The 118,937-nt window shown below is 38.6% G+C and overlaps 4 protein-coding genes across 7 annotated transcripts; 3 read left to right on the plus strand and 1 right to left on the minus strand.

Moving 5' to 3' along the window:
* The first annotated feature begins 37,637 nt into the window (after positions 1–37,637).
* pgfb (placental growth factor b) lies at positions 37,638–55,865 on the plus strand. The gene is made up of 7 exons (XM_059353521.1): positions 37,638–38,104; positions 51,323–51,359; positions 53,127–53,323; positions 53,433–53,512; positions 53,853–53,882; positions 54,417–54,479; positions 54,570–55,865. Exons 1-7 carry the CDS (start codon positions 38,042–38,044, stop codon positions 54,589–54,591), a joined length of 492 nt encoding a protein of 163 aa, XP_059209504.1. The 5' UTR covers positions 37,638–38,041; the 3' UTR covers positions 54,592–55,865.
* Positions 55,866–57,103: 1,238 nt separating this feature from the next.
* On the plus strand, positions 57,104–62,645 carry cipca (CLOCK-interacting pacemaker a). Its single transcript, XM_059353602.1, is given in 5 exon segments — positions 57,104–57,215; positions 58,492–58,607; positions 59,083–59,252; positions 59,537–60,289; positions 60,291–62,645. Coding segments are annotated over 4 exon segments (1,104 nt in total). The 5' UTR covers positions 57,104–57,215; positions 58,492–58,501; the 3' UTR covers positions 60,366–62,645.
* Positions 62,646–62,707: 62 nt separating this feature from the next.
* zdhhc22 (zinc finger DHHC-type palmitoyltransferase 22) lies at positions 62,708–69,219 on the minus strand. The gene is made up of 3 exons (XM_059353603.1): positions 69,125–69,219; positions 67,110–67,667; positions 62,708–65,065 (listed from the first exon to the last, which is right to left on the minus strand). The coding sequence occupies exons 2-3, from the start codon at positions 67,663–67,665 to the stop codon at positions 64,788–64,790; spliced, it is 834 nt and encodes a 277-aa protein (XP_059209586.1). The 5' UTR covers positions 67,666–67,667; positions 69,125–69,219; the 3' UTR covers positions 62,708–64,787.
* Positions 69,220–71,000: 1,781 nt separating this feature from the next.
* tmem63c (transmembrane protein 63C) lies at positions 71,001–112,378 on the plus strand. Of its 4 annotated transcripts, none has more exons than XM_059353617.1 (23): positions 71,001–71,028; positions 88,255–88,480; positions 93,002–93,081; positions 95,907–95,994; positions 97,435–97,472; positions 98,185–98,327; positions 99,263–99,314; positions 99,403–99,511; positions 100,901–100,974; positions 101,707–101,787; positions 101,868–101,988; positions 102,168–102,301; positions 102,453–102,575; positions 104,458–104,611; positions 104,697–104,803; positions 106,275–106,361; positions 106,474–106,539; positions 106,641–106,803; positions 106,884–106,989; positions 109,158–109,325; positions 109,422–109,534; positions 109,622–109,696; positions 111,168–112,378. In XM_059353617.1, exons 2-23 carry the CDS (start codon positions 88,271–88,273, stop codon positions 111,396–111,398), a joined length of 2,523 nt encoding a protein of 840 aa, XP_059209600.1. In that variant the 5' UTR covers positions 71,001–71,028; positions 88,255–88,270; the 3' UTR covers positions 111,399–112,378. The 4 variants fall into 4 exon arrangements, 3 of the variants coding, with proteins under 3 accessions (XP_059209600.1, XP_059209602.1, XP_059209601.1); XM_059353619.1 differs by having other exon boundaries at positions 106,698–106,803; XM_059353618.1 differs by lacking the exon at positions 71,001–71,028 and adding an exon at positions 84,227–84,319.
* Positions 112,379–118,937: the final 6,559 nt, after the last annotated feature.

Consider the following 118,937-nt stretch of genomic DNA (forward strand, 5'->3'; position numbering starts at 1 on the left):
AAATTCTGAAAAACTGGGCTCCAAATCCAATAACACAAGATGCAGTATTTCAGTGTCTCTCCGATACGCCTCTTTCCAAGTCCTCCACTCTCTGTGTGAAATCGATTCCCAGTGTGTGGAGAATTTGCGCCCCTGTTGGCATTGTTGTGCAGACACATGCAGGGGTTTATGATGCCCTTGGACTCCAGAAGTGCTTCCTCCCCCTCTCTTACTTACTAAACCAATCTCCACCTCATGTTCTTTTGTTTCAGTTTGTTTGTGCTCCAAAGCACTTATCTCACACATTCAGTTCAGGGACAGCTTTGTGGCTACAACAATGAAATGCCAATGCCCAGAAAGTTTCTGCACGCTTTTTCAGAATTGCTAATTTATTATTGGACACTTTCTTACAAGTCTCTGCAGCTGCAGTCCAAAAAAAGTTTTCTCCAATTGCCTACTTTTTGTTGTGGTGCTTTACAACTCTGTATGCAATACAGAATGTAAACGGCACCATTGGAAGATTATGCATCAGTTGCTTTCTCTCGTGTCTAAGGTTCGTCGGAGTTATTATTTCCTGTCAGATGCTGATGCATTTAGATAAAGAATTCAGCTCAAAGGCAAAATTGCTCCCTGACAGCAGTGGGCTCATTAGAAGTCTTTGCAGACATAACCCACATTAGGAGAACTGTTTATGCATGAGCTGTGACAATGCAAGTTCTGGCTTTTTAAGATTTTAAACACTGCACTGTAGTGTGTCATCATCATCAAGCGATCTCCATAGAAATCAATCAATCCTTTGGAGCGAGATCTTAAAAGCGATCATGAAAGGAATTCTTCTTTAATATCATCTCTTATTGTCCCCCAGCCGTGAGGGTGGAATGAGGCTGACTTCAATCTCAGACAACATGATTAGCATTCAGAGCGTCCCCGGACACGAATCCTCTATGCATGATGAACATTGCTTCACCTTCCTCTCCTCTAACCTCCTCTATTTCAAGAGAATAAATCAAAGGGCCTGCTGAGCCTATCATGCTGTTCATTAGATCCTAAAACATTTCCCATTATTCCAAACTCTCTGTTATTGTACAGCTGTGTTTATTCTCTACAGTCTGTGCAAATAGTATGATTTCTATTTCTATTTTTAGATCCTGGTTCTGACTTTGAGAGATACATGGTATTTTTGGAGATAGTCAAATGATAGTTTGATCATAACAGCCTCACTCCAATCACTCATTGCCTCCTCAGTCTTGTGGGAGGCATGCAACCATAAAACCTAATCCTTTGCCTAAGTGGAATAAAAGGACACACCGAGGAGACAATATGTCCCATGTGACTTCATCCCAGGCCAACCCCAGTGCACCTGCACCCCCCACTGAGGCTCAGCAAGTCACCTTAGAGATCAGTGACCGACTCCCCAGCCACCTGCTGTATAAATATTCAATACGGACTAAAGATAACCTGGCTCGTGCAACGGGGAGAGAGAAAGAGGTTCTGTTCGGCAGAAGAAGGCGCTGTCATTTGAATATAGTGAGCTCAACTGTGGCTGCATGGCGTGTTGGCCTGCAAAGGTCACGTTTGAAAGCGTGGTAAATATTTAATAACTTTGATCACCAGGTCTCTGTGGTAATGTATGGCTTTTAATTACAGAGAGAGGGGAAGAATGTGAGTACAATGAAGAATAAACAATGCTATCAGAGCAGATATACAGGATGAATTATCAAAGTTTTAGGAAAGAATGTGTGATGATATTTGTCTTCCTACACTAGAGGCTATTATGTTCCTTAACAAAAGTGAGTGTTGATTTAACTTTCTCACTTTGTCCGTTGTGGTTGTGCACAAGATGAAATATCATAATGTCCTTTAAAGCCTCGTTTGACCTTTCTTTGTTGTCTCCACTTGCTTATGAAGCCTCACAGAGCGCCGAGCGGCCCGCACGGTTTCCTCTTTGCCTCCCTTCAGCAACAAAAGTTGATTTGCCTCGAGGAGGCGATTGGCGAATGAGCCAGCTTGCTCTCTTTTAAGGATGCCAGTGCATGTATAAATAAAATATACAATGACCAGACTGCATTTTTAAAAATAGACGATCCACAGATCCTCGCCTCTCTGTCATGCCAATTCTCTCCCTGCTTTGTTTCACGCCGGTTTGAACATGCTTTTAGTTGATGGCTAAGTACTGTATGTGCAGCGCTGCTACAAACTGTAGCTTGCAGGGGTGCAGCAAGACAGCACTGTCACATGTACTGTACAACAGTCACAGCAGGCAATTAGCCTGAATATCACTTCACACCTACTACATGCAACGGGAAGTGTTTTGCACATGAAAATTTCATAAGCCAATGTCTAGGTATCCGTTTTTCCGAAGGTCAGCATCTCCACATGTGGCCATGCATTCGTAAAGCATGTACACATGATTTACTGTTGCCTGACAGGTGACGCTGGAGGCACGTCACTGAAACCATCAGCAAAATGGAAATCCCAATATGTTTTAAACATGTGGCTTGTACATGAGAATGCACTTAGCCTTTGACCTTTTACTATATAGGAAAAGAACAATCAATATACCGAATGTTATGGTGTAGCTCTCCATCCCATCATGAGGAGATTGCCCAAGGAGAGTCAAATGTTAACAGAACACTGAATACTGGTCTCTTTAGACTATTCACAGCATGGTGCATACAGTTTTTTGTTCTCAGCCATTAGTATATATATTTATTTCTTGGCTCTATGATGTTATTACGTCTTTGTCAGTGGTGGAATGTAACTAAGTACATTTACTCAAGTACTATACTTAAGTACACTTTTAAGGTACTTGTACTTTACTTGAGTATTTCCGTTTTATGTAACTTTATACTTCTACTTCACTACATTTTAAGGTAAATATTGTACTTTTTACTCCACTACATTTAGCTGACAGCTTTAGTTACTTTTGACATGAAAATCCTGATATGTTTTAAGTGATAAACCTCATAACAGTATATTAAGTAGTTAAAATGCTGCTTACATAAATGCATCAATACAAATAATGTAATAATATATTTAGAATATATAAAACAATTTGAGTGGGTCCATTCTGCATAGGAGTACTTTTACTTTCGATACTTTAAGATGCTGATACTTTTGTACTTTTACTTAATTAAGTTTTGAATGCAGGACTTTTACTCGTAGTGGAGTAATTTCACAGTGTGGTATTAGTACTTTTACTTTAGTAAGAGATCTGAATACTTTTTACACCACTGGTCTTTGTTGAAAAAGCAGAGTAAAAAAAACCTTAATGGGGACATACAGGGTCGCCCATTAAGTTGGAATAAAATATTTTTAAAGAGTATATCTTCTCATAACTTTAATAATCAATCTCGTCCAAATATATCACAATGAAAATGAAACCACAATTAGCAGAGGACTGTGTCTGAAAACAAATCAACCCACAAACTGTAAAACAAGACTACCTGGTCAGTTTACTTTTCATGAGCTGCCAAGATCAGAAAACACGTAATTCAACAAGCCATTCAGATTTGGTTACCCTTCTTATCTCATGTGAAGGCTTATTAGGATATACCATTCCCTGTCTGAGTATCAAAACCCAGGTGCTTCAGTGTTTCAGAGAGAAAATGAATACAGGTAGATTTACACAGGCAATATGAAAAAAATAACATTTTTTTTTAGCATGTAAACATATTCCATTTGAAACCCAAAATAGCAACCTGAAAATGGGCATATGTCCCCTTTAAATGTCCCCTCTGGATACGTGAAAGTACTTTGCTTTGATTAAATCTATGACTGAAATTGATTTCTCACCAAAAAAAGGGAAAACAATTTTGTTTGTGTTAGTAGCATATTGGACCAGGATTGACTCTAGGTAGTTGTGAAATTACACAGCCCCAATTCCAATATATAAATAACACATATTTACTTAATTGAAAACTGTACAATGTACAATTATTGAACTATTCTTTCCAGGTCACTATTTGCAAATGTTTATTTATCTGCATATTATTTAATTTCCTGCAATGTTTAATTTCCCAGGTAAAGTCCAATTTCTTTAATTTAAATTCAGATTTATCGTAGGTTTATTATTTAATGGTTAATTTTCATTATAATGTGTGTATAGTGCATGTTGAATGCTGCTAGTGGATGCTTGAATCACCCTTGGGATAAATAAGGTATCTATGTCTCTCTCTCTCTCTCTCTCTCTCTCTCTCTCTCTCTCTCTCTCTCTCTCTCTCTCTCTCTCTCTCTCTCTCTCATGACAGTATATTTTGTGTTTAAACTGAACTGAAATATACACACTGTATTTTCATTTAGATGCATTGCACTTTAACTTCCAATTTTTTTTCCTCCCAGCATCTCAAATCTTTTGGAATTTTAGGTGAGCACAGCTGAAGTCCTCCTCCAGCAGATTAATGTGAAAACAGCTTTTAGTGTCAAACTCTTTGAATACAACATTCTGCAGAATGAAGCATCGATGTAAAACAGCAAGGAAGTGGTGGAGAGTGGACTTGGATACATAAATGTTGTCCATTTAAGATTAGCTGAGAGGTTTTCTCTCCATTAGGGCACACTGTTTGTCAGGAACGAGTTCACCACATAATTACTTTATTCTCTGATGATGTAATTAATCTTGAGAAAATGTAAGCACTACACAATACACTAATGAAAAACTTTAATTAAGGAACATAAGTTGTTGCTGGTTTAAAAACAATATTATGGCAGCTTTATACACATGTACATCATCATATCATCTATTTTTCGACATGGCCATATTACCATAATGCATGGTGTTTCTGTTCTCATTTAAGACAGGTGGATAAAGGCTATGTTCCTCTGGGTGAAGTTTAACTTCATCTCACCTGCAGAATCTGGAAGGAGGCGACTGCCGGAGATTTATGGTCTCTGGAAATAACAAAGTTAAATCCCTCGGCGTGGCTCTTCGGCATGCTCCATCCCTCCTCTCTGCAGTCAGGATGATGGATTAGGCCGCTAGTGTGAGGGGGCTGAGGAGCAAAGGCTGGATGACAACAGCAGGGACGAAACATTTAGTTTGATTGACCAGGCGGGATTGTTAGTAATGTTCACATCGATATTAGCTGAGGGGTCGGCTCAATTCTTACCCGCTCTGAATTTAGATTATTTCAGGATGTTTATTGTAATTCATGCTGTGCAACAGATTGTATCTGCAGGTCATTTTATTTCTACTGCACCACTGGGGTGTCGGCAGAAACATGACTCCACATTAGCAAACAAACATGCATATGAATCTACAGTATCTACAATATAAAATCTGTTGCCACTCTAGTGTTTGTCACGGGTTTTTAAGTTGAATGGCTTCATTGACAGTAATCATTCATCAATACTTAGTACATCACTTATTATATAAACTATTAGTTAACACCGTTTGGGTGCCAAGTTGTGAAACATGCTTTGGTTGTGAGCTTTGGTAATAATGCAGTTTTTAATGTTGGTAATCCATTAATTCATGCTCATTGGCCACCAGCCTGTTGTTGGGCTGAATTTCCAAGAAATTCTCCAACCTAAACGACAGAAGAGGTTGTGTGTCAGTACCACCCATTACGACACATAGGCACGTATTGCGGCTCACGGTTCCGCGGCGTGTTCTAAAAGTAGCTCACACTTAAGGGTCGCGGTTGAAACAAAGGCTGCAGTTTCTGTGGATTTATGATGTAAAGCCACTGACCTATATAGGTTTAGGCCAAAAAACTTCCTGGTAAGGCGTTATAAAAGACAGTTTGAACAGTAAATAAATGTACGTAAATGCCCGATGTAAAGTAGTTACAAGGGTCATGTGTCAAGTTACATAAAAAAATGGTTTACTTTTATTTTCGCAAGAACACGAAAAACCACGCTCTCCTGGGTGAAAGTCCATTGTTTGTACTTCAGCAACATGCCGGCGGACGCATTGCAGCGGTTGGTGAAATATGTCAATATCGCTTGTTTTTCGCTGGCTCTACACACAACCCATTGACGTTTTTGATGGGAGAACAGGATGGATTTTCTTTGACCAAATGTAACGTGAAAGTCTGGTGGATTAGCTATTTAGCCAACTGGTAAATGAGTAAAACTTAACAACCTCATCCTTAATCCACACACTCTTGTCACAGTGAAAAGTGCATCACTATCACAAGATGAGTGACAACATGTAAACCAGTGTAAACAAGAAAACATGGCTGAATTAGCCAGCTCGCTGAGTAAGTAACCAGATGTCTGCTACTAAATGGGTTGAAAACGGAGCGTTGTCACTTAGCGCTCACCCTAGAGGCGAAAATAATGTCTGTTGTGTTTGCTGTTGGTGTTTTGGGTGGGTCGGCTCTGCAGCACATTACAGTACGTTTTTGTGACGTAGGTTGTATTTGTTGTGTACGTTTTTGACTTGGCATCATTTCTGAAACTGCAGCACATTTCTTCAAATAGAAACGTTTCAGGCTGCTGTTGTGCATATAGTACAGCCTTGAAAATGTTTTCTTTTAACTGTTAGTGAAACCATAAGTTTAAATTAATCCCCCCTCTGCAAAGACTGGCTTATGAGAAAATGGTCCAATATTTCCTTTTAGCAACATGATTTCATGAAAACAGTAAGCTTCTATCTACAATCAGAGCAGCTCTGTGGCTGCACGTAGACAAAATGCTGCAAAAAAAAAAAATCAACATGCAAACATGCTGACGTGCTCACAATGGCAATGTTCACATTCTGATGTTTTGCAGTAACATTTACCATGTTCAACATCTTAGTAGAGCTGTGGCTGATGGGAATGTCACTCAGGTATTTGGTCATACACCAAAGTAATGGCTAAATTGAAATAGTGACCTGATGATGGAGCATCTTGAGATCAGGATCAGAGGGACATCTTTCCAAGAGGCAGTTATTTTAAGTCAACAGATAATCAATCAGGCCTTAAACCTCGATCCAATGAACCACAGCTGGCATCACAGTGGACAGTCATGGGCTTTTACTTTGTGACATTAACACTGTAGTGTCATCCATCCACATCACTACAACAGTTTCATTACAGTGACTGGATGCAGAGGTGTCCCTCTTCTGCTCCACATAGCAGATTAATGCTCCCATTGAACTCTCTAGTCTGGAGCTCCTCTCCCCTCGGCTCATTAAGAACAATCTAACAGGGGGGGGTTACCAGCCAATTCTCAGAGTCACACTCGTTGAACTCCGATGGCGCGCTGACACTGGGAATTCAAGGTCGAGATGGGTATTGACTGGGAGATCTATTAAGGGATTTGGAAATTCTCCACAGAGCGCTCTGTAGAAGCTACTGTCATTTGTCCTTTAATGAAGTATGGTGGAGGTCGGCCGCCATTGTTCTAGTAGATTTGTCTGGTGTGGGTGTGAGGTGTTGGAGACGCATGGTTAAACACACGGCCTAGTAGAGTAATGTCAGTCTCTCCCAGCAGCTCCAGCTGTTACACTATGTCCACTTTGATTCCCTGAGCTCTGCTTCGTCATGGTTCCTCACACAGATCCACTGACCATATACAGTGCTAGTCAGCAAACCCTGTCTAAAAAATGTTACAACAGCCTTTCAGTACCAAACAACCACACAATAACAGGTGATGAAAATAATTGTGATGGTGCAGGCCTTTTTCCTCGTTTCGCACAAATTTTAGACAGTATATGTTATTAAGGATGTAGCCTACAGTATATTTTCTCAATTTGGAAGTGTACTTCCAATCAAACAATAACCGTCTGATGTTCCTTTTGCACTAATCAAAGAATTTTTCATTTTAATTTTCACTCTCAAGTCTTGTGACTAGTGGTGTAATGTAACTGAGTACATTTACTCAAGTACTGTACTTAAGTACAATTTTGTGCTACTTGTACTTTACGTGAGTATTTCCATTTTATGTAATTTTATACTTCTACTTCACTACATTTTAAAGGCAATTATTGTACTTTTTACTCCACTACATTTAGCTGACAGCTTTAGCTACTTTTCAGGTCGACATTTAACAAGAAAAAATATGATTAGTTTGAAATGCCTGGAGAGTAAAATGCTGCTTACATGAATGCATCAATAGAAAAATAATCTAATCATCCATTTGGAATACATTAAACAATCTGAGTGAGTTCATTCTGCATCACAAGTACTTTTACTTTTGATACTTTAAGTACATTTTGATGCTGATACTTTTGCACTTTTACTTCAGTAAGTTTTGAATGCAGGACTTTTACTTGTAGTGAAGTAATTTCACAGTGTGACATTTATAATTATTGCTGCAGTGGCTTTATATTTACTGTACAATCCTGTGATTGGTATCAATCTTCTCATCTTACTCTTGGCATGAAAAAGCGTTTGTGTGTGTGATTCCCAAAATGTCCATTGATGTTTGATCTGAGAAAAATGTCAAAATTTCCAATCATTTGCTTCAGAAATATTGATCCTTATTCTCTCTGACCCTGTGCACTCTGAAGCATCACCCATAATGCCCCTTTCCTCTCTCTTTCCACATTGATTAAATCATTTAGTCCCTCTGTGTGGTAGAGGCGCAGGGTCACACCTGCTCCCTCATGGACAGCAGAGAGGAGTTAACAGAGAATTGATGCCCTGAGTTTTCTGAAACAGGAAAAAGAACAAAGCACTCGCTGTGCAACAACAACTGACCAATGAACAATAACACCTGATGGTGGTTTATTGATTATCGACAGATAATCTGCTTGATAATTGATTTTACTGCACCTTAAGAGAGTCAATCTGTAAACTACTCTACAGTGCAGTGAGCGAAATAGGATTCAGGGAAATATTACTCTTACTTGTTGTCACTTTCATAGGAAGTGTTCACTGAGATGTATGGCGGCAGGTAAATGCTGTTATTGCAGCAGAGGTGGCTTGGAAACCTTTCCATCAGAATATAAATGAATAATATTACATATATATTTTCTACACTGTAGAGGTGTGAATCCCAAGAGGCCCCACGATACGATTCTATTGATGTGAGTGATTTTAAGCATTTTGCGATTTGGTGAGTGTTGCGATACAATATATTACGATTTAACTGTTTAAGTGCATATTTCAATTCAATCAAGAATTGAAAATAAGAGAATTCTCAGTCTATTCATCTCACTTCAGTCTTTTTATCTCTCCACAATGAGAGTCAAACCCACAGACTGACCAACAAAGTATTCAGTCAAACTGAACTGATATCAAACATGTATGGACGACAACAACTGCAGCATTTTATCAAACTTTCTTCAACTTTAAGCTTCACTGCTCTGAAAAAAACTAACTTTGCAGCGTTATTTTGGCAACTTCCCAACACAATATCATGCCTATAGATTCCTTAGATCCTCTAGTTTCATATGATACCAGTATATCGAGAATATTCCTAAAAGCCTCGCTACGACCTCTGGAAAAAATACGGAAAAAATACCAGCCGACCGTACACTGAAAATCGATACTTGGCAGCCATGAATCGATATTACATTGCCACGCAAAATAACGCGATACGATGCTGTATCGATTTTTTCCCCCACCTCTACTGCACTGTGAATACATTTGACACTTACAATACAAACATGATTTTTGAACAAAGCTTCAGTCTCTTTTTCAAGCTGTTATGTTTTCACGTCAGGTTAAAACACTTTAACTGAACATTAAAAATTGAAGTGGACTCAAAGTAAATGCAGCCATTACCACGTGTTATCTCATTAACTTTAATGAATAATAGCTTAAGGGATTTTCCCCTCCTTCCCATTACTGAATCCAAAGCTCCAGAGTATTAGTATGATGGTGACTGTTTTTGTTATATTTTGTTTTTTATCATTGTATGACACAGATTTGTATGTATCATTTCTTGCATGTTCTGCACTGTTCATGCGTGTCTGTGTAACATATGGTACTAAATCCTCTCTTTTACTGAAACAGTGTCATAATACATTGCTACTACTGTCCAGGCACGGGTGCTTAAATTCATAATATATTTATAATGTCATGTAAATGCAGACATGATGCAATGGACATCATTATGTGTTGGCAGAAAAGCTGTTGTTAGATTAAAGTGTCACTAATGTCACTAAATTTGACTGTAGCTGAATGTAGGATTAGTATATTTACATGATTTTGTAAAAATCTAATTCCTGAGTTTTTGTAAATGCATGAGTGATTCTTCTGCATTCTCCAGTTTAATATACACATCCTGGTTCCATAGTGTGAAAATAATGCTGGTGCTATATTTATCCTCCCTTTCTATTACAAGATGTTACGTTGTTTAGCATTTTACAGCTGTTACCAGAGTGCCCCCCTCTGGTCAACCTGAGAACTGCACAACCAGGACCATTCCCCCAGGCACTGGATTATACCTATATATAATGGAAGAAAGATTACAGTGTTTGCTCAGAAATGTTTGACAAGCAAAGTAAGTCTTGTTATGGTTTGGCGTGTTATTTTGTACAGAATATGTTCTTGTAGATGGAGATATTCTCTGCTGGGAGCTGCACTTTACAGATGGACCATCAAAGGACAACTGTCTTTGCTCATTCATTTGATTTATGATTTTTAAATTCAATGTTGACTCATGTAAGTGACATTAAGGCAATATTCATAGATAACGATATGTTTGTGCTTCTAAATATTATTTGTAGATAATCTTTTGCAGTGGTGGAAAAAGTATTGAGATCCCTTACTTAAGTAATTACTAATACCACACTGTGAAATTACTCCAAATTACTTTGTACTAAAAGTACTAAAGTATCAGCATTAAAAATGTACTTAAAGTATCAAAAGTAAAAGTACTTGTGAATGGACCCACTTAAATTGTTTTATATATTCTACATATATTATTGGATTATTATTATTTATGCATTTATGTAAGCAGCTTTTATGTAGTTTAATTTAAAAAAAAAATGTTTTTATGTTAAAGCCTCACCTGAAAAGTAAGCTGTCAGCTAAATGTAGTGGAGTAAAAAGCACAATATTTGACTTGAAATGTAGTGGAGTAGAATTTAAAGTTACATAAAAAGGAAATACTCAAGTAAAGTACAAGTACCTCAACATTGTACTTAAGTCCAGTACTTCAGTAAATGTACTTAGTTGCATTCCACCACTGGTCTTTTTCGTCTGCAGGGTTTTTTTATTGCCTGTAGTGGCTACCAACAACAAGTCATATTACTGCCTTAAGGGACTTTCAAACTCCCAGGATTTTATTCTAATAAAGATTTAATTATTTTTTTCATTTCTAGCATCTATGAGAAATAAATCATCCGGTTTCTCTCTGTTAAATTGAATCATTATTCATGAATAACTTTAGTTTTGAATCCAAAAGAAATAAGGCTTAAAATTGCACAACTGTCTACTTATGAATATTTCCAACTGTTCCACTTGCACATCAATGATCTCATCAATCTGAGCAATGGTGGAAAGTAACATTTACTCAAGTACTGCATTTAAGTACAATTGTGAGGTACTTGTACTTTACTTGAGTATTTCCATTTTATGTAGCTTTATACTTCTACTCCACTACATTTTGAGGCAAATATTGTACTTTTTATTCCACTAAATTTAGCTTTAGCTACTTTTCAGGTCACAATTTAACATAAACATGATAAATGAAAAGTAATTATAGATTTTAAAGTCATTAAATAGTTAAAATGAGCCCTATCTTTACAACATTAAAAAAACACTGCTTAAATAAATGAATCGATCAAAATAATCTAATAATATATAAAACAATTTAAGTCGGTCCATTCTGCATAACAAGTACTTTTACTTTTGATACTTTAAGTACATTTTGATGCTGATACTTTGAGTTTTGAATGCAGGACTTTTATTTTCAGTGTGGTATTAGTACTTTTACTTAAGTAAGAGATCTAAATTCTTCTTCCACCACTGGCTCTGAGATTATGACTACTGTAATCAGAGCAGGCCCTACCTATCAGGATATGTAAGAAGCTGTTGTTCAATTAAAAAAAAAACAAAGTTTTTCTAATGAATGAGAGAGAATGACAAAATAAATATTGAACTCCCTAAAACAAAAACTGAAATTTCACGCTATTTTTGCCTACAAATAATGACAAATAATAAGCTCAGAGGTGGGCAAGGGGCATGGAGTTTAGGTAGGCTAAGTAAGTAATAAACTATTCCCCAAAACAAGCACTGCCTGGATTCTATAGCTGAATGTAATTAGGTCAATAATACTAGGCTGCTTCCTGCGCAGATGTTACATTTTTTTTAAGAATGACGCTGTGGCCAATCCTTTGTGTAGCACATTACATTTTATTGCTGTACAGTAACAGTACACTGTAATAAATTATTCTGTAGTCATTTCATTTTACTTAATATATTTGATAAAATGTATAAAATATAAATGCGTCCTTGATTTTGAGGCGCTTGTTTAAGTAACTTTAATATAAAAATGTTTGAGATAGAATCTACTTATTTTGATCACATTAAATATAATCTTTATGTGTATGTAATTCTAAATCAAGAGAATTTTGAATGAATCCAACACAATAGATTTATTCCATTTTTAATTGACACTTAACATAGTTAGATTTAATTAATAATATTGCATGCAATCTGTTGCCTCAATTTTATTGAGTAGCTATTGTTTATCTTTTTTTACAGTGTAAAAACAACACATTGATGTCAATCCTTAGCGTCTGTACTCTGCATTACTAGTGCTGCCTTACGTCTCACTTTACTAGTGACTTTTCCAAAACACATATTACAAATTAAACAAATCAGAAACATTCAAGTTACAGTCATGTGATCCTGTAATAAACACCTTTTTAACCAAAACTATTTATTGTCAGTGACTTGTTTTTAATCTTTTTTAAATCATCAGTATTTACTATTGTCTTCGTCTAGCTCAGCGGTTCCCAAACTTTTTTAGCCGCGCACCCCCTTCTTTGTCCCAACTGTGTTGACGCACCCCCAATCCCCCACACCTTCAAAAAACACAAAATGCAATAAGCAATAAGATCTGACGTCACATTTCCCAGACTCAACTTGTTATTACACTGTGAGAAAGAGAACTCTTTGCTTGAAAACCGAAGCAGACCATTGATACAGACAACATCTAATCAAACATTGTTACAAAATGCCTCCAACAAGGGACCCCAGAGGGAACAGAGCCTTTAGACAGCAGTTCAACCGTCCGGCTCCAAACCCCAACATGACGGAGCTTTATGCACTTCGCCAAGAAGTTCAGCATCTGAAGAACCTTCTGGGTAGAGAGAGTGCTGGCCATTTCCATGAAAGCAACAGGTCAGCTCAACTCAGCCAAGAGTTAGACGCCACGAAGCAAGAGCTTGCTTGTCAGAAAACCCTGAAAGAAATGTTCATCAACAGGGGGAAAGAGACCAAGAAAGACCTTGAGAGACTCGAGAAATACGTTGATCCAGCAACTCTGAGCACTGCAAGGATTGCCACACAGGTGAGGGAGACCTTCAGACAGAAGAAGAAGAAGGAGCTTCACAAGGACTACAAGGAGCTGAGAGTCGCACATATTATGTTGCAGGAAAAGTTCACCACTGAACTCCAAGTAGAGAAGGACAAGAACAGGCTTCTCCAAGAAGAACTAGAGAAGGCCAAAGAGTCACAGCACCAGCTCAGCCTGAAGTATGAAGCTGATGTGGTCGACCTTCCTTCAGCATGAGCTTGATCATCAAATCCAGATTAACGAGGGGCGTCCCGGTGGCTCACACCGGTAGAGCGCTTGCCATGTATGCCATGTGCTGCGGCGGAGCCGGGTTCGAATCCGGCCTGAGCTCCCTTTGCCGCATGTCTTCCCCTCTATCACCCCCTTTCACTCTGTCACTATAAATAAAGCAACAAAAATGCCAAAAAAATAATCTTTAAAAAAAAAAAAAATCCAGATTAACGAAGAGAGGGCGTCAGCCGACCAGACTCTGATCCAGAACCTGAAGGCAGAGCAGGACCAGGTCCGTGAAAGATGCAGGAGGACTTCAGGACTCTTCAAGAAAACACAATGAAAGATCAAAGCCTTTTCCAGAAGGAGGTGCACTAGCTGGCAACTCAACTTTGAGCTCTCCACCGAGATCAAAGCTGAAAGAGCTGAAAGAGCTGACGAAGCTAACAGAGCTGTCGAAGCCGACAGAGCTGAAGGAACTGACAACGCTCCTCCAATGAGAAAAAGGCCCAGGACTGAAGATCCACCTGAGGACCAGCAGGACGACGAGCCATGCCTGCAGGAGGCGTCCCTTCCCAGTCCACCTGTCTTGAAAAGAGCCTGCCGTCTGGGGGTGAGGAGACAAGACAAGTGGAGGAGGAACAGGGACCTGGAGGACCTGGACCTGGACTAACTTACCTTGCCCTCCCACCACCCAAGTCACAATGTCATCCGTGAAAAATGCTGAACAACATCAACAACAACATCTACAACAACACCATCACAACATCAATAATAACAGATGATCATAACTTTTGGGGTTTTCTCCGGGGTGCTCCGGTTTCTCCCACAAGTCTGAAGATTGACAGCAGACTAACACATTAAAAAAACACAAACAACAACATCTACAATAACATCATTGAAGTCTAATATCAACCATCATATTCAGTTTAAAGCATTTTAATTAAAGTCAATACATGTCTTTTTTAATTAAAACTGTGAATCAATTGATATTCCTCCTGAATTTGGATCTTGGATCAGTGCAACAAGTCATGCTGCAGACCAGATGGCATCTGTTTCTGAGGCTCTATGTTAATTCACCAGACAGACACGGTGGTCTGCAGAGAGGAAGATCCAGGATCCTGCTGAAAACTCACAGTGTGGATAAATGGACAACTCTACAGCACACTTTGCACTAATGATTAGAGCATGTGCAACATTACTGAACGATATGATACCTTTAACATGTAATATTCCTACGACATATCTAAAAATGTTCAAGTGAAGGTCAACATTCTCATAAAACCAGAATACACACAGAATGGCAGATTGACTCTGTAAGACAGAGAAGACAATGTCTGGCTAAAGAGGCTGTCTATTTATTCCTCCCTTGGGGGATTTAAATCTAAAGCTTTCGTTTTTCATTTTATGAACTGCTATGGGAGCCGTTTTAACTGCTATAACGACAGAGCACAAAGGAAGCATAAAACATGGTATTAAAGATTGATTTAAAGGTAAACTCTGGTAGATTTTATGTTCCTTATACAAACATCTTCTTCACTCAACTCCGCTCTCTTTGTCTGTCCACAGTGAACTTTGTGACCTTATATTCAAGGGCAGATTAACTTTTATCTGACTTTCACATCCAGAAGTCTCACGACTCAGCCATCCCAGAAAGAACTGCTGCCTCTCACCCCACGGCCTGCTGCGTCAGACTTCCTTACTCATGCCAAAACTTATCACATTGGCACCTCACAAGAAGCGTAACTTTTACCGGCTGAATAAGTCAGGGAGCTCCAACTGCACAGCAAGACGCCATTTCCCAACCACTTTCTGGGAACTGAGATTAGGAGTAATTTCAGATGTTCTAGCGATTGCCAAGTCTCCCGGAGTCTAACTATGTCCAACCCATGGTTTTGCATGTTCAGTCAGCAAGATAAAATCTGTCTGTAAAGCATGCAATGATCAATATTACCTATGACAGGCTGTAATTGATCTGTATGCTATTGCAAGTGACCCAGGTATAGTGAAGTTCATAAAAATGGTCATTTGAGATAGATTATATAATTGAGTTAAACAAGAGGCTGAAATTATCCTGCACAGCACAGTTTCTCAAGTCTCATTTTGTGATTTACGTGTGACGCATTTGGACTGTGAAATACGTGCTCATATCACGGATGACATCATTCAGTCTGCTGACAGTGCACATTAACATTATTGTACAGAGACAACATTGTATATCACAACTCTATTATTTCTGACTTTCACTGGCATTCGTTGAGTCTATGGAAGCCTTGAGCAGCCAAAATAAAAAATATGATGATTCAGTTTTCATGTAAGACAGAAATAGATTTCTGTCGTATGTGTATGACCTAAAAATAGCTGAAAAAAGTTATTTATTACATTTTTTTAATCATCTGTGGCACAGGTGAGGAAAACATTTTTTTCGTCATGATCGATCACTTTTTTAAGTGTTTGTTGTTGTAATACTCATTTTGTCCCCTCACATATTTTTACAGATTAAAAAATGTATTGCTTTAGAAAGATTATAAAAAAAGGTTTGTAGAAATTACAGTAAAACACTGTCAAATTGCATCTGAAATAGGGCATGAAATTAAAATTAAAAATTGTATATCACCGGAGCATATACCTTTAATTACCGTAAATCGTGGAATAGTACATACAGTTATACTGTAAAATAAAATGTTCATGTGAAATTAATGATGAATTACCAAAGTGTCACAAGGACACAATTTCCCTAAAAATAAAGTTCGTCTCCTCGAGTTAGACTATTTAGCCTAAATTACAGGTTTTGCTGATATTTATATCTACATTTACGTAGAAAACCCACTCACTGTATTTTTTACGGTGAAGTTCTGGCAACCACAGCTGCCGGTATTTTACCGTAAATTAAACAGATCCCTCCCCCCCATTTCTGACTTTTCTTATCAAAGAGACAACATAAGACTAACTCCAGCAATATCTTTTAAGTTTGCCTTGATGAAACCTTGTTTCCTTTTAGCTGACATATCATTTCCAGCATATTTGTTCTAAATTGCATTTAAACAATGTTTCTTTGTTAAATAGCACAACAGAGTGTGAACTGCCGAACCCAGGAAAGTCTCCTGTTATCTCATTCTTAATTCTGTTAATAAGGCAGGCAGGCACGATATACATTCATTTCTTTTGTTGAAAGTGTTTGAAAATGTGTTGTGAAATGCTTCACCAATCTGATAAGGTTGACTCCACATCTGCTGGGTTTTCAAAGGCTTTGAAGCTTGAATTCATTGTACTATTGAGGTCACATAGTTTATGTTCTTGAGACAGATGCTTGTGATGTACTATTCTTGATTTTTATGAGAATAATAAATATGTCTTTAAAGCATTTTGAAGGGATAGCGTTCTAGATAAAAGCATGCAAACAATAACATCCGCTGAACAGACAATCAGTGGACATGACTGATCATTTAAAAGAATCATGTTTTCTCTCATGTGTGCTCCAAATCTTAAATCGGTGCACTGTAACAGATGTTTCCAATGCACTTCTTTGCAGTGTTTCCCTTCCCCTGCTTGCTGTTTAAAAGGTAAATCAATTCCCAGAAGGAAAACAAATTATAATTGCTGTTTCTTTAACTGAAAGCAGAAAACTGTCCAAAATAAGCAGCTAACAGCTTTAATCCGTGAGCAAGTTCATGGGAATGACCATTTCTTGTTAATTTGAAGTTTTTCACTCGAAGCTCTCTCACTTCCAGCCCGTCTCAGGAGACTCGCTCTTGGCTTGTATGCATCACATCATCTCAGATACCATCTGCTTTGGACAAGACAATGAGTGTAGTATTTTAGTTCCTATCTGCCTGCATCTTTGAAAATGTTGAAAATTCCAAAGTGCTCTCATCTCTTCCTCTGCTCCACTTTCCTCAGCTTCCTTCTCATTTCCACAGCAGGAGATAAATATGTCTCAACTGTCAAATGTGCCCTCTTCAGGTTTAGATAAATAAACACAGGAACAGTGGGGATCAATTTCACCCTTCAGTTTGTTCACGATTCCTACAGTAGCACTCTATATCACAGGCTATAAGACGTACAGCTCAGCAGTGTGAACTCCATGCTATATTTCATGAGGACAGATTTCCCATGCTGTAGTTTCTGATGTCTCCCAGCTGCTTAACATCTGCAGATTTGTGTTTCCTGCCCAGAGTAAAAAAGGTCTGTCTATTCATTTCCCATGCTTGCGTGCTCAGCTTGATCCCGTTGCTTCCATGCTCCGTGTCCCGTCTCCGAGGCCTGTAATCTGATCCTGGACCCGACGGAGTGCACAACACAGATCTTGTAGCTCACCATCCACACTGCCACAAGGCCACATGCCCCCCCACCCCCCCTCTTCGTAGCTGCAAATCCCTTGTCACTGTGTAGACAGAAGATGAACAGCAGTGTGCAGGCTCCTCAAGTTAAGTTGGCATTTCCTTCAGTGACTTCTTCACATTGATAAGAGCGTTCCCGGGGGACAGAGAGTACAGGCGAGGGGGGGGGGGCACCAGCGTAATTGCTGATATCACGTGAGTGTGTAAAAACCACTTGCCAGAAACCATTTGTCAGAGTTTATCTGCTATGTGGAGGACTGTAAAAAAAGAAAAATGCTGGGTCCCTTGGGATGGCGAGCCCCCTACCCCCCCTCTAACCTCCACACCGGGAAAACCATAAAGCTTTTGGGTATCTCTGCGGTGAAAGTGGACAAAGTCACGACAGAGAGGACCCAGATTCATTCTGGTCACAGTGTGGGAATATGTCCTCTCTGGAAGAAGCAGGAATAATAAGAAGGGGAGGAAAGCCACGGGGAAGAGGCCAAAAGGGGGAGGGGGGAATCACTAGTAACCACCATCAAAGGCGGTAGATGTGGGACAGCTCCTTCCCCTCACTTCCCTGGTGAAGAGACAGGGGAACCCCCGTTGGTTTGAGTCCTAGCGTTGAATTCCAAATAATGGCCCATTTAGTCTCCTGCCGTACCATTTAGTCTCCAGGCCATCCCGCATATACATTTCTGCGTGTTATGACCACACTGTCACAGTTCCCCATAAATCACCAGCATTCATCCGCTGTGTGATTAATCTCTCCATCTGCAGCGTGCTGGCTGTGCAGGTGCCTGTGGGCTGGTGTTTCTTTACAGCCAGGTGTAGTGGAGTGCGAGTGCAGAGACCCCAGAGGTTCCACAGTGGAACATTAGAGCAGAGTGGCAATTGTTCACTTCCAAAATATGTCAAAATGATAGATGAGGTTGGTAAGTACCTGCTTTTGTATGTTGGGAGAATACAGGATCAGGTGTAAACAAAAGACTGTGATTCTTCTCTGATCACACGCACAGAGATGCATGACGATTGTCAAGATTTTGAACTCTTGGCTGACAAATTGTAAAATCCTCCATGTTGTATCCAAGTTTATATCAACTGTCAGTTGTTTTTTTCTATCTTAAAACCTCCACCTACAGCCCATTTGTTATGGGAGATAAAAGTCAAAACTAACTCTGACATCCTCTAATGTCTGAAAGCACTGCACTGCACTTTCTCTTGCAAACACTTGACAGATTTTTGGTGGGGGAATATTTGTCCACATAAGTGGTAACAAATTGACATTTGTAACACCGCATTAGTGCATTTGTGCATGTTTTATTTTGAATTTATTCATCAAAAATAAATGGTCTGCAAGCAACAGGAAGAAATTTGTGCATTCAATCAGGTTTGAAAAGAAGCCTCTCATTGTGGGTTTTTTAAAATATAACAAATACGTTTAATTAAAGAGGGAGTTCTGTGTCTAACGTAAGCGTGCATACTCCTGCTGATATGAAAAGCATTCAGTACTTCCTGAAAAACAGCCTTCAAACCCTCGTCGGCACCACTCTGTCATCTCTGTGTGTGTGTGTGTGTGTGTGTGTGTGTGTGTGTGTGTGTGTGTGTGTTTGCCATCAGGCCACCACTAGCCTCCTTCTAATCCCGGGTCATTCAGGTCTGCTTAAAGACGGAGCCGCAGAATGTAAACACAGCCTTATTAACACTGCCAGTAATCTTTCTCAGTAACCTTCAACCATGACTCGGCTGCAGCCTCAGATGTGCATTGTGCTCTGCTCGTTGTAGCGTGATACAGCAATGTAAAGTATAGCCAACACTATTTTACATTTGATTGGTTTGTTTTTTAAGAGACATCAATATTTTGTTGCTTCACACTGCACTGAGATAAAACTGTCATCAAAGAAGACTGTTTGCATTAGCAAAGAGATAGTACTGGTGTATTTGCAAGCTGCTTAATGGAATGTAACCAAGGATGATGATAAGGATTGCAATTAGCATGTTTCCTGATGTTCTGCTGAAAATGTTGACAGAATTCACTCCAGTCCACACTAAAAAATTTCCAATTGCTCATGTTCATGTCCTGGTTGTTGCTATCTGTTTATAATATACACCAGTTACTACACAGCATGGTGAAGCACTACTACAAGTTTAAAAATGCTGCATCAATGTAGCATTAGACTTACTTAGTGCGTTTACATGCACAGTTTAATCGAGCTATGCTTAAAAATCGATATTGGCATCTAGGACTTCTGTCTTTGTCCCAGTTTACATGCAACTGAGAAAATAGAATAACTGACGGGAATGTGTCCTCCTCCTCAACACTGGGTGGTGATAGGCGTCGTTTCAGCGGGTTAATATGGCCCTGTTTACGCTTGACCTTAGTTTGACACTTTGTGCCGTAGCTACTGACCGGTGATCGGCTAATGTGACCGGCTAATGCCACCGGCTTTCTTGGATGTTTTTGTTCCGGGGTCATACGCCAGCGCGGAGGGTGGGGCATGCGGAGCATGCAAACATGCGTTGTCTTGACATACATTTAAAATCCTATTCCAATCGCATTATCTGGGTGTCCTAATCGGAGTTGGAGAACTCCGACATCAGTCAGACTAACATGTTTACAAGCACTTCAGTTGTCCAGTTATAGTCAGATTAAGACAATAATTTTTTTTTTCAAGTGTCATGTAAACGTACTGACTGTTAGATTGTTGGACTCATGACGGACAGTCATGTTCCCTCAGCTCTGTGTTCCCCCAGCCCTATAGCGGTGCCACAGGAATGAGTTCTTAAACCTGGAAGTAAGTTAGCATATTTTGAAGGCTTTGGTTAGATGCCTGTGTAACCCATATTATTCATTGCATAAGTATTTCTTAGATACTTTTAGATAAATAATTTTAGGGTCGACATGGGAGTGAATGAGACACGGCTAATGTCCTTCGGTTGCCAAACATAAAGGGGGATTTTATTTTATTTTAACAATCTTATGAGGAAAAGAAACATACAACACTCTTCTTCCTTATAATAATCTCCGATTGGTTTCATAATTATCCATTCAGTTCTGATATCAACTACATCATCAACTCACCAGAGATTCAATACGGACTTTCCACAAGAAGGGAACCATGACATTATCAGAAAGAAAGGAAAAAACGCTTCATTCACTAAAGAAAAATCACTTCATCTGAAGGGTATAACGACAACTATAAAATGTGAAAAAAAATCAATTCTGTATTCATTATTTAGAAAAAGGATTTCCTTTGTTTGATAGTTCTCTCAAATGTTTGTTTCCTGTGCAGAGGCTTTGTTCCTTCTTCTCCTCCAAACAAGGAGGACAATTATTCTAGATCAGATGGCAACAGCGCCCCCTGGCGGACTACAGAATACACTTTAACCATTTAACCGTTTAGTGGATGATCAACTAAGGTGGGGGTTACACCTGAAATAAGATCTGTGGTTAACACAAGCTTAAGAGGTGTTCACGTTTTGTTGTACGACATTAAATACATTAGTTAATACCACCACTTGTGAATTTCTTAGTTTTTTTGTTTTCTTAAAAAGGAGGTTGCCAACAAGTGGCTAAATGTGATAGGAAGAGTCTGAAGCAAATCGCTAGTGATGCGACCATGGTGTAGTTAGTAATAGCATAATGTTAGCTTTTTACTTCTGAAAACTCTTCAAACATCAAAAGAGTGGTGTTTTTGTGAAGATTGTCCTGCTGAAAAAAGTGCCTTAACATCAGAAACGTGTGTTTGCCACAGAGCTTTTTTTCTGCAGTGATCCAAAATACAATGCAAAAATCCCATAGGAGAATTCTCAATAGAGCCCATGGTGATGCTACTTCTGGTTGGCCTACAAAAATATGTCATTTCTTTTGTTCTCTATGTTTCCTCATCCTCAGGGTTAGGGTTAACCCTTAGCATAGGGCTGCTGCTAATGCAGCGGGGGTGAGGAGCGGGCTATAGATGTCTGATGGCATCACTTGAGGCAATTCATCTGGGAATTTTTTTACATATACAGGAGTGTTCCCCAAAACCTTTACCAGACTTTATTATGTAAAATGTTCATATTCAGGGATTGTACTGAACAACATATTTATCCCCAAAGGGTTGTCCTTGTGTGCTTGCTCTGCTCAGCTCAGCACCCAGAGGCCTGCACTGATTCAGTGTCTTTGCTCAAAGACACTTCAGGAGGTGAATTTCATGTTAAATTGGGGGCTTTAACCTTGGTGCTTTGGTTGAGGGATGATCTTTCTAACCATCCTGGAATTCTAGTTGCCTAAACAATCTCATACCAAAAACCTTATCTTGGGTGATGGCACGGCAACTTGGACATTTAACAGGCATCCATATAAGCCTTATATCTATCCCTTTGCTCTCCCGCCTAAGGATAGCCGGTTAGTCTCGTCTCCACTGGGAACTCCTGTTCCTCCTCTTGCTGATCTGTTTACAGACCACGAACAAACACCCGGTGACTGGCCCACAGTTCGTCTCTGTCTGTTTACGCTGTAAGCCAGAGTATGCACGTCAGAGCTCAGCCACAGGAGCCAAGGGGGTGGACTCTTGGGGGACCAAAGACAGGGCCCCGGGGGAGCCACAGGTGCATGAGGCGGAGCGTAAGAGTCTGGGTATTTATGGTGAAAGTACCAACTCCAGAGGCATAACGAGAAGAGGAGGCGTGGACCAGTCTCTTCAGTCTGATCTCCATGATTCCTCTTCCTGCCAGAGGTCAGGGGTCACACCCTACATCAACACTGGGAACAAAATAATAAAGTCCAAGGATCTCTAGTCCACCTAGAGAAGCCAGATAGCCAGCACTTGTCCATCTTAAGTGGGAATCGTCTGAACATGACGTTTTTATCAAATCGCCTTGTTTGTGTTTTTCCATGAGAAAGTTGGGAGCTCTTGGACCGGCTCCATGTGCTCACAGCTCTGTACCTAAAGCAGTGCCTCCCACAAAAAGGGCTCCTTGGTCATGTGACTGGGCTCGGGGACAGCCACCCTTCCCATGGTGCTCATGTTCCTCCCCATGTCCCCGGGGGGACGGAGGGCCAGGTTTGACTGAACGAGGGAGGGAGACAGAAACAGAGTCGGTGCAACAGCACAAGAGCGAGACAGAAAAGAGAGACATCTGCTTCTCATCTCGATGGGAAAATTCCCCCGATCCTGGAGATTAGGATGGAGTCCCCCAGACAGAGCATGCTGGCTCCTCCGAGGCTCTCCATTTGTAGGCAGGCTCCCTCAGGCCTCGTTGGCTTTTATCCAGAGTAACCCAGTTAAGTGAGTGAACCTCTAGTTGCATCGCAATGACACACTCCCAACAAGCCTGTGGTAAATAGAAAATCATATTCAAGTTTTCATTAATCTAATTTTGTGCTTCCACATATATATTGTTGGGGAAACTGCTATTGGCAGCCCAGTCAGCAAAAAATATTGTTATTGTACTTTCCTGTAACCAACAGATAAATTTAAACTAGATATTTCTGAACAGCTGCAACTAGTTCTCATCTTGTGATGCACTGAGTCACAGTTTTAAACATGTAGTTAACATTGTGAATTCCAAAAAATGTCTTAGGTAAAAGATACATACATAATTGCCTTTACATGTCTTCACACTTGTCACACTTCACACTTTTTTTCAAAATGATTTTAATCATTGTCAATGGCCACTTGCTAAAAATGCCCATTCTGTTTGCAACACAGGACTTTGATTTCACTAACTAGTCGGGGTTCAGACAGTTCAAATGACTTAGTTAAAACTAAAAATAATGTATGAGGATGTTTCGGAGATAGAACTTCATCAGGCAAATCTGGTCTGTGTTACAACAATTGCATGGCCAGAGAATATTGGGTTACGGTAACGTTTGTCCAATTTAATGTGATGACCACTTACGGTTTTCTATCCTATACAAATAGAGATAAATATGTTGAAAATATTATGTTGCTGAACAGACATAGATACAGATAATGACGTCCCTGTACACCTCTACTTATTGTGCTACTTAAGTCTGCTGTAGAGTTACTCAAGTACTGTACTTAAGTACAATTTCAATGTACTTTTACTTTACTTGAGTACTTCCACATTTGTAACTTTATACTTCTACTTCACTACATTTTAAGGGCAAATATTGTACTTCTTACTCCACTACATTTAGCTGACAGCTTTAGTTACTTTTCAGCTCGAGATTCAACATAAAAACATGATCAATTTAAAGTGATTACGCATTTTTATTAAATAAACCACATAAAATACCACATTAATAATTAAAACGCGCACTACATGGACAGCAGTAAAATGCTGCAGACATAAAAGCATCAATACAAATAATCTAATAATATATTTAGAATATATAAAACAAACTGAGTGGGGCCATTCTGGATAATGAGTACTTTGATACTTTAAATACATTTTGATGCTGAAATTTTGTACTTTTAGTTAAGTCAGATTTGAATGCAGGACTTTTACTTGTAGTCATTTCACAGTGTGGTATTAGTGCTTTTACTTAAGTTAAGGATCTAAACACTTTTTCCACCACTGCTGAAACATATCTGTGGTTTGCAGAGGTAAAACGCCAAAAAAGTTTTTTTTCTGGTGACTGGGCTGGATATTGCAATAATTCCGAAAATGAAAAACTAATATGTGTTAAATGTGTCTCATGATGTCTCGCCTCACAGTCATTCCTCTTATTACCATGATGCCTGGGGGTTCTGCTCTGTTTATTTTCTCCTGATTAGCGCTGCACATTTTCACTCGTTCACAGCTCGGGGTGTTGGGAGTGGGTTAGTGGTCTGTGTTCATTCAACACCAGCTCTTTGGTTCAAAGCTTATCATGACACCTTCTAACCCCCCAACCCTTTCAAAGCCAGATCTGCTCCCGAACACCCAGGCCAGAGCAGCGTTCAGCCTTTGTTGATCTTACCGCTGCAATTGTCAAACACCAGCTTTCAATCAAACCCTGAACCGATCACTGAGGAGATAAAAAGCATTCGCCATTGGTAACAGATTTGTGTAGTCTGAAAGCAATCATGCCTGTAATCACGCCTGATATTTCTTGGATGTCACAGTGTTACAGACAGGATGGATGTCCTGTTCTTCATCAGAAGACCTCACAGTTGGTTTCCAAAGAAAAGAGTCTTGGCTCGGCAGATCCATTATGGGAGTCTTTGCAGATGTAATGAAGGAATTGAAATGTCTTGTGGTGTAATATAGGAGCTGTGAGGGACTCAGTGAGCAACATCATATCCAGTGTCTGAATGTAACTAAGTACATTTACCCAAGTACTGTACTTAAGTACAATTTTGAGGGACTTGTACTTAACTTGAGTATTTCCATTTTATGTAACTTTATACTTCTACTCCACTACATTTTGAGGCAAATATTGTACTTTTTTACTCCATTTAACCTCATAACAGTATATTTAGTAGTTAAAATGAGTCCTACATTGAGAAAATGTAAATGAATCAATAATAATCCAATAATATATTTGGAATATGTAGTATATAATAATGTAAGTGACTCCATTCTGCATAACAAGTACTTTTACTTTTGATAATTTAAGTACATTTTGATGCTTATTCTTTTGTACTTTTCCATCAGTAAGTTTTGTATTTCACAGTGTGGTATTAGTACTGTTACTTAACTAAGGGATCTGATTACTTCTTCCACCACAGATCATATCAGTCATCAGTTTTCATATGGAATGCAAATAAAGAAATGTAATCATTAAATTAGGGAGAAAACAAAATGTTATTGCTGCATTTATATTCAGTCATTTACAAATATTTGAGGGATATGTGTGGTTTGTTTCTGTGCAGTTTAGCTGACTCAGCAGAGCAAGAAAAGAATGACTTGTAACTGCTCCTCCTTTCTCACAGCCCCAGCCTCACCATCCTGGAACTTGTGTATTTATTTGCTTGTTTTCTTTTTTAGGGTAATGGAAAGTTAAACGTCACCCAATGTCAATGAAAATGTTTCCTCTACGGATGGAAAGTTACAAAGAACATTGTGAGAATTTAATTTGAGATGCACTGGTGAAACCTCTCTTCATCTTTTGCAGAGGTGGAATGTAACCAAGTACATTTACTCAAGTACTGTACATAAGTTCAATTTTGAGGTGCTTGTACTTTACCTAAGTATTTGAATTTTATATAACTTTATACTTCTGCTCCACTACATTTAGAGGTGAATATTGTACTTTTTACTCCACTAGATTTAGCTGCCAGCTTTAGTTACTTTTTAGGTCAAGATTTAACATAAAATATGATACATTTTAAGTAATTAAACATTAAGTATTTTAGTTCAGATGAACTTAAATTAGATGTTAAATCAAAATTTAAGATAAAAATATGACAAATTTGAAGTGATTAGAATTATTTTATTTTTTAAAGATATTTTATGGCCATTTTTCAAGGCTTTATTTGATAGTGTGAGAGAGAGTGAAAGGGGGAGACAGAGGGGAAGACCTCTCTGAGCCTCTATGGTAATTCTGCAGTGTGGTATTAGTACTTTTATTTAAGTAAGAGATCTGAATACTTCTTCCACCACTGATCTTTTTTGCTTTGACTTAATAAAGTGCATGTTCATCCTGCAGGGCTGGTGTGTCACTGTCCGGCTGTTTTATCCACCCTGGTGGTCCTCATTTATCCGTCCCCTCTGGGCACATCGCCATTTAGGACTGGTTGTCTCCACCATCTCCCTGGCAGCAACACTTGAAGACCAGACACTTAATCACAGGAATAAAACAACAAACATTCACATTGTCTTGACTAATGAAATCTCCCTGCAAGTGCACAGTAGCCACAAAGCATTGAGGAGCTCAGACGTTTCTTTTTTTTATAAGTGAACCGAAATTAACTGATGATAATATATGGCGCTGTTGCCAAATTCCCACCAGTGGGCTGTATTATTTATTATTGCAAGTTATTAACTTTCCCTAGCTCTCTGACCTCCACCCACCCTCTCCCTGCTCTGCTCCCATTTTCTTGTTCCTTGTTCTACAAGCTATAGCTATTTGAGTAAATGTATTTCTCTACACATAAATAAATCTCAGTGCACAATTTTGCTTGGCTGCAGTTTGTGTAAACACTTGTGCACAGTTGAACTTCACCTAACACTTGCTCAGGCCACGGCCTACTTCTGTACTTTTTCTCTAAGGGCTCGTCTTATGACAGTCACTCGGTCATTTTAAAACACCGCCTTTGAAAATTTGTCTCTGTGGGTTAGTGTTAGGGTGAGTTACTCCAGCTTTCTCACATTCCTAACTTCAGGCCTTGTAAATGACTATCTACTTCACTAATCCCTTATATCAGGATCCAAGAATGCATTCAGTTATCGTTTGACTTTTTTGTTTTTGTATGGATTAAACAAACTTGATATAAAACATTATTTAGTGAGCTTTAGAGGCATTTATAGATTTTCATTCCTTTGGACAGAACAACGCCAGCTGTTTCCCCCTGTTTCCATTTTTTATGCTAAGATAGGCTAAATGGCTGCTGACCCAAGCTGTATTTACCTTACAGATATGAGAGTAGTATTGATTTTCCCATTTAAGTCTTTGTATAAAAGGAAATAAGTGTATTTCCCAAAATCACTTTGAAGACCAGGGGCGGAGCAAGTAAACATTCAGGGCAGAGCCCAAAAAACTAAAGGGGATGTGTGAGTGTAGAGGCCATCTGTAAGATAGTTCTTTCAATTTTAAAACTTGCACAAAAGGCCACTGATGCACCAGTTTCATTAGGATGTACTTAGGCAAAAAGAAGTATGTTGTCCAGGCAGGATTCGTGTTTGGGTTCATTTCATTTCAAAGCAAACGAACATTTCACACTGCCTCTCTTTTCTCTGGTAAAAAAATAAATAAAAATGTGGCCCCCTCTGGTGCAATACCTGTCACTTACACCTGTTACCTTTATCAATGCCCAATACCTGGTTTTCTGAAACAGTCAGAGAGACTGAGGGGAAATGACATGAAGGTATTTTTTAAAAACCTAAAATATTCAGGATTCTGATATGCATGAGAAACCTGAGAAATAAGGGCTGGAGCCCCAGAAGCCCCCTACTTGCAAATATGCAATTATGATTGCACTGAAGTTATGTATAGTGTAGTTGTGTAAGTATTCAGATACCTTACTTAAGTAAAATTGGTAATACCACACTGTGAAATGACTCCAAGTAAAAGTCCTGCATTCAGAACTTACATAAACTTGAAGCAAAAGTACAAAGTATCAGCATTAAGATGTACTTAATGTACTCATTATGCAGAATGGACCCACTCAGATTGTTATATATATATTCCTAATATATTAGAGATTATTATTATTGATGCATTTATGTAAACAGCATTTTAATTAGTAAAAAATAGGGCTTTTTAAATTACTTAACAAATTGCTACAAAGTTTTATTAAAAAAAGAAAAGAAAAAAAGCCTGATCACTTTAATAGTATCATGTATTTATGTTTAATCTCAACTTGAAAAGTAACTAAAGCTGTCAGCTAAATGTAGTTAAAAGTACAATATTTGCCTCAAAATGTAGTGGAGAAGAAGTATAAAGTTACATAAAATGGAAATACTACTTGAGTACTTGAGTAAATGTACTTGTACGTTACATTCCACCACTGTTATGCTGTAATTGTGGGAAGCAGCATTATAATCAAGCATTGCAACACATTCTTTACTTAACTGCATGTGTAGCTATTCAAAGGTTAGTTTAAGCTTACATAAAACTTTAATGCAGTTTTCATGCCAAATGTGCAAGTGTGACACAGCTACTGTCAGTTTCCCCTGTTTTACTTCATGAATGTGGCTGATGTGTGTGTTTTCTGAGGAAACCTTTTAAAACTCTTGCACATAGCCCCTGAGGGAGGATAAACTAATTTGAGGTTTTCAAAAAAACACTCTGTAACCTGAAAAAATAAACAGCAGCACTCAAGTGCGACTGCAGTCCAGTAAATCTCACTGCTTGATTGAGTTCATGTTTACTCAAGTGTCCCGCACTTGTAGGAATAAATCTAATCTTGCTGCCAATCGATCTCAGTGCAACATTCACTATTAAAGGGTATATTCCATTAGCCTTGGCCTCCTTTATCTCTTTTAATAACATGTCAGAGGGCCGAAAAAACCCTGTAAGTTTACAAGGAAGCGTGTTTACAGAGTAATCCGAGGCCTGCTGCAGTACACCTGCTGGCCCTCACAGAACTGAACATTATATTTACATTAAACATAATTTTGGGGTTATAATTTGAAGAGAATGTTTTAACATGAGAGAGATGTTGCAAAACATCTCATTTATCTGTTTAATGGCCCTGGCTGAAGCACCACCAACAGCGTCAACCCATGAACCCGTGAATGTGCTCCACATGTGGGACCTCTTAATGGAGTTTAGAGTATCACCACGGGCCTGAGTTATAACCTGCTCTCTGACTGCAGGAGCACTTCCACACAGTTTGCACCGCTCGCTCTTCATTTATAAAGCTAACGGCTTTTACAACTGGCAATGGCACAAGCCGTGATAACTCACTCTCAGTGCTGTTTTCCTCTTCTATATTACCGACCGCAGGGCCTTGTCCCCGCAGCTTGTAGAGGTGATGAAATTTTATCTTAGACAAACATTCAGTTTCCTTTCAGAGCGCTGCTGCTGTGCTCTGCACTGTTAGTGGGGGGTGCACAGTCTCATGGACAGACACAAAGATCCTGAGATCTGTTGTGGATGTTACAGAGCTGTTAGCTAAAGAGAAAACACACATTCCTTATTGTTGTAATTTGAAAGCAACACCTTTTCAAACTGATATGTTATGCTACTCTCTCTCTAGAGGATAATTGGGCTGATTTTAGGTACAATTTGCTCCTCCCAACAATCGCTGGGTTGTTCCACAATGGTGGCTGGTTCCAACAGATTAAAGAGTAAAAAGACTGAAAATGGGGAGACTGCAAGCCTGGTTCTGTCCAAAGGTAACGCCATCCACCTATCAGCTGCTCTACAGTTTACTAGATCATTTAAGATTAAGATTTATCCTTTTTTAATCCCACATCTGCATTCAAATTCAGTCAGAGGTGGAAATTCGGGAATTTCCACCTCTGCATTTAAACCCTCCTTTTATTTCTACACACTAGTGAACACACCATGCAAGGAGCATTGGGCTCCAAGTTACTGCACCCGGGGAGCTACGTGGGGGAGTCAGTCCTTGGATTAGAACCAGCGACCGTCCTGTTACAAGCCTGATTCCTAACCTCTGGGCTACAGACTGTGTTGCATTGCATTTATTTAAGGTCAGCAATCTTTACTATTAAAAAAGCCAGTATTTCTCTAGAGCTGCAAAACATGTTTGAGCCTCATAATGAAGATAATACAGTACATTTTGGTCTAAATGTGCCTAATATGAGTCAAAATGAGCATTCATTTTTTAAACGGGGTGAGGACTCAAGTGTAAATTAGAGGCAGGGCACAAGATTTGGAATCCAAAGTGATCTAGCGAGGAAAACTCAAGTCGAGCCACCCCTTTAGCCAAATTTAGAGAATAAAGCATCATGCCTAAAGTTGTCCACCCTGCACTTATTCCCTCAACAAAGAGAAATGTAAAAGTGACTGTTTCAAGTCCTTGATGAACAGTTTTTCAATCCGTCCGGCACCTTTGTGTTGAGAATAACTCCAGCACATAATTGGCCTAACCACAAATTGTCATTTTTACATTTCTGTTTAAACAAAATACAATACTTGCTGAGCTTCAGTGGCCCTTGTAGGACTATTATTGAACTTTGGACAGAACAGACAGGCTGCTTCTGTCAGTCCACCTATCAGCAGTGGTGGAAGAAGTATTCAGATCTCTTACTTAAGCAAAAGTTCTAATATAAAACTGTGAAATTACTCCACTACAAGTAAAAGTCCTGCATTCAAAACTTACTGAAGTTAAAGTACAATCAAAGTATCAGCATCAAAATGTACTTAAAATATCAAAAGTAAAAGGTACTCGTGATGCACAATGGACCCACTCTTTTCATTTGTATTGATGCATTCATGTAAGTGGTGTTTTAATTTTGTAATTACTTGATGTACCGCTATGTTTAGGTTATGTTAAATCTGACCTGTAAAATAACTAAAGCTGTTGGCTCAATGTAGTGTAGTAATAAGTGCAATATTTGACTCAAAATGTAGTGTAGTAGAAGTAAAATGTTACATAGAATGGAAACACTCAAGTACAAGTACCTCAAGATTGTACTTAAGCACGGTACTTGAGTAAATGTTCTTAGTTACCTTCCACCACTGCCTATCAGCACCACTGTGAAATGCATAATGTTGCGTTTGTTTAATCCATACACAGCCAAATATATTACAATTTGTGGTTTGACAAGAAGTTGCATGATAAGTAATACAGTTCCTCATGAACACTGTCCAAAACAGCAGTTAACACACTTAAGAGTGTAATCAATCTTCTCATCCAAAACTCTTGACACAAAATGTCAAAGTTGTGCCAGAGAACAAAATGTATCAACTCTTGTCTGCTTGCATTTCTCCCATTGGAGGCTTGTGTTCAGCACCGATTCAGTGCCATATGGTTTGCTATAATTGCTGCTCAAATTAAACAGAATAAACTAAGCCACATTGTCTTGTGACACGGAGTATGAAACCCTTATGTAGCCTGTGGTTAACACAGTCAGCTGACATTGTGATGTCCAAGACACAGCTGCATGAAGTTAAATAGTATCTGGAGATTTCTGCAACACCGATTCACGATACCTCCAGACTAAAATAACCTCTGATTGTCTGTTTACATGTTGACTGGCTTCCTACAGACTGAAACAATGCTCACACATGTACAGACATGGGCATGAAAACAGGATGACACCTGACATCCTCGGAATAAAAATGTGTCGGCGACAAAAATATGTCAATGCAGGGCGGAAGTGTAAACAGGATTTGACGATGTTTTTAATGAAAGAACTTGCTGTGATATAATGCTAATCACCTTAGGCAACGGTAAGCGGCTTTTTACTCACGGCTGGAGCATTTCCTATTTACCACTCGTTTCAGATATAGTTTTCTTCACAATAATACAGTTGGCGCAGCAGGAAAAGATTCATGGGTTTGTCACGTCTAATTAATGGCAGGAAGAAAGGGTCTGGATGTTAAATATTGTCGTATCCTGTTTGGGTCTGCTGTCCAGGTGGTCCAACATGAGTAAAACCTTGTTACATCATCTCCCAGAAGCAGTGGTGGAATGTAACTAAGTACATTTACTCAAGTACTGTACTTAAGTACAATTTTGAGGTACTTGTACTTAACTATTAGTATTAGTATTGCCATTTTATGTAACTTTATACTTCTACTCCACTACATTTTGAGGTAAATATTGTACTTTTTACTCCACTACATTTAGCTGACAGCTTTAGCTACTTTCCAGGTCAAGATTTAGAAAAAACATGTTCAATTAAAAGAGATTATGCTTTTTTAAAAATTAAACCACATAACAGTATTTTAAGTAATTAGAATGAGCTTACATAAATGCTTCAATAATAAATAAACAAAAGCAATATTCAGAATATAACAGTCTGAGTGGGTCCATTCTGTATAAGGTTTTTTTTTTGTTGATACTTAAAGTACATTTTGATGCTGATACTAAATTTAACATAAAAAAATATGATCATTTTGCTGAGTTAAAATGAACTTAAATGAAATGTTAAGTTAAAATTAGCCTTAAGGTGCTGCTTACAAAAATGCATCAATACAAATAATCGAATAATATATTTAGAATATATAAAACAATCTGAGTGGGTCCATTCTGCATAACGAGTACGTTTTACTTTTGATACTTTAAGTACATTTTGATGCTGATACTTTTGTACTTTTACTTTTTACTTAAAGTGGAGTAATTTCACAGTATGGTATTAGTACTTTTCCCTCAGTAAGGGATCTAAATACTTTTCCCCCCACTGCCCAGAAGCCTCCTGTTCAGGTTGTCCTCTACAGTCCTATACATTTGCTTTTTGGTTTTAAGATGTGTATTCAGCAACATTCACAGTTTTGAGTCATTTTCAGATGATACACAGAACTTTGGTCTCCTTGTCAGGCTCTAACTGTTGTTAATGAGATCCTTCAAAGTAAGGGCCTCTCTCTGCACCTTCCCCTTAAAGGCCCCACTGTGGAGGAAACCAAAGCTGCCCCAACAATGATGAATGGACATCATTAATGTTATTCATCTGTTTACCTTTTACTCGGCAATCTGGGAAAATGAGGGGTCAACAGCAAAAGGGAAATGTGCTTATTTTGGCACTCCAGTTCCTGAGAGCCACCCGTTTGGTCTTCACAACATCAAGGAGACACCACAGACTGCAAGGGACTTATTTATCCAACCAGCTGACCTTATCTCAATCACCAAGCCTTATCACAAAACCCAATTAGAGAAGAGGTTTAGTTGACATTTTGATCTTTGTATTCTGTTTCTGGATCAGCGAAAAGCTTGTTCTTTATGAAGAAAGTCTCGATCATAATAGGTCCATTTATCTGCACAGCAAGCTGGAAACCTATTTCCCTCTAAGAATGTTATTCCATTAACCGTCCTGTTGTGTTGCGGGTCAAACTGACCCATTTCAAAGTTTAAAAATCTAAAAAAAAAATGTTAAAAGTATTTTTTCGGGATGAAACGTTATCTGCTTGGCTAAATAAGTGTAATCAACATATAAAATGAAAATGGTTCATTTCAGATATTTGCATATTCATATCACATAGGTAGTGTTCAGGTCAATCTAACCCTGAACAGAAGAGTTGAATCATGTTAATCTATCAAATTAACTCCGTTAAAGAAAAAAGTAAAATACAATTTTTCAAAAACTCAATGTCATGTTAACTAGTGTATCTTATATGTATGTCTTTCCAATGTAAATTTAAAAAAAGTTTTAACATGCATTCATAATGAAAAACGAGTGAATTATCCTCATTGAACCATGATCAATGAGAGATAAAGAACACCATTGCACTAAATATTGATTGAGATGGTTAGTAATGGACTTAATCATGAAATATAAACAATGTTTATTGGGATTTTTTGGTTTTTCTGACACCTTTAATTAAACATGTCAAATTGACCCATGATCACTGCTGTTCCTGAGAAATGAACATAACAGGAGGGTTAAAGAAACATTCAAACTAGGAATAAATGGGCATATTAACTAACAGATTATGAACTTTGACCCCGGGGACCGGTGTCCTGTTGGAAACTTCTTACTCATATTCCAAAGTAATTAGATGTTAATTAAAACTGTATTTAATACATCTTTGAAAAGAATATTAGCAGGAATTACTTTTCTTCTTCAAACACAGCAACATGAAGTCACAAGGGAAACACTATCATTGTGGCTTTAACAAAAGCAATGAGGGCCTCGAGGGGTTTGACGATCTGACAGTGCCACAGATCCATCTCCTCCTGGGAAACACTATCACTGGAGCCAGGTTTGCTTGTCTTGTCAGCGTGTATTTATAGTGTAAACAAGTTCAGTGCTCTTATTAGGGCCCTATCAGCTTGTGCACCTTTAAAAAACACAGATAGATCACTGGGCAGATGGCGAGAGACACAGTAAGAGTCTGGCTCCGTCCTCTGAGCAAACAGCCTGTGCTGCTGCAGTAGCCAGGGAGGAGACGTAATGCTCTGTAGCTCTGCTATTCAAAATATTTGACAAAAAAACCCCCATGAAAATCACTTGTACTACATCAGCAAGAACTGAGAAGCTGATTATCCGTGACAGAGAGAGGGCACTTGCATGTTATGGCTGTCGCTTCATCATCACCATTTTAACGTTTTATTTGTGATATGCACTGCAAAAAAAGAAAAGTTGGATGAACTCAAAATTTCAAGGCAACAAACTTCGATAAAATTTTAAGTTGGACAATTAAACTAAATATTTTACGTTTTGTTTTTGAGTTTGCTCAACTCTGAATTCAGATTTTTGTCAAACTTATAACTAAGTACTAACTTATAATTTTACATTGTAATAACTTTTAATCCTTACTTATGCTAACTTCTGCAATGTGCTGAATTGGCACGATCGTAACGTAACGTAATGTTGCGACCACAATGTTGAGTTAGCATTGATACGCTAATGGCTACTCTTGTAGCTGTAACAAGCAGCGCCGCTAGCATCAGTTAGCCGCTAGCATCAGTTAACCGCTAGCTTTCACTAATGACCAAATTTCACAACAAAGAAATAAGCGTTAGCAGAACTATTGTCCCTTGTTGTGAACCCCAACTTAAAGATATAAGTAACAACAACTCACCAACTTGTTTTTGAGCAGACAACTGGCTTCCTTTGTTGTGCTAACTTACATTATTGCCCTAAATGTCAATAATTTATATTTCCAAGTTTTACCAACTTAAATCACTGTTTTAGGCCAAAAAATACAAGTTGGTTCTTTTGCAGTGTGACTTGTTTTTAAATCGGAAACTCTAATCACTGAAGCACTTTTTTAATGTGTCTACATGTAATGTATGTAATGTATCTGAGTACTCTATCCTAACTGTAGCGTCCCCTAGTGGTAGGCAGACCCGAGGTCATGGTTAGAAAATGGGGTATAATATCAGGCAGTGATGAAAAGTAACTAAGTACACCCGCTTACTCAAATACTGTACTTAAGTACAATTTTGAGGTACTTCTACTTATTACATTACGTATTTACATTTTATGTAACTTAATACTTCACAACATTTTGAGGCAAATATTGTACTTTTTACTCCACTACATTTATCTGACAGCTTAAGTTACTATTTGGGTCGAGATTTAACATAAAAACATGATCAATTAAAAAGGATTAGACAGTTTTAAAAAAATTTGATCCCATTACAGTTCATTAAGTAGTTAAATAAGCTCTACCTTAAGGAAATTAAAACGCTGCTTACCTAAATGTACCTGAAATGTAGCTAAATGTAGTGGAGTAAAAAGTTCAATATTTGCCTCAAAATGTAGTGGAGTAGAAGTACAAAGTTACATAAAAACGAGATACTCAAGTAAAGTACAAATACCTCAAAATTGTTCTTTTTTTTTTTTACATTTTTTTATTTTTATTTTGTGAGAGCATTATCATACAGTGCCTACTTTCAGACAATATACAATAGTATTTCTGCCACTCACAAACAAGGTTTTTTTGTTTACAAAACAAGAAAGAATCCTAAAAATTGTTCTTAAGTACAGTACTTGAGTAAATGTACTTAGTTCCATTTCACCACTGCATATATGAGACTCTTGTATCTGTCTTTAAGAGGCAGGGGACGGGTCCCTGGAGTGTTTAGCTCCATCCTAGTGGAGATTACTTGCTCGTCACAGAAGAGGGACCAACGGATGCCATGCAGAGATGGCTGTGGGGTCTGCTCGATAGACAATGTGGCCTGTTAGCTCCACGGCTAAGTTGTTAATCTTTGGTGTACTATCCATTACTATTTCAGCTGACATATCTGCAACACAATACACCAGGCATGTCCAAACTATTCTATAAAGGGCCATGTGGCTGCAGGTTTTCCTTCCAACCAAGCAGAAGCACAACAGGCCCGAGTCATTTAATCATCTGATCTCAGGGTTCAAAGAGCGGATCAGTCGAATCAGGTGTGATCTTGATTTGTTGGAACAAAAATCTGCAGCAGCATGGCTCTTTATGGAATAGTTTGGACATGCGTGCAATACAATGACATCAAAACTGTTTCTTTTGATAATGTTAGTTCATTTTTAAAAATGTTTTTAAGCTAAAATTCTGTCCAAATCTTACACATTGTATCTTCAGAAGTCAGAAATCAGCTTGTGGACAATCTTTGGTCCATCTCTACTTGCAATACAGCAGCAACAAGGTAGCTTTTTAGACAGTCACAAGGGCTGAAACAGAATAATTGTAGAGTCCATTGCCCTCAAGAGTCACAGTTTGCTTTGCTGGCCTTTCTGCCGTCTCCCTGAATTTTGAAGAACATCCATCATGGCCATGTAGAGATACAATTTAGGAAAAAGACTACTGTGACACTGCCCAGCATAATTAAAGGAAACGTCTTTCACAATCCCTGATAGTTTGCACTCACTGATGCTCTGCCTGGGATGATGGTAATAGGGGGGGATGGTTTACTCTGCTCAAAGTGTCTGAGATGTTTAGAAACACCACACTCCTGAGTGTGGTCTGTACAATAGCAGAAAGGCTGTGGAGCTATTCAGCACTGTTGAAGGAATGTGTGGAAGCCCACAAGGAATCCTTTCGTTCCAGGGTTTCTCCAAACACACAAGTCTCACACTGAAGATTAACTCTATGTGTCAACAGTAATGGAATCTCTCTTTTCTGTCTCTGCAAATACTAAAGCCTCAGAGGAAAATCTCCGTGCATCCCGGAGCCAGGGACAGCAATCCATGTCACCACTGTGAAAGATTTCTAAATGTTTACCCTGCCTGAATAAGCTCTCACAGAAAGTCCTCAGAAGAAGCTTCTCAGCAAGTCTGTGTATAATCTGTAAATCACCTGTGGTGTATAGTCTGGAAATCAGAAAAAAAAAAGCATCAGCAGCATCTCTAAGATAACCATTTACAGCATCACATAAATTACCATTACATGTTGCAGCTTTAAGGGGCAGTAAAATAAAATCTCATCAATGAGTTGTGTGAGGACATATGAAGCAGAGCAGAGAGGAGGACAGGGAAGGGGAGGAGATTTAAATAACCAGCTTGTAAAAAGGTAGTGTGGGGGCAATTAGAGCCGGAGCTCAGAGCAGGATTGTCGGTGCAACCTCACACATGAAGCGGGTCATTTTGGACTGAATTGACTGCTTTTTCACTTTATGCACTGTCAAAACTAGCTGCAACTATTTAAGGCTGCAGAGTCTTTTAGCTGAATTCAAATGTGATTTTTAAAAAAACTTTTGTTTTGAATATTGTTTTATTGCCACGGCACCTCCAGTTCGCCTCTGGGGGCTTTTATTCATCAGTAAGCACAATCCACTTGATCAGGTTACACGCGGCAGCGGAGCTACGTGACTGCACTCATTCTCTGCAAGCCGGCAGCGGATGAGTTGGAAATTCCCGGTCAGCATTTTCTTTTTTTCTTTTTCTCTGGTGGTTTGGCACTTTTGTGGGATTGTTTTATTGTGTGCACCGGGAGCCATTGACCCCTCTCCACTCGCAGACATCGCGAAATGAAACTCGGTCTTGTCATCCAGACTGCGGTGGTGCTTTATCTGCTGCTCTCACCTGCACAGGTAAGTTACATGTACTGGAACTTTATGCTCAGCAAGAAGAGAGGGAGATGTTTTGAACTGTTTTAACTCAAAAGTTGACTCATCACACAAAGATGTTAAGACTCACAGTTATATTAGTTGGCTCTACTGTGAAAATTCCGATACACAGTCTTACTTTTGATTTAAAAAATATGAAATAAGCAAGAAGAGAAGGGGATGTTTTAACTGGTTTAACTCCAAAGTAGACTCATCACACAAAGATGTTAAGACTCAGTTATATTAGTTGGCTCTACTGTGAAAATTCCGATACAAAGTCATAATTTTGATTAAAAAAATATGAAATAAGCAAGAAGAGAAGGGGATGTTTTAACTGTTTTAACTCCAAAGTAGTCTCATCACAGGAAGATGTTCAGACTCATAGTTAGATAAGTTGGCTCTACTGTTATAATTCGGCCACAAAGTCATAATTCTGATGAAATATGAAATAATACGTCTGTAGTTATATTTGTTTATGTCTGATATCAGTCCAAAATGGCTGAGTCAGCGAAGGGCCGTGTTTATGTAGTGATAATAAGCCATCGTGCTTTGACACTTTAATACTTTGAGTGAGCTATTCTGCTCAGTTCATTCATAAGATGCGTGAACGTGACAAACTGCATCACTCCGCCTGCACCACATGATGTAAAGTGACTCATTGTTATATCCAGCCAGGCTCACTAAGCTTATAATTACAGCCACATCATACTTTTTCACAGACAAGTGTTAGTCATTTCTCTTTTTTTATTCCAGTGTAGATTTCCATCGAGGAAAGGAAGCAGTTCCTAATATTAGCAGTCTTCACTAAATATTTGAATGGTATTACCTTCAGTTTTTAAACAGATCCTAGTGACTTGGCAAGCCGCATAGTCTCACAGACTGAAAGTGTTGGCAGTGTGTCGGGTAAAACTAGCAAAAAAGTCTCCTCTTCTTTTCATCTGCACCTGCAGCTTTTCCTTCCTGTCTTGTTTCATCTCAGCATATCATCATGTTTGATGGGTACGTGCCATGCAAATAATCAGGATGATGAAGATGTGTGCAAAGAAAAATGTACTGGAAGTTAATTTCAGGCCAGTCATATCGTTGTCAGACTGGCAGGGGAATTACTGTAGTACAAAGATGTTCTGTTCTCTGTTGCCTGGCATTGCCTTTAAGTCTTAAAATGAGAATGTGCCAGAACAGGACAGAGCTGAAACTGGAGTGAGAACTCATTCAAAGGCCTGTGTTTAAATACTTGTAAGAGGATGTGCCATCGGACAGCGGGACTTGTGCCAAATAACGCTCTGGCTCTTGAGGCCATTCAGTTTCTGATTTCCTCCCAGGGTGGCAGAGGGCTCTCATGTTTAATGCAAAATCAGGCTATTGTTGCGTCCATTCAGTGCCGCTGTCACACTTCATACACTGCTGCTGCCTGTTGAGCTAAGTAACACTGTTTTAGTTTCCCTTTTTGCAAGGCTGCAGTCTACATTTAGACGAATTACACTCATGCACAGTCCGGCTCTCAAGGTTGGAAAAAGCTCCACCAGATTCTCTAGCCAGAGACTTTGCAGCTGTTGCTGAGTTGAGAGTGAGTGGGAGAGGCATGGGATCACCACATCTCCACTAATCCTCATAATCAGCTCATGGCCTGCTTAGTCAAAATAAGAGTGACAAAATCCAGGGCCCTTAACATGAAGCAGGTTAAATGGCCCCCCACTGACCAAAAGACTGACAGGAAATGTAAACCATTCAGTTCTGAGGTTCAACAACCTGGAAAGATTGCTCTACTTTCCTGCTTTGGTGCAAAGATGCACATAAGGATTAAATAAATATTTCACATTTTTAGCATACAACTCATGCTAGCAGCTCTTCAAGACTATTGGTAGGTGTCTGTCCTGCCAGCTCCCACAGTTAACTGTCTGGCGTACAAAAGTGGAAAAAGCAAACATTGGGCCGTGCGGTTTGGCAATTTCTGAATGTCTCTCTTTGGGATTCTTGACCCATAAATATAAGCCACTAATTGATAATGAGGATTTCTCATTACTGTCGCAGCTGGAGCTGCAGTCAGCAGCCTCGTGACTCATGCAGTCATTCATGTCCACTAAGAACGCCAGAGCGGCCAAGAGAGAGGGTGGGGTTAACTTCATGTGCTTAATAATTCTGCTTTACTACCAGGGATTTACAGCATAGCTCTGAGTGAGAGTGTGTGTGTGTGTGTGTGTGTGTGTGTGTGAGAGAGAGAGAGAGAGAGAGAGACAATAGGTCACTCTTAAATGTGTTTGTCGTAGCCAACGCATGCTGTTTTGTGTCTCATATCTTCATATTGACTTGAAGTTGTAAGAATGACATCAGAAACCATTTTTGGCTTGTGAGCTGTTAGATCTGAGGTGTCAAACTCATTTTTGTCCATGAGCCACTCAAGTTGGCAGGCCCAGTTAAACCATTGCATAATAACCTATAAATAACTGCAAATACCTCCAAATTTGTACCTTTCTTTCAGTGTGAAGATAGACAGTGCAAGTATATTGTGAGTATCACAGTGGATCTACAGAGGCACAAAACATTTAACCATGTGTATTTTGTTGGAACTGACCATCAATTTTACTTGTTTATGATACTAAGTTCAACTAACTTATGAAGTTATTGGTTTAATTTTCTATATATTTCCACTCCAAACCACATCAACTAGAGTGGAAGCTAATGAGGAAGAAGGTTAAGTTTACAAAGCCTTACAAACACTTACATATCAACAGTTGCTGCTTTATTGAAAATATTCTGCACAATGTTCAATATCTTTAGTCGTGTATACAATAAGTGTCGAACTGTATTCAAAAAGCCACTGAAGCAGCATTATATACTACAGGGTTACTCCCTCTGGACAAATAGGAGTTGTAATTAAATTAACTGGCATTATGACAATGTAAAGTACAAGCATGGGCATGATTACATTTGAGGGAACTATTAGAGCTAATTATGTTAATTATCGATTGAAAGTACAGCAGCCATTGGGCGTTAGTTAGTTGCATAAGAAACATTATTGCATTGTGATTTTTCAGCAAGCAGCATCAAAACTGCAGATAGAATTACCCAGTTCATGTGTGTTTTCTGTCAAATCTAATGCATTCTCTTCAAACTATGCTGGTCCTGTAGAGGGGGGAAGCACCTGGGTTTCCCTTTGGAACAATGGTGGCCTCTTGGTCACTGAGTTACCAACACTGTCCACACACTGTGTTATTTTTTTGTTCCTCGACACTTCATTCTCCTGTTTAGTATATTATTGGCACTTCCTGTGCATTTAAATCACATACTGCATCTGTACATTGTGTATGATTTTGCCAACACTTTTAGTCTCTGCATGCACTCTGCAGTTTTGGCTGAAATTGGTGGTACCTGTTGGCTCCTGCCAATTCGACATCTTTCCACGCCTTATAAAATGACAAGGTCTGTTAACAACTCATTGTTTGTTATTGTCATAGTGATGAATGCCGATAAAGTCTTGCATCAACACAACCAAAACTGACTGAGGTGAGTCAGTGTTTTCTTTATTAAGTAAATCAGTGAAGGATGAAAAACCTCTTTGGTATGAGATTATGAAAATGTCTGTTTCAACACAGCATATTTCTTGGGAAAAAAATCAAAACCTGATACAGGAAAAACTTCTTGCTTAATAACTGTTCCAGACAGACTCATCATTTCAGCAGGGAAGCATGTTCCTGAGTGTGTGTGTGTGTGTGTGTGTGTGTGTGTGTGTGTGTGTGTGTGTGTGTGTGTGTGTGAGGACATTACACAGGTGCTTCCTTAACGCCATCATCGGCAGCAAAACAACACTTGAGCCTGACCATCTGCATCTGCACACGTGTCTGTATTTGTGTTCATGGTGTTTTTCTTATTCCTGTTCATATCTATATCCAAGCGTAGATGGCATGACGTCACATTTCCAGCAGTTACAATAGAGTTTCATCAGCAAAAGATTTCCTACAACATCAACAGTAAACATCAGCTGTACTTTTCAGGTTCTCAGAGTTAAAGAGCGACAGTTTTGGCCAGGATGCAGCTCAGTAATCTCAAATCAAACATTAAAAAGTATTCCCGTCTCTCTGAGGCTCCCTTCAGATGTCTGCATGCTGGTCCCCGCAGTGGCGGTGACCTGCTCACTGATAGGGCTCTTATTTGCGTTGTTGTGGTATTTCTCTCCAGTTGTAATGTCCCGGCCCAAGGGAGGGTTGCAATCGCAATCAGGAAATATGGATTTCTCCTTCCTCTTGTGGAGGAGGAGGAGCGGTGGTGCTCGGGGCAGCCGTCTACTCAGCAAGCTTTAATCTCCCATCTGGATGTAATTTACTGTGGTTTACACAGGGAGAACAGCGTTTACTGTAATAGAGACCACAATTACCACCGGTCAGCCTTATCTCAAGACCTGCATCGTGTGTGTGTGTGTATGTTTGCGGATGGGGTGCACGGGTTATACAGTGGTTGTGTGTATTTGTGTGCGTCTTTAGGGGGACATTTGTGCATGTATTGTTGGACTTATACTGAGGAAATGGTGTTTATCTAAATCAACATTTATATAGACCTTTAGCTCTCCCCTGTCACTTGACCTTGTTTTAATGTTGTTGGGTTCTTTTGGTGTTGTATTTGTATTTCCAAAATTAGACCACTTCAAGAAAACATGGTTGCTTGTGATGTTTCTAAACTCACAGCAGAACAGAGAACGATTATATTAAAGGATATAATTATCTTGTTGCACTTTCCTTCTGAAAGGTAGATGGAAGAGATGGAAGCGTGGGTTCTCTCCTCGTCCTCCGGCTTCCTCCAACAGTCCAAAGACATGTGGCTTAGGTTTAATTGGTGACTTTAAAAATTGTCCGTAGGAGTGAATGAGAGCGTGAATGGTGTCTGTCTCCATGTAGACGGCTGTTGGCGGTTAAGGATAATGAATGAAAGTACATGTGAGTTACATAAAAAAACTTGACTTACAAAGCAGAAGTTACGTGAAAACGCAAGTTATGTTAAAATAAACGTGATTCTCAAAAGGTGAGCCACTTAAGTTACTTAAATAACGTAAGTTACGTTAAAATAATTTACTTTTGTTTTTACACGAACCCTGTTCTCCTGGGTGAAATTCTGCCTTTTGTTCCACCCATCCACCTCCTGTCCCTTTAAACTCTGCATCGATGTGAATCATTTCTACTACGACAGCAAGATGGCGACATGGAGAGTCTAAAACATAAATAAGAGTCATATTTTGCTGCCTGTACAACCGCCCTATATTTAAATTTTTTAGTGGAGACCAGTCCGGGTATAACACACAAAAAATGGTGCCTAATTTTTTGTGAAGAATCATCCGAGCCTTTGTATGAGAATAGGTTGAAATACAACACTTAAGTTAGAGGCGCTGGATGTTGTTACCGGCTCTTTCCAGCTTCATATATAAAGGGAGGTATCCATGGTCTCATCAACTTTTAGCAGGAATGCTGAGCATGTTTCCCCAATCTATAATATCTAAATATTTTGTGTTTCCTTTCAGTTCAGAATTTATTTTTAGGCTTTTGGGTTCATGTTAAAATCCTACATTAACAGATTTGTTTATTTATTCTACTTTGTGGCTTTAAATCTTTATAACGCACAAACTGAAAGTGTGTCCATCTCTGGAATATCTCTGTGTTTCAAAGCTTCCATTCACTCAGATAACTTGAGAAAGTGTTGTGGCACACGCTCTGCTGAAGTTTGTTGGTGTTTTGGCTGCTCTCTGATCACAAGCCCTAACCTGACCACCCTAGAGACCCAGCTGGAGACTGTCAGACCTGTAATGGCACTGCTGTCATTGTAGTGCACCCACTCCGTGTATACACAACAGAACCTGCTTTCTTTTGTAGTGGTGGAGAGAATAGATACAGTGACCTGCAGGCTCGTGAGAGGCCTGAGAATTAATGTCGCGGTCATGGTGCTGATGATGTGGAATCTGGTCCTCGATAAAGGATGGATGAGGACGCTCAGTGAGGCAGGGAGCTAGCTGTGTTTCTCACTCGTCTAGCCGTCTCTGTGTTTGTGTTCCCTCGTTCTGCTTTAATGCTCTTTGTCTTGTGTGGTCTCAAGTTCAGAGTCGAGCTTCAGTCAGGCCAAAACCAGGACACAGTTCCTGCTGGCCTATATGCTTTCAGTGAGATGCAGGTGCTTTACTGGTCTGGATTACAGCTGGGAGGTTTGCCAGTTTTGCATTTTTTAACTCAACTTCTCCTCTGCATGCATCCCCCTAAATCACTAGTTCAGACTCTGAGTAGATTTAGTTGACAGAGATTATCAAACCACAAGCCTGCATCTCTTCTGTGCTTGTTTATCCACACTGTCACCCTCACCGAATAAGGTTAAATTTGAAAGTAGACCCTTTTGGAAAGCAATGTAAATAATGGCTTGATGCCCAATCTAGCAGAGGTCATTATTTACTAGAGTCAAGAAAGACTGAAGAGGGATTTTCCAAAAACTAAGTCCATTAAACCAAGTACACAGAGTAGCACTCCTGATTATCTTAAAAGGGACAGTTCACCCCAAAACAGAAAAAAACTTTTCCTTTCCTGTCAGGCTATTTTTCCAATCTATATTGTTTTAAGTGTGAGTGTTGAACACATGAGCTGCAGATATTTTTCTCACACACACAATGGAACTAGATGGCACTTCTACTTCTCGCACTGTATGCAAAGCACCAAAAATGAATTATTAAAAACTCAACAGCAATGTCTCTTTCCCGAAATCATGACCTGGTTACTTAAGATAATCCACAAGCCTTGTTGTGAGCAGTTTAATGTAGGAACTATGTCCTCTATACCAAACTACATTACACCTGTATCACCATAGAAATCAAAATGTGAATCCTTCTCATCTCAATGCTCAGCCGCTGGACTCAGATTAGAAGTGATCCGAGTGAGATCTGTTGTAGTTTGTCAAAGAACTAAGGACTAAAGATTACATTATAACATTATAACTCACTGACTCTGAAGTTTCTTTCTTATATTACTCAGGATAATATTTGTTTGACATTTGTTGTGATAAAAACATCTTAATGGTTTTATCATTTATCCTAGACTAATAAGGAATTAAAAACTTTTTCAAGCTCTTCTTCAAAATACCAAATATGGGGAAGTTCTTGTGAAAGCTGCTTTTCAGCAGAAATGTGCCAACTGTGAAACAACTGCAGGACAGACACTGTTGATTTTAGGAAAGAGGTTTCACTCAGTTTTGAACAGAATACTGTAAACATTTTGGCATTCATATCTAACAAAAATGAGCATGTTTTAACAGTGGATACATAAACATGTAAAACAATTTATTTTCGCCTGCAAAAAGCATTACATTTTGCACTTGTGCATGTATTACTCTGTATTATTTCCCTGGATTCAAAGTACCGTGAAATGAAAAGTAAGACATTCCTTGACCACCTTGTGTATCCACCATAAGAGCTACGAGATGAAACAATAGCAAAAATTAGCATTAGCAACTTAGCAAATAAACACTTTTACAATAGTCAAGACAACAAAAAAAGCCACAAATATACATGACAGAAGAAAATAAACTCCAACAAACCTTGTGCTCCTGTCAGTCAGGCACTATAGAAGCCTTTTTGATACTTTATATCAACTTTATATGAATTACAACGCACTGGTTATTATTTACCGTTCGTTCCACTTTTTAATTTCCCGTCACTACCTTTTAAAATAAAAGCAACCGTTTAACACTGGACGGCACCTTTTCAAAATAAAAGCATCACAACATTGTAAAATTAAACAAACATTAAAAAACAAGCTATATAATGCAAATACACCATGAAACCTTACAAAAGATCATTAACACTTCATGATTATTGTGCTGACTTGGAAAAAAAACATCCTAACTTGTCACTGATTTGCAATCCAAAGAAGAAGAGAAACTGATGACTTAATCATCAACATTTTCCAGTTCAGTCACACAGGAAAAATTTTCCCTTTTTTTCTATTTAGGATAAACTGTCATAGAAACCAATCTCCATTTGATTTTCATAACTTTACTTCATGGGTAAGTCGTCTCTGTTTCTCTTTATGAAACACACTGTGGAATAAGCTGGCTTGTATCCAGATCTTTTTGGCTAGTGGCCATAGTACCTGCTGTGGAACAGCCCATCACCGCCTCCTCCCCAGCTTGACCCTCAAAGTTGAGAAATCTTTTATGACCATTATGCTGGGTCCCCATCATGTTTTGCTTTTGCTCCCTACGCATGCTGCCCTTCCTCTGACAGATGGAGTTAAGCAAAGAGGTTAAAGATGACGCAGTTCAGCTGTGTGGGAGTGGAGAGTAATGAGTCCCGGAGCCTCAGTGGCCCGACAGCAGGAGCCAGGGGACACAACAGGTCCTCTGATCTGACCCAGAGGACGGAGCGGACTCTCAGCCAGCAGCTTACAAACTTTCACTGGGGACTTCAAAAACATAGAGGGACTAGCTTTTAAAGCGTCTTCGCTGTCAAGCACGTCAATGCTTAAATGCCACGGTTTGATTACTAACTGCTGATGCTTTAATCTAACCTCTCTGACTCACAGCATACACTTGTGCTTGGCAAAAGGTCTCTGAGAAGCAGATGCAAGAGCTGAAAACAACTTGTACTACTATGGGAGACCAGAGACCAGAGGAGCATGACCCTGGTTACATATGCACCATGTTGATTATCTAATGAGAACGACTTCTCCACAGTTCTCTAGCACAAGGCTGGTACTGAAATTATCAAAAGATGAATCAGTGACAATCTAGATATGCAATATTACCTTAATATTACATATTATGAATTTGAAACCATCTATATAACTAATAGATATCACCATGAAGCTGTCATAGCTGACTACTTACAAGTTTTATGAAATGTTTAAATATTTAAACAAGGCATTATCTAACCAGAATAAGAAGACTTTCTTTGTGCCCAAAGGGGCAATTCATTTGCAGCTTTCCCAGTCCGTACATCCATACAACAGACGATCAATATATTATAAACATTATTAGGGCATGGCCAGTGGTGGAAGAAGTATTCAGATCCCTTACTTAAGTAAAAGTACTAATACCACACTGTGAAATTACTCTACTACAAGTAAAAGTCCTGCATTCAAAACTTAAGTAAAAGTACAAAAGTATCAGCATCAAAATGTACTTAAAGTATCAAAAGTAAATGTACTCCCTATGCAGAATGGACCCACTCAGATTGTTTAATATATTCTAAATATATTATAACATTATTTGTATTGATGCATTTATGTAAGCAGTGCTTTAATTTTGTAAAGACAAGGCTCATTTAATGAATTAATATACGGTTATAAGATTTAATTTAAAAAATAAATTTCGACCTGTGAAGTAACTAAAGCTGTCAGCTAAATGTATTGGAGTAAAATGTCCAATATTTGCCTAAAAGTGTAGTGGAGTAGAAGTATAAAGTTACATATAATGGAAATACTCAAGTAAAGTGCAAAACTTAAAATGAAACTTAATAAAGTACTTGAGTAAATGTACTAACAGTAACTAACTTTTAATGACTTCAGGAGAGAGCTACAGGTGGAACTATGCAAATGTTATGACAAAGTACATTGTCCCAGTTTTATGCATACTTCATGTAAAAGTACATACTTTGTAGAGCAGCTGCAGTATGTACTGAAAGTAAAAATAATGCATTTTGGATGCAGCAGTAATTTTCATTAGACTGTGCAGGAAATCAAACCCTGTAAAACTGAGCAAAGTGGAGATATTTTTCCTTCTGCGTAATGGTAAAAAGGGATTTATTTCTTTTATGTTGTAATTCATAGTTAAGACCAGAATAAAGCTTTTTATGCAGTTTCACACATGTATTTCCCTAATCCCTGATGTTGTACGTGCAGTTTAGAGCACACATAGTAGAGGTATTCCATTTAAGCCAAGTGAAGTGAAGTGAATTTGATTTCTTTAGCCCTAAATCATCGTCGTCTCAAAGCACCCAAAATATGAAAACAATAAATGAAAATGACACACCGCAATGTTAAAGTAAAAACTCCCTGAAAAGGGTCATCAGGGAGTGAAGTAAGAGAAACCTTGAGAGGAGTATACAAGCAGTCCTGGTTGTGGGTTGTGGGATTTATTAGACAGGTTTCTGTATGTATTGATGCAAAGTGGTACTACCTTCCCAGCAGAGTTGAATTACCTCCCATTCACCATTAATCACGCAGTATTACTGTAAGTGCACAAGGAAGAAAGGATGTCTACGTGAGGATCTTCATGCAGCCCTTTCATAATCTGGCAGCTTCTCGTGGGCAGCTCCCTCCTCTGTTCTCAACCACAGGAGGTGCCAAAGATGCCTCCTCGCCATGTCGAGGCTTAACCCATGACCAGGGTCAGAAAATCCTCCCCACCTCACCACATTCTGAACGGCCACTGAGCAGCCAGAGCCAAGAAGTCCTTGTGATGTGGAGCAGCAATAGAAAAGAAGAGAGAGTGCAGATCATATGCCAATTAACACTGAAAAAAGGATTTATTTTATAAGCCTGGCATTGCAAGAGAGGATGAAAAAAAATAATCAATGCCCCCAGAGAGTGGAAGTGACTTTTAACAATAACTTAAACTGAACTGTGACTTTCCCATGCTGTGAATGAAGCAGATTCTGCTAGCAGAGCTTACATCCTATGGTGCTGTTGTAAAGCCGACACAGTTCAATGAACTCCGCTCTATAGAGGAGCTCTTCTGTCGGAGGGACAGCTGTACATTTTGGCCACTTTGAAGAGAAAAAAAGGGAGATGCCTGAACAGATCCCCTAACACAGGGAGTACTGAACCTAAGTGGCTGACTGGAAGCTCTTGTGCATCTATTCATATGATGCCTGTCGTACAGTACGTGCTGTTGCAGAGACACATCTGTCCCAAATATAAAGCCTTCCCTGCCACTTATCTCAGTGACAGTTTTACAAGAACCTCTGAAATTTTTGTGTGAGTGTGAATGCATCATCATCATCAAAGCAGGACATTCCTCTTTAATCACATTGTTTGGGGAAAAAAGAGTCTAGCACTGTGCTGATGACAGATGCTATCCTCACCCTCCAACTAATTTTGGTCAATAACAGGAAGTAGATGCATTTTAGCAACAGATGGAATAAAAAGCAACAGTCTTTTTGGCATCATTTTTGGGAATGTCCTTGTCTGTCTGTGTGCTATTATATAACAACTTAAGCTCCCAACACTTCCAGTTAATCTCACTTTCAGTGTGTACACAGACAGTGTCACTGTATAAATGTCATCAGGGGTGTGTGTGTGTGTGTGTGTGTGTGTGTGTGTGTGTGTGTGTGTCTGAGAGAGAGAGAGAGAGAGAGAGAGAGAGAGAGAGAGAGAAACATAGTCACTCTTAGATGTGTTTTATTAAACGAGTGATGTCTAGTGTGTGTGTGTGTGACTGTTTGTCTGTCTGTCTGTCTGTCTGTCTGTCTGTCTGTCTGTCTGTCTGTCTGTCTGTTTTACAAAAAACCTGAAATGTAACACAAGGGATGAAAAGAGATTGCGGAAGCAGGTTGTCTGTCGCCGGTCCGGCTATTCTGCTCGAGGGTATTTTATCAAATGTAGTTTTCCCTTCCTGAAACGGAGTCAACTAGAGGTTTTGTGTTTTCCCAGGCGAATGAGAAATGCACTCTGTTTATCGTGGGATGATGGGAAAAAATCAAGACGGAGGGGGAAACCATCAATGGGAAAATAAATAAAAGAGATGAATCTTACACCACAGGAAACAGGTTTTGAACCTAAACAGTTGGGCACACAGAGGAACGTGATATATATGAGAGACTGGATCTGCTGCTTGTCAGAGAGACTTTTCCACTGCAGGGTGGAAAAAAAGGTGTGTGATCGTCTGCTCTGTGTCAATGCAGTTCCAGCTCTCACCACTAGGGAACAAAGAGTGTCTGATAATGGTGATACTGCATTCTGGTGCTCTCTTTATGTGCACGCAGTGGTGGAAAAAGTATTCAGATCCCGTACTACTACCACACTGAAGAATTACTCCACTACAAGTAAAAGTGCTGCATTCAAAACTTACTTAAGTAACAGCACAAGTATCAACATCAAAATGTACTTAAAGTATCAAAAGTAAGTATTCCTTATGCAGAATGGCCTCACTCAGATTGTTTTATATATTCCAAATATATTATTGGATTTTTTTTTTTTCATGCATTTCTGCAAGCAGCATTTTACTTGTTGTCAGGCTAATTTTAACTGCTTAACATAATGTTATCTGGTTGAATTTATAAACATGCACAATCATTTTAAACTGATCATATTTTTCATGTTAAATCTTAAACCTGTAAAGTAACTAAGAAGCTAAATGTAGCGGAATAAAAAGTGCAATATTTGCCACTAAAATGTAGTCAAGTAGAAGTATTGAGTTAAATACTGTATGTGAAAATATCAGTAAAGTACAAGTACCTCAAAAAAGTAACTTTCCACCACTGTGAACACCATATTATCTATGTTTGAAAGGTGTGTGTTAAAGGGAAATTTGGCACTTTTCTGTCCATTCAATGCATGTCATCCATTGAAGCAATAAATTCCTTAGTGCATGCTATTAGGGCAGAGAAAAATTAGTTTTCCTGCTCATGAAGCCATGTCAGCAGTGCCTACATGTACCATGATGCATTGCTTCTGACAGAGCCAGAACATAATGTGCCAGGGGTTATGAGCTGCAGGTAATAAAATAAAAACACAGAGGCTCTGTAGTCTGATAAAAGGCAACAAATCTTTATTACTTCCCACACTGTCAGCAGAATGATTCTGTTTCTCAGAGCAATCTGAGCTGCAGCCACAGCATCAGCTATCTAATAAACCTAATAAATATGTTGAAGATCCGAGTTAGCCTTGGAGTTAGCCCCTTCATGACATCCGACACTGCAATACAAGCAAGTAGAACAAAGAAGTTCTGTTTTGAGCCACATCTAGAGCTCAGCCACTGACTATAAATAAAGGGTGAGGTAGCCTGTAGTCCTTTCTTTCCTCCAGCTGAATGACTCCGCTGGATGCAGGAAGAACACATTTTTGCAGCAGAAGAAAGAACTCCACTTTCTTGGTCAAAAGTAGCCTGACTGCCCCCTGATTGGACAGTTACATAAAAAGTGCTTCATTTAAGATAAAGGCTCAACTGAAAACATTGAGTGTTCCAGACTTTATAGTCATAGCAAACCTGAATGAATAATCAACATTTTCTCTTTTTTTGCAGAGCCTTTCCCTTTCAAGCCCAAACAATACAACTGAAGGTAAGAACTGTGGCTTTTTTTAATCTCTGAAATGTTCTCTAAGTGTTGATGGTGTTCCTTTTCTAACACTTTATTTTAAAAAAAACAATAGTTGCAATAGAAAGTGGTTCCAATTATTTCATCACACCACACCTTCACAGATGCCAGCTCTTACAAAACACCTTTTAAGTGAGATTTATTCATTCTCCCTGTGTGTGTCATGCACTGTTGAGACATTTCAATAACTAAGCTACTGTGTCTTCAATAATTTGATCTGACTAGATATGAGCAGAACACGCCTGTACTGGCAGGGATTACTCTGCTCCTTGCTTTCTCCACTTATATCCTCCCTCACATCACTATAAATCAATGCTGCTACATAAGAGGAACAGATGTAGAGCATGCAGTCAGAAGACATTAGAACATACAGAAAAGGCCAAAGAAGCTGCAGACATACAATAAGTTCAAGGTGCTGCAGTGAACTCGCCCTTTGCGTTGTACAACATTATAGTTCATGGCCTGATCTCCCCACCGTAGATGCTTCCCCAGCCTGTCTGCTTTTATAAACAGCTGTTGTGGTGTCAGGCTCCATTGGGTGACCCCGGGGGTCACTGCTGTCCCAGAGGTGCCTTCAGGGCGGTTCAACTCCAGCTCCAGCCGGGTTCTGTTCATGGCCCTGTTTCCAATGTTTGTTTTCTCTTCCCTCTCTGTTTGTTCGGACGTAGTTGTCCCTGTTCCTCCCCCATAGACTGAGCAACTGGGACACTTTTACGCATATACTCCCACAGGAAAGCGTACTGTACATTACACAAACATTTTAATACTGCAAAATGAAAACAGGATACACACTGGCGTATTGCAACTGGTTTTATGTTTCTGTGTATAAGGTTACTGTTATTGTAATTACTCATAGTGTTTGTGTATGATCACTAACTTTTTCTGACAGGTCTAATTAAGCGTCACAAACTTAAATAGGGGTGTAGTGGTTAGCACTCTTGCCTCACAACAAGAGGGTCACCAGTTCGACTCCGGCCTGCAGCTCTTCTGTGTGGAGTTTGCATGTTCTCACCGGCTTCTCCAGCTTCCTCCCACAGTCCAAAAACATGCAGCGTAGGTTTAATTGGTGACTCTAAATTGTCCGTAGGTGTGTATGAGAGCATGAATAGTTGTCTGTCTCTATGTGTCAGCTCTGCAATAGTCTGGCGACCTGTCCAGGGTGTACCCCGCCCCCAATGTCAGTGAATGAATGAATAATAACTAAAATAGGCTGGATGCTGTTTTCACGTTGCATTGTGAATTTTAGATAGAAAGACACATAGGTGGACAGAAAATAATGTGTTGTCCTCTAAAATCATTCATTCATTCTCGTTAACCGCTTATCCGCACTCGGGTCGCGGGAGGCTGGAGCCGATCCCAGCTGACATTGGGCGAGAGGCGGGGTCACCCTGGACAGGTCTCCAGACTATCACAGGGCTGACACAGAGACAGACAACCACACTCTCATTCACTCCTACGGGCAATTTAGAGTCACCAATTAAACCTAAGCTGCATGTTTTTGGACTGTGGGAGGAAGCCGGAGTACCCGTTGAGAACCCAAGCTGACACAGGGAGAACGTGCAAACTCCACACAGAAGAGCCGCAGGCCGGAGTAAAACTGGCAACCCTCTTGTCTAACCACTACACCACTATGTTGCCCCCTCTAATATCAAGATTTATTAAAAGAAACACAATCTGACTTGTTTGTAACTGCAAAGTGGACCATGCTCAGCCTCCTACTCTTATCCATAGTGTTGATGTTCCAAGAAGTTTGGGGTCGCAGCTTCTGCCGGACCATTGAGAAGCTGGTGGAGGTGGTGCAGGAGTACCCGACAGAGGTGGAGCACATCTACAGCCCCGCCTGTGTGCCGCTGGTGCGATGTGCAGGCTGCTGTGGGGACGAAAACCTGGAGTGCCATCCCACCCAATCCACAAACGTCACCATGCAGGTAAGAGGGGCAGGGGCAATGTGCAATATAACAGTTACTTTTGTGTGATCCATTGCTGTATGTACTGGATATGCTTCTATTGGTAATCTTAACTGGTTTTGTCCCTCAGCTGTTGAAAATCAGGCCAGCAGAGTCGGTTCAAGAATATGTTGAGATGACGTTTGTCGAGCATCAGACATGTGAATGTAGGTAAGAAAACAGGTCATAATTTATGACATGAAATATTCATAAGTATGCAGATAAAAACCCTGTCTACCCAGAAAATGCATTCATAGTCTAAGAAGTGCCATTTGAGTGACATTTTTATGAAAACATTGGGGAAATGTTGAAATGTTTCTGCCAAGTTGCAAAAAGTTAACACTGAACAGAAAAAGACCTGATTTATAATATCATCCAGCAACTATATTTCCCACAAAATCTATTTGTATTTTGTATTATTCTAGGAGACAGGGTTGACAAATACTAACAATGACTATCAAATTATATTTGCACCTGGATGTTCTTTCTAATTTATTGATTTGTTCCTCAGAGTCAGGAAACCAATTGTGAAGGTTGAAAGGTAAGGACATGAATATATTGCTATACCATCAGTTTTTTCTGCAGAAGCCCTAAAAGACAAGTGAGAAAAACAAAACAGTTCTGGTGATCTAAATGGTTTTCTCTACTCTGTGTGCAACTTAAGACCAGGTGGGATAACAGGGTTTGTTTGTTTTATTGTCAGGATAATTTTTCCAAAGTGTTTGTTGTTGTAATACTTATTTTCGCCACAAGGGGCTGACGTGCACAACTACCTAGTGTTAAAAAAAAGGACAAAAGCATTCATGTTTTCTTTCAGGTGACTTTAAATTTCTCCATGCACTCTGAACACAAGGATTTGTGGACGAACAATTGGAGAAATGATCCTGAAAATAAACTTTTCTTCTTTTTTTTCACATGTTAGATAGAGTTATCAGCAGTGGAGAGAAAACTACTTAAAATGTGGCTCACCAAACTTTTTTCTCACTCTGGTTTTCGTAGATTGTTGACAAAGAAAAATAATAATTTTCCATCTCAGAGAATGGAGGCTTCATTGTTAATTGTGTTCCTTTTGTAGGAAAAGGCAAAGAGGAAGAGGAAGGAAGAGAAAGGACAGACAAAAAGCAAAAGACTGTGATAGGTGATGGCACAATCTTCTTGGTGAAAGATATTCATATACCCTCCAACTGTCAATAAACAGCATTAAATATCCATCCATTGTGTTTTTCAGGTGCCAGGACCCACGTAGGTAACTGCAGTGGTGACCCAACCCCCAGTTGCAGTGTGGCTCACTATTTATTTCCAACCCAATGACAGCATCCAGAGTCTCTTCCTCCCGCTCATCTATCATTACCGTGTGCGCAGCCAGAGACTCGGTTGTTTTGCTGACACGCCCTCCTGCTGATGGGCAGAGCGTCTTTTTTAATGACAAGCTTCAACCGGAAGTGTCTTTTGATTGGTGGAAACACTGCAGTTACACACCTGAAACAATGGACATCCCTGGGAGCCAGTGCAATGTAGAACCAAACAGACCAACGCCTTCTCTTTTACACCAGTTATTACTGTATCAGTTCTTGTAATTTGGTCATTTCTTTGGTATTTAAAAGTGGTTACACTTCTTTAAAATCTATATTTATTGATACAGCTAAATATATTTGGACTAGCAACCTTTGGAAAGTTTATTAACTTTTTATTTTTACATTTTTTAAGAAGGAGCCTTGACTGCTCACAGCAGCAGATGTTTGACTGTGACTGTGCAGCTGCTTTGTCCATGCAATAATGAAATGTCTCCCTCTGGTGTTTATGGAAACAGTGTTTAAAACTGCTGGATATTAAAGTATTGTTCTAGGTCAATGATAAAAATAAGGTCTGATATAGAACAGTGCTGTCAGTCATGATCAATCACTTCATCATCATGTTGCCTATCACTTATGGATCCAGGTGTGAAGTGTTTTACTGTAAAAAAAGAAACTGAAGACTTGTCCACAAAAAAGTGTGAATAAATGAAGATGTTATATTAGATTAGAGATTTAATCTATCTCTCTCTTATGTGGGAGGGGTGGATCACATCAGATTATTCCAAATCACAACAGGAAGTGTGCTGTTGGCTGCAGCAGGGACCAAGCTCAGTAGCAAACAGGCAGATCAATACCACAGTAATCAATACACTCAAGCAGTTCCCATTTGGTATTGATTCCTATAAAATAATATAAATTACAATAATTGCTCTCTTGTATTAGTGTGACAGCAAGTTTGTCACAAAATAATTTCTGTGATTTGTGCAGTCACACATTTTTGTCCATCCTGGTGCACCACAGGTGTCTTCCTTGGTCTGTTTTTGGAAACACCACAGTAAGGAAGGGATCAATTGAAGTAGTTATGTAAAATTATGTCCTTTTGTATTTTTTTATGTACTAGGTGACACAAAGAAAACCTCTATGAAAATGTACAAAGTAACATTTCTATTGTGTTAGTATTTTTATTTCATTTAAATATTTATTTTGTAATTAAATTGTTATGGTTGTCAGTTTGTCTTTTGTGGTTTGTTTTTATTTCATACAGACTATCTATGACTAATAATAATTTTGAATCATTGCTGTCATTGTCACAAAAAAAGGCTTTTACATTCTTAGAAATAGGGTACAGTAATAATTGTCTATCATACACAGTAGAAGTTTTAGAATAATATTATTTAGTCCAAATCCAGAGCCTGAGCAGCCACAAAAGCCTGGGCTGCAAACACTGGGGCTGATTTCGTGGCAACCTCTGTGTCCAGGATATTAAAACCCTCAGAGGGAGGTCCCATACTCAATCTACTCCACCTTTAAAACAAACACAGGCAGCTTTCCTTTTATAAGCCTCTACTAGGGGGTCTTTGATGATGTTATCAAGTGCCAAAAACAGGGTCTTAAAAAGTCCTAAAACATCTTAAATCCAATCATTTGAATTTAAGGCCTTAATATGTCTCTCAAAATTGCATAAAATGTGTTTAATACGATTTTGAAAGGTTTTTAAAAATGTATAAATTATACTTTTATTTAAAATAAATGCATAATCTTCAGACTGGCTTTTAAATATTTCAATTTTTGAGTTTTAAACAAATATTAGTTCACAATAGAGAGGCTTCTGGTGTTTTTAGTTAGGTTAAGCATTTTTTTATTCAAATGTGAAAGAGCTGTGAATAAATTCATATACTTTGCAAGTAATTCCGGCCTCCGATTTTCCTTCATGCCTTTTGTACTATTTTGCCAGTATGGATAATAATAATAATAATAATAATAATAATAATAATAATAATAATAATAATAATAATACATTATTAATATGTATTTATAGGCGTCTTTCTTATCACTCAAGGTCACCATACAGTGACAACAACAAAAAACAACAACTAATAAATAACAAATAATAATTGAACAATTAAGTAAACAGAATGGGGATGAATGGATGTGAAATGGATCTTAAAATGTATTCAATATGGTCTTTAAAAAGTCTTAGAAAGTCTTACATTTGACTCGTTGAAACCTGCAGAGACGCTGAAAAAAAAAATAAAACGTGCTTGTCAGTCAAAGGAAGTACGAGGGAAACGTGACATGATGCAAGAAATAAAAAAAACACAAGAGTTAAAGAACATACTGGAGGGTGGTGGACGTGGAAAACGCAGGAGATGTGACTGATGAAGGAAAATGTGACAAAGCGGACCTGTAGGCGTCCAGCAGGTGGCAGTAATGCAACACTACAGGCTGCCAGCTGCAGTCAAACCAGGGAACACGTTGAAGAAGATAACGACCACAGTCGAGTACAATCAGCTAACAGCTAAAGCTAATCTTGAATGCCACAATAAACGGATATTTGTTTACGAGCAAAGGGCGTACTGGTAAGGCTTACCAAACCGATACTTTTAGTCACATAGCTTATCGGTAATGTTGTGTTGAGCTGGTTGTTCCGCTGATACCTGAGCTAACTGAGCTAGCAGCGCAGGGGCAGGGCAGTAAACAGTGAAACAGACAACAGCTAATGTTTTATTCCCCTTCCTCTAATGTTGTTACTGGCAGCAGCGTAGTTGTCTAAACGTGTAAAATGTAAACTGCGTGTTATTTGAAGCTGCCAACACGTGAGCTAACTGTCGTTAACGGTTAGATTCTGCTATTGTTGACAGATGTGTAACGGTAAACAACAATACTGGCGTTAGCTACATTAGCTGCATTAGGAAGTTATAAATAGACAGTTCAGGCTCCCAGCTTATGATAGTGTTTGTTAGCATTGAAGTCCTTTCCTTGACGTCACCATACCTTATTTACTGTCGGGAAAGCATGTGTCACAGTAGCTCTGTTATGAAACTCAGTGTGGGGTGACAGGCCCCTTAAACGTCACGCACAATTCAATAAACAGACACAACTCTAATAATATTAAATATTTTTTTTACCTTTTTAATGTCTTGTTTGAAACATGCATACGCTTCTCTCTTTGAATTAGGTCAAGGCATGGTAGAATACCAATTAAGTAAATAAAAAACAACTCACCACAGCTTTTATATAATCTTGATCTGTATTTATATTTTTCATTCAAACTAATACTTTCCCCCCCTGTAATTTATAATCACACCCTTTCTTCTGTTTTTGCTGCTGTGAGAAGTGAATTTCCCCATTGTGGGAGCAATACATTACAATATAATATAATATAACATTAAATACAAGTACAGTTGTGCAGGCCTTACTGTTTAGTGTAGTCAGCACACAAACAATTTCAAGTGGCAGTTTTAATGAGGCAATATTTCACAGCTTGGCCATCGTAGTGCCTTGCATGACATGAAAATAGCGACTTTAATAGATTTTCTGGCCTTTGGTGTAGAGTAGACTCATCGGGGAGACGGCACTGACCTAACCACTACCAAGTTACATGTAGATAGTTCATGTAACAAACTGAATAGCAATTCATTCAGTGAGTTGTACTCCACAAGCAACTGAGTTAAACTATTACTATCCCTGCCATTGAAACACTAAAATATTATGATAAAAAAGTAATTTAGTGTAAGCAATTTCATGGTAACAAGTTGACTGTGTCTCCTTACTTTTTCTGTCCTAATCTGGTTACATTACCATTGTTTTGATTTTGTCAGTTACATTTAAACTCGTAACTCTCTATTTTTCCAGAACGGCAACCATGAGCGGTTTTAGTAGACCTTACAGACACAGGACACCGTCATTCACCAGGGCAACCCACCTTGGAGCATCCAAGTCTGACCTGGAGAGAGATTCAGGCTTCTCAGGTTTGGTTCAATTACATTAGTCTGTAGCAAACACCTTTAGGTTTTTGTATGACCTGACGTATGTTTTCTTTTCTTACTGTAGTGTTGCCAGTATGGCATGTGTTAAGTCATCTTGGTCTATCTGTATATCATTAGTCATTTCATGATTAGGAAAACTAGACTGTCAAATCATAAACAAGGTCAACTCTAATCAAATGTAGGGATCTAGGTCACATTTTCTATTATATCTATCCATTTTCTACTATATCCTCTATTGGATAGTGTTATCTACATTATAAAGGCTGACCTGGATTTGGTGTAGCACTCCTCATTATGTTTATCATATCCTTTTCCTGACGCTCTGGCTAGGCTTATCTGCATCTGTCACTGTTTTCAAAGTACTAATGTTCAGCCTGAGTGCTGTGCAATAGAAAGGTAAATATGTTGCTAAAACATGACAAGACCCATACGCTTGTCTCCTCCTCCTCCTCCTCAGATGCCAGCTCTGAGTACCTCAGTACAGTCGATCTGACTGACTCTGAAGATGCAGGAAGGAATGGCTCGATAGTCAGCCAGGACCCAACTGGTCCGCAGGTGGCTGTGATGGGAGGCTCATGCGCTGGACTATCTCCAATGATCATCATGAATAACTTTGTCTTAAAGCAGGTAAAATACAGCCATGTATCTCTGATGCTGCTCAGCACTAATACAGGGCTCCATTGTCAATTTATGGTGAAATTACCTTCAGCTAAAAGAGTGTAAATGTGAAGATATTCTGCACAATGTAATTTGATGGTTATTTTTAATGGATCATATTTATACTGCACTGTTTTGAATGCTTGTTTGTTTTATATATGGCCCTTGTGTTTAGTATGTCCTGCATTTTAGGTATATACTGTAGGTTTTAGAACATTTTTTAAGATGTTTTTGTTTTGTTTTTTACTCTTCAGCCATCTCCAATGACTCCAGCAGAAAATCAGTGGGGGTTTCCTTCACCCTTGGAAGTAATGCCTCAGCCACAGATGGTTCTCCTCCAACCAATGGTGTCAAATGGCAGCAGCAGCTCTCCAAAGACTGGCTCTGAAAATGTCCGACAATCAAAAAGCTACATGCCCATCCTCAAGTCATATCCCAGAATCGCCCCACACCCAGCAGACACTCCCACGAAGAGGGTCGGATCCTCCAAGGTGAGAGTGAGTTCAACGTCAGGCTATGACCAGCGACAGAGGAGGCACCATCAAGGCCACAGGCGCTACACCTCCCCGAGCCCACAACCAGCACCGCCAACTACAATCAAACCTATCTCCAACTTTGAAGCATCAAACAACCAATTGCAGGCATTTGAGAGTCAGCAGCAACTCAGTGACAAGTCTCTCTCCTCGCTGGCGGGGACCAGCTCTCTGCTCCCCTACATGGATGAATTCAGGACAGATATTGACAGCTACAGGATGGATGCCGACCAGGATGACGCATTCTCAGTGGAAGACAACAAACTGAAACGTTTCAGCAATACATACAACATTCTGAACAAGTCTGGCTTACTGGGGATCACCATGCGCACAAAGCAGCTGATCAAAGAGAATAAGCGCACCCAAGGCCAGCTGCAGCAGCTTCGGGAGCAAACTGCTCTGCTGCTGGAGGCTCTGGGCAGCGGAGACCCGCAGCTCTGGACTAAACTGCAGATCTCTCTACAGCACACAGACAAGGAGCAATGTGGAGCTAAAGTTCAGAGAGTCCCTGCGTAATATATCCATGGACATGACAAGCGGTTCTCAATAAGGGGTCACTATATGATTTATTGAATGTGGAAACATACAGATCTTTACAATCAAAGCTGTCTTAGGCCAGGATTACATTGGGACATGACGCTCCAGGAGCAGCATGTTGGGGAAGAAACAGCGTGGTGGGCCTGCCAAGTTCTCTCACACTCCAACAGCTAACTAGATTTTTCAGCATAGTAAACTGCATTATACTCACCAGTAGAGCTGAACGATTTTAGGAAAAGATCGAATTGCGATTTTTCTGACAGATATTGGGATTTCAATTCAATTCAGGATTTTCTTTAAATCCAGCTTCAATGCAATATTCAGAATGTGTACAATGTCTAATATGTTTCCTCTGGATGGTGCAACTTTACCGCGACAGGTTCTGCACAGTACCTGTTTCTGGTGCCCGTCTGCAGCCTCAAACCATGTTAACATTATAAAGCATGAGGAGCAATTTAATACTGATTGGTTTGGGTGACCTGTCCATAAGTAGCTTCTGATTGGTGAGCTTGGCAGAATGGTAGGGAGATGGACGTCATGTATGTGTAAAATAGTTGACACAACAAAAAAACGCAGCATTGGCGATCACATGATCGTGTTGTCTGAAATCGTGATTTTGGTCAAAAAACAATAAATTGTTCATCCCTACTCAGCAGAGAGTCTGGTATGATGCTGCTGATCAATAGGCTTACTGGTTAGTTGTTGGACTGTGAAAGAGGCTTGACTAGCTAGCGACGAGACTCGATGTGCTCAGGGCCTTAGTGCAGAATAGTCATTACAGCATCTAGCATTATATCTAACAAACAATAACTATAAACTAAACTACATACTTTAAGGCTTTTATCAGGACAGGACAAATAATTTTAACATTCACAAGTGCTGGTCTAATATGAAGCTGAAGCACACATGAATGCCCAGTGGGACTTAAGAAGCATGCTTACATTTCAAACCCTTGCCTATAATGAATTTTCTTGCCTCTGCTGTTTCAAAAATAGCAAGTATCACTTGCAATAGGGCTATGGCTTATATGTGCATGTAAACATCACATTGTGAGGGCACATTTGGATAATTCCTTATACATACCCTGTATGTGTAGCTGTAGAAAAAATATAAGCATCATTTTTAAGCCCGGTGCGGATACATGTGGCCTGTGTTTCAGTTTCCTCTACCAAGATGTAGGATCAACAGGACAATGTATTGTCCTTTGCTTTGTTTTTTAACTGGGGGGTAAATGACAGTGAATGAGCAGCAGATGCCTCCTTTCTGAGGAAGTGTATATAATAACAGCATGTATTCTCAAACAGCTGGAAAGCTCACAGGGAGAGTTCAGAGGGCTGGCAAAACCATAACATTTTTGTTTTTTAAATATAATTTTGTTACTTAGTGTCAGTGTTATTTAATTTATAATTCTCTGACCAAGACTGAGCTATGTGAATAAAAACCATTAATATAATATTAATAAATAATATAATATAATAAGCCAAGCACATTCTAACACTTTCTTTTATATTTCAAAAGATCTTTAAAAACTACGTAGGCATTTGCAGAAGCTTAAACTGTAGCAAGTGGAAGTGTTGTAGCCATACATTTAATCTCATGACTTTCCATATGTTGCTGCCATGTTCATTCCTGCTGCTTAAGCTTAGTGTTATGTATTAATTGAAATGTCAAGGCGAAGAAATGACAACTAAATAGTTTCATATTACAGACTCTTGCACTTTAGTTATAAGATTACTGACAACTTTTTTAGACAAATGTTACAATTTATCCTAAACGAGCAGTCCATCTGATTGAACAATGTGAATATAAGTGTTTCTCTGGATGCCTGTGCCTTTTTGAATATGTTCATGTTTGCACTTCATATCAATGCTTGAGCAGCTTAGATTTTTGAGCTTCATGTGGAAGAAAGTTGAATGTACTTTTAAGGTCTCCAAAGAATTAATATTCTTCATTGAAACAAGACAAATCATGCCGTGGCTAGGAGGTATGTCGAAAGAATAGCATGAAGACAAGTCATAAATGGTTCAGTTTTAAATGTTAGGTCAAGGTTAACTGTTGTATTCTTGATTTTAGAAACATTACGTTACTGTTGCAATATTTTCTTATCATGTGTAGTTGTAAAACTAAGAATATCAAATTAACCTTGGTTTTTAAAGGGCAAAAGGAGCATTACAAAGTTTTTTTTGATTGCTTTTTCCTGTTATTGTAAAAAAAAAGTGCTTTATGTGTTGTTTCTTTAGCAAATGTCACTTTGACTAATGATGAACTGTCATAAAACTCTGTTTAAAGACAATTACCTTGTCTGTTTCCTCTCTGACAATGTGAAATTTTTAAAACAAGAATAATGGTGGCACGTTGTGATTTTAATACTTTTATTGGTATAACAGGAATAGACAAAATAGCTCTATAAAGTATAATAATTGAAATCCCCAAACATCTTTGACATGATGTTGAATATGTCAGTAGCTTTAGCAGCAGCATAACAGTGAAAAGTCCTTAACTATTGTTATACAGAGGGCCCTGTTGTTAGCAGTGTAGTGAGAACCTCATCTTTGGGGTCATCTGTAAGCATTTAAGATGTGGTTAATGCAACCCTGTCTCCTAAAAGTTATATTCCCAAACAAGAAACTGCTCTGTCGTTTTAATGTTTTAAAGGGAAGCATATCCTCTCCCCCCCAGATTAAAGTTGCAGTTAATGGTGGTTAATGTTGGGAAAAAGAAAAAAAACAACTACTTGGTTAGTAGGGGGGGGAATTGATATGCAACATTTTACGTGGCAATATATCAATTCATGGCTGCCAAGTATTGATATACTTCGCATCGATAGCCGGCTCACTTAGGAATGGAGATAATGGTATCATATTGAACTGGAAGATCTAAAGAATCTATAGGCACCATGTGTCAGGATATCGTGTTTGGAAGTCAAAATAACACTGCAAAGTAAGACTTTTTTTGTTCCATTCAAAGAAATTCAGAGCAGTGAAGTTTGATAAAAATGCTGCAGTTGTTGTCGTCCATACATGTTTGATATCAGTTCAGTTCAGTTTGACTGAATGTTTGACTGACTTTGTTGGTCAGTCTGTGGGTTTGACTCTCATTGTGGAGAAATAAAAAGACTGAGGTGAGATGAATAGACTGAGAATTTTATCTTATTCGACAAAACAATTCTTGATTTAATTTATTTCACCAAATGCAGTTAAAAACAGTTAAATCGCAATATATTGTATCGCAATACTCACCATATAACAAAATGCTAAAAACGCAATAATATGGTATTGTGACTCAAGTATCTTGGGGCCTTTGCTGACTCACATCTCTATTAGGTTTAGGAAAAGAATGTGGTTTGGGTTAAAACATATACGTTTGTAACGGTACTAGTAAGAATAAGAATGAATGAATGAAGTTAATTTACATATTTATAGCTTTGTTTTCATCAGTGTGTAATCACCTGAAAGTAAGACTTGTTAGCTTATTATGAGACCTTCAGGGTACTTGTCATGTTTCTACAGTAGCCCTGAACGGACAAAGCTGTCTCCTGGCTGACAGTCCCGTGTTTGTTCCTCCATCCCAACCTTCTTCCTATGCTGACTTGGTGAGTAACATATTTGTGATACCTTAAAAACAAACGTAATCCTGGGGAAACTACATTTCCCTCACATCCTATTTGGCACTTGTGTTGTATGGGAATGTAGTTTTCAGGAGACCAGGCTGGTTTATGGCACATTGTGAATAATACCCTGGATAATAATATGGTTAATCATCTCCACATTTCCCCGCCACCCATTCTTATAGGAGCATATCACTGTACTGTCTGAGTCACAATCATTTGAGTAGAAATCCGGCTCAACATTTGACAGTTTATTGTCAGAACAATGGTGTCGAGCCCGGCAGTTTATGCTGTAGACACATACTGTAGTTTCCCTGTCTGCTAGCCCTTAACGTCAAAGTTAATTATTGTTGTGAAAACTACTGTAAGATTTCCTGAATGTCACACTCTAGCGTCCTACAATAAAGTGTGGAAGAGCAACACACTTGATTGGTAATCTCAGAGCACCGTGTGGCGCAGGCGTTAAAGTCAATAGCATGATAATAATTTTCAAAAATGCAAAGCTGTGAATGCATGCACTTATACAAAGCCATCTTTATACTTTGAAGCATGAACTAGTGCATGTAAAACTGCTGGATGTATCAAACGACCAACTTATCAGTCCTAATATTGCCTTGTCAAGAGCTACTTACTTAAAGGATACACTTACACTATGCACTTATTATAAAGTTTCACACTGATATATGGCTCCTGTCCTTAAAGGAATGTGTGCTAACAGCTATTTCATGGACTACTTTAAAGGTCACAAAGCATCCATTTAGTATTTAAAACCAACCATCAAGCATTTTCTACATCTTGTGCCGTTTGTCTTGGGAGCTATCAATGTGGTCAGTCTTGCTTCTGTGCGTCTGTGTCTTCAGAGCACATCTCCTCCGTCTGCACAGGCAGGATAAGGCCAAGGATCCAGCGGGTACCAAACACGTCCTTGAGGTTGTTTCTCCAGGGGCTGCGGTTCTCCACGAGCTGCCCCCTCTGCATCTGACACCAGGTCTGTCCCCGGGCAACCAGCAGCACCTGCTGGCAGCAGAAGCCTGCACAGACCAGGCCGATGCCCAGCCACACGTAGAGCATCAGCACCAGGAACAACTGCAGGCCTGAGATGGTTCCTGAGGGCAACAATTCAGAAGGTAAAGTTTAACTATATTGTACGTATTTTTATTTTTATTTATTTTTTGTTTGTTTGTTTTTTGTTTCATAATTCTCTGCTTTTTTACATCATGGCCAGGGGACTACAGATGAAAACTGGCCTTCTGGCTAACTCTGGCTTTTTTAACCATGTATAATCATGTGTTTTATGAAATTGTACTGTCCCCTTTTAAATAAACTAATAATAATAATAATAATTCTCAGGAAGTCAACATGTGTCTTTAATTATCAGCTTTAATTGGAGTTATCAGATATAGAATCTTAATGCATTGACCTCAGAAGTGTTTTGTTTTCTTAATTAAGAAGGTAGTTATTTCTGCATTTAGAGAAAAAGTTTTCAAGGGGCAAAATATTTCCTCAGGTTTTTTTTCTGAATTAAGAGATGTTTATCTCATGATTATCATTCATTCAGAAAAAAAAACATTTGTTTTACATGAAAACATGTTCTGAAAATTCAGGAAAAAAACTAAATATTTTTTCCTGATAATTATCTCAATAATTCAGCTTCTAAATAATTCAAAACTGTTTTCCACTATTTTGACACAATCATCTTATTAATTCAGATAAAGCACAGAAATACTTTTTCAATGTTTTTTTCTGAATTCTGAGACAATTATCTCAATTATTCAGAAAAACTGAAAATATACGGTCGCCCATAAAGTTGGAATAAATTATTTTTTTTTACCTCTTTCCATGAAACAATTGTGACAATGTGATTAATTGTTGAAAGATAAAGTGTATATCTTCTCAAAACTTTATTAATCAATTTCTTCCAAACATATCACAATGAAAATGAAATCACAGTTAACCCTCCTGTTATGTTCTTTTCTCAGGAACAGCAATAATGTTCGTGGGTCAATTTGACCCAGGGCATGTTTAAATATCCAAAAGTGTCAGAAACTAAAACATCCCAATAAACATTGTTTATATTTAATTAATAACTCCATTACTAATCATTTCAATAAATATTTAGTGCAATGGTGTTCTTTGCCTCTCACAGATCATGGTTCAAAGAGGAAAATTCACTCGTTTTTCATAAAAAAAATGCATGTTAAAACTTTTTTTAAAATGTACATTGGAAAGACTTACATATAAAATACAATGGTTTTACATTACATTGATTTTTTTTTTTTTTAATGAAAAAATATTAACTTTGAAATGGGTATATTTGACCCACAACATGACAGGAGGGCTAACAGAGGATTGTGTGTGAAAACAATATTATTCCAACTTTATGGGCAGCTGTGTATTTTTTCTACAGTGAATTTATCATGTTTCCATTGTTAACCCATTTAATCCCAAATTTTTCCAAGACATGAAAATATCCAAATCATGTGTCATGAGTAGCTCTTTTTAAAATATGAACCATTATTTTTAAAGATTTTCATGGAAAATTTAGTGAAAAAGTGTGTTTTATGTTCGGTCACAATTGTGACCAGTGGGATAAGGTGTTGTATCTACCATTTATAGACTACATTAGCCAACCTGGTCTCACAGGAATCCGTGAAATAGCCACGGATTCGCTTAACTCAAAATCCGTGGAATAGCCACGGAATCACTCAAATTTCAGTGAAACTGACACGGATTTCGCACCAATGCAAGTTAATGACTTGGATATTTTTTCCTATTGGTTTGTTCCAAGTCACATGACTTTCAAGGTTCCGGCAGTCAGAACAAAAAACATGGCGGACAGTTCTCTCTTTTTTAGTGAAAAAAATCAATATTTTGACTTTGTTTCTGCATAAAAATGGATTTTGATCACATTTCTAGTAAGAAATATATGTTTTATTTTCTAAATATTCACTCAGTGAATGTACATAATCACTTTGTATGTTGGAATAGCCACGGGATATGACTGTCATTAACTTGCATTGTAGCGAAATCCGTATCAGTTTCACGGAAATTTGAGTGATTCCGTGGCTATTTCACGGATTTCTGTGAGACCATGTTGACAATCGCATATTTCTACCATGCAGTCATTAAAATGATTACATTTTAACTCACCCATGAAGAAGTAACCAGTGGAGAGAGGGAGAAGAGTGAGGAAGGTGAGTGGGTTCTCGAAGGAGATGGAGTACTCCACTGTTAGAAAGGCCACACCAAGAACCAGGGAGTACAAACAAGTGCACGATGTGTAGATGCAGAACATGATGAAGTAGCGCATGTTTTTATTGCCAATGCAGTTCCCAGTGAAGAAGCAGTGGTGATCCCTCTTCAGGATAACTTTCTTGCACAGTTTGCAGAAGTGGCGATTGTTCAGGAGGTAGTGTGCGTCCACTTTGTCCGAGCAGTGCGCCGAACACACCGGAACCATGGTCTCGTTGGCACTTTCAGCAGGATATTTAATAGTCATTATGTAGTTTCCCAGTGCGTTGAACATCAAGAAGAGGAAAACAACCGTGTGAAGAGTTGTAGAAGCCGTCAGTGATGTGTCCGGGTTTGGGAAGATGGTTGGGATGAAGAAGCAGAAGTGCAAAATGAAGGTGACTGCTGTAGCCATGAAGAAGTAGGCAGGAGCTACAGCGTTGAGGAGCCTCAGTTTTAACATCCTGGTGAACATGTCTGTGTCAGAATAAAAGTAAGAAACAGTCAGCAGATTGTTCATTCATTGTTTTTTTTTTGTTTTTTTTAGATATTAGGTCATTATTTGAAGAAAGATTCTCATCATTTTAAGATATTAAGTTATTATGTTGAGATTTCTCATTATAATGACTTAAAGGATCTTTTTATTCTCATCACAAAGCTACATTTTCTTGTTCATTTCTTTTTGCTTTTATTGGTAAAAATGGGCTTCCATAAAGAGGAGAAGGGAAAATTAAATTCTCAGGAAGTCATGTATCTTTAATTATCAACTTTAATTGGAAATATTAGATACAGAATTATAACGCACTGACTTGAGAAAAAATATTTCTAAATTAATGATGGAATGATTTTTGAATTTAAGTTCATTTTTAATGGTAAAAATATTTTCCCAGGTTTTCTTTCTGAATAAAAGGTGTTTATCTCATATTATTATCATTAATTCAGAAAAACCTTTTTACATGAAAACTTTTCTCACAAAAAATGTTCTGAAAAAACTTTTTTTTTCACTGAATTCTAAGATAATTATCTCAATAATTCAGGAAAAAATAGCTGATTTTGTTAAAATACGAGCTATTATGTAGCTGTTTCACACAAAATAAATCTTCATTTACTATGAAAAATTAAAAGTTACAGTGAAACAAAACATTCTGTCTTTTCTGGGTAAAAACAAAAGTTGTACTGACCATATTTAATGCTTAATTTATAACATCACCAAATAGCAAAGGTTTCCTATTGTTATGTATGTTATAACATCCTGCCTATATCACAAAATATACTGTATCTTCTTTTCTTATTATGGCTCCAACACATTACAGAAGACTATTTACATGAAGAATGTTGGTGAAAGTAACACACCTCCCATTGGACTAGACAGATCATAAAGAAACGTGTGATCTGGCTGCTCATCTCATAAAGAGAATGTAAGTCTGCAGCTGAGAAAAACTAATTTCTCTGCACAGTAGGGCCTAGGGACTCTGAGGGGCCACTGAGAATACCAAGAATATCTCTGTGATCTCCTTACCTACAGCACTGACAGATGTGCAAATCACAGAATCACACAAAAAGAAGAAGATTCCACAGACTGAACCTAGAACTGGGTGTCAAATATATTCAACTATATATATATATATATAGTTCAATATATTTGATATATATATATATATATATATATATATATATATATATATATATATATATATATATATATATATATATATATATATATATATATATATATAACGCTGGGAAGCTCTACTGTAGCCCGATGAATGCCCTAGATGACAGAAAGCATTCAGTACCAATCAATGACTATCGCACTTTCCTCTCCTCCTGTTTTCTTAAGGAAACAGATGAGGCCAATGATGGCGTCAATCAATTCATTTCCATGACGACACAATTAAACGGCTCGTGCTGACGGTGTCCGGCCGGCTGCCTACCTGCAGATGTCGGGGAGTGGAGGAGCTGTCCTTTCAGCACCGCGGAGCCTCGGCTCACAGATCAGCACGTTCATTCAAACGCAGAGAAGTGTTGAGCCACATCCACGTCCTTTTTTTTTTTTTTTTTTTATTGTTGGGGGTGTCTGCTCCTTTGTCTACCGCCGCCTGTTGGTCTGGATGCGTCTGTTTTTCCTTCTTTTCCTGCATTTTTAGGAGGGCACCACAGATGAATAGGATAAATAAAAAAATAGATATCAAATAGATATCAAAGCTTATAGATATCAACATGAAACTTCCCCAGTTAATTGCTTACAATAAAGCAATTTAACACATTTCTTTATGCTCTGTCTAGTCTAATGGGAGGTGTGTTACTTTCACCAACATGCTTCATGTAAAAAGTCCTCTGTATAATCTGTAGGAGCCATAATAAGAAAAGAAGATACAGTATATTTTGTGGTATAGGCAGGATATTATAATATACACAACATAATGAAACCTTTGCTATTGGGTGATGTTATATGTTCTGGAAAATTAAAAATTTAATATTCGATTTTTTTCATGATCAGTACAGCTGTTTTTACCCAGAAAAGACAGAATGTATTATGTTTCAATGTAACTTTTAATTTTTCATAGTAAATGGAGATTCATTTTGTGTAAAACAGCTGCTACATAATAATAATAATAATTATTATTATTATTCACCTAGGGGCAAATATATAATGGGCAATATATAATACTTTGACACTTTATTCTCATTGTACATTGTACAACAGAATTCTGTTTGGTACTTCTTGTCATAAAACCAAATAAAAACAGACAATAAACCTACAGATACAAAATCATGCAAATTAAAAAAAGATTATATATATTCCTCTAGATCTCAAAATATAATATAATAACAAGGCAGATCATGTTCTCTAAATAGACCCCCATCCCTCTTTTAATATGCATCATTTCAAGGTTTAAATATACACATGAGGCATTATCTAATGCTGACTTAAGGTAAATTTAGGAGAAATCTTCAAATGCAAAGTAGTGAAATAAACACCTTAATATGTATTCTGGATGTTTTTCCCCCACTAGTCTGAAAGAAGGCATCTTATGGAATAAAAAAAAAGGCCAAAATCTCAAAATTGACCAGTGCGTGAAAAACAAAGTTTTTTTCCTTTAGTGTCTATGCTGGAAAGGTGTTGTTATGCCACATTCATATAGACATGCATTAAAAATATTAGTAAAAAAATAAACACAACAACAAAAACAACCTAAATAAGAGAGTAAATGCCAGTCATAGTTCTTAAAGCCACAATCATTATCCTGGTATTGACTCATTTAAACTCATTTACATGCTGTTAAAGAAAGCTTATTTTATCTGTCTGGGTTAAAATAAGACTGTGGGCGTTTGGGACAGTGCATGAAAGACAATTTTCCAGTAGGTGGCAATGCATCCTCAATTATTTTATCTATTAGTCTATTAGAGTGCTGTCAGATTATTGGTATAGATGTATTATATCTTGCTGTTACTAAGCAGACGGGATAAATCCACACTTTGTTTACATTGTGTTGTCTCCTCGCCTGAACCATTCTGCCAGTGTCTTTTTAAAAAATAATAATAATAAGAAGAAGTATTTCATCTAGAAAATAATGATGTCGTCTGTGAATAACAGCTAATTATATAGGCTAGTAGTCATTTGGTGTGTTCTAAAATTAGAGGCGAAAAATAAGATATCGGAGTTAAAGCATTCCTTGACGATCCCTTAGCAGCCTCCCTCCCGGCAGGTGTTTAATTGTCAGACGGACCCTGAGTAGGTGGGAGTTTCTCTTGTTTCTTGGTGTTGGAGGAAAAAAAACACAGCAGCCAGCAGCCTCATCATCACCGGACGCCAGCGACCAGGAAGCTTTCTGAGGTGAGCGATGTGGATTTCTTTTTAAAGTCATGTATCCGTGTGGTGGTCTAAATGTGGACTGGAGGGGTTCGATGCGCTATTTATGGCGCAATCGTTTTTTACCAAGTTACAGAGCTGGAGGAAGGTGGTGGGTGTGCAGACTGTTGTGATTGCTGCAGTAATCGGGCAACACACAGTCGGCGAAATGTGTCTGATTGGAGAGAGAACCACAATTTATTTTAATTAGAAAAACACCATTTTTAGAATACGGTGGAGTATACGCGTTGAAAGGCTCCCTGCAGCATGGCACAGTGGTGTTATTGATTGTTCAGGATGAAGATGTTTCTGGCAACGTGTCAGACTCTTACACACCAAACATCTTATCCCCATTGTTCCTCATGGAGTCAGTTGGGTGGGAGACCTTTAGGAGCATCATTCAGTGTAATTTGTTGTTTCCATTCAGATAATAATAATAACAACAACAACAACAACAACAACAACAACACATAATGGATATTTAGGTTTTCAGCCATGCTGTGACCATGCTACCAGCTATAGTCTCTTCTGTTGACATTTTACACACACAAAGCCTTTATTGGTCAAGTGAACAAGTAGCTTGACCTGTTGAATTCATGTTCATTACATATTCAGCACATTTTATGCTGCCCTAATAAAAAAAAAATGTTTTTGAAGAAATTTCTGAGGTAATCTGAGTTGATTATATTCTGAGTATATTACATCCTGTGAAATTATTATGTGATTGCATTCCTTTGGAAATGCACAAAACTGTTTTTTTGTGTATCTGTAATTTTGTTTTGTAGTCATTTTTGTAGTGTAGTAGGCAGACTCCATAGTATGCTATTTACAACTCCTGCCATTTGCACCTGACTGTGATGAAAGGAAGTGGCCTTTAAAATGCCGCATTTCTAATAGCTTTTTGACATTTTAGTGGGTCACTCGTACGTGGCATTTGCATGACAGCATGCAGAAGATTATGTCATACTATGTGGTGAGATGAGTTTTTGGAAAAAATAATTTAATATGGAGAAAGGTTTTATTGTTCATAATAGAGCATTGTATTACAGGCTGAAGTCAGTTTGTACACGGCTCGTTACATCTGGGGATAAATGATAGTGATGATGGTCATTAGTGTTGTTCATTAATTAGAGAGGAGCTCTGTCGTGTTTCCGGGATCCCATTTTCATAAATAGATATGTTGTGCTTTTGAAGACAAGACATTTCAAGAAGGATTAGGCTGTAGTGTCACGACTTTAAACATAGTCTTTGATGCATAACATAGTCCTGTAGACTATAAAAGAAGAGGACAAAGACTCCTGGTCTGAAAAGTGAAACCAATGTGTACCTAAAGCAACTCCAGTGGTTGCAAAGAGAAGCCCAGTTGTATAGAAGACTATGAGAAAAGGACCCTACTTTTCACTTGATGTATGACCTCAGTAAATATTTTTCTAAAGAGTTTAAAGTCTTGATCGCTGGTTTATTATTTTTCAATACAGCATGATGCTCATTGTGTATATGATGCTCCCGTTTAGAGTAAAATAGATAAAGCAAGGTGTGTTTTAGGGTGTGTCTTCCTAGACAGTTTGCTTCCATTCAGGATAGATGTGTAGCAGTGTGTACAGTTAAAAAGCCATGAACTTGTTTTTGGTTGCTAAATTTGTCAGCGGCAACTTCGCCTGGAGTCGTCTGCAGTCAGCTTAGGTGGACATGCATGGTGTCCTCAGCTCAACTCTCTTGTCCAAATATGGTCACTTCTGGCTCCAAAATAACAACAGGGTTACAGTCAAAATGCCAAAATTGTGATGTCATGGTGGCTATGGCCACTTTTTTATTTCAGTCAGTGACAAATCCCCGTAGGATTGAAATGTCACTGTAAAGTGTTAGTAGCTTTTGAAAAACAGTCACCATTGGAATCTTCTGGAACTGACATGATCAAGATGAACTTTTTTTTTTACTACAACCTTAAATCAAACAGGTTTTGTCTGTTTGAAAATTCTATTATCTGATGTATATCTGCAGCTGCATAATCTTACATTCATGTATTTTATTGAAAGTGTAACGGACTCTGTGTTTGTGGTTGGACCTTGTTCAGTCCGTGGCCTAAACATACCATTTTTATCATGTTTTGATGCCTTTGACCACTCTCTAGAACCTCAGTGAAGTGCTGATAGTGTACTTATATTGAGTGTTTTTTAATCAAAAGATTTTCAGCGCTCTATCACTTTAAGATGTGATCTGACACTTCAAAGGAAAGAGTGCACAGCAATTCTACCAAGAATAGAGAGTAAATGAACGCCGGTCATCGCTGAGTATCACACAGACATGAATATTTCAGGAGACTTTAAGCTGAGATTGAAAAAAAAGAGCTCACAACAGGGAGATGGGTGTTGTGTACTTGTACACCATCAAACAGCTGCTGAAGAGACGGATGACAAAAAGTGGCATGTTTTAGAGAATTGCGTGTAAACCTCCGCCCATGCATCTGGTTTGTTTGTTTTGGTCTGTTTGTTATTTCAGCACCTTGAGCAGGTGGACAGCTCCAGCTGCACAGAATGATCAAACAGTAAAAACAGTGGAGTGGATGCACAGAGATCCTTTGTGGGTTTTATTTTCATGGTGCAAAGCCTAACAATCACATAATCTGCTCTGACTCACATGGGAAGAATTCAAGAACGTCAAACACAGTCAAAGCAATGGGTTCAAAGGTTGTCTGTCTCTCTGTGACAGTCTAGAGACCTGTCCAGGGTGTACCCCACCTTTTGCCCAATGTCAGCTGGGATCGGCTCCAGCCTCCTGCAACCAGAGTTTGGATAAGCAGTTAAGGATAGTAGATGGATCAATGGATGGATCAATGGATGGATGGATCAATGGATGAAATTGTGGAGTTTTCAGAAAGTCGACGTCAAATTAATGACCCTGTTGGCGGTCAAGTGAGCAACCTGTTGCTGACATGTTGTCACACTCCGTCAGCCACAAAAGTGATGAGACAGACTGAACATGATTGACAGGCATGTTGATAAAATGTTGGAAAATACACTACAGTCATAATTGGCATAACATTACAGTCTGTAATGTTCCATTATTTTATTTCTTATATTTTTGAAAATAACCTTGTCAGCTAACATTATGAAACAACCAACGCCACTATCATGCCATGCAGCTAAAGGCTAATACATACTCTGCAAGAACAAATGAATTTGTTCTCTCCCAGGGCTGTCATTTTGTTATTGTAGCCCTGGGAGAGAAAACAAAGTTCTCTGTTCTTGACACATCATCTGGGCAGAACTTTGTTCTTGTGTGTCCAAGAACTATTGTGTGATTGGTCAGACGTGTGCTGCAGTTGGAGGGCCCTATGGAAACTTCCCAGGAGTTCTGCAGTGGAGTTTTTTGTGAAGTATGAAATGTCCTGGCCAGAAAGAACTTTTTTCTTGTTCTTGCCACCTCGAGAACAAGAACAAATTTCTTTGTTTTTGTGCAGAATGTAAAGGGCTCAAGTCACAACTAGCTAACTAAGCTTGCATCATTCTTTGCTTATTTATACGAAATTATCATAATTTATTGTTGGGTACAATTAACACCATTTGTCATACAGTACATAAGTTAGTATCATTGATAAAGATAGCTGTGGAACATTGCCAACTAACTAGCTATAACATTAGTGAGCAAGCAAGTTGGTGATTGGTACTGTTGGTGCTGTGAGGGAGCAGAGGAGAGGCAGGTCCTGAGGTCTCAGTTTTAAATTACATTACAATCTTTTCACCCATTGGCCATTCAAAGCAATTACTACATAATACCATAAAAATCAAATGTTTTTGGAACGTAGGATTGTATTCTGTTCAGCTCAAGGCTGAGGATTGGCCCCAAAACAAAGTACTTCTAGTAATTAATGATATGTTGATTTTAGTGTCCAGCCATAGGGATGTACCAATGCATCGTGAGACAGTTAAAAACCCTGTTCGACGGCATACGTCACTGTCAGTTATGGAGATAGAGTGCATCTCAGCCCCGTCCCCATAGGGGAAAACAATTCTCATTCTCCGTTGACTTTGGATTGAATGAAGGAGCAACCTTGACGATTCTGTCTGTTAGCAAACAACAGAAACATGTCTAAAACATGCTGTGTGATGAAATGTACTACCAACAAGTTAAAGAACCAGAACTAAGTTTATAAAATCTGACAAACCGAAAAACGTATCTTTTAAGAGGGAAAATTTGGATATTAGCTTACATGAACTTGCAAATATAGCTAACATGAGCTTGCTAACATAAAGCTAACATTAGTGAGCTAACAAATAGCTAACATGAGCTTGCTAACATATAGCTAACATCAGCTAGCTAACATGAGCTTGCTAACATAAAGCTAATATTAGTGAGCTAACAAATAGCTAACATGAGCTTGCTAACATATAGCTAACATCAGCTAGCTAACACGAGCTTGCTAACATATAGCTAACATGAGCTTGCTAACGTAACTAACATTAGCTTGCTAACAAACTGCTAACATTAGCTTGCTAACTTATAGCTAACATTAGCTTGCTAACAAACTGCTAACATTAGCTTGCTTACAGCCAGGAGGGGACATTGTGAATGTGCAGAGATCTCAGCTTCTGCCTGAGAATTTTGATAAGCTGATCTACCTGAAAAAAACAAAATGTAAATTCCAAAATATATTTTTTAGTTGTTTTTTTTGTTTTTTTTATTGTAATTAAAGACTACCTTGGAAATGTTGTTTTTGTTGTTTTTTTAAATTGAGAAAATCGTATCATTAACCCTTTATCAGAAATTGTATTGAATCGTGAGTTGTGTGTTTCGTTACATCCCTAGTTAGTTGGTCATCATACATGGGCTACATAGACGTGGGCAAATTTGATCAAATCTATCATGCTTTACGTTGAAATGTCAACACTTACCGTGACGTATACCCTAGTACTACAGGTGGATACTGTATACTGTTGCTTTTATTAATTATATCTTGCTTTTAATACAGTAATGAATGAGAGTTATCTCTACAAATGAGCCCAGACTGAGAACCTGAGAGGAACAACCTACGCTGTTAACAGATTGCACACAGTTCTGTGTTGCAGCACACAGACATCTTCCTGTGTACCTTCTCCCTCTGGTAGTAATAATGATGATGATGATGGCAATGAGATGTGCAGTGCAGGTGTATGTGCAATATATCCAAGATTGCATCATACAGTAAATTAGATGTATTTCTGTGACTCATCTCCCCAGCCACGAGTCACAGGGCTGCTGGCTATGAATAAAAATGTCAGGAAACACTTTGTTGAAACCCTCTTGACGGAAAATCGAATACAAACAGAATATTAGAACAAAACAGCAGCTGATGATTTTGCGTATTCCACCTGCTGTCTAACCACGGCAGTTATGTGCCATAAGCTGGGCTTTGTTCTCTCTGCTATTTGAGATTCCTGCTGTGAACTTTCCTTCTATTCCACGGGGGTCCATCATAGTCAGACTGACGCATGCAGCATTGTATCATAAACAGAAACTCTCCAGCAAAGAGCACAATGCCTTAAGAAGCCTTAGATATTCACAGACATATGTAGACATCTGACTATATTTTAGATTATTTTAAATCCATCAATAACAAATGGTACATGTTAACCATTTGGGCTGAAACATCAATCAATGGGAAATGAATAAACAACAGAACTGATTATAGCTCAGTTGTTTTGGATATTTAAAGATCAATGGTGGAATGTAACTATGTTTACTCACCTACTGTACTTAAGTATAATTTTGAGGTACCTGTACTTTACTTGATTATTTCTATTTTATGTTACTTTATACTTTTACTCCACTACATTATGAGGCAAATATTGTACTTTTAACTCCACCACACCTAGTTTCCAGGTCAAGATTTAACATAAATGGAAGAAAAAAGATAAATTAAAAGTTATTATATGTTTTTCAAATTAAACTCATAAGAGTATATTAAGTAGTTAAAATGAGCCCTATCTTTACAGAATGAAAATGTTTATTACATAAATGCATCAATACAAATCATCTAATAATATATTTAGAATATATAAAACAATCTGAGTGGGTCCATTCTGCATAATGAGTACTTGTACTTTTGATCCTTTAAGTACATTTTGATGCTGTTACTTTAATACTTTTACTTAAGTAAGGTTTTGAATGCAGCATTTTTACCTGTAGTGGAGTAATTTCAGAGTGTGGTATTAGTACTTTTACTGAACTAAGGGATCTAGATTTTGTACTGGTGATTACGGTTGCAAAGGAGTGGTACATTTCCGGTAAATTTCTTGCAAATGTTCCGCTAAATTTCCATAAACTTTCCATGTGAAGTTAAGTTGGGAGATTTTGGAAATATTTCAAATTAGAAACTTTCCATGGGAATTAATAGGAATGTATGGGAATTAACTGGAAATTGGGGGTAATTTAAATGAACTATATCATATCCAAACATAGATATAAACATTTTGTTTTGTCATAAGCAGACATCCATGCAAAATTATACAATTTAAAAACATGGCATTTCACGGATTTATTTCTAAGTTGAACTTTATCAAGTTTTAATTTCTTTATTGGGTATGTTCAAATGTGTTAATATGGGCTCTGGGAATTTGTTACAGATAGTGTTTCACTTTTTTGTGATGCTTTACGGATAAAATGATTAACTAAATTAAATAGGAGATTGATTATTAAGTTTAATTTCATACTAACATCATACTAACATAAATGTAAATCAATTGCTTCCTTGGAATATGATTGGCACAACTATATTCAATTATAATACTAACAAGGTAGGTAATTAATGCTCAACAAATACAGTTGCAGGGTTACTGGAAAGCAGTAAAAAACGTCTGCAATTGTTTTCATGAGGCTTTATTTAAATGCATGACTGACCATATGTCAGTATGTTGAATCATGCTGTGTTTTGATTGATGTGTGATCCATTTAAATATGGTTTAGATGCTAACCGAGAGCTGAGATTTCTCTGAAGGAATCTGTTAAAATGAGCAGTGTTTGCACTTTTTTTTTCTAAATGTGGGGGTTGAAGGTAATTTCAGCTCTGAGACTCAGGTTTTCTCACAGGCACATTTTTAGGATTAGCTCCAGCATTAGAAGAGACTGTGGGTGGAATCTTCCAGAAGCTCAGAGGTATGCAGAGAAAACACAGACTGTGCAAAAGTCAGGTCCATCCAGCACACATGTTGCACTGATGTCGGGCGGGTTCTAATGAGGAACGGCTCAGTCCACACAGCTGCAGCAGGGCAGACACACGGTGTTCCCCTGGGGATCTACTGAGCATGTGCAAGCAGACAGGAAGCAGGTGTTTGGTCTGTTGAGCATGAGCAGCGTGTGTCATCAAGCTTTGGCTTCGTTCAGCCTTCAGGAGGAGGCTGGGTGGGGGAAGCTGCATTAGCAGTGTGCTGTGAGCAGACACACCTCTATGATCTGTGTGTGAGATGTGTGATGGAGAGAGAGTGAGGTATGAAAAGAGTAAAGCCTCCTCCCTCCTCCACTGAGCAGGTGGTGAGCAGATTGTGCTAAAACCTCCGCCCCCCCGCCCCTCTCCCCCTTGGACATAGTCTGCTGAGGGTTGCCCATCCACACCCGCCAACCAAACCCAACACAGCAGAGGCCTGGAGCTCCTGTAGAGTTGTAAATAAGATGCACTCACACATGGCATCCCCGGTAAAATATGTAGTGCATGGCTTGGCATGGCTCAGGAGGTGGAGCTGGTGGAGCTCAGAGCAGGTTGACACCTTGCATGGCAGCTTCTGCCTTCAGCGTATTACTGAATCTGTGAACGGATTCATTTTGGCATGTGTGGTAAAGAACTTTTAGTGGTCGGTAGACTAGAAAATCCCTGTAAATGCAGTTCTTCTTGATGCTACAGCTTATGATATTGATATTTTAGGCAATTGCCTGCTTCCATAAAAAGTTTAGAAAAGGACATTTCTAGTTTCAATGTGACAATTTAGTGGTCCATAAGAAAGAAAACCCCCTTTGGGATGTTTGAACCAGGCATCACAGGCCAACCCTACTGATGTTTTTGAAGCAGAAAAAAACAAATAGATAGATGGATAGACTTGATATTTACTTGATCATACTTAGTTCAATAAACAAATTGTCAAAACATTAACAGCGTGGGCTTTCTTACAACAACAAATCTCACAATTTGTTTATTTTTGGTCTTGCATACTTGCAAAAACACTTATTTAATTTGCTTTGTTATTTACTTCTTAAAGTTAATAAAACATTTAACTAATGTCTAGTTTCTTAAGTTTTCAGTACAGATGCTTTAAAACTGGCAGTTTAAAAACAATATTTAAAAAATTGTGATAATAATCGAGATTGGACAATATGAAAAAATATATCGTGATCATTTCTTTTTGCCATATCGCCCAGCCATAATGGATGGTTGGATGGTTGGATGGATGGATGGATGGATGGATGGATGGATGGATGGATTGGAGTCCACCACCATCTCTTTGGTTCAGCTGCAGATGGTTGGACCTGCACCACCTCGCTAAATCCTCAACGTGTCGGTTTGGTGTCTGGGCCTTAAAAAATGAGTTGTTTGCCTTAAATCAGACATTCTTAAAGTTAAGATGCATTTACATATTTTTGTCCATATCTTTTCAGTATGCTCCCACGCCTTTCACCATACTGCAAGCGACAGGTACTGCAACAGCATGTCATCTCATGTCATGTCTCATGTTTTATTTGGTTGTTAACAGTTCATTAGAGAAGGCTTGTTTCCCATAATCAGCAGCTCAGTTTGAGATTAACACATCGAGCACGGCTAAAAATCACTCATGAATGATGTGCCAGCTGTGGGGCCTTTGAGGTGAAGTTGTTGACAGGGGAAGTGTCAAACCTCTCCCTTCCATGCAGGTATTGTGGCAGGGGGAAACTGCACGTTTAACAAGTCTGCAGTCAGTGCAGTGAAGAAGAGAACAACAGCTGTGAAGCCATTACTCTTTTATTTATGGTGATTGCAAGTTGTCCTTGGGGGTGGTCTTTTATCTCTGTGGCTAGTAGTTGATGAGGTGCAGAGGTTTGGAAGTCAACGCAAGTTCACATGTTATTTATGGTTCATCTCTGTGGTAAAACAGGGCCATCTCTCTCTCATTCCCTCAGGCAGGTCATGAATCTTGATCAAACTGAGTGTTTGACGATGGGAGCGAAAGCTCTTCCGGGGGGCTGTCAGCCAAATGCTTTATGTTGTTGATTAGCTTTTGGTGCGGCCGGGAGCTAGAACTCAGCCCCTTTAAAACATGTTGAGATGTAAAGATGTTTCCTGTCATGACTTCAACACAGATTCAGCTTCTTATCCCAGCATGACAAAGTAGTTGTTGAGGCATCCGTTGAAGTGATTTAGAGGATGGTTAAAGTGAATAGTGCCTGTTGCTGCTTGGTTTACAAAATTGGCAGGGAACTTTATTTGCACATCATGCCCCTTAGTTTTAAGCTAAACTGAAATATCTTAAAAACTATACTAAATATCTTAAAAACTTCCTCCGGAATGCGCTTCATGGAGGAGCAGGATACTTCTGTGGAGAGAAGAGTTTATTCAAGGGAGGAGCTTCTTTCATTGAAACGGAGCAAGTCTGGCGGACACCATCACCCTATTCCAGCTGAGTTGAATAGGTGTTTTCGTGGTTGCCGTGCTGGTGCAAAAGTTAAGGCTCGGAAATGGAGATATAAGCCTTTTCTGCTGTCAGTCATCATGGGGAATGTCAACTCTTTGCCCAACAAGACTGATGAACTGGAGATACTGGTGAAAACTCATCTTGAATCAAAACATCTCAGACTCCAATGTGGATCTACCTGGCTTCACTCTCATAAGATCAGACAGAGATGCTAAAGCTAGTGGCAAGAAGAAAGGTGGGGGCTTGGCTCATTTGTGAACCAGATATGGTGCAGTCCTGCACATGTTACTGTCAAGGAGAAGATGTGCTGTCCAGACATTGAATAATTGGCAGTTAGTATGAGACCATATTATGTACCAAGGGAGTTCAGCCATATCATAACAATACTTGTGTACATTCCACCCAAGGCAACTGCTGAAGTTCCATGTGAAGTTCTACATGACCTTGTTGCTAGGATACAGACTAAACACCCAGATGCATTCTTGATCATATCAGGGGATTTCAATCATGTTTCTCTCTCCTCTCACCTGACTGGATTTACACAGTTTGTTAATTGTCCCACCAGAGAAAATAAAACCCTTGATCTGCTGTATGCTAATGTCAAACAAGCTTACAGAGCTACTGCCATACCCCCAATAGGAAAATCTGACCACAACTTAGTTCTTCAGGAGACTTGTTACAAACCCTGTGTGTGGAGGCAGCCTGCAACTAAACTCACAGTCAGGAAATGGACACCAGGGGAAACTGGTGCTTATGTGAGAATCATGTTCTTTGATATTTCAAGTGCATTCAACACCATCCAACCCAACATACTCAAAAACAAGCTCACAAAGATGGGAGTGGATCTTTCCTTCATCTCCTGGATCACAGATTACCTGACAGGAAGAAAAAGTATGTCAGGTTGGGGATCTGTGATTCTGGGACATTAATGAGCAGCACAGGGGCTCCGCAAGGGACTGTTCTGGCTCCATTCTTGTTCACACTGTACACAGCAGACTTCAAATACAACTCTGAGTCCTGCCACATCCAGAAGTACTCCGACGACACTGCTATTGTGGCGTGTATCAGGAATGGACAGGAATCTGAATATAGGGATCTGATTAAAGGAAATGATCAGAGATTTCCACAGACTCAAGCCCTCTCTTCAGCCAGTGAATACCTGTGGGGTGGACATGGAGGTGGTGCCAAGTTATAAGTATCTAGGTGTATACCTGGATAATAAGTTGGACTGGTCCCTAAACACAGACGCTCTCTACAAAAAGGGGCAGAGGCTCTTTTTCTTAAGGAAGCTCAGATTTCTGGACATCTGTAGTAAGATGCTGCAGATGTTTTATCAGTCTGTGGTGGTAGTGTGTTGTTTTATGCTGCAGTCTGCTGGGGAGGCAGCATCACACACAGAGATGAAGACGGTTGGACAGACTGATCTAATGAGCTGGTTCTGTGGTTGGAGCCAGGTTGGACACACTGGAGGAGGTGGTGGAGAGATGACCTGTCAAGATGTTCAAGGCCACCCTGAAATATCCGGATCATCCGTTACACAAAACCTTTATGGACCAAAAAAACAGTAGTGGACGGCTCCTCTCTCTCCGTTGCAGGACGGAGAGATTCAAAAGATCCTTCTCTCCTACAGCCATCAGGCTGTCTCATTCTATCAGAGATTCTACCAGACTAACTGAATTTCCCCTTGGGGATGAATAAAGTAAGTTTGATTGATTTGATTTGATTTGATTTGATTTGATTTGATTTGATTTGATTTGATTTGATTTGATTTTGATTTGATTTGATTGATTGATTAAATGGATTGTCGTTATTTTATGTATTGACATTCATGAATCCTACTGACTTTTCCAACCTTTGTCTGCAGAAACACCATTCAGTGGAATGATTTAAAACAACTGGGTTAATGGCCATAACGTTTTCTGCAGATTCTGAAGATGCTAAATGGATGAATCCTTATAACCCTGACTTTTCTCTGCAGCACCGCCATAGGCTTTAATTTGGTAGTTATGAGTTGTACACTAAACGGATTGCCATTAAATCTGGTCAAATTTTATTAAAGTTGATATAAACACTTTTGACATCTTCCCAGATATTGTAATAATTTGTCTTGGTCTCCATACAGCATGAAACATGGCCAATAGGCTACTTGGTATCATAAAAAGAACAATTAAAACTTGATGACTAAATTCCTGAAGACCTCCATTTTTTTCTTGTCTCTTCTCTACTGTGTAGGGTAGTTTATTAGCTCCAGGCCAGTCGATGAAAATGTGGCCTTATTTATATGTCTTTCATTTTTTTGCAGCATTTCAAAAGTTTGCTTGGAAGCATGGCTACTGTGAGAATGCTAGCATGCTAGCTAGAGGTGGGGGGAAATCAATACAGCATAATATCACAATATTTTGCTTGGCAGTATTATATTGATTCATGGCCGCCAAGTATCGATATTTAGTGTTCCGACGGCCGTCAGTATTTTCGCCGGGGGTGTTTTTCAGAATATACTGGAGATACTGGGTTTGACTCTCATTATGGAGAAATAAAAAGACTGAAGTGAGATGAATCTCTTATTTGACAAAACAATTCTTGACTGAACTAAATGCTGTGGACACAAAATGCAGTGAAACGGTTAAATCACAATATATTGTATAACAAAACTCACCATATCGCAAAAATTGCAATAAAATCGTATCGTGGGGCCTCTGTTGATTCACACCTCTAATGCTATTATTATCAGTTATGTCTGTGTTTGTGTCTAGGTGCAGCCTCATAGAACTGATGGCATGGCTGTCTGGTTTTCTTTCTCTTCATGTATGAAGCCAAAATTCACAGTTGGTGACACCACTAAAAGTATCCATGGTAGGTCTACTGCACAAGCTGATTTAATCTAATTATAATGAGGCAGTGACTAAAGATATGTGGATTGATTCGGGGTTTATTGTAAATTATCAGTCTTCTCACTTCCAGTGTAATTGTTTTGTCTGTATCACCTCAGGGATCGCATCTTCTCTCTCACACACACAGATGCACAGATACTTCAGCTGTTTTTTGTGCTGCAATGAGCTGATTTTCTGACCTGAGGTAGCTTTTCTCCTCTTTTTATGCTTCTCTGACTCAATCTCTAAGGTATATCTCATCACCAGCTCACAGCTCCTTACTGACTTCAGCATCTGGGATTGTAATAGTCTAACGGAGCACAGAGGAGAGATTTCACTCATGCTGCCAGTGGGAGGCACAACGCTGCATCCCAAGCCAAACATCAGTTTGTAATCTGCTGCGTTGGCTTGGAAGCCTGAGTCAGGGATGAGGAGGAGAGAAATGAGCAGAGGGAAAGGATTAGAAAGTCTTCAGATTTGCCCAGTTCAATAAGCTGGAGAAGAAATAGATACCATGGGATAACTGTGAGCATGTCTGAATGTTTATATAAGAGGGTTTAGACAGAGGAATAATCACGGTGGTTAAACTGCAGAGTCATGCTGTGACGTTTGTCCAAATGTTGTGTGAAACCACACCAGAGTCAGCCTTCAGCATCCTGCTCTGTTCTGGTGGTGGAGAGGAAGAGTTTTACTGTGAGCATCAGCAGCCGGCAGCGTGCTAAGTGAATGACTCGTCTGATGCAGGGAGAAGAGCAGCTCAATGAGCCGATAAAGGTCTGTTTCAGCTTCTGCATGTCAGATTTGTGTACAGAGCTCCAGTTTAAATGGAGCTGGTTGGTGTTGTTGTTCTTCCATAACAATGCCTGGTTTCTGTTTATCTTAGTTCCTGTTGCTGTATGTCACAGTTCACACAGATGCTCTTTGGTTTGTTTGCTACCATCAGCTCATCACAGGGAACTAAAAATAGGCACAGAACAATTTACTTTTGTTCCTGCAGCTTTCCATTTTAAGCTTTTCAACATGATGATTGGATTCATTTAAAAAAAAAGAAAACGCTGCAAACAGTATCACCATAGTGATATCACAAGCAATGCCTTTTATCTAAATAAAAACTTCTGAGACTCAGTCCGGATGCTTATTGATCCCACAGCTTCAGCATCTCCTGTAAAATCACTTTGAAATGTGTTCATATAATGACAAAACTTTATCATCCAACAGCTATAAAATACAAATAATCCAGTTATTAAATGCCTATGAAGAATTTTTGCTTCAATGAACTGCATGCTCTCTCCCTTCACTCCCCATATTTAGCTGTAAAATAATCCTTTTGTGCATATCGATGGCTTATTTCGTCATTGGCAGAGAGAAAGCATGGTGTGTATGGGCTTCTGTGGAAACACAGCTCTGCAGACTGCATGTGTATGGATTTGTTTTGTGATCCGTCCTCAGGAGATCTTCTGCACAGTCGTCTCCACGGGGAGGCTCGGATGCTGCATATCTGTATACTGACAGCAAGCTATACAGTTCTTCTTCTTCCGTCCTGTTGTGAGACTACAGTGGTGCAGAAAGAGCAGCTTACAGATAACTGGGTTGTATTTTTATACTTGTGTATGTCTCTCTGACAGTCCAGCAGCACTGCCTTTGATCAGCTCACCCTCCTACACTAGACGTCCTGCAGGGGCTTCTGTTGCACAATAAGCACTGTTTGGTTTCACAAAACTGTGATGGAGCTTCTCAGGAAGTGACATCATTGGCGCAGTGATAAATCACACCGAGGTTGGGTTCAGTAGTGTGTGCCAGTTTGGAGGCCTTTAGCTTCCTCTCTCTTTTTTCCACTTCAATCTCGTGTTACCTCACAGCTCTTGTGAGAGTTGGACAGCCAAAGGCGTTGTGATGCAGTTTTGGCTGCCATTTACTGCTGCGGTGCGTTTACTACACTGTGTTTACTGTCACAGTAACAACATCTCTTAATATATCGTGGAATCACGTTTTTTTCCACATGAAATCTTTTGACGGATGTCTTTTGCTCAGGTGGAATCACTGTATTGATGCAAAGCTTTGTCAGCACTATGTTGCCGCTCCATTTCATCAGACTGTTTATTCAGTGAGGAGTGTACACAAGCCGAGCAGCTGGGAGCAGGAACTGTATTGATCGAAAGCGTGCAGAGTGTGTGCTGCTGGAGGACAGATGGTTCAGGCCTCCGTTCTGTGGTCATGGCAGTGTGAATGAACATATACGGCACATGCTAGTTTAAGACAGAGGGAAATACACAGCCAATCCTCAACAAGCTGTTCAAAATTGACGCAGAGTACACAGTTTAAGCTTTTACTCTTGTGCTGCTGAGATAACACAACAGAAATATGCTCTTCTGGTTAAATGGGCTTGTTAGCATCTTCCTGTCACTTTTCATAGTTCTTTTTTTCAAAGAGTGCAGTGTCATCCAGTCATTTTGTGGCTTTCACATGACGTCTCCACTTCCATTTGTCAGATAAAGAAACCGACACAGATCAATGGCTGCTAATGGACTGTGAATGGTCATTAGACTGGTCCCTGCATATGCTATCATAACTGCACTTAGAGTGAGAGGGAGACACTTGTCTGAGGAAAAAAACCTGACCATCAAATCACAATCTCATTTCTTGTTACCAGCACCGTATCCACTGGCTCCATTAAAATCCACAAATACCATATTTGTCAGTCCATGTAAATACCGGGTCAATACAGGTTGAGTATAGGCACTGAAAATGTGGCCACTATCTATGGAAACATATGACCAATGATGGAAAGTAGCTAAGTATATTTACTCAAGTACTGTCCTTAAGTACAATTTTAATAAAGTGGTACTTTACTTATTTAGTATTTCCATTTACTTAACTTTATACTTCTATTCCACCACATTTTGAGGTTAATATTGTACTTTTTACTCCACTACATTTAGCTGACAGCTTAGGTTACTTTTCAGGTCAAGATTAAACATAAACATGATCAATTTAAAGTGATTTGCCATTTGTTGAAATTAAACCTCATAGCAGTATGTTAAGAAGATACAATTGATCCTCCCTTGAGAAAATTAAAAAGCTGCTTAGATAAATACATCAATAATAATAATAATCCAACAATATATTTATAATATATAAAACAATCTGAGTGGTTCCATTCTGCATAACAAGTACTTTTGATGCTTTAAGAACGTTTTGATGCTGATACTTTTGTACTTTTACTTCAGTATGTTTTGAATGCAGGATGTTTACTTGTAGTGGAGTAATTTCACAGTGTGGTATTAGTACTTTTACTTAAGTAAGAGATCTGAATCTGATTGCATATGACATGACCTAAACCTAATGTTTCCAGTAAGGCTCTGTTATGTTTGAGAGATTAAATAACACATTCTTCCTCTTCTAAAGTGAAAAGTTCAATGCCTGTTTTCTGCTACAGTATTACTCAGTGAGGTATGACCAGTAATTACTGTTAGCAGACTTGTTATTTAACTCACATTACAGGGTCAGTTTGTAGGTTATATAATTGTTCTCCTCTTGTGCTACTGTAGAAATAGCTTAGAGTTAACAGTATGTTAGCAAAAGTTAGTGCAAAAGTTTCTCTTTAATCTTAACAAACAATCTTTTGATTATTACAGAAATACTATTTAAGTTAAGATAATATATAACTTCATTTATCCTGCAGTGGAGAAATTTAGTTGTCACAGCAGCTTAAGATACAGACACATAGATACAGAGGACATACTAAGATTATGAAAAATAAGACATATACATACATTCAATGCACATTATATACATACATTTCTATTACTATTTGGCATTTATTATTAATATATATCTTTTTGTGTTTGTTTGTTTTCCGAAAGTAATTTGCATTTTACAAATATTGCACATTGGAGAAAATTATTATTATATTATATTATTATATATTATATACATACATTTCTGCTATTTGGCATTTAATATTAATATATATATTTTTTGTGTTTGTTTGTTTTCTGAAAGTACTTGCATTTTACAAATATTGCACATTGGAGAAAATATATTTTAGCATGTTAAATAGGTTAAATAAATTGTTGCATATAGTAGTATAAACATCAATTAATAAATATATCCAGATATATACACAGTATAGTATAAGTGGTATATGACATATATAATATAGAAAAAATACAGAAGGCCTAATAAAGGCCTAATGTGGTCGGATGTAAATAAATATTATATATTATTACCAGTAAATGTGACTGCACTATGGAACAGTATGTACAGTACAGGCCAAAAGTTTGGACACACACCTTCTCATTCAATGCGTTTTCTTTATTTTCATATAACTATTTACATTGTAGATTCCCACTGAAGTCATCAAAACTATGAATGAACACATATGGAATTATGTACTTAACAAAAAAGTGTGAAATAACTGAAAACATGTCTTGTATTTTAGATTCCTCAAAGTAACCACCCTTTGCTTACTAGAATATAAGACATATTTTCAGTTATTTCACACTTTTTTGTTAAGTACATAATTCCACATGTGTTCATTAATAGTTATGATGAATCTACAATGTAAATAGTCATGAAAATAAAGGAAAAACATTGAATGAGAAGGTGTGTCCAAACTTTTGGCCTGTACTGTATGTTAAACCCAAGCACCTGAAAGCTTCCACAGGTGGCTCATGGTCTCTTTCTTTATTCCTCTGTTTTTCCTGCAGGTATGGTCCAGTGCTGATGGCGCACTCTGAGCTGTTTGTGACGAGAGCACCCCCTGCGGAGGGGAGAGCTGTGGAGCTGGACGTTCTCAGCTTTCTGGACTCTTTTGGGGAAGACAACAGCACCAGTGAGAGATGCTACCGCTCACACTCCCGCAGCAGCGTGCTCCAGGGTCTGCCGTTTGGAGGGGTGCCCACGGTCCTCGCCATCAACGTCGTGCTCTGGATGGTACAAACTCACAACCCAATAATATACACAGTAGCTGTTGACTAGATGCCAGGGTGCCAGTCAGCTCACAGGACTGACAAAGTTAATCATTTTAGAGATAGTAGAGTCAACCCTACAGCACCAATTGTTCGGTATAGAATGTAAGTAAATGGCAAAAAATGTCCATGACAAGTAACCAAAGCCCATCATGGTCTCTTAAAAAGTCCTGTTTTGTGCAAAACCAAAACATATTTGGTTTACGGGTGTGCCATATCGAATCGTTCATGATAATACCGGTATATTTTTTATATGATAAAAAAAAATGCATATCGTGAAAATGACAACATTCCTACTTCTTGATGTAGTGATGTAAAAAAAAATTATAAAAATGTTTAATCACGTTTTTTATGTTAAATCTCGACCTGAAAAGTAACTAAAGCTGTCAGCTAAATGTAGTGGAGTAAAAATACAATATTTGGCTTTAAAATGTAGTGAAGTAGAAGTACAAAGTTACATAAATGGAAATACTCAAGTTAAGTACATGTACCTCAGAATTGTAGTTTAGTACAGTACTTGAGTAAATGTACTTAGTTACATTCCACCACTCACATTTGCAGTATTATTTTTATTATTTTCTAATACTTCCATTTTTTGTATTTGGCAACTGTTAAGATTTGCACTTTACACAACAATTTAGATTTATGGTGTATTTTTATTTTATTGTACGATTTTTATTTATTCATGCTCGGAAAATAATTTTAAAAAATCACATTTTCTATATATTTTTCAGTATTTTGTCATATCGTCATAGAAGTCTAAGAAAACAAGATAAATCATGTTTGAGAAGCTGGAAACAATGATATTTTGCAATTACTAATGACTTAAAATGGATTAATATTATGACAATTAAATAAAAGATGATCCACCAATCCTTTCAGCTCCCGTTAGAACCACGATTCCACTTTACAACAAGAAGCTTGTCGCCATATTTTACACTCCGAGTCATCTCTTCTTATATATTCACATCGATAACAAGGTCTGTGAATACATCCTGAGCTGCCAACACCTTGTTGAGATGTTATGAGGAGCCCTGATGCAAACAGACAACAAGAGGTTATTCATGGTCAGAATACAGTATCTAATGGACATCCTGTCTCATGCTATTCACTCAATGATAATAAAGTACAACAGCAGCATCAGGTGTGTTAGATCTGCAGGACATCACAAGTTAATGTGTAAAATGAATCCCGACAAAGTGTTTCGGAAACATGTCAAAACACACATGCTCATCTTTTTGAATTAATTGAGAGGTAGGGGTGACAGTCATCAACCACTGGATTCAAGAGCCCCGCCTCCCATCCACGCCTACACATGTTTGCAGTGACATTTATTAAGTGCTTAAAAAGTGCTTAAAATGGTGCACAGACTGTTTTCACAGGTGCAGCTGAAGGTGCTCATAGGCCTCCCAAATCAACCAGTGTTAGAATTTGTTCAAACTAATTCAGACTTTTAACGACACACTTTACATTATTCTATGTAATGCACTCTTACTTTCTCTTAAGAAGCTTTTTGCACACACACCGAAACAGCAAGCAGTGAATTTGTTCTCTGCATTTAACCCATCCTCTACACACAAGTGAACACACCATGCTAGGAGCAGCACATTACTGCACCCGGGGAGATGTGGAAGACCTTGACCTGTTTTCAAACACGTTGTCTTTGGCCTCATAAGGACAGTGCTTTTACTTCACTCATTTCATTTCTTTGTTCTATTGTTCCTCTAACTGGGAATCCCCACCGGGAGCAAGACGAAGCTTTTTAAATCACAGGAATATCCCGCTGTATATGTGTTTTTATTTTATATATATATGTATATATATATATATATATACATATATATATTATATTATATATTATTTACTAGAGGTGGGGGAAAAATTGATACAGCATAGTATTTTGCGTAGCAATATTATATCGATTCATGGCCGCCAAGTATTGATATTTAGCATTGGTGGGCCATCAGTATCTTCACCGTTTTTGAAATATACTGGAGATACTGGTATCATAACTAGAAGATCTAAGGAATCTATAGGCACATTCACAAAGAATACTTCTCACATTCACAGAAAATGTGTGTATGTGAAAGTAAAGTTGTATATGTGAAGGGGAAGAATGAATTATGGCCTACAAGCCCCTCATAGTGATGTTTCACTAAGGATATCATCTCAGTTTGGTAGAAATCGACCAACCCTACTGAGAGGACCTTCTGCTGACTTTGTACAGTTCTCACTACCATGTTTTTAAATGTATCTGTAATGGTAAACTGGGTCCTTATATTAAACCTTACCCCAGGTTCGAAATAACGTAACCAGTGCTGTAATATGAGTGATACTAGACAAGTGTACATCAATGATTTTAGACATTAGATCAGTTTACTTGTCTTACTTGGTAACTACTAATTAAAAACAATTGTATAATATCTTCTGTAACTGTGGAGGAGCTTTATAAAGTGTGAGAAAATAACCAACAGGATGTCATCTCATCTTGGATTTGGAGACTTTTTTACACAAAGGCTGCAGTCCAAGTTGCTTGACATTTAAAAGATATGAGCTTTTACCAGCTTGAAAAAACCTAATGAAAGTTTCTACCAGGTTATGTTATGGGAAATGATCATGCAGTGTTTTTGGAGCTTGACCTATACTGCATTAATTTTTTTACCATTTAAAAAAAGTCCCCCAACTTTATGAAAGTGCAATATTACATTGCTGAAGAACCCTTAGACTAAGACTCGTATATCTTTAATTATAATGAGTAAAGAAGAAGAAATACATGGTCACCCATAAAGATGGAATAATTTTCTTTTCAGACACAATCCTTTGTTAATTGTGGTTTCATTTTCATTGTGATTTGTTTGGAAGATTAATAACGTTGTGATAAGATATACACTTACTGTCAAGAATAAATCACATTGTCACAATCATTTCTTGGAAAGAGGTAAAAAATGTTTTATTCCAACTTTATGAGCGTCCGTGTATTAACCTCATTTGTAAGTCAAACAGGCTCCACAATTCGGTTGCTAAAAAAGTCAATTGGGGGATTTGCATGGGTTTCCAGCCCCAAGTGTCCTTGTAAAGGAGAAACAGGTCTAAATGATGGATGGTCACAGTTAAAATAACAATAAGAAGAGTGATATTGCATTGTATTTGCAACACTAGACTAATTAATATGTCCAGTTTCATATTAATATGCTGAGCCAGGAACTTAAAGTTGTTATTTTCTCTGAGAAAAATCAAACTTAAAATTAAACCATTGCCTTGAAAAACACATCATTAGTCAAGTCTTTCAGATCTCATAATAATGTACAAGAACACACACAGATGCACACACATACATTATGTGCATGCCATATACATCAAATTTCATTAAATCTGCATGTTTGAATGTTCCCCTCGCCAGTATAACACATTGTATAAACTGTTTACAAACACAGTACGGCGTATTTTTCCTGCTGTCTCCAGATAATAATAGGCTGTCAGGCCTTGTCAAGCTTGATCTCTGATATCACTCTCAATCTGCCACCTCTGTCTTTTAATTGGCTCATTTTATCGCCCCCTGGTTGTCAAGACGACGCAGAGGGTCGAGCGATGTATTTTAATGACAAGCGTGAGTCAAAGCACGCCCCACCGCCCCCCAGGTGACGGGAGCACGCCTCTGCATCAATTCCATCATCATACAGAATAAATCATGTGTGGGACTTTAAGGAGAGCATGCCCACGCATCGAGACCAAGAGAAACAAAACGAGAGGAAGGAGACGGACACCACAGAGATAATGGAGAGGTTCTGATTTAAGGAAGTTTGGACCCTGAACATGCTCTCATTATTCAGTTGTGCGACTCAGTCAAGGCCACCCTCATTGTCTCAGCATGGCTCTGAAGCTCACTAAAGAATTAATCATTTATAGGCTTTCTTCTTATTAACATGTCTGTCATCCCTGTCCACTAACCCAAATGTCTTCTAAGTTAATCATTTAATGCTGTAATTAAAATCAAACATCTGCACTTTTAGTCCATTTGCATTTGTAAACATTCATCCATTATCGCCCAGTTATGCTCTTTAAAATTCACCAGGGCTCTTCAGCATGAATCCATTATTGGGTGCTATAATATATCAATGAATAGCCTTTTTTTACTTAATTGTAAGGCTAAAGTTTAGCTTCCATTTGTGGCAAAAAAGGAGGCTTTTCATATTTATTCTTGCTATTGACCACACTCATTTGTCAGCAGTGCACAGCATGTGTTCGCGTGTGCATGCTGACCTGTCTCTGGTAGTTTCCAAGACAACCACGTACCACTCTAAAGAAAGATGGCTCATTATTCCTGCTGCATTTTGAACCTGTCTATTATGTGCAGTCTCTTAAGTAGAATGCAGGCTGCAGCTTTCAAATGGAGCAGTATTATATGGAAAGGATTTGAATAAGGCCCACCCAGAGCGGATGTGTGTGTGATTGCTCCATGCATTCATGTTCTTGTTCTGTGTTACAGTTCCTGTTGCTCATCTTCTCCTGCCTGAGGAAGGCTGCCTGGGACTACGGCCGCCTGGCTCTGCTGATGGAGAATGACAGGTGAATCCATCACTCGCTGTCTTACATGGAAGAAATCTGATACACTTGCTGGTTTGTGAGCAATGGCAACGATTAAGATGGAGAAGTAATCCTCAGGGGAACCACTCCTGAGGCCTGATCCCGAAGCCTCCAGCTCCCTCTGCTGAGAATAAATGGCACTGCGTTGGATTCAAGTTCTTGCAAAGAGCTACTCTGCCTTTGCTCCTTATAATAATACAACTACTTTTTTTATGTTTATAGTGGAAATATCACAATGTTAAAGGCCGGACATATGCAGTGGTGGATTGTAACTAAGTACATTTACACAAGTACTGTACTTTAGTATTATTTTGAGGTACTTGTACTTTACTTGAGTGTTTCTATTATATATAACTTTATACTTCTACTCCATTACATTTTAGAGGCAAATATTGTACTTTTTACTCCACTAGATTTAGCTGACAGCTTTAGTTACGTTTCAGGTCGAGATTTAACATGAAAAAAATGATTAATTTAAAGTAATTAGACATTTGTTTTTAAATGATACCTCATAACAGTGTATTAGGTTGTTAAGATGAGCCATATCTTTACTAAATTAAAACACTGCTTACATAAATGCATCAATACAAATAATGCAGGAATATATAAAACAATCTGAGTGGGGCCATTCTGCATAACAAGTACTTTTACTTTTGATACTTTAAGTACATTTTGATGCTGATACTTTTGTACTTTTACTTGAAGTGGAGTAATTTAACAATATGGTATTAGTACTTTTACTTAAGTAAGGGATCTGAATACTTTTTCCAACACTGGACATATGTATGCACAGAATATGTAAACTGAGTGGTTCAGCCTTCTCACTCTTTTAAAATCAGTGCTGCAACTAACAATTATTTCTATTATTGATTCATGTAGTATGTCTGAAAAGTCATCATAATTTCCAAAAGCATCATCTTTCTATTGCTAGTTTTGTCCAAGTGTGCAGCCCTAATCCACAATGTGTTTATTTTACAGTGATATAAAACAGAAAAGCTGCAAATCCTTCCATTCTAGAAGCCTAAAAAAGCTGATGTTTAGCACTTTCACCTTGATGAATAACTTATAGGACAAGGTTGGAAGGCTGGTGTTTGTCATTGGCAACAAATCCCATAAAAATATCAAAGGCATGCATATGACTCAGGTGTGCAAAAGTTCATCTGTTTAACTTTATACTTCTACTCCACTACATTTTGAGGCAAATATTGTACTTTTTACTCCACTACATTTAGCTGAATGCTTTAGTTACTTTTCAGGTCAAGATTTAACATAAAAAACATGATAAAGTTAAAGTGTTTAGATATTTTAAACCTCATAACAGTGGGCTTATATTACATAGTTAAAATGAGCCCTATCTTTACAAAATTAAAACACTGCTTACATAAATGCATCAATACAAAAATGCAATATGTTTAAAAATATATAAAACAGTCTGAGTGGGTCCATTCGGCATAACGAGTACTTTTACTTTTTATACTTTAAGAACATTTTGATGCTGATACTTTTGTACTTTTACTTCAGTAAGTTTTGAATGCAGGACTTCTACTTGTAGTGGAGTAATTTCAGTGTGGTATTAGTACTTTTAAAGTAACGGATTTTAAGTAAAGGATCTGGATACTTCTTCCACTACTGGTATTTAGAGCAACATGGTATAAGAAAAAGCATTTTCTGCACATACGGTATTTGTTAGTATAGTTTATGATTCACTGTTGTTTTTTTAATTGGGTTTGTTTACAGCAAGACAACTATAGAATATAACTATCCTTTAAATAATGAATTATTTATTAGATACCTTTAGGGATATGAGATGAGTCCAGGTCCAGTCAGATGTCTGCTGGAGTCTGCAGCCGCTTTCCTCTGCTTGACCTGCGTCGTCTCTCAGGGGAGTGTGGGCGTGATTAGTTCTGCCTGACCGGCAGTGGCCTCGCAGCACCCTGGGGCCAGCAGCATCTGTGTGTTTTGCCAAGCGGTCCTCTCTCACACTAATTCAATTCTGCTGCTTAATTTGACACGCTGTTGAACTGTCAGTGGTACGGCCCAGAGACAAATATCCACAGATTCAATCATCACTCTGGCTTTATTAGATTTGACCATACTAAACGTGTTTCATGTCTTCTTTATGTATTCACACACACACACGCACACACACACAAAGGGACTGTGGGACTGTCTGCTGCAGTTGCATTATGTTTTTGTTGTTGCAGCACTGAGTTACATAAAGAAGAAACCTGGTCTCACAGAAATCCGTGAAATAGCCACGGATTCGCTTAACTCAAAATCCGTGGAATAGCCACGGATTCACTCAAATTTCCGTGAAACTGACACGGATTTCGCTACAATGCAAGTTAATATTTTTTCCTATTGGTTTGTTCCAAGTCACGTGACTTTTAAGGTCCCGGCGGTCAGAACAAAAACATGGCGGACAGTTCTCTCATTTTTAGTGAAAAAATCAATATTTTGACTTAGTTTCTGCATAAAAATGGATTTTGATCACATTTCTAGCGAGAAATATATGTTTTATTTTCTAAATATTCACTCAGTGAATGTACATAATCACTTTGTATGTTGGAATAGCCACGGGACATGACTGTCATTAACTTGCATTGTAGCGAAATCCGTGTCAGTTTCACGGAAATTTGAGTGAATCCGTGGCTATTTCACGGATTTTGAGTTAAGCAAATCCGTGGCTATTTCACGGATTCCTGTGAGACCATGTTGTAAAGAAGATGTATTGATGAGGTCATGACAGTCCTCAGTCATTATGACGATCTTGCTTTTTCTTTGTTTGTCTTGTTTACCCGATTCAGTCTCACATCCCTGTTTTATGGAGAACCAAGTGAGAAAGAGAAGTCTCCGTCAGAGTCCAGTCCTTCCGACTCTGAGACCAAGGACATGGTGAGTTTTTCATCAGCTCCTAATAACTCTAACAAAACCCCTTAATAGCCCCTTCAGATCAATTAAAGGTACTCTGTGGATTTCATCCATAACAAACACCGTTTTTTTACACCCAGCTTCTCTCAACAAAACACAAATCAAGTGTCCTAAAGGTCTGACAATAATGCTGAATGCATTTCATACCTGAAAGACATTTGTATCTATTTTATGAGTTCAAACATTGTTGACATTTACAGGTGCATCTCAAAACATTAGAATATCATGGAAAAGTCCATTTCCAGTAGTCCAAGTCAAATACTCCCAACTAAGTATTGAGTTCATAAAGATGGACATACTTCTCAGAGTAATTGTAATATTAAAACATTTTTGAGACACTGAATTTTAGGTCTTCGTTAAATGTAAGCCATAATCATTATAATTAGAATAAATTAAATAAATTAAGACATGAAATGTTTCATTCTTTGTGTAATGGATCTATATAATGTGTTATTCCCACTGTTTGAATTCAATTACTGACATAAATAAACTTTTCTATGATATTCTAATTTATTGAGATGCACCTGTACATGTGAGTGTGGCTCTGCAGCCTTACTTTAAAGATGCAATTATTCCTTTGAACAATTAACATTTTTTATTTAATAATTTTGTGGAGCATTTGTAGCATCTTTTCACTCATTGTAAGTAAAGTAGTAACACTGTTTACAGTAAAGGAAAATGTGACACTCGACAAAAAAAGGGCATTAAATGACCTTGTGCTTGTGCATGTGCATTCAGTAATTACGATGGTAGAACACATGCAAATAATAAAGTGACATCTTAAAACTGCTCTTCAGCACCACTAGTGGTTAAAAACAGACAGTTTTCGTTACAAAATATAAGAGAACGACATTATAAGAAATGCATTCTTATTTTTAAGAAACACTACCACTGATGTTAGACAGTTTACCAGCCCCTAGAGCATGTTATAATTTATTTACAGTCCTTATAACAAGGTTTCATGGTGAATTTCTCAACGATATATTGATGTCTAAAAATGCAGCACACTGCACTTCTGCAATAAAGTCCACATGTCTGAGATGGCATTGCGTCAACTGTTGTAAGAGGAAAGTTTGGCTCATGACTCAGCTGGACTGTCTGTGACTCCGTGACACCTGTGTGATAGACTGAGGTCACTCTCTGCATGTTTACAACGGTGTAAGACAAAGAGTCAGACTGGAGTCATCGCCCTGTGCCTACTCAAAGCTGAGGCTGCAGTAAAGTGGTTACTGCTCCAGGCTAGACCTATTAAATCTCTGTGTCACTGTGCAGACCCTATTACTATGCAAATAGAGGATGCATGCAAGTAGCCAGATGTGGTGTGCACAGACATGCATGCACGTGTCATTTATTATCTTTAATAAGTAATCCATTGGATGTTTTACTATTCTGCTCTCCTTTCAGGGCTTCTGCTCGTGGCTCTCATCACTCTACCATATGAAGTAAGTTGCAGTTGCCCTTGTAATTATTTTTACTCTCCTCTCATCTTAGCTTCCATCCTTTTATTGGCCTACTGTCTTCAAAGCTGATGTCACCGGCAAATGTAAAGTCTGTTGTTATATGTCATTTAGCAGCAAAAACAAACGAGTCTGGGCTCATGCGACCGCTGGTGCCGTGGTTTCCCATTGAATATTTGCTCTCGCTCCAGTCTGACTGCACACAACACATTTAGGCCTGTAAAAAAGGCGATTTTCACTGTGCCCATGGTTTCCATAGTATTACGGTGGAGTTTGGGTGCTTCTGTTTTTAGCTCCCGTGCCAGCGGCTCACCCTGGGATCCCTGGGAAAGTGCAAACCCACCCTGAGAGTTCGCAATGTGTGGGCTGCCATGTGACCAGCGTGCCCCTCTTTTCTACTGCTTTTTTTTTGTTCTATTTTATGACACTGGGTTTCCTGAACCTCCCGCCTGGTAACCACAGCTTCTGGCACCAAAGTAGTGGTGCCACAGTTTTACTCGTGATGAGGTATATAACCTGTAGAGCCATTAACATGCTGTATGGTAGATCAAGATTGCATGCTTTTGATTACGTCCATGTGGAAATTCCATTATTAATGCATCAAGAACAATTTGCATCACTTCACCTTTTGCCATTTAGCATAGAGAGTCTTTGAGGATAATTCTAAGGACCCCCCACCCCCTCTCTGTTTCTGCAGGGATGAGGAGATCCGTAGCAAATGCGGCATCGACGCCGTCACATACCTGTCCTTCCAGCGCCACATCATCCTGCTCATGACGGTGGTTTGCCTGCTGTCCTTGGCCGTAATCCTGCCGGTCAACTTTTCCGGGAACCTCCTGGGTATTTATGTCTTTCAGATGATGGTCTAGCAGGCCGACTGTTTGAAAAAGCCAAGGGATATCCTTAACCTCAGACAAGGCATATGGGGCATCTCGCAGGGAGAGAAGCCAGGCCACACAGAGACAGTCGCACACATTTACACACCACAGAATTTATTGGTTGGATGCATGGAAACTTTAGCTTAAAACAATCTGTGGTAAAGCTGCGTTTAAAAAAAGCGCATAAGTATATTGCATAAATGAAATTAGGTCGAGTCTGAAATCAGCTCAAATGGTCATTTTAACTTAAAACAACCCATAAAATGACATTATGAAGTGAAACTACTGCTATTTATACACACAAAGGCTGCATTTCATCTAATGGGAGTTGCTAGCATACCAGTGGCAATTCATCGGCCTAGAATTATAGGAATAGAAAGTGCTTCATTTCCTCTTAACATACACATGTAGGTGTCAGGGTTGGGATGGTGTAGAAAATTAGTCGCTAAGTAGCAGAAATGCCTTTTGGCAGTTGTGTGCTTATTTTGTAGGAAGTGTTGAGTAAGCCATTCCATATCAGGACGAAGCAGGAGCCATTATGGGGAGCTGGGCCGTCCACAGAAACTTTTTTATTACTGCTGGCTGTCATGTTATGAACCAGTGTGTCACCCTAGTGATTAAATAAAACAACACCCAATGGCAGGCTGCCATGGTAACAGCAAACAAAGGGTCCCCAGATTCAAACAGCAGAGTTAGGCATGACTGCGATGTTTGAATTTTGTGTGAAATTTCATTGAGATGAGAGAGATTTCATTAAGTGGGATGGAAAGCGTGTGCCCTGAATAGTGCCATTGCTTCATTGTTGCCTCAGCCGCCAGACAAAAGAGGAGGGGTTTCCTTTAAGGCATTAGAAAATTAAAATGTCTGGCTCTCTGTCATGGTTCATTATTTCTACAGGAGACAGTCCTGAAAACTTTGGAAGAACAACACTGGCTAATGTTAACGCAAAGTAAGTGTAACACATGAAATATCACAGAACTGTGCAAACCTGTGCTCTGTATTTGTTTAAACTACAACAGAGTTTTTGTGCCTTGTAGGGACAGCTTTCTGTGGCTCCACAGCATCTTCGCTCTGGTCTACTTCATCATCACGTTGCTGTGTATGGCTCACCACTTGATACGGCTGGAGTACAGAGAAGATGAGAAGGTCTGTTTCCATCAAGTCGTGCTCTTTAAACATCAAGGCCTAGCCAGTTATATTAATCTTATCAAGCCAGTTCCTTTAGTTTAGTTTGTTAGCATGCTAATTAAGGCTAAACACAAAAATCTAGCTGAGGCTGATGGGAACACCATTACATTTACAGATATTTGTTCATAAACATAGACTGCAGGGCCTAGACTGAAATGTGCCAAGGTAGCAACTTTTTAATTACAGCATGGCCTCAAGCATTCTCGTCTATTTTACTCTAAATGGGATCATAATTTACAAAATTAACTTCAAGCTGTATTGAAAAAGACTTGAAACTAGAGATTGAAACCATAAACTAATTATGAGAATGCTTACTGAGGAATAAATAAAGTGAGAAGTGTTCACTCAACAAGGAAAATGACTAATCCAGCCAAGATAGGACAGACTAGATGAAAAATAGAAACAGAAGTTGTCCCGGCAGATATGCCATTGCTTTTAAGCAACCTGTGAAGCTTGAACTGACATCATCAGGACATTATTGTGTCAACTTGAGAGATGATAGTGACCCAGATGAAAGCGAGACACTAAATGATGAGGATGAAATTCTCGATGTGACAGAAAACATGATAACAAAGGAAAAAGACAGTCCTGTTAAAACTGCACAGACAATTTGGACATGCCTCAGTTGACAGACTAAAAAAACTACTGGCATGCTCAGGTCATGATGATGATAAATGCAACACAATTTTCAAAGACATTGTGAAGAACTTTGAAGCATGCATCAGGTACAGCAAACCATCCTCTGCTACCAATGATAGTCCAATAAGCACATCGACTGTTGCTCGAGATGACACAATACTTAAGAATAGAATTTTACATGCATAACCATGGCCACCACCATTATACCCCCACAAAGACAATAGGTGTAGCTAACATGCAACTTAACAAGTAGGATCACTTTTACATAGACTTTATACAATCTGACTTATTTTTCAAGTCAGTGGAGTTGCTCCCTGTTGGCCATTAGTAAGAATGCATGTTTAAGGCACTTCTTTATCTTTTATGATGGTTTTGTTCAATAAAAAGTTAATAGATTATCAAAGTGATTACAATTCATCCTGAGGGGAACATGAATGTGTGTTCCAAATTTCAATCCATTTAGTAGTTGAAAAGACGTTTTGTTTCACCCTGAACCACAAATGTCAACCTGATGGTTGGTCTAGAGGAATCACCAAAGTCAGTGGGATTCATCCTCTGGGGAGGTTGAATGTGTGCACCAAATTTGTTCATGTAGTTGTGAAGATATTTCTGTTGAACCAAAGGGGGGACCGGCATTGTAATCCATAGAGATTTTTTTTTAAAGTTTGTTAAAGCTGTTTCTCATGGTGGTTGCATTATGTGTTGCAGGTAGCCAGAACACTGATGATTACCTGCATACCAAGAGAGATCTCTGACCCAGGACTCATCACCAAACACTTCCAGTACACACAATTTCTTCTCTTTTTCATTGTTAAGTCAAGTAAAATCATCCCTCATCTTTAGTCAGGCGGTTTAGCAAAATAAAGGGGACATGTCAGACAAAAGCACCAAATATTTTCCACATGCTCTCCATCAACATGAGTTTCCATTTTTGATGGGAGCCACTTCATCAAGATTGTGGATTGGAGATGGCAGCCATATAAAATCTATGAGAACCAATATATCTTCCAAACAATTTAGAAGGTCAATCTTGGTGTCAAAATATACACTTTCTGGGCCAAGGAATCATTTAAAGCTATTGAGAATATCACTAGATGATTATTTGATCAAACAGATATGTTCATTCTGGCCATGTATTTACATAATTTCCAACTCAGTTCCTAAGGGGTCGGACATATATTAATATAGGTCATGTACATGTATTCTAAAAAATGGATAACATGCATGCATTTAATTGAACTTTATTAGCTTCACTTTTATTATTTATTATATTTGCAACTACAAAGATCTGTGCAATTCCAGTGTGCCTTTCTGCATGAGCACCTTTCACCGCAGCCACTTGCACCTTTACAACCACACTTGACCAGTTCACTGCAGGCTTTTGAAGTGATTGGTAGAATGCTCTACACTGGAAGCCAAACCTGGCTTATATGTAGCAAAAAAATCCTAAACTATCGTGCATACACAATCTCCTCGCCTTCATTACTAATAACTCCTTTTGCTCCATTCACTAGTGAGGCCTACCCCAGCTGTACGGTCAATGATATCCGTTTCTGCTTTGATGTCCACAAGCTGATGAGGTTGGATTTAGAGAGGTACAGTAGCTGCTACAGGTTACAACAACACAGTTTGGGATCAGTATCAGGCTCTTGTCTAAGGATGTTGTGTTTTACAGACGCAAGGCAATGAAAGGCCGGCTGTATTTTGCCACAAAGGCCCAAAAGGAGGGGAAGATCATGATCAAGACCCATCCATGTGCTCAGATATTCTGCTGCGACATCTGCGGCTTTGAAAAGGTACTTTTTTTATCAACTTGACCAGGATAAGTAGCTGCACAGAAAGAATGTTACCACTGGATGGCACTGCAAACCAGAAGTAGGTGCATGCAGCAACAAGATGCCACAGTAAGTATGAGGATCTCTCTGAGAGTGGGAGATGCAGTTAGTAATGTGTGGTCTAACTTTTTTTTCTGCAGGTGGATGCAGAACAGTACTACAGTGAGTTAGAAGAAAAGCGGACAGATGAGTTTAATGCTGAGAAGAACCGCATCTCCATGAAGAGGCTCGGCATTGCCTTTGTGACTTTCCGTGATGAGAGGATGACTGCTGTGTGAGTAAACAACAGCGTGACTTTGAGGTTTATGTCTGTCAGATCCTCTCATCACATCAACTCAGCGAGCAACCATAACATTCACACAAGCAGGCATTACCTAGTGGTGTTTTTTTTGCAGCACTTTTGATCTTCTTGTTTTGGTTTCCAGCATTGTGAAGGACTACAGTTGTGTGCGCTGCCGTCGCAGACCCCAGCAGTCCAGCATCACCACTGTGGTGCAGTCGCACAAATGGGGAGTCAGCTATGCACCTGCTCCCAGTGACATCATCTGGTCAGTACAGACATTATCAGAAAACACAAAGTCCTTATTTTCCTTTGATTAGCCTCAAAGCCAACATATAACACACTGACACCATTTTTTTGGACTCCTATAAGCCAATGGCCAGTTTAAAAAGCATGTTTTCTTTGAATAAATCACCAAAAAAACACCATGTATCATAGTCAGAAACTGTCAAAACAAATTTTTAAATGTCTGAAAATCCATGACTGAATCATGTATGACAAATGTTTCCATCAAGAAAGTAACCAAATCTAAGCTTAAAATAGTGATATTTCTTCAAACTCCCTTTATTCCATGTCTCATTTAAAATTTTGCCAAAAGATAAAGCGTTTCAACGAACGAGATCCTGTAAAATGAAACATTAGAGTCTGCACTCCTCAGCACAAATCTTTGCAAATCTTTGCAAATCTTTGACTGAACTACAGGCTGTTACACAGAACAGAGAGAAAAGGGAGGTTCTAAATAGAGATTGTAAACATGTAAATACTTCAATATGTATAGCATGTGGAGCCCCCATTTTTTTCCAATATTGGTAATACTTGTGGGCACAAAAGGCACAAAAATGTTGTATATATAGATTCTATACAATATACTACTTACTTACTATATAGTAATTTAACTTGCACATTAAAAAAATGAATGTCATTAAAACTGTGTTTTACTGCACGAGAGACTCTTGAGTTCTCCATACTTCTAGCCATGATTGTTCTGTTTCCATAGAGGTGCAGGACTTGTATATTGCATTGAAAAAAGAGGCCACAGTTAGTAAAATGTGTCAGGAGCCAAAGAACTCCCTGAAACTTCTTGGGGTTCAGAGAGTTAAATGAAACAGAGATATCCAACCATTAATTATATAAACTATTCGTGTGCATGGCTGCAGGGAGCCGTAACCTGTCCCAGCATGCATCGGTACACCGACAGACAGCCGTTCACACTCACATTCACACCTACAGTACAAGCAATCTATTAACCCAACCTGCATGTCTTTGGACTGTGGGAGGAAACCCACACAGACACATATTTTGAGCGCAATATCCACTTTTACATGTCTTTTCCATCATTTGGACACTTTTCCCTGTAATTAACCCTGACATATTTGGTATCTTTGGTAACCTCTGGATCATGGCTAGACTTAAAACCAATGTTTGAAGTCTGTAATTTTACTTGTCAATGCAACATTAGCTTGTAATGGCAGACCTCAAAGAGTTTATTTACTTAAACAAGAGCTACACGTTTTTAAGATTATGCATATCAGCTTTTTCTCCATATCTGCAGTCACATTATTTTTTAATTGAGGTCTGTGCTTGTCTTTAAGAACATCAAAGCAACCAACGGTAACATTTAAGATGTATCAGTGTGTTGTTTCTTGTGTGTAGAAGATCTCAAACACCATTTACAGCTTAATTCGTATTTATGATTGGATTAGCTATAATGCCTGTTCCTGAGAACGAATGCAGCAGTCCCAGCGAGATTATGTAACAAGTGAGTGATGCATATGTATGGGATATTAACCAAAGAGATGGTAGCGCTCACTGTTTGTGCTTCACGCCTGATTGGCTGCAGTGTGTTTGTGTTGATGTGTTTTCTGCACTAACTAGGCGATCGGAGCAGTCGCAGGCTGCCTGCGGGGTTGAGCAGGTACTTTTGTTCCTTCATTAAAACTGAGCGATGAAGTGTGCTGTTCCCAACCCGCTCTCCAGCCCAGTGCGGTGGAAACACACTCACCAACTCACATACAAGAGGCGACGGAGCTATTTCAGGCTTATGTCAATACATACAGTGCAGGCGTGTCAGGGGAGAGTAGTGTGTTAAATAGCCTGTCTGTCCTGTTGGATGATTGTGAATTGAGGCTCATTATTTCTCCCGTCACCAGGGAAAACCTGTCAGTGTGCGGATCTCGCTGGTGGCTCCGATGCGTCCTCCTCAACATCCTCCTCTTCCTGCTGCTCTTCTTCCTCACCACTCCCGCCATCATCGTCAACACCATGGACAAGTTCAACGTCACAAGGCCTGTGGACAGCCTGCGGGTCAGGGTTTGAACTGTGTGACTGTAAATTCTACATTTGAACCCTCTTCGCTTTCATTAATTAATAATTTTGCTGTCCAATCCAGAGCCCTGTCATTACCCAGTTCTTCCCAACCCTCTTGCTGTGGGCGTTTTCGGTGCTCCTGCCTTTCATCGTGTACTACTCAGCCTTCTTTGAGTCCCACTGGACCAGGTACTCACCAGCCATCGGCCACCACTCGCCTCTCTCCTCCGAAATGGAGATTCCTGTCCTTTCCTTCTTCAAAAGGACCCTTCATGCCTGTCTTCTGCTCAGTTCTCAGCATTTCTTTTTTTTTTCATCTCAATTATTTTTTCTCTTTCACCCTGTTGCTCTTTTTACTCTCTCCCTCCTTCTCTCTGTCACTCTCCTCTCTGCACTGTTATTCTGGGCAGGTTGTCATAGAGATCTCCATGTGAGGATAATGATATGCACAGTAGTCACCATGCACAGGGGGGGAACAGCACATGGTGACTAGCAGGAGGAGGAGCGGAACAACTGTGCATAGGGAGACAACCTCACGCAGCACCTATGAGCACCCTTTCTTTACATAAGCACCCCCACAAACGTGTTGTGCAGGCGTGATGTGCGAAATGCGGAATGCAAATGAACTGTTTACTGGAGTGAAAACGTTGTTCGTGCTAATGAACTCAACGGTCCTTTTAATGTAGAGTCAGCTGACTTTACATTATTCACATTGGAAATGTTGAAGGGATTTGCAAAGATATGTTTTATAACTAAATGTGCATTGCATAATCCCATGTTATTCATTTAAAGGGATGGTTCAGATTTTGTGGGGGTTGTATGAGGTACTTATCCATAGTCGGTGTATTACCTACAGTAGATGGCGGTCGGCAGGCCAGTTTGGAGAAGCAGGCAGGAGTACTGACACATCGCAAAGCAATGTAAAGATGTGGACAGGAGCAGCAGCAAAACATAGTTTAATTATTGATTCACAGCCCCCCATGGTGATGGGGGGCTGGAGCCGATCCCAACTGGCATTGGGCGAGATGCGGGGTACACCCTGGACAGGTCACCAGACTATCACAGGGCACATAGAGACAGACAACCATTCACGCTCTCATTCACACCTACGGACAATTAAGAGTCACCAATTAAACCTAAGCTGCATGTTTTTGGACTGTGGGAGGAAGCTGGAGAACCCGGTGGGAACCCACGCTGACACGGGGAGAACATGCAAACTGCACACAGAAGAGCCGCAGGCCGGAGTCGAACCTGTGACCCTCTTGTGATGCAAGACCACCATGTAGCCCCAAAACGTACCTTAATCACCTCAAAAAAGGGCCGCCTTAAGAAAAGGAGTATCCATTTAAGTGTATACTATCTTTAGAATATTTTTAAAACTTTACCTTTCCATCAGACGGCCCTGTATCAGTTCACATGGGGGAATTGAAGCCATTCAAAGACACAAGACACCATTGAAAAAAAACAGTAATTTTACATCACAGAATACAGGAGTTGCAGGTCTAGTGCTGCCTCAGTCATTTACTTTGGTTGTGCTATTATGTGACTTTGGTGAATCCAAACTGGGGGCATGCCGACCACCATCTAATCTAAGTAATACACTGACTATGGCTAAGTATCTCATGCAACCACTCTTCAATTAATCCCTTTAATATCATAGATCTGGTGAGAACCAAGTAACGATGCACAAGTGTTTTTTCCTGCTGGTCTTCATGGTCATCATCCTGCCCTCACTTGGTCTGTCCAGGTACAGTTACATCACATCCACATGCACAAAACAAACATTTAACCCTTGCTTTTATACTTGTTTTTATGCAATTCTGTCAATTTAACCCACTTTTATTTTATTCTTTCTGCAGCCTGGACCTTTTTTTCACATGGCTCTTTGATGTCCACTTCCTGGATGAGAAGGAGGTCAAATTCCAGTAAGATTACTCTTTTTTGTCTCTGTGAAAAGTATGAATGTGTTTATTATGACATTTCGACTGCGGCCAAACACTCAGGCTTCATTGTTTTCTCGGTGCAGGTGTGTGTTTCTCCCTGACAACGGTGCATTCTTTGTAAACTATGTGATTACATCCAGTCTGATTGGCACGGCCATGGAGCTGCTTCGTATCCCTGCACTGACGGTGTATTCCCTCCGCCTCTGCTTTGCTAAGTCCCAGGCTGAGCGCATTCATGTCAAACGGGTCAGTTTTCATGTCAGATATATCAGATTGTGCTCTGTTGTAGGAGGTCAAAGTCTAACTGTGTCTGTGTGTTTCTGCAGAGCCAGGCCTATGAGTTCCAGTTTGGCCTGGAGTACGCCTGGACCATGTGTATCTTTGCAGTCAGTATGACCTACAGCATCACATGTCCCATCATTACACCCTTTGGTGAGCAGCATACAGTGACCCTCCTTTATCCTCATCTGCCTCTTCCTTCTTTACACCTTCTGTCTTTCTTCACCATCCCATCACCTTCCCTTCTAGTCTTGTGTGTGTGTATGTGTCATCTCCCCTCATACTGTAACCTCACTCTCCTCTGCTGCATGCCAGTCCAATGCAGACTGTGTGAATTTGCTGCTGTAGTCCCAGACACCCAGACACAGTGAGTTGCGAGCCAGACGCCCACTCTGCTCCTGTCTCTGCCCAGAGCTCACCAAGCCTCTATTTGCTTCTGCAGTCAAATCATCAGTACGAACGGGCCCCTTCATATATACTACCCTGCTGTTCTGTGCATTTTATCTGTGCTGTTTTCTGCAGATTGGCATTTTTTTCTGAGGCAGAGGTTGAGGCAGATAATCTCATTTGGTGGAACCACAAAAAAGCAATGCAGGAAACTGGAATGGCAAAATATTAAAGGGGACTTATTATGCTCATTTACAGGTTCATACTTGTATTTTAGGTCAGGTGTCTTCAGTCTGTAATGTTCAGAAAACACATTATTCTCCTCAGACTGTCTCTAAATTAACCTCTATTCACCCTCTATCTGAAATGCTCCATTGGGGTGCATGTCTCTTTAAGACCCCCTCCAGAAATATTGTCACTGCAGCACTTTCTACTTATATATAATGACATCACAAACAAACAAACAAAAAAAAGTCTTTGATACTTTCACTGTAATTATACAGCACCTACAGGTGCATCTCAATACATTAGAATATGATGGAAAAGTCAATTTGCAGTAGTTCAAGTGAAATAGCCCCAACCCCAACGAGTGCATATAGATGGACGTACTTTTCAGAAGCCAAAATTTCCATATTAAACATACTTTTTAAAATTGGTGTTTTGTAATATTACATTTTTTTTGAGACACTGAATTTTAGGTCTTTATTAAATGTCAGCCATAATCATTATAATTAGAGGAAATGTAATAAATTAAGACAATGTTTCATTCTGTGTGTAATGGATCTATATAATGTGTTATTTCAACCTTTTGAATTGAATTACTGACATAAATAAACTTTTCTATAATATTCTAATTTATTTAGATGGACCTGTAGAAATGTTTTATCGCTTTTTGCAATATGGGACCTTTAATTTACAAAATAAATGGAAATTGTTTGTTTTTAAGACTTTTTTTCAAACAATCAGGACACACTTTAGTAATCACAATAATTTAATTACACATTGCATTAAGCGTTGTGTTTGAGGCCCTGATGCCTTATATGTGGGCCTTGGTGGACTTTGGAGGTTGGAGATAATTAAATATAAGATATCACTTTGATATTAAAGGACCAAACAAAGGTTTTCTATCTTTCCACCCTAAGTCAACAATGCTGCCGTCTAGCGATGGGAATAATGAATCACTGTCACTATCAGTACTCACTGAACTGAAACACCGAGCGTTCAGTTCTGCGGCTGTTCGTCAGTAAGCCAATGAGCTGAGAATGAAGTTGGATAAAGCTACAGTTTGCAAACTGAAAATTGCAATAACAATCATAAAACACACAAAATACAAGAGTATTAATTTGAGCAAAAAAGCTAGCCTACTGTCCTTTCAAAATAAAAGCATACTGGAGTATGTATAAAACATAGCGATTAATCAATTAATTGATTGTTAATGTTATAGATGCTCAAGTTGGCAGGTTTATATATATATATATATATATATATATATGTGTGTGTATATATATATATATATATATATATATATATATATATATATGTGTGTATATATATATATATATATATATATATATATATGTTTTATTATCATTTATTTATTTATTGCCCATGTATGCATGTTCTATACATACTGGAGTATGTATAAAACATAGCGATTAATCTATTAATTCATCGTTAACGTTATAGATGCTCGAGTTGGCAGGTTTATATATATGTTTTATTATCATTTATTTATTTACTGCCCATATATGCATGTTCTATACATACTGGAGTATGTATAAAACATAGCGATTAATCGATTAATTGATTGTTAACGTTATAGATGCTCGAGTTGGCAGGTTTCTTCCAAACGCCCATCCCTACTGCTGTCTGTTTTCCAAATAAATGTGCACTGTTGTGTTTTTAACATTTAACATGTTTCCCTGCCCCTCTAGGTCTGCTTTATGCGATTCTGAAGCACATGGTTGACCGATATAACATCTACTATGCATATGTTCCCACCAAACTCAGCCAGCGGATCCACAGAGCAGCCATCAGCCAGGTCATCCTGGCTCCCATCCTCTGCATGTTCTGGCTGCTCTTCTTCTCCGTGCTCCGATTAGGTACTTAATCACTTCCATTTTCTCCCTGATACAGTTTCTGTAACTGTCACTGTATAATTAGGGTCCATGTCTTGCTATCTCCCCTTACTGTCACAGGTCCAGTGCATCCCATCACCCTCTTCACCTTAGTGTCCCTGCTCTCCTGTACTGCCTTTTCCCTCTTCCGCTTGTGCCTTAGGAAGCAACCAGACAAGTCAACAAGCTACCAGGTCAACTCCGCCATGAATCACACACTGAGTTCATGTGAAGACGCACTCATGCTGAATGAATAGTAATTCTTTTTTTCTTTGTTTCAGATGTCTGATCAGCCAGCAGAGGGGACGTTCACTGACGGCGACAGGAGCACTGTAACATCCACCACTGCCTCCAGTGTACACTTTCACATTTTTCTTTTATTAGCCTGATCATTTTTGTATTTTTTTAATACGGTAGTTGTTGTTTTGTGTACAAAGTTACATTAGGAATAGTTGTTGAAGGAGTTTTCTAGGCTGGTGCATTCACTGTAAGTTAATAGGAAGGTCTGATATTTGACATTCAGCTGCTGAACAGTGTTGAATTTATCAGCAATAGCGTCTATAAATTAGTGCATTTACTCTACTACACTGAGGTATAGTTTCTGAGCTTCTATTCCCATTTTATGACATCCCATTGTTTCTACTTCTCTACATTACAGAGGAACATGTACTTCTTACTCAAATATATTGATCTGACAGCTTTAGTTACTTTGCAGATTTAATATTTTAAATGCAAACCATATGTTGATATTATAAAGTGTTTGTGATATATGACCAACAGAAGCTAAATAAGCACATCGACCAACTATACCAGTAAAATGCTACGTACACATGAGAGCATCGGTAAAAGCAATAATCCAGTAGTATTATCTCTATGATGAGTACATTTTCCACATAATGGGTACTTTTTATGTATAGCACTTTTTCATGTCTGATGCCTCAAATTTAGATAATCATTAACATGATAATTTGGCTATTGGATCATATCCCTGCAGTAGTTATCCAGTGATTTTGGCCAGTGTCTGACCCATACCAGTACTGAGTATCTAATCTTTTCATCCCTTGTACTTTTACTGTTAAACTTAAAGCACCAATACTTTCACATAATGCGGGACTTGCAGAAGACTATTGATCCTTCTCCAAAAACTTGATTCATAATTGTTGCCATTGACTTCACTATAAGACTGGATCAAGGTTATTGTTGTAGCCATTTCTATGAAAAATATAATATACTTACCTGTGAATAAAAAAATATTCTAGCTAAAAATAAATTGAGAAAATGTTAATGAGTGTTAATGGCTCAAATGTAAGTTTAAGTTGGCAATTTATATGCTAAGAGATAATCAATTAGGGGTCGGGATATGTTGTAGCCATTTCTATGGAAAATATATTTGTAATACTTTATAATTTTATACTGTGATAATTTGTATTCCTTAGACCTGAGAAAGTCTGTGTTAGAGGTGGATTGTACAAATTAGAGTAAAAAATTAATTTGATTCGCTGTTAGATTTAATATAAAAGGAAATAACCCTGTAAATCAGCCAGAAGCCACCAAACATCGATCCTAAGTTTTTATACTGTGTGTGTAACGTTTGTGTCGAGTGCAAAGAACTTTCAGGTCCTAAGTTAGTGAGTCAGTGTTGCTGCATTCACATTTATAAACACTTATTAATTTGTTAAGATCTTAACTTGGTTTAAGTATTTACTCCTAAGTGTAGGGTGGCTTAACAAAGCCAAATTTAGAAGTTACTTTCTTCTCAAATACTCCCCCTGAACCAAGTGATTTACTGTGTTGCACCATCATTAACTATATGCCTTCCTCCTTCAGCTGTTTGTGGCGTCCGTGCTGCTGGAGCCAGAGCTGGCTTTGACTCCCATGCCCTCCCCGGCCCACCACAGCTACGGCGCCTTGGCCAGCTCCCAGGGTTCAAGCCACGGCCCGGCAGAGGAAGAGGCGTGTGAGGAAGGCCACGCCCAGACCCATGAGACTGAGCTCCAAGACCCTCCAGACCCTTACTGCTCCAGCCCACTCATGGACAGCCCCGTGGGCTTCCAGTAACACCAAATCCCCCTAAGCTGATTCCACGTGTCCTTCATCTGGGGAACACAGATTGCTAAATGCCGCAATGCTGCGTTTTTCGCCACTGACCTCAGACTCCAACTTAGCTGCCTCAGACCCTGAGACCAGACCGGCTCGTTAGAAAGGATGAAGAACCTGAAGAGGATGGAATACAGGAGCAGGATCCATGTAAACATCACTATACATACATAGAAAGCAGTTAAACGTCTCTGAACCTGTCTCTACAAAAGATACATCCCCAAATGTACAGATTATTTCAGTTCAACTATTGGATGCTCCATGACAGGGATCCCAGCTTCTTCTACGGCTTCATTTGCAAGTTATAAAGGTTAAAAGTAACAAGAGAGACTGGGGTGGAAAAGCCTTTGAGGCTGCCGTCAGAGATACTCCATGCAGTGCCACTTGGACATGATTGGAGGTGAAAGTTCCCATCAGTGTGGGTGGTGTGAGCAGGCTTGCCCTGGCAGACTGACAGAGGGTGGTACGGGTGATATCTGGTTCCTCGGCGGCAGAGCTCGGGGAGGCTGAGGGTGAGGGCAGCTAGTTGTGAAGCCATCTGCAGTGAGAGAGCAGACAGACGGAGGGCCGAATGTAACTCAGAGATGTACTGTAATATACTCTCTCCAAGGAGGCACAAGCAGCTTGACTGTACCTGAAGCTTGTTGTAACTATTATCAATTTAAGGTCGCTATTTTTGCTACAGTATTTTTGGTGTCATTGATATTGTGCTTTGGGTTGGGGGCAGAGATGCCAGAGATTGTTTAAGGGTTTGCAGAACTGTCCCGTCTTAATCAGAAGATTCCCCTTGTATGTATGTGATTCAACTATTATTTATTTATTTCAAATGGTTAATTCAACATTTTGCATATGCTAGTTTTCTTTCTTGCTGAAAGTTATATAAAAAAAAGGTCCAAAACTTAATGATTTTGAGACAAACCTCTTTTGTGCCAGTATTTCTTTGCTAGAGATCCACACATAACCCCCAACAAAAAGCAAAGTCACATTTTTTACACTTTGTTTTTTTGTTTTTTCAATTGATTACACAAACAAGGTAAAATTACCTTTGGACATATTGACAAAATATCCCTATACATTATTTATTAAATTATTATTTTAATCCGTTACCATGATGGCTCAAATCATGTATTTGTATTTATTTTTAATTTATTATGTATTGGTCAAATATTTCTGCTAAAATTAAAGTTTGTTATGTCCTGAATACAAATTGTAAAATTCAACTGTATCATGATTTCAGTTGCATTAACCTCTTCTGTGTGACTCTCCACTGCATGTTGACTCTGTTGTATAAATGAGATGTGCATTTCTATTCTTATTCATTAGGTCAAGTTTCAAACATGATAATCTCATTGGGCCTCTTGCAAGAGCATTTTTGTATTTTTATCTAAACCTCCTCTTACTTAATGATTTATATAGGATTCTAAACACTTTAAATGAATGAAATAAACAATATATTGGTGAAAAACTACACATGGCTCCTACAATAGGTCTGGACCACCCCTAAATTGTGTTTGTGCCTAAGAGAAAATTCAAAATATGAGATAATTGGTGAATGTGGCACGTTCTTCTAAATTGTACAAGCCACTTCAGAACGAATCTGTTTGTATGAGTGGCTCTCGCATGAGGCCCACTGTTTTACAGTCAGTCTGTATGTTTGCAAGTGTTGTATTTTGAGTTATTTTTATTCTTTGTGGAGGGAGTTTTTTTCATGAAACTGAATGTAATCTGATCGTGGTTTGTTATCCATGTCTCTTGCTGTGCCTTGAACAAACACTCCCTTTTCGTGTGACAATCCAGCATGGCCTGAAATATGCTGCATGGACTGAAAACTAAAGAGCGGAGAAACATCTAAGAGATGAAAACACAAAAACAAAAAACACAAAAACAACCCAGAGTGGTGATTTTCATTCAACAGCCAGCTCATTCTGTAAGCAGGAGGCTTTATTCCACTGAGAGATTACCAAAACAATCTTCACACAAGTTCTATTTTTCTCTTGAGTTTTTGACCATACCCATTGTCCTCATCTTCGGATTAGTTTGTTTACATGTCATCCAACTGTAGATTATTCTGTGCATGTTTAGCACCTTTCTCAATGATTTACAGTTCTTAACCTTGTTGAGAAAACAATCTCTACTCAAGGTCCACTCACTAACTTCTTCTGGAAGACTAAACTATAATCATCAACATGTGCTGCAACATGAACGTGAAGAAATCTTAAAGACGGCCAGAATATTAAATCGTTTAAACGTCTACAGATCAATGGTAACCGAGCAAACTTAATCTGCCGATGAAGACCATGTGGTATTATCAAAAGCCTTGAGTAGGGATTTTTTTTTCTTCAAGTTTAAGAACTGTCAACTCTAAAAAGCCTTTCACATTTCTTGTACATTTAAAGATTTGTACATTTAGACATAGAAGAAATGTATTGATGCATATGGACAAAAGTTTGTCTTCAAGCCTAAGAATTTGTGATAACAACATTATGTCAAAAACAATAAGCAAATGAATCAAATAGAGCTGCAAACAGATGCACCCATGACACAAAAAAAGAGGTGTGACAATGGACAGATGATACAGCAGTGCCCCCCTTTTAACTGCTTTAAAATTATTTTGTTAAACACCTGTTACCTCGACTCCTCTCTCCTCATATCTCAAAAGGAATGAAGGACTGGGACATGTGAAAGGCCTTCTACTAACTTACTTTTTGTCTTTATGTCACTGTAGTTTTGTCCCTTTTTTAGAGGCGTTTGTATCGTGTCCTTGTTGGTGCCTTGTTGTTGTTTTCAATCAATGTCTTTTCAGTTCTCAGCTGTTGTATCAATGTATCATCCAGATCATATAAACTCTCTGTAGAGGATAAGTCTTTAGAGTCTCTAGGGTTAATCCCCCTTTATATGAATTCTTCTTATGGTCATTTTAATTTTAATCCTCAGCAAACCTCTCAGAACAGCTGAAACTCTCTTGTTTATTTAATCATTTAAAATCATAGGCCTGTGATTTCAGCTGTACTTTTATAAAATTAATAGCACATTATTGCATAAAATGAAGTATATTTGCTCCATTTAACGATGGATCATGCCGTATAAACCAGATGAAAGCCGGCGGCAGAGAGAGAATGAAGTGGTCAGTGCAGAGAATCATCAAGTAAAATCTATTTGGGAAAAAAAAATAAAAAACATCAAAGAGAATCTCAAAATTTCTGTCTGTGAACTACCAACACATCCTGTGGCTTTCTCTTGCAGAAGCTTGTTTCACAGATCATTAAACTCACTTTCCTTTGAAAAATACAAAATAAAACTTATTAGGGTATTCTTAGCTGTAATGACCATGCAAGGAGGGATTGTTCATTTCCAAGCTTAAGTTTTATTGTATCCTGTCACGTCTGTTCATATACTGTCGGCTTGGCCATCCCAGTACATTAGCTTTCCAGATATGTCCACCGGTTTCTGCTCTTGGTTATAAAATGTGTGTATCATGAGTACTTTATTTCATGCAGTATGTGAGCCGGCTGTAAATGTGGGTTGTTATATCTCTAAGAAGGTTGAGGTTAAGGGACAGACTGCGTTTGAGATTGATCTCTGTCAGGCTAACTAGTTTTCATCTGTCAAAAGTGAAGTGCTGTGATCTGAAATTAAAATTAATTCAGCTCAACCCACTCATCTTGTGCCATGAACTCCTTATTGCTCTCCTCTACTGTGGTCTGTGATGAAGGGTTTTTGAGAGGCAGTGAGTCACATTTCATGTGGTTCGTAGTAGTGCAAGAGTGAATGTGCACGTGATGCTTTCAGGAAACGTGCAAAAAAGATATTTTGCATACAGTAGCCAACTGGTTTAGACTTTACCATTTAAAAGAATAGTTTTAGTTTTGGAAAATATTCTTATTTGCTTTCTCTGAGAGAGTTAAATGAGAAGATGGTACAAAGTGGTATCCAGTGCTGGAAGTATTCAGGTCCATTACTTAAGTAAAAGTACTAATACCACACTGTAAAATTACTCCAAATATTACAAGTAAAAGTCCTGCATTCAAGACTTACTTAAGTAAAAGTACATAAGTATCAGCATCAAAATGTACTTAACATATCAAAAGTAAAAGTACTCTTAATACAGAATGGCCCCACTCAGATTGTTATACAAAATATATTAAAAATAGATTATTTTATTATTATCATTAATGCATTTATGTGAAAAGTAACTAAAGTTGTCTGCTAATTGTAGTGGAGTAAAAGTACAATATTTGCCTCAAAATGTTGTGGAGTAGAAGTATAAAGTTACTTAAAATGGAAATACTCAAGTTCAAATACCTCAATTGTACTGTACAGTGCTTGAGTAGATGTACTTAGTTACATTCCACCACTGGTGGTTTCAATCTTATCTAACTATCTGCAAAAAAGAAATATGCATGTTTCCCAAAATGTCTAGCTATTCCTTTAAAGTCTGTGCACTACTGATGACAGTGATGCCCTTGACCAGATTGTTTGCATGGATCCAGATATCCTCATTCAGCAGAACAGGGGATAGGTGGCTAATAAATGCAGGTGCATGTTAGCTTAGTGTTGAAGCAGTGTGTCTGCATACAAACTAGCCCCAATACAACTCTGGACATACGACAGGCCTCATTGCTCCCTGAAACCACATCTGAGGGTGAATGGGTCAATTAATTGTATGAGCATCTGCTTTTATCCAAACCACATTGCAAAGCAGTGGAGCTATAGTGCCAATGGTTGATGCTGTTCCAGCAAAGTGGTGCACTAGTAAGTTTTTCATGTCATTTTTTTTGCAGTAAAAGGGTTTGTAAGAAAACACCATAACATGCCTGCCATTATATACGGTGGTTCTTTGTTGCTAAGAGTTACCAAAGAAGAAAGAGAAGTCCCTGACATTTCCCCTGTCACCCGTGGCAACTGCTGAGAGCATGCTTCTCAGTGAAAGGTGAATTCCTCTGGGTGCGTGGCCCGTCACTTGCCTTTCTCCTGCCCAGATGCTCAGAATAGAAAACGTCTCTGCCTCCTGCAGCAAACATATTGTCACTCCCATATGGGTTTGTTTCAGAATGCAAATGTTGCTTAATAAGTTGGTGTTGTTTCATATTTGCATAATATTTAAGCTCAAAGGAGTTACAATTTTATTAATAATTGTTTAACTTTCTATCCCCCTTTCCCATAGACTGCATGCTTTTTCAACCTAAATAAGAAAATTAATTCTTGAACTTGGACATAGCAGTTGACAAAACAATATCACAAGGTCCATTTAGTAGCCATATAAGATCTTTGGATTCCATTTCACAATCTTCCTCAGCAGATGGAAGTTGCCAGTTTTAAATTTCAAATTTTCATTTTTTTTCAAGCACTGTTGTGGTGTAAGACCTTAAAATTTGCTGTCCGTCGTGAGGTTGGAACCTTGTCTTCCAGCCAGTCTCCTATCACACTGAGCTATAACTTTTTTATTCTATAATATTTCTGGACATATTATACTATTACTATGATTAACGATTAAGCTATTTTAAATCATTGTAGGAATTTTTGGACAAACAACAGAATGAACATATTTTGACTTATTTCGACCTACTATACTATGACTTTTTTTTTCTCAAATTTTGTACGTCCCCACCAAATATGGTGGGGTTTTTTGTTATTTCTGGAAAAGCCACCCTACTACATGTATAATCAAACTATAATGAGACCATTTTCAGAGTATCGGGAGATAAAAAATGATAAAAACTTATTCTAAAATTGTTGTTTTTTATTATAATATTGGGTGTATTGTACAATTACAATGATCAACAAGCTATTTAAAATCGGTTTTAGTCATTTTGGGGGGTTTTGTCATACTAAAATATTGTTTTTTTTAAATATATTTTTGGATGTTTTACGCTATAACTATGACCAACGAAGTATTGAAGCACGTCACTTCAGATAGCTCAGTGACAGAAGGTTTTTGGTTCAAACCTCATGACAGAAAGTGAATATCTAAAGTCTAACACCACAATACAAAAGTCAAATATGTCAGGGTGATATAAAAAATATCACTGTATATAAAAATATCGGTGTATTTAAAAAAATCTATTATTTTTTTTAACGAAAATTTTCAACATAGATAAAAATAGTGTATACAGTTCCTCAGATTCACATGAGACAGATGACTTCTTTATAAGTATCTTTATTCTACATTCTTTATAAGGTTAAAATAGTCCTGAACAAAAACACTATTTACTCTGGTTTGAGTGACATTTGCTAAAAACTACAGTTCCCAGCTGTTTTGGAAAATTTCCTTTTTTACTGAAACTACACGGTACATTTGTGACGCTTTTTAAAGACTCACATCTTCACTAAGGAAGAGAATTTTGACAGTAATCAGAGATGGGCTATGATTGTTCCTATCCTTTCATGGGATTTAGTGACACTTGGAAAACATGACGATAACACTGGCCTTATCCTTAATAGGTTGTACTTCAAGTTGGAAGTGACAGACTGCTCATTCCTACTGTAGCTGTTGTTGCTTGGCAGGCTTGTGTTGCAGACTCCAACAGCTATCAGAGCGAACCTTATTAGCCTGAGCCTGCACGCATATCACAGTCCACTCCTCGCTCCTCTCCACAGCGTGATTTAGGATGAGTGAGTGATCGAGCAATGCATTGCTTTCCTCCTTCATCCAAAGCAAATGCACACACACACACACACACACACACAGGACTCTGGACCATCACTTAACAGTTGCCATGACAACGTTCAATACCCCTTCATACCAAAACACATTGCAGACTTTCTAAAAATAATGTGTGTTGTCTTTTCTCGCAGACTCCTCTCCAGACAACGACGGCCTTCACAGCAAATCACTACAAGGTAAGACTGTGCACCTACAGGGACTGATTAATGGATTACCATACGGGGAATAAACACTTACTGTAATTTAATCAGTAGCTTATTGGATTTCGCAGCAATCTAACCATTGGTTGGTGACCTGAGATGAGGTCGGGTCAGTCTCAATGAAGCCCGGTGACTAGACAACTCTGTCTCAGTGTTTCTCCGCAGGCTGAAGCGGGATATGGAGAAGACATAAATACAGCAGACTCTCAGTGGGACAGAGAGAGTGAGGATACTGTTGAGAGTGCAGAGAGACAGATTAAGGCCATGTCAGCCACTGCCCCAGCAGTAGAACAGACAGCCGGCTCATGGATGTGACTTTTACAATGATACAAGCAAATTGTATATATGGGAGAAATGAGCCCTGCGTATTCATATAACTCATTACAACAGCCCCCCCTTTCTCCACTTCTCTCATTACTATGGCTTCACCTATAGGACACACACACAAACTGATATTTTAAGAGGAACGTATGCAAACATCCATAAGGATTCCACTTGTTTTTGGAGAAAAATAAAACCAAAACATTGCCTATAACTGAATGTCAAATTGGAGCAAATTCTTGGCAATTTTGTGAAATTCTGTAAACAATCTTGATGTGACATTGTGCAGTTGCATGAGTAAGTGGGCTGATGTGC

The sequence above is a fragment of the Centropristis striata genome, chromosome 16, assembly GCF_030273125.1.
Source record: "Centropristis striata isolate RG_2023a ecotype Rhode Island chromosome 16, C.striata_1.0, whole genome shotgun sequence".
In the NCBI taxonomy this organism is placed as follows: domain Eukaryota; kingdom Metazoa; phylum Chordata; class Actinopteri; order Perciformes; family Serranidae; genus Centropristis; species Centropristis striata.

Bases quoted from the DNA above. Each gene is read 5' to 3' on its own strand.
- pgfb (XM_059353521.1), top strand. From the start codon at position 38,042: ATGAAACTCGGTCTTGTCATCCAGACTGCGGTGGTGCTTTATCTGCTG. The intron at 53,513-53,852 runs GTAAGAAAACAG...TTTGTTCCTCAG, and splicing joins CATCAGACATGTGAATGTAG to AGTCAGGAAACCAATTGTGA. The intron at 53,883-54,416 runs GTAAGGACATGA...TTCCTTTTGTAG, and splicing joins CCAATTGTGAAGGTTGAAAG to GAAAAGGCAAAGAGGAAGAG.
- zdhhc22 (XM_059353603.1), bottom strand. From the start codon at position 67,665: ATGTTCACCAGGATGTTAAAACTGAGGCTCCTCAACGCTGTAGCTCCT. The intron at 65,066-67,109 runs GTGAGTTAAAAT...TGTTGCCCTCAG, and splicing joins CACTGGTTACTTCTTCATGG to GAACCATCTCAGGCCTGCAG.
- tmem63c (XM_059353617.1), top strand. From the start codon at position 88,271: ATGGCGCACTCTGAGCTGTTTGTGACGAGAGCACCCCCTGCGGAGGGG. The intron at 104,804-106,274 runs GTACTCACCAGC...TTAATATCATAG, and splicing joins TTTGAGTCCCACTGGACCAG to ATCTGGTGAGAACCAAGTAA. The intron at 109,535-109,621 runs GTCAACTCCGCC...TCTTTGTTTCAG, and splicing joins ACAAGTCAACAAGCTACCAG to ATGTCTGATCAGCCAGCAGA.